This window comes from Pongo pygmaeus, chromosome 22 (assembly GCF_028885625.2).
Source record: "Pongo pygmaeus isolate AG05252 chromosome 22, NHGRI_mPonPyg2-v2.0_pri, whole genome shotgun sequence".
NCBI classification, from domain to species: Eukaryota; Metazoa; Chordata; class Mammalia; order Primates; family Hominidae; genus Pongo; species Pongo pygmaeus.
Genome location: NC_072395.2, coordinates 10,555,375 through 10,699,553, shown reverse-complemented (window position 1 = coordinate 10,699,553; position 144,179 = coordinate 10,555,375).

The window sequence follows — 144,179 nt, the reverse complement described above, 5'->3', positions numbered from 1 at the left end:
ACAAATTTGAACCTTTCATTTGATAGAACAGCATGAAACACTCTTCTTCTGGAATCTGAAGTTGGATATCTGGAACTCTTTGAGGACTGGGATGGAAAAGACATATATCTACATTTAAAAACTAGACAGAAGAATTCTCAGAATCTTCTTTATGATGTGCGCATTCAACTCACAGAGTTGCACCTTCCTTTTGATAGAGCAGTTTTGAAACACTCTTTTAGTACAATCTGCAAGTGGATATTTGGAGCCCTTTGAGGATGATGCTGGAAAAGGAAATATCTTCACATTAAAACTAGACAGAAGCATTCTGAGACACTTCTTTGTGATGAGTGCATTCAACTCACAGAGTTGAACCCTCCTTCTGATAAACCACTTTGGAAATACTCTTTTTGTAGAATCTGCAAGTGGATATTTGGAGCACTTTGAGGCCTATGCTGGAAAAGGAAATAACTTCACATAAAAACTAGATTGATGCATTCTCAGAAGCTGCTTTGTCACGTATGCATTCAACTCTCTGAATTGAACCTTGCTTTTGATAGAGCACCTTTGAAACTGTCTTTTTGTGGAATCTGCAATTGGATATTTGGAGCGCTTTGAGGCCTATGCTGGAAAAGGAAATATCTTCACATACAAACTTGACAGAAGCATTCTCAGAAACATATTTGTGATGAGTGTATTCAACTGAGAGACTTGAACCTTTCTTTTAACAGAACAGTTTGGAAACACTCTATTTGTAGAATTTACAGGTGGATATTTGGAGCGCTTTGAGGACTATGAAGGAAAAGGAAATATCTTCACTTAAAAACTAGACAGAAGCATTCTCAGAAACTTCTTTGTGATGTGGAAATTCAACTCACAAGGTTGAACCTTCCGTTTGATAGAGCAGTTTTGAAACAATCTTTTTGTAGACTCTGAAAGTGGATATTTGGAGCGTTTTGAGGCCTATGCTGGAAAAGAAAATAACTTCACAAAAAAAACAGACAGAAGTAGCCTCAGAAACTTCTTTGTAATAAGTGCATTCAACTAACAGAGTTGAACCTTCTTTTTGATAGCACAATTTTGAAACACTCTTTTTGTAGAATCTGCATGTGGATGTTTGGAGCGCATTGAGGTCTATGTTGGAAAATGAAATAACTTCACATTAAAACTAGATTGATGCTTTCTTAGAAACTTCTTTGCATGTGTGCATTCAATACACAGAATTGAACCTTCCTTTTGATAGAGCAGTTTTGACACACTCTTTCTGTAGAATCTGCAACTAGATATTTGGAGCGCCTTTGAGTCCTATGCTGGAAAAGGTAATATCCACACATAAAAAGTAGACAGAAGCATTCTCAGAAACTTCTTTGTGATGAGTAAATTCAACTCACAGACTTGAACCATCCTTTTGATAGAATAGTTTTTAAACACTCTTTTTGCAGAATCTGCAAGTGGATATTTGGAGCGCTTTGAGGCGTATGATGGAAAAGGAAATATCTTCTCATAAAAACTAGACAGAAGCATTCTCAGAAACTTCTGTGTGATGAGTGCATTTAACTCACGGCTTTGAACTTTCCTATTGATAGAACAGTCTTGGAACACTTTTTGTAGAATCTGCAAATGGATATTTGGAGCGCTTTGAGGTCTAAGCTGGAAAAGGAATTATCCTCACATAAAAACTAGACAGTAGCTTTCTCAGAAACTTCTTTGTGATGTGCGAATTCAACCCTCACAGTTGAAACTTCCTTTTGATAGAGCAGTTTTGAAACACTCTTTTTGAAGAATACTTCAAGTGGATATTTGGAGCACTTTGAGGCCTATGCTGGAAAAGGAATTATATTCACATAAAAACTAGACAGAAGCATTCTCACAAACTTTTTTGTGATGAGAGCATTCAACTCACAGAGGTGAACCATCCTTTTGACAGAGCAGTTTGAAACACTCTTTTTGTAGAATCTGCAAGTGGATATTTGGAGTGCTTTGAGGTCTATGATGGAAAAGGAAATATCTTCACATAAATACTAGACAGAAGCATTCTCAGAAATAGTTTGTGATGAGAGCATTCAACTCACAGAGTTGAACCTTTCTTTTGACAGAACAGTTTTGAAACATACTTTTTGTAGAATCTGCACCTGAATATTTGGAGCGATTTGAGGCCTATGCTGGAAAAGGAAATATCCTCACATAAAAACTAGAGAGAAGCATTCTCAGAAACTTCTTTGTGATGTGTGCATGCAACTCATAGAGTTGAACCTTCCCTTCGATAGAGCAGTTTTGCAACACCCTTTTTGTAGAATCTGCAAGTGGATATTTGCAGCTCTTTTAGGAATATGCTGGAAAAGCAAATATCTTCACGTAAAAAGCAGACAGAAGAATTATCTGAAACTTACCTATGCTTTATGCATTCAGCACACAGGCTTGAACCTTCCTTTTGATAGAGCAGTTTTGAAACACTCTTTTTCAAGAATCTGTAAGTGGATAACTTGTGCACATTTAGGCCCATGCTCGAAAAGGAAACATCTTCACATAAAAACTAGACAATAGCATTCTCAAAAACATTTTTGTGATGAGTGCATTCAACTGACAGAGTTGAAATTCCTTTTGGTAGAACGGTTTGGAAACACTCTTTTTTTAGAACCTGTAAGAGGATAATTTGAGCGCTTTGAGGACTTTGATCGAAAAGAAAATATCTTCACAATAAAACTGGACAGAAGCATTCTCAGAAACTTCTTTGTGATGTGTGCATTCAACTCACAGAGCTGAACCCACGTTTTGATAGAATACTTTTGAAACAATCTTTTTATAAAATCTGTAAGTGTATATTTGGGCACTTTGAGGCCTAGGATGGAAAAGTAAATATCTTCACATAAAAACTAAACAGAAGCATTCTCAGAAACTTCTCTGTGATGAGAGCATTCAACTCAGAGAGTCAAATCTTCCTTTTGATAGAACAGTTTTGAAACATTCTTTTTGTAGAATCTGCAAATGGATATTTGGAGTGCTTTGAAGCCTATGCTGGAAAAGGAATTATCTTCACATAAAAATTAGACAGAAGCATTCTCAGAAACTTCTTTGTGATGCGTGCATTGAACTCACAGACTTGAACCTTCCTTTTGATGGAGGAGTTTTGAGACACTCTTTCTGCAGAATCTGGAAGTGGATATTTGGAGCGCTTTGAGGCCTATGCTGGAAAAGGAAATATCATCACATAATAAATAGACAGAAGCATTATCAGAAACTTCTTTGTGATGAGTGCATTCAACTCACAGAGTTGAACATTCCTTTTGATAGTGCATTTATGAAACATAGTTTTTGTCAAATCTGCCAAAGGATATTTGGAGCGCTTTGAGCCCTATGCTGGAAAGGGAAATATATTCACATAAAAGACAGACTGATGCATTCTCAGAATCTTATTTGTGATGTGTGCATTCAAGTCACAGACTTGAAATGTCCTTTTGATAGAGCAGTTATGAAACACAATTTTTGTGGAATCTGCAAGTGGATATTTGGAGTGCTTTCAAGCCTATGCTGGAAAAAAAATATCATCACAGAAAAACTAGACAGAAGCATTCTCAGAAACTTCTTTTTGATCAGTGCATTCAACTCACAGAGTCGAACCTTCCTTTTGATAGTGCAGTTTAGAAACACTCTTTTTGTAGAATCTGCAAGTAGATATTTGGAGCTCTTTTAGGCCTATGCCAGAAAAGGAAATATCCTCACATAAAAACTAGACAGAAGCATTCTCAGAAACTGCTTTGTGATGTGTGAATTCAAATCACGGAGATGAAACTTCCTATTGATAGAGGAGTTTTGCAATACCCTTTTTATGGTACCTGCAATTGGATATTTGGAGCGCTTTGAGACCTATGCTGGAAAATGAAATATCTTCACATGAAAACTAGACAGAAGCATTCTCAGAAACATACCTGTGCTTTGTGCATTCAACTCACAGGCCTTAACCTTCCTTTTGATAGAGCAGTTTTGAGACACTCTTTTTGTAGAAACTCCAAGTGGATATTTGAAGCGTTTTGAGGCCTATGCTGGAAAAGGAAATATGTTCATGTTAAAACTAGATAGAAGCATTCTCAGAAACGTCGTTTCCATGAGTGCATTCATCTCACAGACTTGAACGTTCCTTTTGATACAGCATTTTTGAAACACTCTTTTTGTAGAATCTGCAAATGGATATTTGGAGCACTTTGAGGCCTATGCTGGAAAAGAAAATATCTTCACATAAAAACTAGACAGAAGCATTTTCAAAAACTTCTCTGTGATGAGTGCATTCAACTGACAGATTTGAACCTTCCTTTCAATAGAGCAGTTTTGAAATACACTATTTGTAGAATCTGCAAGTGGATATTTTTATTGCTTTCAGGCCTACACTGGAAAAGGAAATATCATCACATAAAAACTAGACAGGAGCATTCTCAGAAACTTCTTTGTGATGAGTCCATTCCACTCACAAAGTTGAACATCGCTTTTGATAGCACATTTTTGAAACACTCTTTTTATTGAATGTGCAAGAGGATATTTGGAGTGCTTTCAGGCCTATGATGGAAAAGGAAACAGCTTCACATATAAACCACGTTGATGCATTCTCGGAAACTTCTTTGTGATGTGTGCATTCAACTCACAGACATGAACCTTCCTTTTGATAGAGCAGTTTTGAAACACTCTTTTTGTAGTATCTGAAAGTGGATACTTGGAGGCCTTTGAGGCCTCTGAAGGAAAAGGTAATATCTTCACATAAAAACTAGAGAAAAGCATTCTGAGAAACTACTTTGTGATGTGCGAATTCAACTCACAGACTCGAACATTCCTTTTGATAGAACAGTTTTGAAAAATTCTTTTTGTATGATCTGCAAGTGAATATTTGGATCGCTTTGAGGCCAATGCTGGAAAAGGACATATTTTCACATAAAAACTAGACAGAAGCATTTTCAAAAACACCTTTGTGTTGTGCACATTCAACACACAGAGTTGAACCTTACTTTTGATAGAGCAGTTTTAAAACACTCTTTTTCTGGAATGTTCAAGTGCATATTTGGAGTGCTTTGAGGCCCATGATGGAAAAGGAAACATCTTCACAATGAAACTAGACGGAAGCATTCTCAGAAACTTCTTTGTGATGAGTGCATTCAACTCACAGACTTGAATCTTCCTTTTGATAGAGCAGTTTTGAAACACTGTTTTTGTAGAATCTGTAAGTGGATATTTGGAGCAATTTAAGGTCTATGATGGAAAAGAAAATACCTTCACATATAAACTGGACAGTAGCATTCTCAGAATCTTCTTTGTGATGTGTGCATTTAACTCACAGAGTTGAAACTTCATTTTCATAAAGCAGTTTTGAAACTCTCTTTTTGTAGAATCTGCAAGTGGATATTTGGAGCACTTTGAGGCCTATGCAGGAAAAGGAAATATCTTTACATAAAAACTATGCAGAATCATTCTCAGAAAATTCTCCATGATGAGTGCATTCACTCCCAGATTTGAACCTTCCTTTTGATAGAACAGTTTTGAATCACTCTCTTTGTAGAATCTACAAGTGGATATTTGGAGCGATTTGAGAGCTATGCTGGAAAAGGAAATAGCTTCACATAAAAACTAGACGGAAGCATTTTCAGAAACTTCTTTGTGAAGTGTGCATTCAACTCATAGAGTTGAACTGCCCTTTTGATAGAGCACTTTTGAAACACTCCTTTTGTAGAATCTACATGTGGATATTTGGAGCGCTTGGAGGCCTATGCTGGAAAAGGAAATATCTTCACATAAAAACTAGACGGAAGCGTTTTCAGAAACTTCTTTGTGATGAGTGCATTCAACACAGGGAGTTGAACCTCCCTTATGTTATAGCAGTTTGGGAACACTCGTTTTGTAGAATCTGCGAGTAGATATTTGGAGTGCTTTGAAGGCTATGCAGGAAAAGGAAATATCTTCACATAAAAACGAGACAGAAGCATTCTGAGAAATTTCCTTGGTATGTGCGCATTCAACTCACAGAGTTGAACCTTCCTTTGACAGAGCAGTTTTGAAACACTCTTTTTGTAGAATCTGCAAATCTATATTTTGAGGGCTTTCAAACCTATGCTGGAAAAGGAAATATCTTTACATAAAATCTAGACAGAAGCAGTCTCAGAAACTTCTCTGGGATGAGCGCATTCAACTCAAAGAGTTGAACCTTCCTTTTGATTGAACAGTTTAGAAACACTCTGTTTTTAGAATCTGCAAGTGGATATTTGGAGCGATTTCAGGCCTATGCTGGAAAAGGAATTATCTTCACATAAAAACTAGACAGAAGCATTCTCAGAAACCTCTTTGTGAGAAGTGAATTCAACTTACAGAGTTGAAACTTCCTTTAGATAGTGCAGTTTGGAACACTCTTTTTGTAGAATCTGCAAGTTATATTTGGAGTGATTTGAGGCCTATGCTGGAAAAGGAAATATCTTCACATAAAACCTAAACAGAAGAAGTCTCAGAAACTACTCTGGGGCGAGTGCTTTCAATCCACAGACTTGAACCTTGCTTTTGATAGAGCATTTTTGAAACACTCTTTTTGTAGCATCTGCAATTGGATATTGGGGAGCGCTTTGAGGCTTATACTGGAAAAGGAAACATCATCACATAAAAAGTAGACAGAAGAATTCTCAGAAACTTCTAGTGGTGAGTGCATTCAACTCAGAGAGTTAAACCTTCTTTTTGATAGAACAGTTTTGAAACACTCTTTTTGTAGAATATGTAAGTGGATATTTGAAGCACTTTGAGGCCTATGCTGGAAAAGGACATATCTTAACATAAAAAATAGACAGAAGCAATCTCAGAATCTTCTTTGTGATGTGTGCTTTCAATAAGCAGTGTTGAACATTCCTTTTGATAGAGTAGTTTTGAAACATCCTTTTAGTAGAATCTGCAATTGGATATTTGGAGAGCTTTGAGTCCTGTGCTAGAAAAGGAAATATCTTCACATAAAAACTAGACTGAAGCATTCTCAGGAAGTTCCCTGTGCTTTATGTATTCATTTCACAGACTTGAACCTTCTTTTGATAGAGCAGTTTTGAAACACTCTTTTTTTTAGAATCTGCAATTGGATATTTGACGCGCTTTGAGGCCTATGCTGGAAAAGGAAATAACCTCACATAAAAACAAGATTGAAACATTCCCAGAGACTTCGTTGTGATGTGTGCATTCAACTCAGGGAGTTGAAGCTTCCTGTTTTTAGAGCAGTTCTGAAACACTCTTTCTGTAAACTCTGCAAATGGAAATTTGCAGCACATTGAGGCCTATGCAGGAGAAGGAAATATCATCACATAAAAACTAGACAGAAGCATTCTCAGAAACTTCTTTGTGATGAGTGCGTTCAACTCACACAGTTGAACTTTCCTTTTGATAGAACAGTTTTGAAACACTCTTTTGTAGAATCCGCAAGTGGATATTTGGAGCACTTTGAGGCCTGTGCTGTAAAAGGAAATATCTTTACATGGAAACTAGGCTCAAGCTTTCTCAGAAACTTCTCTTTGATGACTGTATTCAACTCAGAAAGTTGAACCTTCCTTTTGATAGAACAGTTTTGAAACACTGTTTTGGTAGAATATGCAAGTGGATACTTGGAGCAATTTGAGACCTATGATGCAAAAGGAAATGTTTTTACATAAAAATAAGACAGAATCATTCTCAGAAACTTCCCATTGCTTTATGCATTCATCTCTCAGAGTTGAACCTTCCTTTTCATAGAACAGTTTTGAAACACTCCTTTGTAGAATTTGCAATTGGACATTTGGAGCCCTTTGAGGCCTAAGATGGAACAGGAAATATCTTCACACATGAACTAGACAGAAGCAATCCCAGAAACATCTCTGTGTTGAGTGCATTCAACTCATAGACTTTAACTTTCCTTTTGATAGAACAGTTATGAAACTCTCTATTTGTAGAATCTGCAAGTGGATTTTTGGAGCGCTATAGGCCTAAGCTAGAAAAGGAGATATCTTCACGTAAAAACTAGAGAGAAGCATTCTCAGAAACTGCTTTGTGATGTGTGCATTCAACTCAAAGGCTTGAATTTTCCTTTTGATAGAACAGTTTGAAAAACAGTTTTTGTAGAATCTGAAAGAAAATATTTGGAGCACTTTGAGGCCTACGCTGGAAAAGGAAATATCTTCACATAAAAACTACATAGACTCATTCTCAGAATCTACTTTGTGATGTGTGCATTCAACTCACAGAGTTGAAACTTGCTTTTGATGGAGCAGTTTTGAAACAGTCTTTTAGTATAATGGGCAAGTGGATCTATTGAGTGCTTTCAGGCCTACACTGGAAAAGGAAATAATTTCACATGAAAACTAGACAGAAGTATTCTCAGAAACTTCCCAGTGCTTTATGCATTCAACTCACAGAGTTGAACCTTCCTTTTGATAGCGCAGTTTTGAAACACCCCTTTTGTGGAATCTCCAATTAGATATTTGGAGCGCTTTGATGCCTATGCTGGAAAGGGAAATATTTTCACCTAAAAAGTAGACAGAAGAATTCTCAGCAACTTCTTTGTGATGTGCGCATTCAACTCACAGAACTGAACATTCCTTTTGATAGAACAGGTTTGAAACACTCTTTTTGTAGACTCTGCAAGTGGATATTTGGAGCGCTTGGAGGCCTAAGCTGGAGAAGGTAATATCTTCAGGTAAAAACTAGAGAGAAGCATTCTCAGAAACTACTTTGTGATGTGTGCGTTCAACTCAAAGACTTGAATTTTCCTTTTGATAGAACAGTTTGAAAAACACTTTTTGTAGAGTCTGCAGGTGGAAATTTGGATCATGTTGAGGCCTATGCTAGAAAAAGAAATATCTTCACATAAATCCTAGACAGAAGCATTCTCAGAAGCTTCTCTGTGATGAGTGCATTCAACCCACAGAGATGAAACTTCCTTTTGATAGAACAGTTTTGAAACACTCTTTTTCTAGAATCTGCAAGTGGATATTTGGATCGAGTTGAGGCCTATGCTGGAAAAAGAAATAACTTCACATGAAACCTAGACAGAAGCATTCTCAGAAACTTCACTTGGATGAGTGCATTCAACTCACAGAGTTGAACATTCCTTTTGATAGCACAGTTTTGAAAATCTCACTTGTTGAATCTGCAAGAGGATACATGGAGCGCCTTGAAGACTATGTTGGAAAAAGAAATATCTTCACTTAAAAACTAGACAGAAGCATTCTCAGAAGCGTCTAGGGATGAGTACAATCAATTCACAGACTTGAACCTTCCTTTTGATAGAACAGTTTGGAAACACTCTTTTTGTAGAATCTGCAATTGGACATTTGGAGTGCTTTGAGGCCTATGGAGGAAAAGGAAATATCTTCATATAAAAAGAGGACAGAAACATTCTCAGAAACTTCTTAGTGATTAGTGCCTTCAAATCACAGAGTTGATCCTTTCTTTTGATAGAAGAGTTTTGAAACCCTCTTTTTGTAGAATCTGCAAGTGGATACTTGGAGCGTTTTAGGTCTATGCTGGAAAAGGAAATATTTTCACCTAAAAACTAGACAGAAGCATTCTCAGAAACTTCTTTGTGATGTGCACATTCAACTCACAGGCTTGAACCTTCCTTTTCATAGAACAGTTTTGAAACACTCTTTTTGTAGAATCTGGAGCACTGTGAGGACTATGCTGGAAAAGGAAATATCTTCACATAAAAACTAGAAAGAAGCATTCTCATAAACTGCTCTGTGCCTAATGAATTCAAGTGGGAGAGTTGAACCTTCCTTTTGATAGAGCAGTTTTGAAACACTTTTGGTAGAATCTGCAAGTGGATATTCGGAGCACTTTGAGGCATATGCTGGAAAAGGAAATATCTTCACATAAAAACTAGACAGAAGCATTCTCAGAAACTTCTCTGTGATGGGTGCATTCGACTCCCAAAGTTCAAACTTCTTTTGATAGAACAGTTTTGAAACACTCTTTTGGTAGAATCTGCAAGTGGATATTTGGAGCGCTTTATACCTGTGCTGGAAAAGGAAATACATTCACATAAAAACTAGACAGAAGCATTCTCAGAAACTTCTTTGTGATAAGTGAAATCAACTTACAGAGTTAAAACTTCCTTTAGATAGTGCAGTTTTGAAACACTCTTTTTGTAGGATCTGCAAGTGTATATTTCGAGTGAGTTGAGGCCTACACTGGAAAAGGAAACATCTTTACATAAAAACTAGACAGAAGCATTATGAGAAACTTCCCAGTGCTTTACGCATTCAACTCACAGAGATGAACCTTCCTTTTGATAGCGCAGTTTTGAAACACTACTTCTGTAGAGTCTACTAGTTGATATTTTTAGTGCTTAGAGGCCTATGCTTTAAAAGGAAATATCTTCGCATAAAAACTAGAAAGAAGAATTCTCAGAAACTTCTTTGTGATGTTTGCATTCAACTCACAAAGTTTAACATTCCTTTTGATAGAGCAGACTGGAAACACTTTTTTTGTACAATCTGCAAGTGTATATTTGGAGCGATTTGAGGCCTATGCTGGAAAATGAAATATCTTCACATAAAACTTAAACAGAAGAAGTCTCAGAAACTACTTTTTGATGGGTGCTTTCAATCCACAGACTTGAACCTTGCTTTTGATAGAGAATTTTTGAAACACTCTTTTTGTAGAATCTGCAATTGGATATTGGGGAACTCTTTGAGGCTTATGCTGGAAAAGGAAACATCATCACATAAAAACTAGACAGAAGAATTCTCACAAAATTCTTTGTGATGAGGGCGTTCAACTCACAGAGTTAAAACTTCATTTTGATAGAACAGTTTTGAAACACTCTTTTTGTAGAATCTGGAAGTGGATATTTGGAGCGCTTTGAGGCGTATGCTGGAAAAGAAAATACTTTCACATAAAAACTAGAGAGAAGCATTCTCAGAAACTTCTTTGTGATGAGTGAATTCAACTTACAGAGTTGAAACTTCCTTTAGATAGTGCAGTTTTGAAACACTCTTTTTGTAGAATCTGCAAGTGTATATTTTGAGTGAGTTGACGCCTACACTGGAAAAGGAAACATCTATACATAAAAACTAGACAGAGGCATTCCCAGAATCTTCTTTGTGATGAGTGAATTGAACGCACAGTGTTGAGCATTACTTTTGATAGAACAGTTTTGAAACACTCTTTTTGTAGAATCTGCAAGTGTATATTTTGAGCACTTTTAGGCCTATGATGCAAAAGAAATATCTTCACATAAAAACTAGAAAGAAGCATTCTCAGAAACTTCCCTGTGCTTTATGCATTCATCCCACGGAGTTGAACCTTCCTTTTGATAGAACAGTTTTGAAACACTCTTTTTGTACAATCTGCAAGTGTATATTTCGAGCGCTTTGAGGCCTATGCTAGTAAAGGAAATATCTTCACATAAATCTAGACAGAAGTATTCTCATAAGCTACTTTGTGATGTGTGCATTCAACTCACAGACTTGAACCTCCCTTTTAATAGAACAGTTTTGAAACACTCTTTTTGTAGAATCTGCAAGTGGATAATTGGAGTACATTGGGGCCTATGCTGGCAAAGAAAATATCTTCACATAAAAACTAGACGGAAGCATTGGCAGAAACTTCTCTGGGATGAGTGTATTGAACTCACAGAGTTGAACATTCCTTTTAACAGAACAGTTTGGAAACAGTCTTTTTGTGGAATCTGCAACTGGATATTTGGAGGGCTTTACAGCATATGCTGGAAAAGGAAGTATCTTCACATAAAAACTAGACAGAAGCATTCTCAGAAAATATTTGAGATGTGTGTGTCCAAATCACAGAGATGAATCTTCCTTTTCATGGAGCAATTTTGAAACACTCTTTTTGTAGAATCTGCAATCGAATATTTGGAGTGCTTTCAGGCCTCCACTGGGAAAGGAAATATCTTCCTTTAAAAAATTGAGAGAAGCATTCTCAGAAACTTGTTTGTGATGACTGCATTGAACTCAGAGAGTTGAACCTTGCTTTTGATAGAACAGTTTTGAAACACTCTCTTTGTAGGATCTGCAAGTGGATATTTAGAGCGTCTTGAGGCCTATGCTAGAAAAGAAAATATCTTCACATAAAAACTACAGAGAAGCATTCTCAGAAACTTCTTTGTGATGTGCACATTCAACTCACTAGCTTGAACCTTCCTTTTGATAGAACTGTTTTGAAACACTCCTTTTGTAGAGTCTGCAAGTCAATATTTGGAGCCCTATGAGGCCTATGCTGGAAAAGGAAATATCTTCACATAAAAACTAGATAGAAGAATTCTCAGACACTACCCTGTGCTTTATGTATTCCACTCACTGAGTTGAACCTTCCTTTTGGTAGAGCAGTTTTGAAACACTCTTTTTGTAGAATCTGCAAGTGGATATTTGGAGCACTTTGAGGCCTATGCTGGAATAGGAAATATCTTCACATAAAAACTAGACAGAAGCATTCACAGAAACTCCTTCCTGATGAGTGCATTCAACTCACAGATTTGAAACTTCCTTTTGATAGAACAGTTTTGAAACACTGTTTTTGAAGAATCTGCAAGTGGATATTTGAAACGATTTGAGGCCTATGATGGAAAAGGAAATAACTTCACATTAAAACTTGATAGAAGCATTCTCAGAAACTTCTCTGTAATGAGTTCATTCAATCACAGAGTTGAACATTCCTTCTGATAGAACAGTTTTGTAACACTGTTTTTGTAGAATCTGGAAGTGGATATTTGGAGCACTTTGAGGCATATGCAGGCAAAGGAAATTTTTTCACATAAAAACTTGACAGAAGCATTCTCAGAAACTTATTTGTGATGTGTGCATTCAACCCAGAGTTGAACCTTCCTTTTGAGGGAGTAGTTTTGAAACACTCTTTTTGTAGTATCTGCAAGTGGATATTTGGAGTGCTTTGAGGCATATGCTGGAAAAGGAAATATCTTCACATAAAAACTAGACAGAAGCATTGTCAGAAACTACTTTCTGTTGAGTGCATTCAGCTCACAGAGTTGAAACTTCCTTTTGATAGAGCAGTTTTGAAACACTGTTTTAGCAGAATTTGCAAGTGAATATTTGGAGCGCTTTGAGGCCTACACTGGGAAAAGGGGATATCTTCATATTAAAACTATACAGAAGCATTCTCAGAAACTTCTCAATGATGAGTGCATTCAACTCACAGAGATGAACCTTCCTTTTGGTAGAGCAGTTTTGAAACACTCTTTTTGGAGAATCTGCAAGTGGATATTTGGTGGGATTTGAGACTTACACTGGAAAAGGAAATATCATCACATAAAAACTAGACAGAAGCATTCTCACAAACTTCTCTGTGATGAGTGCATTCAACTCACAGACTTGAACCTTCCTTTTTATAGAGCAGTTTTGAAACACTCTTTTTGTAGAATCTGGAAGTGTATGTTTGGAGCACTTTGAGGCCTATGCTGGTAAAGGGAATAACTTCACATAAAAAGCAGACAGAGGGATTCTCAGAAACTTCTTTGTGATGTGTGCATTCAACTCACAGAGATGAACCTTCCTTTTGATAGAGCAGTTTGGAAACACCCATTTTGTAGAATCTGCAAGTGGTTATTTGGTGTTCTTTGAGGCCAAGGCTGGAAAAGGATATATCTTCACTTAAAAACTAGACAGAAGCATTCTCAGAAACTTCCCTGTGCTTTATGCATTCAATTCACAGACTTGAACCTTCCCCTTGATAGAGCAGTTTTGAAACACTCTTTTTGTAGAATCTGCATTTGGATATTTCGAGCACTTTGAGGCCTACGCTGGAAAAGGAAATATCCTCACATAAAACTAGACAGAAGCAGTCTCAGAAACTTCTTTGTGATGAGTGCATTCAACTTACAGAATTGAACCTTCATTTTGTTAGAACAGTTTTGAAACACACTTTTTGTAGAATCTGCAAGTGGATATTTAGAGCGCTTTGAGGCTTACGATCGAAAAGGAAATATCTTCATATAAACACTGGACAGAAGCATTCTGAAAAACTTCTTTGTGATGTGCACATTCAATTCACAGAGTTCAACCTTCCTTTTGATAGAACAGTTTTGAAACACTCTTTTAGAAGACTCTCCAAGAGGATATTCGGAGTGCTTTGAGTCCTATGTTATAAAATTAACTATCTTGAAATAAAAACTAGAAAGAAGCATTCTCAGAAACTTTCCGTTGCTTTATGCATTCAACTCACAGAGTTGAACCTTCCTTTTGATAGTGCAGTATTGAAACACACCTTTTGTAGAATATGCAATTGGATACTTGGAGCGCTTTGACGCCTATGTTGGAAAGGGAAATATGTTCAAATAAAAAGTAGAGAGAATCATTCTCAGATACTTCTTTGTGATGAGTGCATTCAACTCACAGAGTTGAAACTTTCTTTTGATAGAACAGTTTTGAAACACTCTTTTTATAGAATCTTCAAGTGGATAATTGTAGCGATTTGAGACCTATGCTGGAACAGGAAATATCTTCACATAAAGACTAGACAGAAGCATTCTCAGAAACTTATTTCTGATGTGTGCTTTAAACTCACAGAGTTGAACATGCCTTCTGATAGGACAGTTTTGAAACACACTTTTTGTAGAATCTGCAAGTTGATATTTGGAGGGCTTTGAGGCCCACCGTGGAAAAGGAAATATCTTCACATAAAAGCTAGACAGAAGCATTCTCAGAAACTTCTTTGTGATGTGCGCATTCAACTCACAGAGTTGAACATTCCTTTTGATAGAACAGTTTTGAAACACTCTTTTTGTAGAATCTGCAGGTGGATATTTGGAGCGCTTTGGGACCTACACTGGAAAAAGAAATATCTTCTTATAAAAACTAGACAGAAGCATTCTCAGAAACTTCTTTGTGATGTGCGCATTCAGCTGACAGAAGTGAACATTCCTTTTGATAGAACAGGTTTGAAGCACTCCTTTTGTATAATCTGCAAGTGGATATTTGGAGAGCTTTGAGGCCTACACTGGAAAAGGAAATATCTTCTCATAAAAACTACACAGAAGAATTCTCAGAAATTTCCCAGTGCTTTATGAATTCACCTCACAGAGTTGAACCTTCCTGTTGATAGAACGGTTTTGAAACACTAGTTTTGTAGAATCTGCAAGTTGATATTTGGAGCGTTTTGAGGCCAATGCTTTAAAAGGAAATATCTTCACATAAAAACTATGCAGAAACATTCTCAGAAACTTCTTTGTGATGTTCGCATTCAACTCACAAGTTTAACATTCCTTTTGATAGAGCAGATGTGAAACACTCTTTTTGAAGAATCTACAAGTGTATATTTGGAGTGCTTTGAGGTCTGTGCTGGAAAAGGAAATATCTTCACATAAAAACTGGACAGAAGAATTCCCAGAAACTTCTATGTGATGAGTGCATTCAACTCACAGAATTGAACCTTGCTTTTGATAGAGCAGTTTTGAAACACCCTTTTTGTAGACTCCACAAGAGGATATTTTGGAGCGCTTTGAGATCTGTGCTGTAAAAGGGAATTTCGTCATATAAAAACTAGGCAGAAGCATTCTCAGAAACTTATTTGTGAAGAATGCATTCAACTCACAGAGCTGAACCTTCCTTTTGATAGAAGAGTTTTGAAACACTCTTTTTGTAGGATCCGCAAGTGTATATTTGGAGCTCTTTGAGGCTTCTATTGGAAAACGAAATATCTTCACATAAAAATAGAACAGAAGCATTCTCAGAAACTTCTTTGTGAAGTGCACATTCAACACATGGAGTTGAACTTTCCTTTTGATAGAGCAGTTTTGAAACACTCTTTTCGTAGAATCTGCAAGTGGATATTTGGAGCGCTTTGAGGCCGACACTGGTAAAGGAAATATCTTAACATAAAAACTAGATGGAAGCATTTTCAGAAACTTCTTTGCAATGTGCACATTCAATTCACACATTTGAACCTTCCGTTTGATAGAACAGTTTTGAAACACTATTTTTGTAGAATTTGCAAACGTATATTTGGAGTGCTTTTATGATGCGTGCTTTCAAAAGAAGTTTTATGAAACTTCTTTTATGATGCGTGCTTTCAACTCACAGACTTGAACCTTACTTTTGATACAACAGTTTTGAAGCACTCTTTTGTAGAAACTGAAAGTGAATATTTGGAGTGCTTTGAGGTCTGTGCTGGAAAAGGAAATATCTTCTCATAAATACTAGACAGAAGCATTCTCAGAAACGTCCCTGTGCTTTATGCATTCAACTTATGGATCTGAACCTTCCTTTTGATAGAGCAGTTTTGAAACACACTTTTTGTAGAATCTGCAACTGGATAATTTTCAGCACTTTGAGGCCTATGATGGAAAAGGAAATATCTTCACATAAAAACTAGACAACAGCATTCTCAGAAACTTCTTTGTGATGAGTGCATTCAACTCACAGACTTGCACATTCCTTTTGATGGTACAGTTTTGAAATACTCTTTTTGTAGAATCTGCAAGTGGATATTTGAAGCGCTTTTAGGCCTATGCTGGAAAAGGAAATAACTTCACATAAAAACTAGATTGAAGAATTCTCAGAAACTTCTTTGTGATGTGTGCATTCAACTCACAGGCTTGAACCTTCCGTTTGATAGAGCAGTTTTGAAACACTCTTTTTGTTGAATCTGCAAGTGGATATTTGGTGGTGTTTGGGGCCTATGCTGGAAAAGGAAATATCTTCACTTGAAAACTAGACAGAATCATTCTCACAAACGTCTTTGTGATGTGCGCATTCACCTCACACAATTTAGCCTTCATTTTGATAGAGCAGTTTTGCAACAACCTTTTTTTAGTATCTGCATTTGGATATTTGGGGTGCTTTGAGGCCTATGCTGGAAAAGGAAATATCTTCACATAAAAACTAGACAGAAGCATTCCCTGAAACCTCTTCATGATGAGTTCATTCAAAGCACGGGTTTGAACTCTCCTTTTGATAAAGCAGCTTTGAAACAATCTTTTTGTAGAATCTGCAAGTGGATATTTTGAGCGCTTTTAGGCTCACAGTGGAAAAGGAAATATCTTTTCATTTGTTTTTTGACTGCATAAATGTCTTCTTTTGAGAAGTGTCTGTTCATGTCCTTCACCCACTTTTGGATGGGGTTGTTTGTTTTTTTCTTGTAAATTTGTTGGAGTTCACTGTAGATTCTGGATATTAGCACTTTGTCAGATGAGTAGGTTGCGAAAATTTTCTCCCATTTTGTAGGTTGCCTGTTCACTCGGATGGTAGTTTCTTTTGCTGTGCAGAAGCTCTTTAGTTTAATTAGTTCCCATTTGTCAATTTTGGCTTTTGTTGCCATTGCTTTTGGTGTTTTAGACATGAAGTCCTTGCCCATGCCTATGTACTGAATGGTAATGCCTAGGTTTTCTTCTAGGGTTTTTATGGTTTTAGGTCTAACATTTAAGTCTTTAATCCATCTTGAATTGATTTTTGTATAAGGTGTAATGAAGGGATCCAGTTTCAGCTTTCTACATATGGCTAGCCAGTTTTCCCGGAACAATTTATTAAATAGGGATTCCTTTCCCCATTTTTTTTTTCAGGTTTGTCAAAGTTCAGATAGTTGTAGATATGTGGCATTATTTCTCAGGGCTCTGTTGTGTTCCATTTATCTATATCTGTGTTTTGGTGCCAGTACCATGCTGTTTTGGTTACTGTAGCCTTGTAGTATAGTTTGAAGTCAGGTATTGTGATGCCTCCAGCTTTGTTCTTTTGGCTTAGGATTGACTTGGCCATGCAGGCTCTTTTTTGGTTCCCTATGAACTTTAATGTAGTTTTTTCCAATTCTGTGATGAAAGTCTTTGGTAGCTTGATGGGGATGGCAGCATCACTGGCCATCAGAGAAATGCAAATCAAAACCACAATGAGATACCATCTGACACCAGTTAGAATGGCAATCATTAAAAAGTCAGGAAACAACAGGTGCTGGAGAGGATGTGGAGAAATAGGAACACTTTTACAGAGTTGGTGGGACTGTAATCTAGTTCAACCATTGTGGAAGTCAGTGTGGTGATTCCTCAGGGATCTAGAACTAGAAATTCCATTTGACCCAGCCATCCCATTACTGGGTATTTACCCAAAGGACTATAAATCATGCTGCTGTAAAGACACATGCACATGTATGTTTATTGCGGCATTATTCACAATAGCAAAGCCTTGGAACCAAGCCAAATGTCCAACAATGATAGACTGGATTAAGAAAATGTGGCACATATACACTATGGAATACTATGCAGCCATAAAAAATGATGAGTTCATGTCCTTCGTAGGGACATGGATGAAATTGGAAATCATCATTCTCAGTAAACTATCAGAAGAACAAAAAACCAAACACCACATATTCTCACTCATAGGTGGGAATTGAAAAATGAGAACACATGGACACAGGAAGGGAAACATCACACTTCGGGGACTGTTGTGGGGTGGGGGGAGGGGGGAGGGATAGCACTGGGAGATATACCTAATGCTAGATGACGAGTTAGTGGGTGCAGTGCACCAGCATGGCACATGTATACATATGCAACTAAGCTGCACGTTGCGCACATGTACCATAAAACCTAAAGTAGAGTAATAATAATAATAATAAAAAGAATGTTGAATAAGATTAGGTCAGGTTAGTAGACAAAGGAAAGGGAGAAGATTTTATGAGGTCTTCAATTATCCATGTAATGCATTAAATCTATAAAACTATGTAAAGTCTTTATTGTGATTTGTAACTAATTTGAGATTAAAATAAAACGTATCATTCATATTTGAGAAAAAAATATCTCAGATTATAGAAAAATATGTAGTCTTATAAGAATGTTAACTAATAAGATGTATGATGCCATGAATCTGCCATCATTTTGTTAAATGTGACTCTCTCATAGAATTTGCATAATGCCAATATTTTTAAACAATAAAAATAAATTTGCATCTATTTTGCCATATTTCAACATGGAAAAAAAAGAAAAGGAAATATCTTTACATAAAAACTAGACAGAAGCAATCTCAGAAACTTCCATGGGCTTTATGCATTCAACTCACATAGTTGAACCATTCTTTTGATGCAACAGTTTTGAAACACTCTTTTTGTAGAATCTGCAAGGTGATATTTGGAGTGCCTTGATGCCTATGCTGGAAAAGAAAATATCCACACATAAAAACTAGACAAAAGAATTCTCAGAAACTTCTTTGTGATAAGTGAATTCATCTCACAGAGTTGAAACTTCCTTTTGATAGAGAAGTTTTGGAACACACTTTTTGAGGAATCTGCAAGTGGATATTTGGAGGGCTTTGAGGCCACTGCTGGAAAAGGAAATATCTTCACATGAAAACTAGACAGAAGCATTCTCAGAAACTTCCCTCTGCTTTTTGCATTCAGCTCACATAGCTGAATCTTCCTTTTGTTAGAACAATTTTGAAACACTGTTTGTAGAATCTGCAAGTGGATATTTAGAGAGCTTTGAGGCCTATGCTGGAAAAGGAAATATCTTCAAATAAAAAAAGACAGAAGCATTCTCAGAAACTTCATTGTGAGGAGTGCATTCAAATCACAGAGTTGAACCTTCCTTTTGATAGAGCAGTTTTGAAAGACTCTTGTTGTAGTATCTGCAAGTGATTCTATAGGGCAATTTGAAGCCTATGCTGGAAAAGGAAATATCTTCACATAAAAACTTGACAGAAGCATTCTCAGACACTTCATTGTGATGAGTGCATTCAACTCACAGAGTTGAACCATCCTTTTCATAAAACAGTTTTGAAACACTCTTTTTGTAGAATCTGCAAGTGGATATTTGAAGCGCTATGAGGCCAATGATGGAAAAGGAAATGTCTTATGATAAAAACTAGACTGAAGCCTGCAGAGAAACTTCTCTGTGATGAGTGCATTCAACTCACATATTTGAACCTTTCATTTGATAGAACAGCTACAAAACACTCTTTCTGTAGAATGTGAAGTTGGATATTTGGAACACGTTGAGGACTGGGCTGGAAAAGGAATATATCTACACTTAAAAACTAGACAGAAGCATTCTCAGAAACTTCTTTGTGATGTGCACACTCAACTCAGAGGGTTCAACCTTCCTATTGATAGAGCAGTTTTGAAACTCTCTTTTTGTATAATCAGCAAGTGGATATTTGGAGCCCTTTGAGGACGATGCTGGAAAAGGAAATCTCTTCACATTACAACTAGACAGAAGCGATCCAGTTTCAGCTTTCTACATATGGCTAGGCAGTTTTCCCAGCACCATTTATTAAATAGGGAATCCTTTCCCCATTTCTTGTTTTTGTCAGGTTTGTCAAAGATCAGATACTTGTAGATATGTGGCATTATTTCTGACGGCTCTGTTCTGTTCCATTGATCTATATCTCTGTTTTGGTACCAGTACCATGCTCTTTTGGTTACTGTAGCCTTGTAGTATAGTTTGAAGTCAGGTAGTGTGATGCCTCCAGCTTTGTTCTTTTGGCTTAGGATTGACTTGGCGATGCGGGCTCTTTTTTGGTTCCATATGAACTTTAAAGTAGTTTTTTCCAATTCTGTGAAGAAAGTCATTGGTAGCTTGATGGGGATGGCATTGAATCTGTAAATTACCTTGGGAAGGATGGCCATTTTCATGATATTGATTCTTCCTACTCATGAGCATGGAATGTTCTTCCATTTGTTTGTATCCTCTTTTATTTCCTTGAGCAGTGGTTTGTAGTTCTCCTTGAAGAGGTCTTTCACATCCCTTGTAAGTTGGATTCCATGGTATTTTATTCTCTTTGAAGCAATTGTGAATGGGAGTTCACTCATGATTTGGCTCTCTTTTTGTCTGTTATTGATGTATAAGAATGCTTGTGATTTTTGCACATTGATTTTGTATCCTGAGACTTTGCTGAAGTTGCTTATCAGCTTAAGGAGATTTTGGGCTGAGACAATGGGGTTTTCTAGATATACTATCATGTCATCTGCAAACAGGGACAATTTGACTTCCTCTTTTCCTAATTGAATAGCCTTTATTTCCTTCTCCTGCCTAATTGCCCTGGCCAGAGCTTCCAACACTATGTTGAATATGAGTGGTGAGAGAGGGCATCCCTGTCTTGTGCCAGTTTTCAAAGGGAATGCTTCCAGTTTTTGCCCATTCAGTATGATATTGGCTGTGGGTTTGTCATAAATAGCTCTTATTATTTTGAGATACGACCCATCAATTCCTAATTTATTGAGAGTTTTTAGCATGAAGGGTTGTTGAATTTTGTCAAAGGCCTTTTCTGCATCTATTGAGATAATCATGTGGTTTTTGTCTTTGGTTCTGTTTATATGCTGGATTACATTTATTGATTTGTGTATATTGAACCAGCCTTGCATCCCAGGGATGAAGCCCACTTGATCATGGTGGATAAGCTTTTTGATGTGCTGCTGGATTCTGTTTGCCAGTATTTTATTGAGGATTTTTGCATCAATGTTCATCAAGGATATTGGTCTAAAATTCTCTTTTTTTGTTGTGTCTCTGCCAGGCTTTGGTATCAGGATGATGCTGGCCTCATAAAATGAGTTAGGGAGGATTCCCTCTTTTTCTATTGATTGGAATAGTTTCAGAAGGAATGGTACCAGCTCCTCCTTGTACCTCTGGTAGAATTCGGCTGTGAACCCATCTGGTCCTGGACTTTTTTTGGTTGGTAAGCTCTTGATTATTGCCACAATTTCAGCTCCTGTTATTGGTCTATTCAGAGATTCAACTTCTTCCTGGTTTAGTCTTGGGAGGGTGTATGTGTTGAGGAATTTATCCATTTCTTCTAGATTTTCTAGTTTATTTGCGTAGAGGTGTTTGTAATATTCTCTGATGGTAGTTTGTATTTCTGTGGGATCGGTGGTGATATCCCCTTTAAACGTTAGACCTAAAACCATAAAAACCCTAGAAGAAAACCTAGGCATTACCATTCAGGACATAGGCATGGGCAAGGACTTCATGTCTAAAACACCAAAAGCAATGGCAACAAAAGCCAAAATTGACAAATGGGATCTAATTAAACTAAAGAGCTTCTGCACAGCAAAAGAAACTACCATCAGAGTGAACAGGCAACCTACAAAATGGGAGAAAATTTTTGCAACCTACTCATCTGACAAAGGGCTAATATCCAGAATCTACAATGAACTCCAACAAATTTACAAGAAAAAAACAAACAACCCCATCAAAAAGTGGGTGAAGGACATGAACAGACACTTCTCAAATGAAGACATTTATGCAGCCAAAAAACACATGAAAAAATGCTCACCATCACTGGCCATCACAGAAATGCAAATCAAAACCACAATGAGATACCATCTCACACCAGTTAGAATGGCGATCATTAAAAAGTCAGGAAACAACAGGTGCTGGAGAGGATGTGGAGAAATAGGAGCACTTTTACACTGTTGGTGGGACTGTAAACTAGTTCAACCCTTGTGGAAGTCAGTGTGGCGATTCCTCAGGGATCTAGAACTAGAAATTCCATTTGACCCAGCCATCCCATTACTGGGTATATACCCAAAGGACTATAAATCATGCTGCTATAAAGACACATGCACACGTATGTTTATTGCCGCATTATTCACAATAGCAAAGACTTGGAACCAACCCAAATGTCCAACAATGATAGACTGGATTAAGAAAATGTGGCACATATACACCATGGAATACTATGCAGCCATAAAAAATGATGAGTTCATGTCCTTTGTAGGGACATGGATGAAATTGGAAATCATCATTCTCAGTAAACTATCACAAGAACAAAAAACCAAACACCGCATATTCTCACTCATAGGTGGGAATTGAACAATGAGAACACATGGACACAGGAAGGGGAACATCACACTTCGGGGAATGTTGTGGGGTGGGGGGATGGGGGAGGGATAGCATTGGGAAATATACCTAATGCTAGATGACGAGTTGGTGGGTGCAGCGCACCAGCATGGCACATGTATACATATGTAACTTACCTGCACATTGCGCACATGTACCACAAAACCTAAAGTATAATAATAATAATAATAATAATAATAATAATAAAAGAAAAAAAATAAAAAAATAAAATAAAATAAAATTAAGCCAATTTAAAAAAAAAAAAAGAAGAAGCATTTTAACACAAAGCAATGTCATGGAAAGCCAACAAAATTACACAGCTTACAGCTATATTTAAAATTATAAGCTTTCTAGAAACTGTAAAGTTTATGTATTTCATTGGTTTACAGGGATGAAGTGAAAATTGATATTTTCTGACAGTTTGAAGAAAAATAAGGTTAGATAAACATCCTAATGTACTATTTCCTGTGGTCAACAAATAGTCTCTATTGGTCTTCTATGTTCTTTCTCTGTGTATTTAAGCTAAAATCTCTCAATCTAGAAACAAAAATTTTATTTTGAAATCTTCTATTGACTATTGAATCTCATCAGGCTAACATCTATTTCTCTCCTCTCTTTCATCTTCTAAGCCCACTGTCTCCACTTCCCTCCTACCCATTCACTTCTCTCCTTGCAACTCTTCTCGCAAAACTCAGTGATGACTTCCTAATTGCCAAATCTGAACATTTTAAATCCAGCCCTGATATAATCAAGTTTTACTGACTATTCAATCTTTCTGGAAATGTTCTTCATCCTTGTTTGCCAAGGCACTCTCTCATAACACTCCTTGAAGAATTGACTCCTCTGCTTCTTCCCACCTCCAAGTGCAATTTTTCTCTGAAGCCCTACCTTAGTCCTCTTATCTCCTCCATTAATCTTGGTATAATATAGTGAGAAGAACTGGCTTCTGTATAACACTGAATTTTCCTCTCTATAAGGATGATATATTTCTTTATTTGTTTAGGCTTTCTCTTTTATTTCTTGATAATGTTTTATAATTTTCCTATTAGAGATCTTGCATAAATGCTTTTTTCCAGATATCTGGAAAAAAAAAAAAACTAGACAGAAGCATTCTCAGAAAATTCTTTGTGATGAGTGCATTGAGCTCACAGAGTTGAACCCTCTTTTTGATAGACCAGTTTGGAAATACTCTTTTTGTAGAATCTGCAGGTGGATATTTGGAGAACTTTGAGGCCTACGCTGGAGAAGGAAATAACTTCACATAAAAACTAGATTGATACATTCTCAGAAATTTCTTTTTCATGTGTGCATTCAACTCTCAGAATTCAACCTTGCTTTTGATAGAGAACCTTTGAAACTCTCTTTTTGTAGAATCTGAAAGTGGATATTTGGAGCGCTTTGAGGCCTATGCTGGAAAAGGAAATATCTTCACATAGAAACTTGACAGAAGCATTCTCAGAAACTTCTTCGTGATGAGTGTATTCAACTGACAGACTTGAACATTTCTTTTGATAGAACAGTTTTGAAACACTCTTTTTGTAGAATCTGCAAATGGATATTTGGAGTGCTTTAAGGACTATGATGGAAAACGAAATATCTTCACATAAAAACTAGACAGAAGCATTCTCACAAACTTCTTTGTGATCTGCAAATTCAACTCACAAGGTTGAACATTCCCTTTGATAGAGCAGTTTTGAAACAATCTTTTTGTAGTCTCTGCAAGTGGATATTTGGAGTGCTTTGAGGCCTATGCTGGAAAAGAAAATATCTTCACAAAAAAACTAAACACAAGAATTCTCAGAAACTTCTTTGTAATAAGCGCATTCAACTCACAGAGTTGAACTTTCTTTTTGATAGCAGTTTTGAAACACTCTTTTTGTACAATCTGCATGTGGATATTTGGAACGCTTTCAAGCCTATGCTGGAAAAGGAAGTAACTTCACATTAAAAGTAGATTGATGTATTCTTAGAAAGTCCTTTGTCATGTGTGCATTCAACTCACAGAATTGAACCTTCCTTTTGATAGAGCTGTTTTGACGCACTCTTTTTGTAGAATCTGCAAGTGGATATTTGGAGAGCTTTGAGGCCAATGATGGAAAGAGAAATATCTTCACATAAAAACTAGACAGAAGAATTCTCAGAAACTTCTCTGTGATTAGTTCATTCAACTCACAGAGTTGAACCTTCCTTTTGATAGAACAGTTTTGAAACACTCCTTTTATAGAATCTGCAAGTGGATATTTGGAGCACTTAGTGGCCTATGCTGTAGAAGGAAATATCTTTACATAAAAACTAGACAGAAGCATTCTCAGAAAATTCTTTGTGATGAGAGCATTCAACTCACAGAGTTGAACCTTTCTTTTCACAGAACGGTTTTGGAAGACACTTTTTGTGAATCTGCAAGTGGATATTTGGAGCGATTTGTGGCCTATGTTGGAAAAGGAAATATCTTCACATAAAAATTAGACAGAAGCATTCTCAGAAACTTTTCTGTGATGAGTGCATTCAACACACAGGATTGAACCTTCCTGTTGATAGAACAGTTTTGAAACGCTCTTTTTGTAGTATCTGCAAGTGGATATTTTGAGCGCTTTGAGGCCTATGCCGGAAAAGGAAATACCCTCACATAAAAACTAGACAGAAGCATTCTCAGAAACTTCTTTGAGATGTGTGATTCATCTCAGAGGGGTGAACCTTCCTTTTGATAGTGCAGTTTTGAAACACACTTTTTTGTAGAATCTGCAAGTGGATATTTAGAGCATTTTGAGGCGTATGGTGAAAAGGAAATATCTTCACTTAAAAACTAGACAGAAGCATTCTCAGAAACTTCTTTGTGATGAGTGCATTCAACTCATAAACTTGAGCCTTCTTTTTGATAGACCAGTTTTGAAACACTCTTTTTGTAGAATCTGCAATTGGATATTTGGAGCACTTTGAGGCCTATGCTGGAAAAGGAAATATCATCACATAAAAACTGGACAGAAGCATTCTCACAAACTTCTTTTTGGTGAGTTCATTCAACTCACAGAGTTGAACCTTCCTTTTGACAGCGCAGTTTTGAAACACTCTTTTTTTACAATCTGCAAGAGGATATTCGGAGGGCTATGAGGCCTATGCTGGAAAAGGAAATATCTTCACATAAAAACTATAGAGAAGCATTCTCAGAAACTTCTTTGTGATGTGTGCTTTCAATTCACAGAGTTGAACTTTCCTTTGGATAGAACAGTTTTGCTACACCCTTTTTGTAGAATCTGCATGTGGATATTTGCAGGGCTTTTAGGAATGTGCTGGAAAAGGAAATATCTTCACATAATAAGCAGACAGAAGCATTCTCTGAAACTTCCCTGTGCTTTATGCATTCAACTCACAGACTTGAACCTTCCTTTTGATAGAGCAGTTTTGAAACATTCTTTTTGAAGAATCTGCAAGTGGATAATTTGAGCGCTTTTAGGCCTATGCTCGAGAAGGAAATATCTTCACATAAAAAGTAGACAACAGCATTGTCAAAAACTTTTTTGTGATGAGTTCATTCAACTCACAGAGTTGAAATTCCTTTTGATAGGGCAGTTTGGAAACACTCTTTTTTAAGAATCTGTAAGAGGATATTTTGAGTGCTTTGAGACCTTTGATGGAAAATGAAATATCTTCACATAAAAACTAGACCGAAGCATTCTCAGAAACTACTTTGTGATGTGCACATTCAACTCAAAGAGATGAACCCTCCTTTTGATAGAGTAGTTCTGAAACAATCTTTTTATGAAATCTGTAAGTGGATATTTGGAGCACTTTGAGGCCTATGATGGAAAATTAATTATCTATATGTAAAAATTAGACAGAAGCATTCTCAGAAACTTCTCTGTGATGACAGCATTCAACTCAGACTGTTAAATCCTCCTTTTGATAGAATAGTTTTGAAACACTCTTTTTGTAGAATCTGCAATTGGATATTTAGAGCACTTTGAAGACTATCCTGGAAAAGGAAATGTCTTCACATAAATTAGACAGAAGCATTGTCAGAAACTACTTTGTGATGTGTGCATTGAACTTGGAGACTTGAAGCTTCCTTTTGATGGAGCAGTTTTGAGACACTCTTTTTGTAGAATCTGGAAGTGGATATTTGGAGCAATTTGAGGCATATGCTGGAAAAGGAAATATCATCATATAAAAACTAGACAGAAGCCTTCTCAGAAATTTCTTTGCAATGAGTGCATTCAACTCACAGAGTGGAACTTTCCTTTTGATAGCGCATATATGAAACAATCTTTCTGTCAAATCTGCAAGAGGTTATTTGGAGCACTTTGAGCCCTATGCTTGAAAAGGAGATACTTCAAATAAAAACCAGATAGATGCATTCTCAGAATCTTATTTGTAATGTGTTCATTCAAGTCACAGACTTGAAATTTCCTTTTGATAGAACAGTTATGAAACACTGTTTGTGCAGAATCTGCAAGTGGATATCTGGAGCGCTTTCAGGCCAATGCTGGAAAAGAACATATCATCACATAAAAACTAGACAGAAGCATTCTCAGAAACTTCTTTGTGATGAGATCCTTCAACTCACCGAACTGAACCCTCCTTTTGCTAGCACAGTTTTGAAACACACTTTTTGTGGAATCTGCAAGTGGATATTTGGAGCTCTTTTAGGCCTATGCTGGAAAAGGAAATAGCCTCACAAAAAAACTAGACAGAAGCATTCTCAGAAAAAACTTTGTTATGTGTGAATTCAACTCACGGAGGTTAAACTTCCTTTTGATAGAGCAGTTTTGCAACACCCGTTTTGTAGTATCTGCAAATGGATATTTGGAGCGCTTTGAGACCTATGCTGGAAAATGAAATATCTTCACATGAAAAGTAGACAGAAGCATTCTCAGAAAGTTCCCTCTGCTTTATGCATTCAACTCACAGACTTGAAACTTCCTTTTATAGAGCAGTTTTGAGACACTCTTTTTGTAGAATCTGCAAGTGGATATTAGAAGCGTTTTGAGGCCTATGCTGGAAAAGGAAACATCTTCACTTTAAAACCAGACAGAAGAATTCTCAGAAACGTCAGTGTCATGAGTGCACTCATCTCGCAGACTTGAACCTTCCTTTTGATAAAGCTCTTTTAAAACGCTCTTTTTGTAGAATCTGTAAGTGGATATTGGGAGCAATTTGAGGCCTATGCTGGAAAAGAAAATATCTTCAGATAAAAACTAGACAGAAGCATTTTCAAAAACTTCTCTGTGATGAGTGCATTCAACTCAAAGACTTGAACCTTCTTTCCTGTAGAGCAGTATTGAAACACACTATTTGTAATATTTGCAAGTGGATTTTTTTAGCGCTTTCAGGCCTATGCTGGAAAAGGAAATATCATCACATAAAAACTAGACAGAAGCATTCTCAGATACTTCTTTGTGATGAGTCCATTCAACTCACAGAGTTGAACATTACTTTTCATAGCACATTTTTGAAACACTCTTTTTTTTCGAATGTGCAAGAGGATATTTAGAGCACTTTGAGGCCTATGATGGAAAAGGAAGCAACTTCTCACAAAAACAAGAATAATGTATTCTCAGAAACTTCTTTGTGATGTGTGCATTCAACTCACAGACTGGAAATTTCCTTTTGATAGAGCAGTTTTGAAACACTCTTTTTCTAGTATCTGAAAGTGGATATTTCGAGCGCATTAAAGCCTATGAAGGTAAAGGTAATATTTTCAGTTAAAAACTAGACAGAAACATTCTCAGAAACGACTTTGCAATGTGCGAATTCAACTCACAGACTTGAACTTTCCTTTTGATAGAAAAGTTTTGAAAAATTCTATTTGTGGAATCTTCAAGTGAATATTTGGAGCACTTTGAGGCCAATGCTGGAAAAGGAAATATTTTCACATAAAAACTAGACAGAAGCATTTTCAGAAACACCGTTGTGATGTGTGCATTCAACACACAGAGTTGAACCTTCCTTTTGTTAGAGCAGTTTTGAAACACTCTTTTTGTATAATGTGCAAGTGGATATTTGGAGCGCTTTGAGGCCTAAGCTGGAAAAGAAAATATCTTCATATAAAAATGAGACAGAAGCATTCTCAGAACCTTCTTTGTGATGAGTGCATTCAACTCAAATACTTGAACTGTCCTTTTGATATAACAGTTTTGAAACACTCTTTTTGTAGAATCTGCAAGTGGATAGTTGGAGCGATTTGAGGCCTATGATGGAAAAGGAAATATAGTCACATAAAAACTGGACAGTAGCATTCTCAGAATCTTCTTTGTGATGTGTGCATTCAACTCACAGAGTTGAACCCTCCTTTTGATAGAGCAGTTTTGAAACACTCTTTTTGTAGAATCTGCAAGTGAATATTTGGAACGCTTTCAGGCCTATGCTGGAAAAGGAAATATCTTTACATAAGAACTATACAGAAGCATTCTCAGAAAATTCTCTTTGATGAGTGCATTTACTCCCAGAGTTGAACCTTCCTTTTGATAAAATAAATTTGAATTACACTCTTTGTAGAATCTACAAGTGGATATTTGGAGAGATTTGAGACCTATGCTGGAAAAGAAATTATCTTCACATAAAAACTAGATGGAAGCATTCTCAGAATCTTCTTTGTGATGTGTGCATTCAACTCACAGAGTTGAAACTCCCTTTTGATAGAGCAGTTTTGAAACACCCTTTTTGTAGAATCTGTAAGTGGGTATTTGGAGTGCTTTGAGGCCTATGCTAGAAAAGTAAATATCTTCACATAAAAACTAGACGGAAGTATTCTGAGAAATTTTTTGCGATGAGTGAATTCAACTTACAGGGTTGACACTTCCTTTAGATAGTTCGGTTTTGAAACATTCTTTTTCTCGAATGTGCAAGTGGATATTTGGAGCGCTTTGAGGCCTATGCTGGAAAAGGAAATATCTTCACATAAAAACTAGATGGAAGTATTCTGAGAAATTTTTTGTGATGAGTGAATTCAACTTACAGAGTTGATGCTTCCTTTAGATAGTTCAGTTTTGAAACACTCTTTTTCTCGAATCTGCAAGTGGATATTTGTAGCGCTTTGAGGCCTAGGCTGGAAAAGGAAACATCTTCATATAAAAACTAGACAGAAGCATTATCAGAAACTTCCCTTTGCTTTACGCATTCACCTCACAGAGTTGAACCATCCTTTTGATAGAGCAGTTTTGAAACACTATTTGTGAAGAATCTGCTAGTTGATATTTGGAGTGCTTAGGGGCCTGTGCTTTAAAAGGAAATATTTTCAAATAAAAACTAGACAGAAGCATTCTCAGAAACTTCTTTGTCATGTTTGCATTCAACTCACAGAGTTTAACCTTCCTTTTAACAGTGCAGATTGGAAACACTCTTTTTGTAAAATCCGCAAGTGTATAGAAGGAGCACTTTGAGTCCTATGCTGGAAAAGGAAATATCATCACATAAGAAATAGATAGAAGCATTCTCAGAAACTTCTTTATGATGAGTGCGTTCAACTCACAGGGTTGAACCTTCCTTTTGAAAGAACAGTTTTGAAACACTCTTTTTGTAGAATCTGCAAGTGGATATTTGGAGTGCTTTGAGGCCGAAGTTGTAAAAGGAAATATCTTTACATAAAAACTAGACAGAAGTTTCTCAGAAACTTCTTTTTGGTGAGTGTATTCAACTCACAAATTTGAATCTTCCTTCTGATAGACAGTTTTGAAGCACTCTTTTTGTAGAATATGCAAGTAGATACTTGGAGTGATTTGAGTCCTATGATGGAAAAGGAAATTTTCCACATAAAAACTAGACAGAAGCATTGTCAAAACTTCTCTGTGCCCCACTATCAACATTAGACAGATCAACGAGACAGAAAGTCAACAAGGATACCCAGGAATTGAACTCAGCTCTGCACCAAGCAGACCTAATAGACATCTACAGAACTCTCCACCCCAAATCAACAGAATATACATTTTTTTCAGCACCACACCACACCTATTCCAAAATTGACCATATACTTGGAAGTAAAGCTCTCCTCAATAAATGTAAAAGAACAGAAATTGTAACAAACTGTCTCTCAGATCACAGTGCAATCAAGCTAGAACTCAGGATTAAGAATCTCACTCAAAACCGCTCAACTACGTGGAAACTGAACAACCTGCTCCTGAATGACTACTGGGTACATAACGAAATGAAGGCAGAAATAAAGATGTTCTTTGAAACCAACGAGAACCAAGACACAACATACCAGAATCTCTGGGATGCATTCAAAGCAGTGTGTAGAGGGAAATTTATAGCACTAAATGCCCACAAGAGAAAGCAGGAAAGATCCAAAATTGACACCCTAACATCACAATTAAAAGAACTAGAAAAGCAAGAGCAAACACATTCAAAAGCTAGCAGAAGGCAAGAAATAACTAAAATCAGAGCAGAACTGAAGGAAATAGAGACACAAAAAACCCTTCAAAAAATAAATGAATCCAGGAGCTGGTTTTTTGAAAGGATCAACAAAATTGATAGACCGCTAGCAAGATTAATAAAGAAAAAAAGAGAGAAGAATCAAATAGATGCAATAAAAAATGATAAAGGGGATATCACCACCGATCCCACAGAAATACAAACTACCATCAGAGAATATTACAAACACCTCTATGCAAATAAACTAGAAAATCTAGAAGAAATGGATAAATTCCTCAACACATACACCCTCCCAAGACTAAACCAGGAAGAAGTTGAATCTCTGAATAGACCAATAACAGGAGCTGAAATTGGGGCAATAATCAATAGCTTACCAACCAAAAAAAGTCCAGGTCCAGATGGATTCACAGCCGAATTCTACCAGAGGTACAAGGAGGAGCTGGTACCATTCCTTCTGAAACTATTCCAATCAATAGAAAAAGAGGGAATCCTCCCTAACTCATTTTATGAGGCCAGCATCATCCTGATACCAAAGCCTGGCAGAGACACAACAAAAAAAGAGAATTTTAGACCAATATCCTTGATGAACATTGATGCAAAAATCCTCAATAAAATACTGGCAAATCGAATCCAGCAGCACATCAAAAAGCTTATCCACCATGATCAAGTGGGCTTCATCCCTGGGATGCAAGGCTGGTTCAATATACGCAAATCAATAAATGTAATCCAGCATATAAACAGAACGAAAGACAAAAACCACATGATTATCTCAATAGATGCAGAAAAGGCCTTTGACAAAATTCAACAACCCTTCATGCTAAAAACTCTCAAGAAATTAGGAATTGATGGGACGTATCTCAAAATAATAAGAGCTATTTATGACAAACCCACAGCCAATATCATACTGAATGGGCAAAAACTGGAAGCATTCCCTTTGAAAACTGGCCAAGACAGGGATGCCCTCTCTCACCACTTCTATTCAACATAGTGTTGGAAGTTCTGGCCAGGGCAATTAGGCAGGAGAAGGAAATCAAGGGTATTCAATTAGGAAAAGAGGAAGTCAAATTGTCCCTGTTTGCAGATGACATGATAGTATATCTAGAAAACCCCATTGTCTCAGCCCAAAATCTCCTTAAGCTGATAAGCAACTTCAGCAAAGTCTCAGGATACAAAATTAATGTGCAAAAATCACAAGCGTTCTTATACATCAATAACAGACAAACAGAGAGCCAAATCATGAGTGAACTCCCATTCACAATTGCTTCAAAGAGAATAAAATACCTAGGAATCCAACTTACAAGGGATGTGAAAGACCTCTTCAAGGAGAACTACAAACCACTGCTCAAGGAAATAAAAGAGGATACAAACAAATGGAAGAACATTCCATGCTCATGGGTAGGAAGAATCAATATCATGAAAATGGCCATCCTTCCCAAGGTAATTTACAGATTCAATGCCATCCCCATCAAACTACCAATGACTTTCTTCACAGAATTGGAAAAAACTACTTTAAAGTTCATATGGAACCAAAAAAGAGCCCGCATCGCCAAGTCAATCCTAAGCCAAAAGAACAAAGCTGGAGGCATCACACTACCTGACTTCAAACTATACTACAAGGCTACAGTAACCAAAACAGCATGGTACTGGTACCAAAACAGAGATATAGATCAATGGAACAGAACAGAGCCGTCAGAAATAATGCCACATATCTACAAGTATCTGATCTTTGACAAACCTGACAAAAACAAGAAATGGGGAAAGGATTCCCTATTTAATAAATGGTGCTGGGAAAACTGGCTAGCCATATGTAGAAAGCTGAAACTGGATCCCTTCCTTACACCTTATACAAAAATCAATTCAAGATGGATTAAAGACTTAAATGTTAGACCTAAAACCATAAAAACCCTAGAAGAAAACCTAGGCATTACCATTCAGGACATAGGCATGGGCAAGGACTTCATGTCTAAAACACCAAAAGCAATGGCAACAAAAGCCAAAATTGACAAATGGGATCTAATTAAACTCAAGAGCTTCTGCACAGCAAAAGAAACTACCATCAGAGTGAACAGGCAACCTACAAAATGGGAGAAAATTTTCGCAACCTACTCATCTGACAAAGGGCTAATATCCAGAATCTACAATGAACTCCAACAAATTTACAAGAAAAAAACAAACAACTCCATCAAAAAGTGGGCAAAGGACATGAACAGACACTTCTCAAAAGAAGACATTGATGCAGCCAAAAAACACATGAAAAAATGCTCACCATCACTGGCTATCAGAGAAATGCAAATCAAAACCACAATGAGATACCATCTCACACCAGTTAGAATGGCAATCATTAAAAAGTCAGGAAACAACAGGTGCTGGAGAGGATGTGGAGAAATAGGAACACTTTTACACTGTTGGTGGGACTGTAAACTAGTTCAACCCTTGTGGAAGTCAGTGTGGCGATTCCTCAGGGATCTAGAACTAGAAATTCCATTCGACCCAGCCATCCCATTACTGGGTATATACCCAAAGGACTATAAATCATGCTGCTATAAAGACACATGCACACGTATGTTTATTGCTGCATTATTCACAATAGCAAAGACTTGGAACCAACCCAAATGTCCAACAATGATAGACTGGATTAAGAAAATGTGGCACATATACACCATGGAATACTATGCAGCCATAAAAAATGATGAGTTCACGTCCTTTGTAGGGACATGGATGAAATTGGAAATCATCATTCTCAGTAAACTATCGCAAGAACAAAAAACCAAACACCGCATATTCTCACTCATAGGTGGGAATTGAACAATGAGAACACATGGACACAGGAAGGGGAACATCACACTCTGGGGACTGTTGTGGGGTGGGGGGAGGGGGGAGGGATAGCATTGGGAGATATACCTAATGCTAGATGACGAGTTAGTGGGTGCAGCGCACCAGCATGGCACATGTATACATATGTAACTTACCTGCACATTGGGCACATGTACCATAAAACCTAAAGTATAATAATAATAATAAAAAAAGAAAAAAAAAAAAAAAAGAAAATAAGATGCCAGACATACCTCTTAACCCGAAACATCTTCCTCTTCAACCAGGTGCCTAAAATAGAGAGTCATACATTTGCATGTTTAAGTTTGTCTACCTCCAGAGCTACTAATTAAAAGCACTTGAGGAATTACTAGCTGACACCTTAAAAAAAAAAAAAAAAAAAAAAACTTCTCTGTGATGAGTGCATTCAACTCACAGATTTGCACTTTCCTTTTGATAGAACAGTTTTGAAACACTCTTTTTGTAGGATCTGCAATTTGATATTTGGAGCGCTTTGAGGCCTATGCTGGAAAAGGAAATAAATTCACATAAAAACTATACAGAAGCATTCTCAGTAAGTTATGTGTTATCAGTGCATTCAACTCACAGAATTGAACATTCTTTTTGATAGAAGAGCTTGAAAAACCCTTTTTGTAGAATCTGCAAGTGAATATTTGGAGAGCATTGAGGCCTATGCTGGAAAAGGAAACATCTTCATATAAAAACAAGACAGAAGCATTCTCAGAAACGTATTTGTGATGTGTGCATTTAACCCATGGTGTTGAAACTTCCTTTTTATGGAGCAGTTTTGAAACACCCTTTTTTAGAATCTGCAAGTGGATATTTGGAGCACTTGGAGGCCTATGCTGGAAAAGGAAATATCTTCACATAAAAAGAAGACAGAAGCATTCTTAGAAACTTCTTTGTGAAGTGTGCCTTCAACTCAGAGTGTTGAAACTTCCTTTTGGTAGAGCAGTTTTGAAACACCCTTTTTGTAGTATCTTCAAGAGGATATTTGGAGCTCTTTGATGCCTATACAGGAAAAGGAAATATCTTCATATAAAAATAGACAGAAAAATTCTCAGGAACTTCCTTGTGATGAGTGCATTCAACTCACAGACTTGAAACTTCCTTTTGATAGAGCAGTTTTGAAACACTCTTTTTGTAGGATCTGCAATTGTATATTTGGAGTGCTTGGAGGCCTACACTGGAAAAGGAAATAAATTCACATAGAAACTATACAGAAGCATTCTCAGTAAGTTATTTGTTATGAGTGCACTCAACTAACAGGTTTGAACATTCCGTTTGATAGAACAGTTTTGAAACACTCTTTTTTTACAATCTGTAAGTGAATATTTGGAGGGCTTTGAGACCTATGATGGAAAAGGAAATATCTTCACATAAAAACTCGACAGAATCATTCTCAGAAAGTTCTCTGTGATGACTGTATTCAACTCACAGAGTAGAACAATCCTTTTGATAGAACAGATATGAAACACTCTTTTTGTAGAATCTGCAAGGGCATATTTAGAGGGCTTTGTGGCCTATACTGGAAAAGAAAATATCTTCACATAAAAACTGGACAGAAGCATTCTCAGAAACTTCTTTGTAATGACTGCATTCAACTAGAAGAGTTGAACCTTCCTTTTGATAGAACAGTTTTGAAACACTCTTTTTGTGGAATCTTCAAGAGGATATTTGAGAGATTTGAGGCCTATGCTGGAAAAGGAAATATCTTCAAATAAAAACAAGATTGCAGCATTCTTGTAAACCCCTTTGAGATGTGCACATTCAACTCACAGAGTTGAACCTTCCTTTTGATAGAGCAGTTTTGAATCACTCTATTTGTAGAATCTGCAAGTGGATATTTGGAGCGAATTGAGGCCTAAGCTGGAAAAGGAAATATCTTCACATAAATAGTAGACAGAAGCATTCTCAGAAACATCTTTGTGATGTGTGCATTCTACACACAGAGTTGAATATTCCTTCTGATAGAGCAGTTTTGAAACACACAATTTGTGGAATGTTGAAGTGTATATTTGGAATGCTTTGAGGCCTAAGCTGGAAAATGAAATATTTTCACATAAAAAATACACAGAAGCATTCTCAGAATCTTCTCTGTGATGAGTGCATTCACTCGCAGAGGTGAACCTTCCTTTTCATAGAACAGTTTGTAAACACTCTTTTTGTAGGATCTGCAAGTGGATATTTGGAGTGCTTTGGGACCTATGCTGGGAAAGGAAATATCTTCACATAAAAACTAGACAGAAGCATTCTCAGAAACCTCTTTGTGACGTGCTCATTCAACTCACAGAGTTGAACCTATATTTTGATAGAGTCGCTCTCAAACACTCTTTTTGTAGAATCTGCAAGTGGCTATTTGGAGTGCTTTGGGGCCTCCATGGAAAAGGAAATATCTTCGCATAAATCTAAACAGAAGCATTCTCAGAAAGTTTCCTGTGCTTTATGCATGCAACTCACAGAGTTGAACCTTCCGTTTGATAGAGTAGTTTTGACACACTCTTTTTGTAGAATCTGCAAGTGGGTATTTGGAGCGCTTTGAGGCCTATGCTGGAAAAGGAAATAACTTTACATAAAAACTTGGTTGAATCATTCTCAGAATCTTCTTTGTGATGTTTTCATTCACCTCACAGACTTGAACCTTCCTTTTGATAGAGCAGTTTTGAAAAACACTTTTTGAAGTTTCTGCAAGTGGATATTTGGAGCGCTTTGAGGCCTATGCTTCAGAAGGAAATATGTTCATATTAAAACTAGACAGAAGCATTATCATAAACTTCCTTGTAATGAGTGCCTTCAACTCACAGGGTTGAACCTTACATTTGATAGAACACTTTTGAAACACTCTTTTTGTAAAATCTGCAAGCGGATATTCAGATCGCTCTTAGGCCTATGATGGAAAAGGAATTATCTTTATATAAAAATTAGACAGAAGCATTTTCAGAAACTTCTCTGTGATGAGTACATTCAACTCACAGAGTTGAAACTTCCTTTAGATAGAGCAGTTTTGAAACACTGTTTTTGTGGTATCTGCAAGTGGATAATTTGAGCGCTTTGAGGCCTTTGCTGGAAAAGGAAATATCTTCACTTAAAAAGTAGAAATAAGCTTTCTCAGAAACTTCTTTGTGATGAGTGCATTCAGCTCACAGACTTGAACCTTCCTTTAGATAGAGCAGTTTTGAAACACTCTTTTTGTGGAATCTGCAAGTGGATATTTGGGGCGCTTTGGGGCCTATGCTGGAAAAGGAAATATTATCACATAAAAACTAGACAGAAGCATTCTCTTAAACTTCTTTGGGATGAGAGCATTCAACTCAAATTGTTGAACCTTCCCTTTGATAGAGCAGTTTTGAAACACTCTTTTTGTAGAATCTGCAAGTCTGTATTTGGAGTGCTTTCAGGCCTATGATAGAAAAGGAAATATCTTTATATAAAATCTAGAAAGAAGCATTGTCAGAAACTTCTTTGGAATGAGTGAATTCAACTCACAGAGCTGAACCTTCCTTTTGATAGAACAGGTTTGAAACACTCTGTTTGTGGAATCTGCAAGTGGATATTTGGAGCGATTTGTGGCCTATGCTGGAAAAGGAAATATCTTCACATAAAAACTGGATAGAAGCATTCTCAGAAACTTCTTTGGATGAATGAATTCAACTTACAGAGTTGAAACTTCCTTTAGATAGTGCAGTTTTGAAACACTCTTTTTTCTTAGAATCTGCAAGTGGATATTTGGAGTGATTTTAGGCTTACGCTGGAAAAGGAAATATCTTCCCATAAAAACTAGACAGAAGCATTATCAGAAACTTCCCTGTGCTTTACGAATTCACCTCACAGAGTTGAACCTTTCTTTTGATAGCGCAGTTTTGAAACACTATTTGTGTAGAATCTGCTAGTTGATATTTGGAGTGCTTAGAGTCCTGTGCTTTAAAAGGAAACATCTTCACATAAAAACTAGACAGAAGCACTCTCAGAAACTTCTTTGTGATGTTCGCATTCAACTCACATAGGTTAACCTTCCTGTTGATAGAACAGATTGGAAACAGTCTTTTTGTAGAATCTGCAAGTGTATAGTTGGAGCACTTTGAGTCCTATGCTGGAAAAGGAAATATCATCACATAAGAACTATACAGAAGCATTCTCAGAAACTTCTTTTTGATGAGTGCGTTCAACTCACAGAGTTGAACCTTCGTTTTGATAGAACAATTTTGAAACACTCTTTTCGTAGAATCTGCAAGTGGATATTTGGAGCACTTGGAAGCCTAAGCTGTAAAAGGAAATATCTTTACCTAAAAACTAGACACAATCTTTCTCAGAAACTTCTTTTTGATGAGTGTATTCAACTCACAAAGTTGAAACTTCCTTTTCATGGACAGTTTTGAAACACTCTTTTTGTAGAATATGCAAGTAGATACTTGGAGGGACTTGACGCCTATGATGGAAAAGGAAATTTTTTCACATAAAAACTAGACAGAACCATACTCAAAAACTCCTCAGAGAGGAGTGCATTCAACGCACAGGGTTGCACTTTCCTTTTGATAGAACAGATTTGAAACTCTCCTTTGTAGAATTTGCAATTGGATTTTTGGAGGGCTTTGAAGCCTATGATGGAAAAGGAAATATCCTCACATGCGACCTAGACAGAAGCAATCTCAGAAACATCTCTGTGATGAGTGCATTCAACTCACAGAATTGAACATTCGTTTTGATAGAATAGTTTTGAAAAATTTTATTTGTAGAATCTGCAAGTGAATACTTGGAGTGCTTTGAGGTCAATGCTGGAAAAGGAAATATTTTCACATAAAAACCAGACAGAAGAATTCTCAGAAACACCTTTGTGACGAGCACATTCAACACACAGATTTCAACCTACCTTTTGATAGAGCAGTTTTGACACATTCTTTTTGTAGAATGTGCAAGTGGATATTTGGAGCACTTTGATTCATATGATGGAAAAGGAAACATCTTCACAATGAAACTAGACAGAAGCATTCTAAGAAACTTCTTTGTGATGAGTGCATTCAACTCACAGACTTGAACCTTCCTTTTGATAGAGCAGTTTTGAAACACTCTTTTTGTAGTATCTGCAAGTGGATATTTGGAGCGCTTTGAGGCCTAAGCTGGAAAAGAAAATATCTTCAGATAAAAACGAGACAGAAGCATTCTCAGAACCTCCTTTGTGATGAGTGCATTCAACTGACAGACTTGAAGCTTTCTTTTGATAGAACAGTTTTGAAACACTCTTTTTGTAGAATCTGCAAGTGCATATTTTGAGCGGTTTGAGGCCTATGATGGAAAATGAAATATCTTCATATAAAAACTGGACAGTATCATTCTCAGAATCTTCTTTCTGATATCTGCATTCAACTCACAGGGTTGAACTTTCGTTTTGGTAGAGCAGTTTTCCAACACTCTTTTTGTAGTATCTGCAAGTGGATATTTGGAGCACTTTGAGGCCTATGCTGCAAATGGAAATATCTTTACAAAAAAACTATACAGAAGCATTCTCAGAAAATTCTCTGTGATGACTGCATTCACGCCCAGAGTTGAACCTTCCTTTTGGTAGAACAGTTTTGAATCACTCTCTTTGTAGAATCTACAAGTGGATATTTGGAGCGATTCGAGACCTATGCTGGAAAAGGAAATATCTTCACATAAAGGTAGATGGAGGCATTCTCAGAAACTTCTTTGTGATGAGTGCATTCAACTCACAGACTTGAAGCTTCCTTTTGATAGAATAGTTTGAAACACTCTTTTTGAAGGATCTGCAAGTGTATATTTGGAGCGTCATGAGGCGTATGCTGGAAAAGGATATATCCTCACATAAAAACTAAAGGGAAGCATTCTCAGAAACTTCTTTGTGATGTGTGCATTCAACTAACCAGCTTGAACCATCCTTTTGATAGAACAGTTTTGAAACACTCCTTTTGTAGAATCCGCAAGTGAATATTTGCATCCCTATAAGGCCTACGCTGGAAAAGGAAATATCTTCACATAAAAACTAGATAGAAGCATTCTCAGACACTTCCCTGTGCTTTATGCATTCAAGTCACAGAGTTGAACCTTCCTTTTGATAGAGCAGTTTTGAAATACTCTTTTTGTAAAATCTGCAAGTGGGTATTTGGAGTGCTTTGAGGCCTATGCCGGAAAAGGAAATATCTTCACATAAAAACTAGACAGAAGCATTCACAAAAACTTGTTCCTGATGAGTGCATTAAACTCACAGAGTTGAAACTTCCTTTTGATAGAAGAGTTTTGAAACAGTTTTTAAAGAATCTGCAAGTGGATATTTGAAACGCTTTGAGGCCTATGATGGAAAAGGAAATATCTTCACATTAAAACTTGACAGAAGCATTCTCAGAAACTTTTCTGTGATGAGTGCATTCAACTCACAGAGTTGAATATTCCTTCTGATACAACAGTTTTGAAACACTCTTTTTGTGGAATCTGGAAGTGGATATTCGGATCACTTTGAGGCCTAGGCACGAAAAGGAAATATTTTCACATAAAAACTTGACGGAAGCATTCTCAGAAACTTATTCATGATGTGTGCATTCAACTCAAAGAGTTGAACTTTTCTTTTGATAGAGCAGTTTTGAAACAGTATTTTGTAAAATCTGTAAGTGGATATTTGTAATGCTTTGAGGCCTATGATGCAAAAGGAAATATCTTCACATAAATACTAGACAGAAGCATTCTCAGAAACTTCTTCATGATGAGTGCATTCAACTGACAGACTTGAACCTTCCTTTTGATAGAATAGTTTTGAAACACTCTTTTTGTAGAATCTGCAAGTTGATACTTGGAGCGATTTGAGACCTATGTTGGAAAAGGAAATATGTTCACATAAAGACTAGACAGAAGCATTCTCAGAAACTCGTTCGTGATGTGAGCATTCAACTTACAGATTTCAACGTTCTTTTTGATAGAGCAGTTTTGAAACAACATTTTAGTAGAATCTGCAACTGAATATTTAGAGGGATTTGAGGCCTACACTGGGGAAAGGAAATATCTTCACATAAAAACAAACAGAAGCATTCTCAGAAACGTCCCTGGGCTTTGTGCATTCAACTCACAGACATCAACCTTCCTTTTGACAGAGCAGTGTTGACACATTCTTTTTGTAGTATCTGCAATTGGATTATTGCAGCGCTTTGAGGCCTATGACGGAAAAGGATATATCTTCACATGAAAACTAGGGAGAAGCATTCTCAGAAAGTTCTTTGTGATGTGTGCATTCAACTCACAGAGTTCAAACTTCCTTTTGATAGAGCAGTTTTGAAACACTCTTTTTGTAGAATCCCCAAGTAGATATTTGGAGCGCGTTGAGGCCTATGCTAGAAATGGAAATATCTTCACATAAAAACTAGACAGAAGCATTCTCAGAAACTAGTTTGTGATGTGCACATTCAACTCACAGAGTTGAAACTTCCTTTTGATGGAGCAGTTTTGAAACACTCTTTTAATAGGATACAATTGAATAATTTCAGTGCTTTCAGGCCTAAACTGGAAAAGGAAATATCTTCACATAAAAACTAGACAGAAGCATTCTCAGAAACCTCCCAGTCCTTTATGCATTCAACTCACAGGGTTGAAACTTCCTTTTGATAGAGCAGTTTTAAAACACCCCTTTTGTGGTACATGCTATTAAATATTTTGAGCGCTTTGAGGCCTATGCTGGAAAGAGAAATATCTTCACATAAAATGTAGACGGAAGCATTCTCAGAAACTTCTGTGTGATGAGTGCATTCAACTCACAGACTTGAACCTTCCTTTTGATAGAACAGTTTGAAACCCTCTTTTTGTAGCATCTGCAGGTGGATATTTGGAACATGTTCATGCTTATGCTAGAAAAAGAAATATCTCCACATAAAACCTAGACAGAAGCATTCTCAGAAACTTCTCTGTGATGAGTGCATTCAACGCACTGAGTTGAACCTTCCTTTTGATAGAGAAGTTTTGAAACACTCTTTTTGTAGAAGCTGTAAGTGGATATTTGGAGCGTTAATAAGCCTATGATGGAAAAGGAATTATCTTTACATAAAAACTTGACAGAAGCATTTTCAGAAACTTCTCTGTGATGAGTGCATTCAACCACAGGGTTGAAACTTCCTTTTGATAGAGCAGTTTTGAAACACTCTTTTTGTAGAATCTGCAAGTGGATAATTTCAGCGTTTTGAAGGCTATACTGGAAAAGGAAATATTTTCACATTAAAACTAGACATAAGCATTCTCAGAAACTTCTTTGTGATGAGTGCCTTCAACTCACTGTCTTTAACCTTCATTTTGATAGAGCAGTTTTGAAACGCTCTTTTTGTAGAATCTGCAAATGAATATTTCGAAGGCTTTGAGACCTGTGCTGGAAAACGAAATATCACCACATAAAAACTAGACAGAAGCATTCTCAGAAACTTATTTGTCATGAGTGTATTCAACACACAGAGTTGAATCTCTCTTTTGATAGGGCAGTTTCGAAACACTCGTTTTGTAGAATCTGTAAGTAGATATTTGGAGTGATTTGAGGGCTATGCAGGAAAAGGAAATATATTCACATAAAAACTAGACAGAAGAATTCTCAGAAACTTCTTTGTGATGTGCACATTCAACTTACAGGATTGAACCTTCCTTTTGATAGAGCAGTGTTTAAACTCTCTTTTTGTAGAATCTGCAAGTCTATATTTGGAGGGCTTTCATGCCTATGCTGGAAAAGGAAATATCTTTACATAAAATCCAGACAGAAGCATTCTCAGAAACTTCTCTGGGATGTGTGCATTCAACTCAAAGAGTGGAACCTTCCTTTTGATAGAACAGTTTTGAAACACTCTGTTTGTAGAATCTGCAAGTGGATATTTGGAGTGACTTGGGGCCTATGCTGTAAAAGGAAATATCTTCACATAAAAACTAGACAGAAGTGTTCTCAGAAACTTCTTTGTGATGAATGAATTCAACTTACAGAGTTGAAACTTCCTTTAGATAGTGCAGTTTTGAAACATTCTTTTTCTAGAATCTGCAAGTGGATATTTTCAGTGATTTGAAGTCTACACTGGAAAAGGAAACATCCTCACATAAAAACTAGACAGAAGCATGATGAGAAACTTCCCAGTGCTTAACGCATTCACCTCACAGAGGTGAACTTTCGTTTTGATAGCGCAGTTTTGAAACACTATTTGTGTAGAATCTGCAAGTTGATATTTGGAGCGCATAGGGGCCTATGCTTTAAAATGAAATATCTTCACATAAAAACTAGTCAGAAGCATTCTCAGAAACTAATTTGTGATGTTCACATTCAACCCACAGAGTTTAACTTTCCTTTTGATAGAGGAGATTGGACATAATTTTTTGTAGAATCTCCAAGTGTATATTTGGAGCACTTTGAGGCCTTTGCTGGAAAAGGAAATTTCTTCATATAAAAACTAAACAGAATTCTCAGAAACTACTTTGTGATGAGTGCTTTCATCCCACGGACTTGAACCTTGCTTTTGATAGAGCATTTTTGAAACACACTTTTTTCAGAATCTGAGGTGGATATTTGGGAACACTTTGAGGCTTATGCTGGAAAAGGAAATATCATCACATAAAAACTAGAAAGAAGTATTCTCACAAACTTCTTTTGGATGAGTGCATTCAACTCACAGAGTTGAACCTTCGTTTTGATAGAACAGTTTTGAAACACTCTTTTTGTAGAATCTGCAATTGGATATTTGGAGCTCTTTGAGGCCTATGCTGGAAAAGGAAATATCTTAACATAAAAAATAGACAGAAGCATTCTCAAAAACTTCTTTGTGATGTACGCTTTCAACTAACACTGTTTAACATTCCTTTTGATAAAGCAGTTCTGAAACACTCTTTTAGTAGAATTTGCAATTGGATATTTGGAGAGCTTTGAGTCTTACGCTAGAAAAGTTACTATCTTCACATAAAAACCAGACAGAAGCATTCTCATAAACTTCCTTGTGCTTTATGCATTCAACTCACAGACTTGAACCTTCCTTTTGATAGAGCAGTATTGAAACTCGCTTTTTTTAGAATCTGCAATTGGATATTTGGAGCACTTTGAGGCCTACGCGGGAAAAGGAAATAACCTCACATAAAAACAAGATTGAGGCATTCCCAGAGACTTCTTTGTGATATGTGCATTCAACTAATGGAGTTGAAGCTTCTTTTTTTGGAGCAGTTTTGAAACACTTCTTTTTGTAGAATCAGCAAGTGGAAATTTGGAGCACATTGAGTCCTATGCAGGAAAAGGAAATATCATCACATAAAAACTAGACAGAAGCATTTCCAGAAACTTCTTTGTGATGAGTGCGTTCAACTCACAGAGATGAACCTTCGTTTTGATAGAACAGTTTTGAAACACTCTTTTTGTAGGATCTGCAAGTGGATATTTGGAGCACTTTGAGGCCTATGTTGTAAAAGGATATGTCTTTACATGAAAAGTAGACACAAGCTTTCTCAGAAACTTATTTTTGATGAGTGTATTCAACTCACAACGTTGAACCTTCCTTTTGATAGAACAATTTTGAAACACTCTTTTTGTAGAATATGCAAGTGGATTCTTGGAGCGTTTTGAAGCCTATTCTGGAAAAGGAAATTTTTTCACATAAATAATAGACAGAAGCATTCTCAAAACTTCTCTGACACGAGTGCATTCAACTCACAGTGTTGAACCTTACTTTTGATAGAACAGTTTTCAAACACTCTTTTGTAGTATTTGCAATTGGATATTTAGAGTCCTTTGAGGCCTGTGATGGAAAAGGAAGTATCTTCACACATGAACTAAACAGAAGCAATCTCAGAAACATCTCTGTGTTGAGTACATTCACCTCACAAACTAACTTTCCTTTTGATAGAAAAATTTTGAAACACTCTATTCGCCGAATCTTCAAGTGGATGTTTGGAGCGCTTTGAGGCCTAAGCTGGAAAAGGAAATATCTTCACATGAAAACTAGACAGAAGCATTCTCAGAAACTTCCCATTGCTTTATGCATTCAAATCCCAGGGTTGAAACTTCCTTTTGATAGCACAGTTTTGAAACACACCTTTTGTAGAATCTGCAATTGGATATTTGGGGGGCTTTGAGGCCTATGCTGGAAAGGGAAATCTCTTCCAATAAAAAGTAGGCAGAATCATTCTCAGAAACTTCTTTGTGATGAGTGCATTCAACACACAGAGTTGAAACTGTCTTTGATAGAACAGTTTTGAAACACTGTTTTTGTAAGGTGGATATCTGTGGTGATTTGAGACCTATGCTGGAGAAGGAAATATCTTCACATAAAAACTAGACAGAAGCATTCTCAGAAACTTCTTTCTGATGTGTGCATTCAACTCACAGAATTGAACTTTCTTTCTTATAGAACAGTTTTGAAACACACTTTTTGTAGGATATGCAAGTGGCTATTTGGTGCGATTTGTGGCCTATGCTATAAAAGGAAATATCTTCACATAAAGTCTAGACAGAAGCATTCTCAGAAACTTCTTTGTGACGTACGCATTCAACTCACAGAGTTGAAACTTTCTTTTGATAGGGCAGTTTTGAAACACGCTTTTAGTAGAGTCTGCAAGTGGATATTTGGAACGCTTTGAGGCCTAAGTTGGAAAAGGAAATATCTTCATATAAAAGCTAGACAGAAGCATTCTCAGAAATGACTTTTTCATGTGTGCACTCAAATCACAGGGTTGAAGCTTTCTTCTGATAGAACAGTTTTGAAGCAATCTTTTTGTAGAATCTGGAAGTGGATATTTGGAGAGCTTTGAGGCCTATGATGGAAAAGGAAATATGTTCAAATAAAAACTAGACAGAAGCATTTTCAGAAAGTTCTCTGGGAAGAGTGCATTCAACTCACAGTGTTGAAACGTCCCTTTGATAGAACAGATTGTAAACAATCTTTTTGTAGAATCTGCAAGTGGATATTTGGAGCGCTTTGGGGCCTATGCTGGAAAATGAAATATCTTCACATAAAAACTAGACAGAAGCATTCTCAGAAACATTTTGTATTTTGCGCATTTAACTCACAGACTTGAAATTTCCTGTTCATATAGCAGTTTTGAAACACTAGTTTTGTAGAATATGTAATTGGATATTTGGAGCGATTTGAGGCCTATGCTGGAAAAGGAAATATCTTCAACTAAAAACTAGACAAAAGCATTCTCAGAAATTGCTTTGTGATGAGTGCATGCGACTCAGATAATTAAACTTTCTTTTTTATAGAACTGGTTTGAAACACTCTTTTTGCAGAATCTGCAAGTGGAAATTTTTAGCGCTTTGAGGCCTACACTGGAAAAGGAAATATCTTCACATAAAAACCAGACAGAAGCATTCTCAGAAACGTCCCTGGGCTTTGTGCATTCAACTCACAGACGTGAACTTTGCTTTTGACAGAGCAGTGTTGAAACATTCTTTTTGTAGAATCTGCAATTGGATTATTGGAGCACTTTGAGGCCTATGACGGAAAAGGATATATCTTCACATGAAAACTAGAGAGAAGCATTCTCAGAAAGTTCTCTGTGATGTGCGCATTCAACTCACAGAGTTCAAACTTCCTTTTGATAGAGCAGTTTTGAAACACTCTTTTTGTAGAATCTGCAAGTAGATATTTGGAGTGCATTGAGGCCTACGCTGGCAAAGGAAATATCTTCACATAACAACTAGACAGAAGCATTCTCAGAAACTTCTTTGTGATGTGCGCATACAACACACAAAGTTGAACATTCCTTTATATAGAACAGTTTTGAAACACTCTTTTTGTAGAATCTGCAAGTGGATATTTGGAGCACTTTGAGGCCTATGCTGGAAACGGAAATATCTTCACATAAAAACTTGACAAAAGCATTCTCAGAAACTTCTTTGTGGTACAGGCTTCACCTCACAGACTTAAACTTTCCTTTTGATAAAGCAGTTTAGAAACACTCTTTTTGTAGGATCTGCAAGTGGATATTTTCAGCGCCTTGAAGCTTATGCTGGAAAAAGAAATATCTTCACATAAAAGCTAGACAGAAACATCCTCAGAAACTTCTCTGTGAAGAGTGCATTCAACTTGCAGAATAGGATATTACTTTTGATAGCACAGTTTTGAAAAAATCTTTTTGTAAAATCTGCAAGAGGATATATGGAGCGCTTTGAGGAATATAATGGAAAAGGAAATATCTTCACATAAAAACTAGACAGAAGCATTCTCAGAAATTTCTTTGTGATGTGCACATTTAACTCACAGACTTGAACCTTCCTTTTCATAGAACAGTTATGAAACACTCTTTTTGTAGAATCTGCAAGTGGATATGTTTAGCGCTTTGAGGACAATGCTGGAAAAGGAAATATCTTCACATAAAAACTAGAGAGAAGCGTTCTCAGAAACATCCCTGTGCTTTATGAATTCAGCTCAGAAAGTTGAACTTTCCTTTTCATAGAGCAGTTTTGAAACACTCTTTTTCTGGAATCTGCAAGTGGATATTTGGGAAGCTTTGAGGACAGTGCTGGAAAAGGAAATATCTTCACATAAAAACTAGACAGAGGGACTCTCAGAAACTTCCGCCTGCTTTATGCATTCAACTCACAGACTTGAACCGTCCTTTAGGTAGAACAGTTTTGAAACACTCTTTTTGTAGAATCTGCAAGTGGATATTTGTAGCGCTTTGAGGCCTATGATGGAAAAGGAAATATCTTCACATAAAAACTACACGGAAGCATTCTCAGAAACTTCTCTGTGATGAGTGCATGCAACTCCCAGAGTTCAAACTTTCTTTTGATAGAACAGTTTGAAACACTCTTTTTGTAGAATCTGGAAGTGGATATTTGGAGCGCTTTGAGGTCTATGATGGAAAAGGCAATCTCTTCACATAAAAACTAGACAGAAGCAGTCTCAGAAACTAGTTTCTGTTGACTGCATTCAACTGACAGAGTTGAACGTTCCTTTTGATACAACAGATTTCAAACACTCTTTTTATAGAATCTGTAATTGGATATATGGAGCGCATTGAGGCTTTTGCTGGAAATGGAAATATCTTGACATAAAAACTAGACAGAAGCTTTCCCAGAATCTTCTTTGTGATGAGTGCATTGAACTCACTGTGTTGAACCTTCCTTTTGATAGAACAGTTTTGAAACACTCTTTTTGTAGAATCTGCAAGTGGATATTTGGAGCGAGTTGATGCCTACTCTGGAAAAGGAAATATCTCCACATAAAAACTAGACAAAAGAATTATCCGAAACTTCTTTGTGATGCCGGCATTCACTTCACAGACTTGAACCTTCCTTTTGATAAAACAGGTTAGAAACACTCTTTTTGTAGGATCTGCAGTTGTATATTGGGAGCGCGTTGTAGCCTATGCTGGAAAAAGGAATATCTTCAGATAAAACCTAGACAGAAGAATTCTCAGAAACTTCTCTGTGAAGAGTGCATTCAACTTACATAGTTGGGTATTCCTTTTGATAGCACAGTTTTGAGAAATTCTTTTTGTAAGATCTGCAAGAGGATATATGGAGCACTTTGAGGCCTATGATGGAAAAGGAAATATCTTCACGTAAAAACTAGACAGAAGCATTCTCAGAAACTTCTTTGTGATGTGCACATTTAATTCACAAACTTGAACCTTCCTTTTGGTAGAACAGTTTTGAAACACACTTTTTGTAGGATCTGCAAGTGGATATTGGGAGCGCTTTCAGGACAATGCTGGAAAAGGAAATATCTTCACATAAAAACTGGAGAGAAGCATTTTCAGAAACTTCCCTGTGCTTTATGAATTCAACTCAGAGAGCCGAACCTTCCTTTTGATAGAGCAGTTTTGAAACACTCTTTTTGTGGAATCTGCAAAGTGGATATTTGGAGTGCTTTGAGGCATGTGCTGGAAAAGGAAATATCTTCACAAAAAAACTAGACAGAAGCACTCTCAGAAACTTCCCCCAGCTTTATGCATTCAACTCACAGAGTTGAACCTTCCCTTAGATAGAACAGTTTTGAAACACACTTTTTGTAGAATCTGAAAGTGGACATTTATAGTGCTTTGAGGCCTATGATGGAAAAGGAAATATCTTCACATAAAAACTAGAAGGAAGAATTCTCAGAAACTTCACTGTGATAACCACATGCAACTCACAGAGTTCAAACTTCCTTTTGATAGAACAGTTTTGAAACACTATTTTTGTAGAATCTGCAAGTGGGTATTTGGAGTGATTTGAGGCCTATGCTGGAAAAGAAAATGTCTTCACATAGAAATTAGACAGAAGTAGTCTCAGAAACTTCTTTACGTTGAGGACATTCAACTAACGGAGTTTAACTTCCTTTTGATACAACAGTTTTGAAACACTCCTTTTGTAGAATCTGCAATTGGATATTTGGGGCGCATCGTGGCTTTTGCTGGAAAAGGAAATATCTTCACATAAAAACTACACAGAAGCATTCCCAGAATCTTCTGTGTGATGAGTGCATTGAAATCACAGTGTTGAACCTTCCTTTTGATGGAGCAGTTTGGAAACATTCTTTTTGTAGAATCTCCAAGTGAATATTTGGAGCGCTTTGAGGCCTACACTGGAAAAGGGAATATATTCACATAAAAAGTAGACAGAATAATTCTCAGAAACGTCTTTGTGATGAGTTCCTTCAAATCACAGGGTTGATTGGTTCTTTTGAAAGAACAGTTTTGAAACACTCTTTTGTGCATCTATAAGAGGATATTTGGAGGGGTTTGAGGCCTATGCTGGAAAAGGAAATATCTTCACATAAAAACTAGACAGAAGCATTCTCAGAAAACTCTTTCTGATGAGTGCATTCAACTCATGGAGTGGAACTTTCCTTTAGATAGAACAGTTTTCAAACACTCTTTTTTTAGTATCTGTAAGTCGATATTTGCATCACTTTGAGGCCTATGCTGGAAAAGTAAATATCTTCACATAAAAACTAGACAGAAGCATTGTCAGAAGCTTCTTTGTCATGTGTGCATTCAGCTCACAGACTTGAACCTTCCTTTTGATAGAACAGTTTTGAAACACTCTTTTTGTAGAAACTGCAAGTGAATATTTGGAGCACTTTGTGGCCTATGCTGGAAAAGGAAATATCTTCCCAAAAAAACCAGACAGAAGAATTCTCAGAAACCTCCCTGTGCTTTATACCTTCAACCCACAGACTTGAACATTCCTTTTGATAGATAGTTTTGAAACACTCTTTTTGTAAAATCTGCAAGTGGATATTTGGAGGGCTTTGAGGCCTATGCTGGAAAAGGAAATATCTTCACATAAAAACTAGACAGAAGCATTCTCAGAAACTTCTCCGCATGAGTGCATTCAACTCAGAGAGTTGGACTTTCCTTTTGATAGAACAGTTTTCAAAGACTTTTTTTGCAGATTCTGCATGTTGATATTTGGAACACTTTGAAACCTATGATGGAAAAGGGAATATCTTCACATAAAACTAGAGAGAAGCATTCTCAGATACTTCTCTGTGATGAGAGCATTCAACTCACAGAGTTGAACATTACTTTTGATAGAATAGTTTTCAAACACTCTTTTTGTAGAATCTGCAAGTGGATATTTGTAGCGCTTTAAGTCCTATGCTGGAAAAGGAAATATCTTCACATAAAAATAGACAGAAACTTTTTCAGAAACTTTTTTGTGATGTGCACATACAACTCACAGTGTTAAACCATCCTTTTCTTATAGCAGTTTTGAAGCATTCTTTTTGTAGAATCTGCAAGTGCAAATTTGGAGCGCTTTGAGCCCTGTGCTAGAAAAGGAAATATCATCACATAAATCTAGACAGAAGCATTCTCAGAATCTTCTTTGTGATGTGCGCATTCAACTCACAGAGTTAAAACTTCCTTTTGATACAGCAGTTTTGAAACACTCTTTTTGTAGAATCTGCAAGTGGATATTTGGAGAGCTTTACTGCCTATGCTGGAAAAGGAATTATCTTCACATAGAAACTAGAAAGAAGCATTCTCAGAAAGTTCTTTGACATGAGTGCATTCAACGCATAGACATGAACCTTCCTTTTGAAAGAGCAGTTTTGAAACACTCCTTTAGTAGAATCTGCAATTGGATGTTTGGAGTGCTTTGAGGCCTACGCTGGAACAGGAAATATCTTCACATAAAAGTAGACAGAAGCATTCTCAGAAACTTCTCTGTGATGAGTGCATTCAACTCACAGGGTTGAACCCTCCTTTGGATATAACAGTTTGGAAACAGTCTTTTTGTAGAATCTGCAAGTAGATATTTGCAGCGCTTTGTGGCCTATGCTGGAAAAGAATATATCTTCACACAAAAACTAGACAGAAGCATTCTCAGAAACTTCTTTGTGATTTGTGCATTCACCTCACAAAGTTGAACCTTCCTTTTGATAGAGGAGTTTTGAGAAATTCTTTTTGTAGAATCTGCAAGTGTATATTTGGAGCGCTTTTTGGCATACACTGGAAAAAGTAATATCTTCATATAAAGAGGCAGAAGCATTCTCAGAAACTTCTTTGTGATGAGTGCCTTCCAAAACACAGAGTTGATCCTTTCTTTTGAAAGAATAGTTTTGAAACATTCTTTTTGTAGATTCTTCAAGTGGATATCTGGAGCGCTTTTTGGTCCATGCTGGAAAAGGAAATATCTTCACCTAAAAACTAGACAGAAACATTGTCAGAAACTTCTTTCTGATGTGCACACTCAACTCACAGACTTGAACCTTCCTTTTGGTAGAAGAGTTTTGAAACACCCTTTTAATAGTATGTGCAAGTGGATATTGGGAACGCTTTGAGGCTTGTCCTGGAAAAGGAATAATCTTTACATAAAAACTACAGAGAAGCATTCTCAGAAACTTCCCTGAGCTTTATGCATTCAACTCAAAGAGTTGAATATTCCTTTGGATGGAGCAGTTTTGAAACACGCTTTTTGTAGGATCTTCAAGTGTATATTTGTAGTGCTTTGAGGACCAGGCTGGGAAAGGAAATATCTTTACATAGAAACTAGACACAAGCATTCTCTGAAACTTCTCTGTGCTTTATGCATTCAACTCACAGATTGGAAATTTCCCTTAGATAGAACAGTTTTGAAACACTCTTTTTGTAGTATCTGCAAGTTGATATTTGTAGCGCTTTGAGGCCTATGATGGAAAAGGAAATATCTTCACATAAAAACTAGACAAAAGCATTCTCAGAAACTTGTCTGTGATGAGTGCTTTCAACTCTCAGAGTTCAAGGTTCCTTTTGAGAGAACAGTTTTGAAACACTCATTTTGTAGAATCTGCAAGTGGATACTTGGAGAGCTTTGAGGCCTACGCTGGAAAAGGAGATATCTTCAAATAAAAACCAGACAGAAGCATTCTCAGAAACTTCTTTGTGATGAGTGCACTCAACTCACAGAGTTGAACCTTCCTTTTGATACAACGGTTTTGAAACACTCTTGTTGCAGAATCTGAAAGTGGATATTTTCAGCGCATTGAGGCCTATGCTGGAAAGGGTAATATCTTCACATAAAAACTAGACAGAAGTATTCCCAGAATCTTCTTTGTGATGAGGGCATTGAACTCACAGTGTTGAACCTTCCATTTGATAAAACAGTTTTGAAACACTCTTTTTGTAGAATCTGCAAGTGGATATTTGGAGCGATTTGAGGTCTATGCTGGAAAAGGAAATATCTTCACATAGAGACTAGACAGAAGCAGTCTCAGAGCTGCTTTGTGATGTGGGCATTCAACTCACAGATTTGAACCTTCTTTTTCATAGAGCAGATTTGAAACACTCTTTTAGTAGAATCTGCAAGTGGATATTTGGAGCACTTTGATTCCTATGCTGGAAAAGGATATATCTTCACATAAAAACTAGACAGAAGCATTCTCAGAAACTTCTCTGTGATGAGTGCATTCAATTCACAGAGGTGAACCTTCCTTTTGATAGAATAGTTTTGAAACACTCTTTTTGTAGAATTTACAAGTGTATATTTGGAATGCTTTCAGGCCTATGATGGAAAAGGAAATATATTCACATAAAAACTAGACAGAAGCATTCTCAGAAACTACTTTGTGATGTGTGCATTCAACTCACACAGTACAACCTTCCTTTTGATAGAACAGTTATGAAACACTCTTTGAGTAGAATCTGCAAGGGGATATTTGGAGCGCTTTTTGGCATATGCTGGAAAAGGAAATATCTTCACATTAAAACTAGAAAGAAGCACTCTCAGAAACTTCTTTGTGATGAGTGCTTTCACCTCAGACACTTGAAACTTTCCTTTGTTAGAGCAGTTTTCAAACACTCTTTTTGTAGACTCTGCAAGTTGATATTTGGAGGGTTTTGAAGCCTATGCTGGAAAAGGAAATATCTTCACATAAAAACTAGACAGAAGCATTCTCAGTAACTACTTTGTGATGTGTGCATTCAACTCACACAGTACAACCTTCCTTTTGATAGAACAGTTATGAAACACTCTTTGAGTAGAATCTGCAAGGGGATATTTGGAGCGCTTTTTGGCGTATGCTGGAAAAGGAAATATCTTCACCTTAAAACTAGAAAGAAGCACTCTCAGAAACTTCTTTGTGATGAGTGCTTTCACCTCAGACACTTGAAACTTTCCTTTGTTAGAGCAGTTTTCAAACACTCTTTTTGTAGAATCTGCAAGTTGATATTTGGAGGGTTTTGAAGCCTATGCTGGAAAAGGAAATATCTTCACATAGAAACTAGACAGAAGCATTATCAGAAACTTCTCTGTGATGAGTGCATTGAAATCCAGAGTTGAACATTCCTTTTGATAGAACAGTTTGGAAACACGCTTTTTGTGGAATTTGCAAGTGGATATTTGGAGCGCTCTGTGTCCTATGCTGGAAAAGGTAATATCTTCACATAAAAACTACACAGAAATATTCTCAGACACTTTCTGTGATGAGTGCATTCAATTCATAGAGTTGAATCACCGTTAGAAAGAGCAGTTTTGAAACACCCTTTTGGAAGAATCTGCAAGTGGATATTTGGAGAGCTTTGAAGCCTATGATGGAAAAGGAAATATCTCCACATGAAAACTAGAGAGAAGCATTCTCAGAAACTTCTTTGTGATGAGTGCATTCAAATCACAGACTTGAAACTTCGTTTTGATAGAACGGTTTTGAAACACTCTTTTTGTAGAATCTGCAATTGGATATTTGGAGCGCTTAGACACCTATGATGAAAAGGAAATATCTTCATTTAAAAACTAGACAGAAGCATTCTCAGAAACTTCTTTGCTATGAGTGCATTCAACTGACAGGGTTGAACCTTCCTTTTGATATTGCAGTTTTTAAACACACTTTTTGTAAAATCTACAATTGGATATTTGGAGCGTTTTGAGACCTATGATGGAAAACGAAATAATTTCACATACAAACTAGATTGATGCATTTTCGGAAACTTCTATGTGATGTGTGCATTCAACTCAAAGACTTGAAACTTCCTTTTGATAGAGCAGTTTTGAAACACTGTTTTTTTAGTATCTGCAAGAGGATATTTGGAGCACTTTGACGCCTATGCTGGAAAAGGAAATATCTTCACATAAAAATTGGACAGAAGCATTCTCAGAAACTTCTTTGAGATGTGCACATTGAACTCACAGAGTTGAACCTCGCTTTTGAGAGAGTAGCTTTGAAACAACCTTTTATGAGAATCTACAAGTGGATATTTGGAGTGCTTTGAGGCCTACACTGGAAAACGGTATATCTTCTCATAAAAACTAGACAGAAACATTCTCAGAAACTACAGTGTGCTTTGTGCATTCAAATCACGGAGTTGATTGTTACTTTTGATAGCGCAGTTTTGAAACCCTCTTTTTGTAGAATCTGCAATTGGATATTTGGGGCGCTTTGAAGCCTATGCTGGAAAAGGAAATAACTTCTCCTAAAAAGTATATTGAAGCAATCTCAGAAACTTCTTTGCAATGTGGGCATTCAACTCACATACTTGAACCGTCCTTTCATAGAGCTGTTATGAAACACTCTTTTTGTAGAATCTGCAAGTGGATATTTGGAGCGATTTGAGGCCAATGCTGGAAAAGGAAACATCTTCCCTTAAAAACTAGACAGAAGCATTCTCAGAAACTTCTTTGTGATGAGTGCATTCAATTAAAAGAGTTGAACCTTCCTTTTGATAGCATAGTTTTGAAACACCATTTTTGTAGAATATGAAAGTGGACATCTGGAGCTCTTTGAGACCTATGCTGGAAAAGGAAATATCTTCACATAAAAACTAGATAGAACCATTCTCAGAATCCTCTCTTTGATGAGTGCATTCAACTAACACACTTGAGCCTTCCTTTTGATAGAGGAGTTTTGAAACACTCTTTTTTTGTAGAATCTGCAAGTGGATATTCGGAGTGTTTTGAGGCTTATACCTGAAAGTAAATCTGTTCACATAAAAACTAGACAGAAGCATTCTCGGAAAATTGTTTGTAATGTGCACATTCAACTCACAGAGCTGAATCTTTCTTTGATAGAAAAGTTTTGAAACAATCTTTTTGTAGAATCTGCAAGTGGAGTTTTGGAGCAATTTGAGGCATATGCTGGAAAAGGAAATATCTTCAGATTAAAACCAGACAGAAGCATTCTCAGTAACTTCTTTGCAATGAATGCATTCAACACACAGAGTTTAACCTTCCTTTTGAAAGAAGAGCTTTGAAACACTCCTTTTGTACAATCTGAAATTGGATATTTGGAGTGCTTTGGAGCCTATGATGGAAAAGGGAATATCTTCACAAAAAAAACTAGACAGAAGCATTCTCAGAAACTTCTCTGTGATGAGTGCATTCACCTCACAGAGTTAAACCTTCCTTTTGATAGGGCAGTTTTGAAACACCATTTTTTGTAGAATATGCAAGTGGATATTCGGAGCACTTTGAGGCCTATGCTGGAAAAGGAAATATCTTCACATGAAAACTAGACAGAAGCATTCGCAGAAACTTCTTTTTGATGAGTGCATTAAACTCACAGACTTGAAACTTCCTTTTGATAGAACAGTTTTGAAACACTCTTTTTGTAGAATCTGCAATTGGATATTTGGAGCGCTTTGAGGCCTGTGCTATTAAAGGAAATATCTTCATATAAAAACTAGACAGAAGCATTCTCAGTAACTTCTCTGTGATGAGTGCATTCACCTCACAGAGATGAACCTTCCTTTTGATAGAAGAGTTTTGAAACACTGTTTTTGAAGAATCTGCAAGTGGATATTCGGAGCACTTTGAAGCCTATGCTGGAAAACGAAATATCTTCACTTAAAAGCTAGACAGGAGCATTCTCAGAAACTACTTTGTGATATGTGCATTCAACACACAGAGTTGAACCTTTCTTTTGATAGAGCAGTTTTGAATCTCTATTTTAGAAGAATCTTCAAGTGGATATTTGGAGTGATTTGGGGAATGCACTGGAAAAGGAAATATCTTCACATAAAAACTAGTTAGAAGCATTCTCGGAAACTTTTTTGTGATGTGCACATTCAGCTAACAGAACTGAATCTTCCTTAAGATAGAACAGTTTTGAAACACTCTTTTTGTAGAATCTGCAGGTAGATATTTGGAGCACTTTGAGGCCTATGTGGAAAAAGGAAATATCTTCACATAAAAACTAGACAGAAGCATTCTCAGTAACTTCTTTGTGATGTGTGCATTCAATTCCCAGACTTGGAACAATTTTCATAGAACAGTTTTGAAACACTCTTTTTGTAGAATCAACAAGCACATATTTGGAGCCTTTAAAGGTCTATGCTGGAAAAGGAAATATCTTCACTCAAAAATTAGACAGAGGCATTCTTAGAAACTTCTTTGTGATGAATGTATTCAACTCACATCCTTGAATCTACCTTTTGATAGAGCAGTTTTGAAACACTCTTTTTGTAGAATCTGCAAGTGGATATTTGGAGCGCTTTGAGGCCTATGATGGAAAGGTAGTATCTTCACATAAATACTAAACAGAAGCATTGTCAGAAACTTCTTTGTGATGATTGCACTGAACTCACAGAGTTGAACACTCCTTTTTATAGAACAGTTTTGAAACACATTTTGTAGATTCTGCAAGTGGATATTTGTAGCGCTTTAAGGCCTCTGTTAGAAAAGGAAATATCTTCACTTAAAAATTATATTGAAGCATTCTCAGATACCTCTTTGTGATCTGTGCATTCAACTCACAGACTTCAACCTTCCTTTTGATAGAGCAGGTTTGAAACACTCTTTTTGTGGAATTTGCAAGTGGATATTTTGAGCGCTTCGAGGCCTATGCTGGAAAAGGAAATATCTTCACATGAAAAGTAGATTGAAGCAATCTCACAAACTTTTTTCTGATGTGTGCATTCAATTCATGGATTTGAACCTTCCTTTGGAAAGAGCAGTTTTGAAACACTCTTTTTGTAGAATCTGCAAGTGGATATTTGGAGCCCTTTGAGGCCTATGCTAGTAAAGAAAATAACGTCACATAAAAACTAGACAGAAGTATTCTCAGAAACTTCTTTGTGATGAGCACATTCAACTCACAGTGTTGAACATTCCCTTTGATAGAGCAGTTTTGAAACCCTCCTTTATTACAATCTGGAAGTGGATAGTTGGAGTGCTTTGAGGCCTATATTGTAAAAGGAAATATCTTCACATAAAAACTAGGCAGAAGCATTCTCAGAATCTTCCCTGTGCTTTATGCATTCAACCAACAGAGTTAAACTTTCCTTTTGATAGCGCAGTTTTGAAAAACTCTTTTTGTTGAATCTGCAAGTGGATGTTTGGAGTGGTTTGAGGCCTACATTGGAAAAGCAAATATCTTCACATAAAAACTAGACAGAAGCATTCTCAGAAACTTCTCTATGATAAGTGCATTCAACTCACAGAGTTGAAACTTCTTTTTGATAAAACAGTTTTGAAACACTCTTTTTGTAGAATCTGCAAGTTGATATTTGGAGCACTTTGGGGCCTAGGATGAAAAAGGAAATATCTTCACATAAAAATTAGACAGAAGCATTCTAAGAAACTTCTTTGTGATGTGTGCATTCAACACACAGACTTGAACCTTTCTTTTGGTAGAGCAGTTTTGAAACACACTTTTTGTTGAATCTGCAAGTGGATATTTAGAGGGCTTTGAGGTTTATGCTGGAAACGAAAATATCTTCACATAAGAACTAGAGAGAATCATTCTCAGAAACTTCTTTCTGATGTGTGCATTCAACTCACGGAGATGAACCTTCCTTTTGATAGAGTAGTTTTGAAATACCCTTTTTGTAGGAACTGCAAGTGGATATTTGGTGCGCTTTGAGGCCTATGCTGGAAAAGGAAATATCTTCAAAAAAACTAGACAGAAGCATTATCAGAAACTTCTTTATGATGAGTGCATTCAACTCACTGACTTGAAACTTCCTTTAGATAGAGCAGTTTTGACACAAACGTTTTGTAAAATCTGTAAGTGGATACTTGGAGCGCTTTGAGGCCTATGCTGGAAAAAGAAATATCTTCACATGAAAACTAACAGAAGCATTCTCAGAAACTTCTTTGAGATGTGCGCATTCAACTCACAGAGTTTAACCTTCCTTTTGATAGAGCAGTTTTGAAACTCTCTTTTGTAGAATCTGCAAGTGAATATTTGGAGCGCTTTGAGGCCTAAGCTAGAAAAGGAAACTCTTCACATAAAAACTAGACAGAGGAAATCTCAGAAACTTCTTTGTGATGAGTGCATTCAAATCACAGACTTGGAACTTCTTTTTGACTGAGCAGTTTTCAAACACTCTTTTTATAGAATTTGCAAGTGGATATTAGGGAACGCTTTGAGGCCTATGCAGGAAATGGAAATATCATCATATAAAAAGTAGACAGAAACATTCTCAGAAACTTCTTTGTGATAAGTGCATTCAACTCAGAGAGTTGAACCTTCTTTTTGGTAGGACCGTTTTGAAGCACTCTTTTTGTAGAATCTACAAGTGGATATTTGGAGTGATTTGACGCCTATGCTGGGAAATGAAATATCTTCACATAAAAACTAGACAGAAGCTTTCTCAGAATCTTCTTTGGGATGAGCACATTCAACTCACAGAGTTGAACCTTCCTTTTAATAGAAAAGATTTGAAAAACTATTTTAGTAGAATCTGCAAGTGGATATTTGGAGTGATTTGAGGCCTACACTGGAAAAGGATATCTGTTCATATAAAAACTGGAGAGAACCATTGTCAGTAACTTCCCTGTGCTTTATGCATTCAAATCACAGAGTTGAACATGCCTTTTGATAGCACAGTTTTGAAACACTCTTTTTGCAGAATCTGCAAGTGGATATTTGGAGCGCTATGAGACCTATGCTGGAAAAGGAAATATCTTCACATAAAAACTAGACAGAAGCATTCTCAGAAACTTCTTCATGATGTGTGCATTCAACTCAAAGATTTGAACCATCCTGTTGATAGGGCAGTTTAGAAACACTCTTTTTGTAGTATATGCATGTGGATATTTGGAACAATTTGAGGCCAATGCTGGAAAAGGAAATATCTTTACATAAAAACTAGACAGAAGCATTCTCAGAAACTTCTCTGTGATGAGAGCATTTAACTTACAAATTTCAAACTTACTTTTCATACAACGGTTTTGAAAAACTCTGTTTGTAGAATCTGCAAGTGGATATTTGGAGTGCTATGAGGCCTATGCTGGGAAAGGAAATATCTCCACATAAAAACTAGACAGAAGCATTCTCAGAAACTTCTTTGTGATGTGTGCATTCACCTCACGGAGTTTAACCTTCCTTTTGATAGAGCATTTTTGAATCACTCTTTTTGTAGAAGCTGCAAGTGGATATTTGGAGCACTTTGAGGCGTATGCTGGAAAAGGAAATATCTTCACGTAAAACCTAGACAGAAGCATTCTCAGAAACTTCTTTATGATGAGTGAATTCAACTCAAAGATTGAACTTTCCTTTTGATACAGCAGCTTTGAAACACACTTTTTGATGAATCTGCAAGTGGATATTTGGAGTGCTTTGAGGCCTATGCTGGATAATGAAATATCCTCACATAAAAACTAGACAGAAGCATTCTCAGAAACTTCTCTGTGATGTGTACATTCAACTAACATAGTTGAACCTTCCATTTGATGGAAGGTTCAACTTGTATTTGCTATGGATGTTTGGAGTGCTTTCAGTCCTATGCTGGAAAAGGGAATATCTTTTCATAAAAACTAGGCAGAAGCATTCTCAATAACTACTTTGTGATGAGTATATTCAACTCACAGAACTGAACCTTCCTTTTGTTAGAACAGTTTTGAAACACTCTTTTTGTAGTATCTGCAAGTGAATATTTGCAGTTCTTCGAGGCCTATGCTTGAAAAGGAAATATCTTCGCATGAAAACTAGATTGAAGCATTCTCAGAAACTTCTTTCTGATATGTGCATTCAACTCACGGATTTGAACCTTCCTTTGGATAGAGCAGTTTTGAAACACTCTTTTTGTAGTATCTGCAAGAGGATATTTGGAGCGCTTTGAGGCCTACACTGGAAAAGGAAATGTCTCCAAATAAAAACTAGACAGAATAATTCTGAGAAACTTCTTTGTGATATGCGCATTCAACTGACGGTGCTGAACATTCCTTTTTATAGAGCAGTTGTGAAACACCCTTTTAGAAGAAGCTGCAAGTGTATATTTGGAGTGCTTTGAGGCCTACCCTGGAAAAGGAAATATCTTCACATAAAAACTAGACAGAAGCATTCTCAGAAACTTCCCTGTGCTTTATGCGTTCAAATCACAGTGGTGAACATTGGCTTTGATACCACAATTTTGAAATACTCTTTTTGTACAATTTGCAAGTGGATGTTTGGAGCACTGGAAAAGGAAATAACTTCACATAAAAACTAGATTGAAGCATTCTTAGAAACTTCTTTGTGATGTGTGCATTCAACTCACTGGAAAAGGAACTAACGTCACATCAAAACTAGATTGAAGCATTCTCAGAAATTTCTTTGTGATGTGTGCATTCAACTCACAGACTTGAACGCTCCTTTTGGAAGAGCAGCTTTGAAACACTCTTTTTGTAGAATCTGCAAGTGGATATTTGGAGTGCTTTGAGGTCTATGCTGGTAAAGGACATATCTTCACATAAAAACTAGACAGAAGTATTGTCAGAAACTTCTTTGTGATGTGCACATTCAACTCACAGTTTTGAACATTCCATTTGATAGAGCAGTTTTGAAACACTCTTTTATTACCATCTGCAAGTGGATATTTGTAGTGCTTTGAGGCCTACATTGTAAAAGGAAGTATCTTCACATAAAAGCTAGGCAGAAGCATTCTCAGAATCTTCCCTGTGCTTTATGCATTCAACCCACAGAGTTGAACATTCCTTTTGATAGCGCAGTTTTGAAAAATTCTTTTTGTAGAATCTGCAAGTGGATATTTGGAGTGCTTTGAGGCCTACATTGGAAAAGCAAATATCTTCATATAAAAACTAGACAGAAGCATTCTCAGAAACTTCTCTATGATAAGTACATTCAACTCACAGAGTTTAAAGTTCCTTTTGATAAAACAGTTTTGAAACACGCTTTTTGTAGGATCTGCAAGTGGATATTTGGAGCGCTTTGAGGCCTGTGCTGAAAAAGTAAATATCTTCACATAAAAACTAGACCGAAGCATTCTGAGAAACTCCTTTGTGACGTGTGCATTCAACTCACAGACCTAAAATATCCTTTCGATAAAGCAGTTTTGAAACACTGTTTTTGTTTAATCTGCAAGTGGATATTTGGAGGGCTTTGAGGTTCATGCTGGAAAAGAAAATATCTTCACATAAGAACTAGACAGAATCATTCTCAGAAACTTCTTTGTGATGTGTGCATTGAACTCACAGAGTTGAACCTTCCTTTGGATAGAGCAGTTTTGAAATACCCTTTTTGTAGAAACTGCAAGTGGATATTTGGAGTGCTTTGAGGCCTATGCTGGAAAGGGAAATATCTTCAAAAAACCTAGACAGAAGCATTATAAGAAACTTCTTTATGATGAGTGCATTCAACTCACTGACTCGAAACTTCCTTTAGAAAGAGAAGTTTTGACACACACTTTTTGAAGGGTCTGTAAGTGGATATTTGGAGTGCTTTGTGGCCTATGCTGGAAAAGGAAATATCTTCACGTGAAAACTAACAGAAGTATTCTCAGAAACTTATTTGAGATGTGTGCATTCAACTCACAGAGTTGAACCTTCCTTTTGATAGAGCAGTTTTGAAACACTCTTTTTGTAGAATCTGCATGTGGATATTTGGAGTGCTTTGAGGCCTAAGCTAGGAAAGGAAATATCTTCACATAAAAATTAGACAGTGGAAATCTCAGAAACTTCTTTGTGATGAGTGCATTCAAATCACAGACTTGGATCTTCTTTTTGGCAGAGCAATTTTGAAACACTCTTTTTATAGAATTTGCAAGTGGATATTAGGGAGTGCTTTGAGGCCTGTGCAGGAAATGGAAATATCATCACATAAAAACTATACAGAAGCATTCTCACAAACTACTTTGTGATAAGTGCATTCAACTCAGAGAGTTGAAACTTCTTTTTGGTAGGACAGTTTTGAAGCACTCTTTTTGTAGAATCTGCAAGTGGATATTTGGAGTGATTTGACGCCTGTGCTGGAAAAGGGAATATCTTCACATAAAAACTAGACAGAAGCATTCTCAGAAACTTTTTTGTGATGTGTGCATTAAAATCATAGTGTTGAACATTCCTTTTGATAGAACAGTTTTGAAATGCTCTTTTAGTAGAATCTGCAAGAGTATATTTGGAGTGCTTTGAGGCCTACCCTGGAAAAGGAAATATCTTCATATCAAAACAGCACAGAAACATTTTCAGAAACTTCCCTGTGCTTTATGCATTTAAATGACACAGTTGAAGATGCTTTTTGATAGTGCAGTTTTGAAACACTCTTTTTGCAGAATCTGCAAGTGGATTTTTGGAGCCCTTTGAGACCTGTGCTGGAAAAGGAAATATCTTCACATAAAAACTAGACAGAAGCATTCTCAGAAACTTCTTCATGATGTGTGCATTCAACTCACGGATTTGAACCTTCTTTTTGATAGAGCAGTTTTGAAACACTCTTTCTGTAGTGTATGCAATTGGATATTTGGAGCAATTTGAGGCCTATGCTAGAAAAGGAAATATCTTTAGACAAAAACTAGACAGAAGCATTCTCAGAAACTTCTCTGTGATGAGAGCATTGAACTCACAGACCTGAACCATCGATTTGATAGAACAGTTTTGAAAAACTCTGTTTATAGAATCTGCAAGCGGATATGTCGAGCACTATGAGGCCTATGTTGGGAAAGGAAGTATCTCCACATAAAAACTAGACAGAAGCATTCTCAGAAACTTCTTTGTGACGTGTGCATTCAACTCGCAGAGTTTAACCTTCCCTTTGATAGAGCATTTTTGACTCACTCTTTTTGTAGAAGCTGCAAGTGGATATTTTGAGCACTTTGAGGCGTATCCTGGGAAAGGGAATATCTTCACATAAAAACTAGACAAAAGCATTCTCAGAAACTTCTTTGTGATGAGTGAATTCAACTCAAAGATTGAACTTTCCTTTTGATAGAGCAGTTTTGAAACACTCTTTTTGATGAATCTGCAAGTGGATATTTGGAGCACTTTGAGGCCTATGCTGGAAAATGAAATATCCTCACATAAAAACTAAAGGGAAGCATTCTCAGAAACTTCTCTGTGATGAGTGCATTCAACTCACAGAATTGAACCTTCCTTTTGATAGAAGGTTCAACTTGTATTTGCTATGGATGTTTGGAATGCTTTGAGTCCTATGCTGGAAAAGGGTATATCTTCTCATAAAAACTAGGCAGAAGCATTCTCAAAAACTTCTTTGTGATGAGTATATTCAACTCATAGAATTGAACCTTCCATTGATAGAACAGTTTTGAAACACTCTTTTTGTGGTATGTGCAAGTGGATACTTGGAGCGCTTTGAGGCCTATGCTGGAAAAGGAAATGTCTCCACATAAAAACTAGAAAGAAGAATTCTGAGAAACTTCTTTGTGATGTGTGCATTTAACTCACAGTGCTGAACATTCCTTTTGATAGAGGAGTTGTGAAACACCCTTTTAGCAGAATCTTCAAGAGTATATTTGGAGTGCTTTGAGGCCTACACTGGAAAAGGAAATATCTTCACATAAAAACTAGACAGAAGCATGCTCAGAAACTATTTGTTATGAGTACATTCAACTTACAGACTTGAACCTTCCTTTTGATAGAGTAGTTTTGAAAGACTCTTTTTGCAGAATCTGCAAGTGGATGTTTGGAGCACTTTGAGGCCTATGATGGAAAAGGAAATATCATCACATAAAAACTAGACAGAAACCTTCTCAGAAACTTCTTTGTGATGAGTGCATCCACCTCGCAGAGTTGATCCTTTCTTTTGATAGAACAGTTTTGAAACTCTCTTTTTGTAGTTTCTGCAAGTGGATATTTAGTGCGCTTTGAGACCTATGGTGGAAAAGGAAATATCTTCACATATAAACTAGACAGAAGCATTCTCAATAACTTCTTTGTGAGATGAGCATTCAACACACAGAGTTGAGCATTCCTTCTGATAGAAAAGATTTGAAACACTCTTTTAGTATAATCTGCAAGAGGGTATTTGGAATGCTTTTAGCCGTACCTTGGAAAAGCAAATATCTTTACATAAAAACCAGAATGAAGCATTCTCAGAAACTTCCCTGTGCTTTATGCATTCAACTCACAGATTTGATCCTTCGTTTTGAGAGAGCAGTTTTGAAACACTCTTTTTGTAGAGTCTGCAAGGGCATATTTGGAGTGCTTTGAGGCCTATGCTGGAAAAGGATACATCTTCACATAAAAAAATAGACAGAAACATTCTTAGAAACTTCTTTGGGATGAGTGCATTCAACTCCCAGAGTTGAATTTTCCTTTTGATAGAACAGTTTTGTAAGTCTCTTTTTGCCGAATCTTCAAGTGGATATTTGTAGCGATTTGAGGCCTATGCTGGAAAACGAAATATCTTCACATAAAGAATAGACAGAAGCATTCTCAGAAACTTCTTTATGATGTGCACATTCAACTCACAGAGTTGAACCTTCGTTTGAAAGATCAGTTTTGAAACACTCTTTTTGTAGACTCTGCTAGTGGATATTTGGAGTGCTTTGAGGCCTACACAGGAAAATGTAATATTTTCACATAAAAACTAAACAGAAGCATTCTGAGAAACTTTCCTGTGCTTTATGCATTCAACTGATGGAGTTCAACCTTCCTTTTGATGGAACAGTTTTGAAATACTTTTTTTGTAGGATCTACAATTGGATATTTTGGACTCTTTGATTCATATGCTGGAAAAGAAGATAACATCATATAAAAGCTACATTCAAGCATTCTCAGAAACTTCTTTGTAATGTGTGCAACCATCTCAGAGACTTGAACCTTCCTTTTGATAGAGCAGTTTTGAAACACTCTTTTTGTAGAATCTGGAAGTGGTATTTGGAGCCCTTTGAGGCCTACGCTGGAAAAGGAAATATCTTCACATAAAAACTAGACAGAAGCATTCTCAGAAACTTCTTTGTGATGTGTGCATTCAACTCACAAAGTTGAACCTTCCTTTTGATAGAGCAGTTTTGAAACACCCATTTTGTAGAATCTGCAATTGGATATTTGGAGCGCTTTGAGGCCTATGCTAGAATAGGAAATATCTTCACATAAAAACTAGACAGAAGCATTCTCAGAAACTCCTTTGTTTTGTGTGCATTTAACTCACAGAATTGAATCTTCCTTTTGAGAGAATAGTTTTGAAACACTCTTTTTGTAGAATCTGCAAGTGGATATTTAGAGTGTATGAGTCCTATGCTTTAAAAGGAAATATCTTCACATAAAAACTAGACAGAAGCATTCTCAGAAGCTTCTTTGTGTTGAGCGCATTCAACTCACAGGGTTGAACCTTCCTTTTCATAGAGCAGTTTTGAAACAATCTTTTTGTAGAATCTGCAATTGTATATTTGGAGCACTTTGGTTCCTATGCTAGAAATGTAACTATCTTCATATAAATCTAAACAGAAGCATTCTCAGAAATTTCTTTGTGATGTGGGCATTCAAGTCACAGAGTTTAACCTTCCTTTTGATAGAGCAGTTTTGAAACAATCTTTCTGTCGAATCTTGAAGTGGATATTTGGAGTGGTTTGATGCCTACACTAGAAAAGGAAATACCTTCACATAAAAGCTAGACAGAAGCATTCTTAGAAACTTCCCTGTGACAAATGCATTCAACCCACAGAGTTCAACCTTCCTTTTGATAGCACAGTTTGGGAACACTCTTTTTGTAGATTCTGCATTTGAATATTTGGAGTGCTTTGAGTCGTATGCTTGAAAAGTAAAAAACTTCACATAAAAATTAGATTGTAGCATTCTCAGAAATTTCTTTGAGGTGAGCGCATTAAACTCACAGAGTTGATACTGCCTTTTGATAAAACAGCTTTGAATCACTCTTTTTGTAGAATTTGCAAGTGGATATTTGGGGTTCTTTGAGGCCTAAACTGGAAAAGGAAATATCTTAACCTAAAAACTAGACAGAAGCATTCTCAGAAACTCCCCTGTGCTTTACACATTCAACTCACACAGCTGAACCTTCCTTTTGAGAGAACAGTTTTGAAACACTCTTTTCATAGAATCTGCAAGTGGATATTTGGAGGGTTTTGAGGCCTATACTGGAAAAGGAAATAACTTCACATAAAAACTAGATTGAAGTATTCTGAGAAACTTCGTTGTGATGTGTGCATTCAACTCACAGACTGGAACCTGACTTTTAATAGAGCAGTTTTGAAACACTCTTTTTGTAGACTCTGCAAGAGGATATTTGGAGCACTTTGAGGCCTATGATTGAAAAGAAAATATCTTCACATTAAAACTAGACAGAAGCATTCTCAGATACTTCTTTCTGGTGAATGCATTCAACTCACAGTGTTGAACCTTCCTTTTGAGAGAGCAGTTTTGAAACACTCTTTTTGTATAATCTGTAAGTGGATATTTGGAGCGGTTTGACTCCTACACTGGAAAAGGAAATACCTACAAATAAAAACTAGACAGAAGCATTGTCAGAAACTTCCCTGTGACTGATGCATTCAACTCACAGAGTTCAGACTTCCTTTTGATAGCGCAGTTTGGAAACACTCTTTTGTAGAATCTGCAACTGGATATTTGGAGTGCTTCGATGCCTATCCTGGAAAAGGAAATAACTTCACATAAAAACAAGATTGAAGTATTCTCAGAAACTTCTCCTGATGAGTGCATTCAACTCACATTGCTGATACTGCCTTTTGATAGTACAGTTTTCAATCACTCTTTTTGAAGAATTTGCAAGTGGATATTTTGAGTGCTTTGGGGCCTAAACTGGAAAAGGAAATATCTTCACCTAAAAACTAGACAGAAGCATTCTCAGAAACTTCCCTGTGCTTTAAGCATTCAACCCACAGATTTGAACTTAATTTTGCTAGAGCAGTTATGAAACAATCTTCTTGTAGAATCTGAAAATGCATATTTGGAGCGCTTTGAGGCCTATACTGGAAAAGGAAATATATTCAAATAAAAACTAGACAGAAGCATTTTCAGAAAATTCTTTGCAATGAGTGCATTCAACTAATAGAGTTGAACCTTCGTTTTGATATAACAGTTTTGAAACGCTCTTTTTGTATAATGTGCAAGTGGATATTTGGAGCGTTTTGAGGTCTACACAGGAAACGCAAATATCTTCACATAAAAACTAGACAGAAGCATTAACAGAAAGTTCCTTGTGATGAGTGCTTTCAACTCAGAGAGTTGAAACTTCCTTTTGATAGAACAGCTTTGAAACACTCTTTTTGTAGAAACTGCAAGTGGATATTTGGAGCGTTTGGAGGTCTACACAGGAAACGCAAATATCTTCACATAAAAACTAGACAGAAGCATTCTCAGAAAGTTCCTTGTGATGAGTGCTTTCAACTCAAAGAGTTGAACCTTCCTTTTGATAGAACAGCTTTGAAACACTCTTTTTGTAGAATCTGCAATTGGATATTTGGAGCGCTATGAGGCCAATGCTGGAAAAGGAAATATCTTCACATAAAAATTAGAAAGAAGCATTCTCAGAAACTTCTTTGTGATGAATGCATTCAATTCAAAGAGGTGAACCTACCTTTTGGTAGAGAACTTTTGAAACACCGTTTTGTAGAATCAGCAAGTGGACATTTGGAGTGCTTTAAGGCCTACGCTGGAAAAGGAAATATCTTAATATAAAAACTAGACAGAAGCATTCTCAGAAACTTCTTTGTGATGAGTGCCTTCAACTAACAGACTGGAACCTTCCTTTTGATAGAGCAGTTTTGAAACACTCTTTTTGTAGTTAAGGCGTGTGATGGAAAACGAAATACCTTCACATAAAAACTAGACAGCAGCATTCTCAAAAACTTCTCTGTGATGAGTGCATTCTCGTCACAGAGTTGAACATTCCTTTTGACAGAATAGTTTTGAAACACTCTCTTTGTAGAATCTGCAAGTGGATATTTGGAGCGCTTTCAGACCAATGCTGGAAAAGGAAATATCTTCAGATAAAAACTAGACAGAAGCATTCTCAGAAACATCTTTTTGATGAGCGCATTCGACTCACAGAGTTGAACCTGCTTTTGATAGAGCAGTTTTGAAACAACCTTTTTGTAGAATCTGCAAGTGGATATTTGGAGCACATTGTTGCCTACGCTGGAAAAGGAAATATCTTCACATAAAAACTAGACAGAAGCATTCTCAGAAACTTCTTTGGATGATCGCATTCAACTCACAGACTTCAACCTTCCTTTTGACAGAGCAGTTTTGAAACACTCTTTTAATAGAATGTGCAGGTGGATATTTGCAGTGCTTTGAGGCCTACATTGGAAAAGGAAATATCTTCACATTAAAACTGGACAGCAGCATTCTCACAAGATACACTGTGCTTTACGCATTCAACTCACAGAATTAAACCTTCCTTTGGATTGCGAAGTTCAGAAAAACTCTTTTTGTAGAATGTGCAATTGGATATTTTGAGCACTTTGAGGCCTATGATGGAAAGGGAAATATCTTCACATAAAAAGTAAACAGAAGAACTCTCAGAAACTTCTCTTTGATAAGTGGATTCAATTCACAGAGTTGAACCTTCCTTTTGATAGAGTAGTTTTCAAACACACTTTTTGTAGAACCTGTAAGTGGATATTTGGAGCACTTTGAAGCCTATGCTGGAAATGGAAATATCTTCAAAAAAACTAGACAGAAGCATTATCAGAAACTTCTTTGTGATGACTGCATTGAACTCTCAGACTTGAACATTCCTTTTGATAGAGCAGTTTTGAAACACTCTTTTTGTAGTTGAGGCCTATGATGGAAAACGAAATACCCTCACATAAAAACTAGACGGAAGGATTCTCAGAAACTTCTCTGTGATGAGTGCATTCACCTCACAGAGTTGAACATTCCCTTTGACAGAATAGTTTTGAAAAACTCTTTTTGTAGAATCTGGAAATGGATGCTTGGAGCGCTTTGAGGCCTATGCTGGAAAAGGAAATATCTTCACATAAAAACTAGACAGAAGCATTCTCAGAAACATATTTTTGATGAGCGCATTCAACCCACGAAGTTGAACCTGCTTTTGATAGAGCAGTTTTGAAACAACCTTTTTGTAGAATGTGCAAGTGGATAATTGTAGCGCTTTGGGGCCTATGCTGGAAAAGGAAATATCTTCATATAAAAACTAGACAGAAGTATTCTCAGAAACTTCGCTGGTAAGAATCCATTCAACTCACAGATTTGAACCTTCCCTTTCATAGAACAGTTTTGAAACACCCTTTTTGTACAATCTGCAAGTGGATATTTGGAGCGCTTTGGGGCCTATGCTGGAAAAGGAAATATCTTCACATAAAAATTTGACAGAAGCATACTCAGAAACTCCTCTGTGATGAGTGCATTCAACTCACAGACTTGGACCTTCCTTTTGATAGAATAGTTTTGAAACACTATTTTTGTAGAATCTGTAAGTGGATATTTGGAGTGCTTTGAGGCCTATGCTGGAAAAGGAAATATCTCCACATAAAAACTAGACAGAAGCATTCTCAGAAACTTCTTTGTGATGTGCATGTTCAACTCAAAGAGTTGAACCTTCCTTTTGATAGTGCAGTTTTGAAACACTCTTTTTGACGAATGTGCAAGTGGATATTTGGAGTGCTTTGTGACCAATGCTGGAAAAGGAAATATCTTCAGATAAAAAGTAGACGGAAGCATTCTCAGAAACATCTTTTTGATGAGCGCATTCAACTCACATAGTTGAACCTGCTTTTGATAGAGCAGTTTTGAAACAACCCTTTTGTAGAATTTGCAAGTGGATATTTGGAGCGCTTTGGGGCCTATGCTGGAAAAGGAAATATCTTCACATAAAAACTAGACAGAAGCATGCTCAGAAACTTTGCTTGTAAGAATCCATTCAACTCATAGATTTGAACCTTCCTTATGATAGAACAGTTTTGAAACACCCTTTTTGTAGAAACTGCAAGTGGATATTTGGAGCGCATTGATGTCAACAGTGGAAAAGGAAATATCTTCACATAAAAACTAGACAGATGCGTTCTCAGAAACTTCTTTGGATGAGTGCATTCAACTCACAGACTTCAACCTTCCTTTTGACAGAGCAGTTTTGAAACACTCTTTTAATAGAATCTGCAGGTGGATATTTGTAGTGCTTTGAGGCCTACATTGGGAAAGGAAATATCTTCACATAAAAACTAGACAGAAGCATTCTCAGAAAATACACTGTGCTTTATGCATCCAACTCACAGAGTTAAACCTTCCTTTGGATTGCAAAGTTTAGAAAAACTCTTTTTGTAGAATGTGCGATTGGATATTTTGAGCGCTTTGAGGCCTATGACGGAAAAGGAAATATCTTCACATAAAAACTAGACAGAAGAATTCTCAGAAACTTCTCTTTGATAAGTGGATTCAATTCACCGAGTTGAACCTTCCCTTTGATACAGCAGTTTTCAAACACTCTTTTTGTAGAATCTGTAAGTGGATATTTGTAGCACTTTGAGGCCTATGCTGGAAATGGAAATATCTTTAAAAAAACTAGACAGAAGCATTATCAGAAACTTCTTTGTGATGAGTGCATTCAACTCACAGAGTTGAACCTTTCTTTTAATTGAGCAGTTTTGAAATACCCTTTTTGTAGAATCTGCAAGTGGATATTTTGAACACTTTGAGGCCTATGTTGGAAAAGTAAATATCTTCATATGAAAACAAGACAGAAGCATTCTCTGAAAGTTCCCTGTGCTTTATTCATTCAACTCACAAACTTGAACCTTCCTTTTTGTAGAGCAGTTTTGAAACACTCTATTTGTAGAATCTGTAAGTGGATATTTGGAATGCTTTGAGGCCTATGCTAGAAAAAGAAATATCTACACATAAAAGCTAGGCAGAAGCATTCTCAGAAACTTCTTTTTGATGAGTGCATTCAACTCACAGAGTTGAACCTTTATTTTGATAGAACTGTCTAGAAAAACTATTTTTATAGAATCTGCAGGTGGATATTTGGAGCGCTTGGTGGCTTATGCTGGAAAAAGAAATATCTTCACATAAAAACTAGACAGAAGAATTCACAGAAACTTTCCTGTGCTTTAAGCATTCAACTCACAGAGTTGAAGCTTCCTTTTGACAGCTCAGATTTGAAACACCATTTTTTAAGAATCTGCAAGTGGATATTTGGAGCGCTTTGAGGGCTATGCTGGAAAAGGAAATATCTTCACATAAAAACTGGACAGAAGCATTCTCAGAAACTTCCCTGTGTTTCATATATGCTACTCACAGACTTCAAACTTCCTTTTGATAGAGCAGTTTTGAAACACTCTTTTTGTAGAATCTGCAAGTAGATACTTGGAGTGCTTTGAGACCTGTGCTGGAAAAGGATATAAATTCACATAAAAACTAGACAAAGGCATTCTCAAAAACTCCTTTCTGATGTGTGCTTTCAACTCACAGACTTGAACCTTCCCTTTGATAGGCCTATGATGGAAAAGGACATATCTTCACATAAAAACTAGACAGAAGCATTCTCAGAAACTACTTTGTGATGAGTGCATTCCACTCACTGACTTGAATCATCCTAGTGTTAGAACCGTTTTGAAACACTCTTTTTGAAGTATCTGCAGGTGGCTATTTGGAGTGTGTTGAGGCCTATGCTGGAAAACGAAATATCTTCACATAAAAACTAGTGAGAAGCATTCTCAGAAACTTCTTTGTCATGTGCGCATTCAACTTGGAGAGTTGAACATTCCATTTGATAGCGCAGTTTGGAAATACTCCTTTTGTGGAATCTGCAAGTGGATATTTGGGAGCTTTCAGGACTACGCTGGAAAAGGGAATATCTTTACATAAAAACTAGACAGAAGCATTCTCAAAAACTTCTTTCAGATGTGTGCATTCAACTCACAGAGTTGAGCCTTCCTTTAGATAGAGCAGTTTTGAAACACCCTTTTATCTGCAAGTTGATATTCGGAGCACTTTTAGTCCTGTGCTGGAAAAGGAAATGTCTTCACATAAAAACTAGACAGAAGCTTTCTCAGAAACTTCCGTGTAATTTATGTATTCACTTCTCAGATTTTAACCTTCCTTTTGATAGAGCAGTTTTGAAACACTCTTTTTGTAGAATTTGCAAATTGATATTTGGAGTGCTTTGAGGCCTATGCTAGAAAAGGAAAAAACTTCACAAAAAAATTAGACTGAAGCATTCTCAGAAACTTCTTTGTGATGCATGCATTCAACTCACTGACCTGAACCTTCTTTTGATAGAGCAGTATTGAAACACTCTTTTTGTAGAATCTGCAAGTGGATGTTTGGAGCGCTTGTAGGACTATGCTGGAAAAGGATATATGTTCACATAAAAACTAGACAAAAGCATTCTCAGAAACTTCTTTGTGATGTGTGCATTCATCTTGCAGAGTTGAACCTTCCCTTTGATAGAGAAGTTTGGAAACACACATTTTGTAGAGTGTGCAAGTGGATATTTGGAGTGCTTTATGGCCTATGACGGTAAAGGAAATATCTCCACATAAAAATTAGAAGCATTTTCAGAACCTACTTTATGATTAGTGCCTTCAACTCACAGATATGAACCAACCTTTTGATAGGGCTCTTTTGAAACACTCTTTTTGTAGAATCTGCAAGTGGATATTTGGAGTGCTTTGAGGCCTATGCTGAAAAAGGAAACATCATCACATAAAAACTAGACTGAATTATTCTCAGAAACTTCTTTGTGATAAGGGCCTTCAACTCACAGAGTAGAAGCTTCCTTTTGATAGAACAGTTTAGAAACATTCTTTTTGTACAATTTGCAAGTGGACATTTGGAGTGCATTGAGGCCTCTGCTGGAAAAAGACATATCTTCACTTAAAAACTAGACAGAAGCATTCTCAAAAACTTCTTTGTGATGAGTGCATTCAACTCTGTGAGTTCAACCTTCCTTTTGAGAATAGTTTTGAAACACTCCTTTTGTAGAATCTGTAAGTGGATTTTTGGAAGGCTTTGAGGCCTATGCTGGAAAAGGTTATATCTTCACATAAAAAGTAGACAGAAGCATTCTCAGAAATTTCTTTGTGATATCTGTATTCAACTAACAGGGTTGAATATTTCTTTTGATAGAGCAGTTTTGAAACAGTCTTTTTGCAGAATCTGCAAGTGGATATTTGGAGCGCTTTGAGGCCTATGCTTTAAAAGGATATATCTTCACATGAAAACTAGACAGCAGCATTCTCAGAATCCTCTTTGAGATGAGTGCATTCAACTCACAGACTTGAACGTTCCTTTTGATAGAACAGTTTTGAAACACTCCTTTTGTAGAATCTGCAAGTGTTTATTCGGAGTGCTTTGAGGCCTATGTTGGAAAAGGGTATATCTTCACATAAAAATTAGACAGAAGCATTCTCAGAAACTTCTTTGTGAAGAGGGCATTCAACTCACAGAGTTGAACCTACCAATCGATAGAGAAGTTTTCAAACACTCTTCTTGTGGAATCTGCAAGTGAATATTTGGAGCGATTTGAGGCCTATGCTTTAAATGGAAACATCTTCACATGAAAATTAGACAGAAGCATTCTCAGAAACGTCTTTGTGATGAGTGCATTCATCTCACAGACTTGAAGCTTCCCTTTGAAAGAGCAGTTTTGAAACACTCTTTTTGTAGCATCTGCAAGTGGACATATGGAGGGCTTTGAGGCCTATGCTGGAAAAGGAAATATCTTCACATAAAAACTAGACAGAAGCATTCTCAGAAGCTTCTTTTTGATGTCTGCATTCAAATCACAGAGTTGAGCATACCTTTTCTTAGAGCAGTTGTGAAACACTCTTTTTGAGTAATCTGTAACTGGATATTTTGACCGATTTGAGGTCTTCATTGGAAGCGAGAATACCTTCACATAAAAACTAGATGAAAGCATTCTCAGAAACTTCATTGTGATGAGTGCATTCAACTCACAGAGTTGAACATAACTTTTCATAGGGGAGTTTTGAAACACTCTTTTTGTAGTATCTTCAAGTGGATACTTGGACTGCTTTGAGGACTTCGTAAGAAATGGGAATCTATTCAAATAAAAACTAGACAGAAGCATTCTCAGAAAATTCTTTGTGGTGTGTGCATTCAACTCACAGAGTTCAACCTTTCTTTTCATAGAGGAGTTTTGAAACACACTGTGTAGAATCTGCAAGTGGACAGCTGTAGTGCTTTGAGGGCTACAGTGGAAAAGGAAATATCTTCAAATAAAAATTAGACACAAGCATTCTCAGAAACTTCTTTGAGATGTGGGCATTCAACTCACAGAGTTGATCCTTCCTTTTGCAAGTGCAGTTTTGAGACACTCTTTTTGTAGAATATGCAAGTGAATATTTGGAGCACTTCGAAACCCTTGTTGGAAATGGCAATATCTTCCAATAAAAACTAGACAAAGCGTTCTCAGAAACATCTTTGTGATGTGTGCATTCAACTCACAGATTTGAACATTCCATTTAATAGAGCAGTTGTGAAACACTGTTTTTGAAGAACCTGTGAGTGGATATTTGGAAGTATTTGAGAACTTCATTGGAAATGAGACTATCTTCCGAAAAAAACTATATAGAAACAGTCTCAGAATCTTCATTGTGATGTGTGCATTCAGCTCACAGAGTTGAAACTTCCTTTTGATAGAGTAGTTTATAAACACTCTTTTTGTATAATGTGCAAGTGGATATTTGTAGAGCTTTGAAGCATTCGTTGGAATCAGGAATATCTTCACATAAAAACTACACAGAAGCATTCTCAGAAAGTTCTTTGTCATGTGTGCATTCAACTCACGATTTGAAACTTCATTGTCTCAGAGCTGTTTTGAAACACTCTTTTTGTAGGATCTGCAAGTGGATATTTTGAGCTCTTTGAAGCCTTCGTTGGAAAAGGGAATATCTTCAAATAAAAACTAGACAGAAGCATTCTCAGAAACTACTCTGCAATGTGTGAATTCAACTCACAGAGGTGAACAAACCTTTTCATAGAGCAGTTGTGAAATACTCTTTTTGAGGGACCTGCAAGTGTATATTTTGACTGGATTTGTGGTTTCGTTGGAAACGGGAATATCTTCATCTAAAAATTAGACAGAAGCATTCTCAGAAACTACTTTTGGATGTGTGCAATCAACTCACAAAGTTGAACCTTCCTTTTGATAGAGCAGTTTTGAAACACTCTTTTTGTAGAATCTGCAAGAGGATATTTAGAGTGCTTTGAGGCCTATGGTAGAAAAGGAAATATCTTCACATAAAAACTAGACAGAAGCATTCTCAGAAACTTCTTTGTGATGTGTGCATTCAACACAGAGGGTTGAGCCTTTCTTTTTATAGAGAAGTTTTGAATCACTCTGTTTGTAGAATCTGCAAGTGGACATTATTATCGCTTTGAGGGCTATGGTGGAAAAGAAATATCTTCAACTAAAAAATTCACAGAAGCATTTTCAGAAACTTCTTTTTGAGTTTGTATTCAAATCATAGTGTTGAGCATACCTTTTCATAGAGCAGTTGTGAAACACTCTTATAGAAGAATCTGCAACTGGATATTTGGACTGATTTGAGGCCTTCTTTGGAAACGAGAATAACCTCAAATAAAAACTAGACAGATGCATTCTCAGAAACTTCATTGTGATGTGTGCATTCAACTCACAGAGATGAACATAACTTTTCATAGAGCAGTTTTGAAACACTCTTTTTGTAGAATCTGCAAGTGGATATTGGGACCACTTTGAGGCCTTCGTTGGAAACGGGAAAATATTCAAATAAAAACTAGACAGAAGCTTCTCAGAAACTTATTTGTGATGTGTTCATTCAACTCACAGAGTTGAACCTTTCTTTTGATAGAGCAGTTTTGAAACACTCTCTTTTTAGAACCTGCAAGTGGACAGTTGTAGTGCTTTGAGGGCTATGGTGGACAAGGAAATATCTTCAAATAAAAACTAGACACAAGCATTCTCAGAAACATCTTTGTGATGTGTGCATTCAACTCACAGATTTGAGCCTACGTTTTAATAGAGCAGTTGTGAAATACTCTTTTTGAATAATCTGAGAGTGGATATTTGGTATGATTTGAGAATGTCATTGGAAACGGGAATATCTTCACAAAAAAACTAGATAGAAGCATTCTCAGAAACTTCTTTGTGATGTCTGCATTCAGCTCACAGAGTTGAAACTTTCTTTTGATACAGCAGTTTAGAAACACTCTTTTTGTAGAATCTGCAAGTGGATATTTGGAGCACTTTGAAGCCTTCGTTGGAAAAGGGTATATCGTCACAGAAAAACTAGACAGAAGTATTCTCAGAAAGTTCTTTGTTTTGTGTGCATTCAACTCACAGAGTTGAATCTTCATTTTGTTAGAGCTGCTTTGAAATACTCTTTTGTAGGATCTCCAAGTGGATATTTTGAGCGTTTTGAAGCCTTCGTTGGAAACGGGAATATATTCAAATAAAACTAGACAGAAGCATTCTCAGAAACTACTTTGTGATGTGTGCATTCAACTCAGAGAGATGAACATACCTTTTCATAGAGCAGTTGTGAAATACTCTTTTTGAAGACCTGCAAGTGAGTATTTGGACCGGATTTGTGGTCTTCATTGGAAATGGGAATATCTTCAACTAAAAACGAGACAGAAGCATTCTCAGAAACTACTTTCGGATGTGTGCATTCAACTCACAAAGTTGAACCTTCCTTTTGATAGAGCAGTTTTGAAACACTCTTTTTGTAGAATCTGCAAGTGGATATTTGGAAGGCTTGGAGGCCTTCGTAGGAAATGGGAACACCTTCAAATAAAAATTATACAGAGGAATTCTCAGAAACTTCTTTGTGATGTGTGCATTCAACTCAAAGAGGTGAACCTTCGTTTTGTTAGAGCTGTTTTGAAACACTCTTTTTGTAGTATCCGCAAGTGGATATTTGAAGCAATTTGAAGCCTTCATTGGAAAAGGTAATATCTTCAAATAAAAACTAGACAGTAGCATTCTCAGAAACTACTTTTTGTTGTGTGCATTCAACTCACAGAGTTGAAGGTTCCCTTTGATAGACCAGTTATGAATCACTCTTTATGTACAATCTGCAAGTGGATATTCGGAGCACTTTCAGGCCTGTGGCAGAAAAGGAAATATCTTCACATTAAAACTAGACATAAGCATTCTCACAAACTACTTTGTGATGTGTGCATTCAAGTCGCAGAGCTGAACCTTCCTTTTGCTAGAGGAGTTTTGAAACATTCTTTTTGTAGAAACTGCAAGTGGATGTTTGGAGTGATTTGAGTCCTATTTTAGAAAAGGAAATATCTTCACATAAAAACTAGAAAGAAGCATTCTCAGAAACATCGTTGTGATGTGTGCATTCAACTCTCAGAGTTGAAACTTCCTTTTAGTAGAGCAGTTTTGAAACACTCTTTTTGAATAATCTGCAAGTGGATATTTAGAGCGCTTTGAGACCTATTGTAATAAAGGAAATATCTTCTCGTAAAAACTAGACAGAAACATTCTCAGAAACGTCTTTGTAATGTGTGCATTCAACCCACAGGAGTTAACCTTTCTTTTGATAGAGAAGTTTTTAATCACTCTTTTTGTAGAATCTGCAAGTGGACATTATAATCGCTTTGAGGGCTATGGTTGAAATGGTAATATCTTCAACTAAAAACAAGACAGGGACATTCTCAGAAAATTCTTTTTGATATTTGCATTCAAATCACAGGGTTGAGCATACCTTTTCGTAGAGAAGTTGTGAAACACTCTTTTTGAAGAATGGATATTTGGTCCAATATGAGGCCTTCAGTGGAAGCGAGAATACCTTCACATAAAAACTAGACAGAAGCATTCTCAGAAACTTCATTGTGATGTGTGCATTCAACTGAGATTGTTGAACATTGAACATAGCTGTTCATAGAGCAGTTTTGAAAAACTCTTTTTGTAGAATCTGCAAGTGGATATTTGGACCGTATTGAGGCCTTCATTGGAAACGGGAATATATTCAAACAAAAACTAGACAGAAGCATTCTCAGAAACTTCATTGTGATGTGTGCATTCAACTCACAGATTTGAGCTTTTCTTTTGATAGAGCAGTTTTGAAACACTCTCTTTGTAGGATCTGCAAGTGGACAGTTTTAGAGCTCTGAGGGCTACAGTGAAAAGGAAATATCTTCAAATAAAAATTAGACACAAGCACTTTCAGAAACTTCTTTGAGATGTGTGAATTCAACTAACAGAGATGAACCTTCCTTTTGATAGCGCAGTTTTGAAACACTCTTTTTGTAGAGTATGCAAGTGGATATTTGGAGCGCTTCAAAGCCTTCATTGGAAACTGGAACATCTTCAAATAAAAACCAGACAAGGCATTCTCAGAAACATGTTTGTGATGTGTGCATTCAACACGCAGATTTGAACATAATTTTTAATAGAGCAGTTGTGAAACACTCCTTTTGAAGAACCTGTGAGTGGATATTGGGCGTGATATGAGAACTTCATTTTAATCGGAAATATCTTCACAATAAAACTAGATAGAACCATTCTCAGAAACTTCTTTGTGATGTGCGCATTCCGTTCGCAGAGCTGAAATTTCCTTTTGATAGAGAAGTTTAGAAACACTCCTTTTGCAGAATCTGCATGTGGATATTTGGAGCGCTTAGAATCCTTCGTTGGAAACGGGAATATCTTCACATTAAAAACTAGACAGAAGCATTCTCAGAAACTTCTTTGTGATGTGTGCATTCAACTCACAGGGTTGAACCTTCATTTTGTTTGAGGTGTTTTGAAACACTCTTTTTGTAGGATCCGCAAGTGGATATTTGAAGCGGTTTGAAGACTTTGATGGAAACGGGAACATCTTCAAATAAAAACCAGACAGTAGCATTCTCAGAAACTACTTTTTAATGTGTGCATTCAACCCACAGAGTTGAACCTTCTTTTTGATAGACCAGTTTTGAATCACTCTTTTTGTAGATTCTGCAAGTGGATATTATGAGCGGTTTCAGGCCTGTTGTGGAAAAGGAAACATCTTCATATTAAAACTAGACATAAGCATTCTCAGAAACTACTTTGTGATGTGTGCATTCAACTTGCAGAGCTGAACCTTCTTTTTGATAGAGGAGTTTTGAAACAGTCTTTTTGAAGAACCTGCAAGTGCATATTTGGAGAGATTTGAGGCCCATGGTAGAAAAGTAAATATCTTCACTTAAAAACTAGACAGAAGCATTCTCAGAAACATCGCTGTGATGTGTGCACTCAACTATCAGAGTTGAAACCTCTTTTGGATAGAGCAGTTTTGAAACACTGTTTTTGTACAATCTGCAAGTGGATATTTAGAGTGCTTTGAGGCCTATGATAGAATAGGAAATATCTTCACATAAAAACTAGAGAGAAGCTTTCTCAAAACTTCTCTGTGATGACTGCATTCAACTCACAGAGTTGAACCATGCTTTTGATAGAACAGTTTTCCCACACTCTTTTTGTAGACTCTGCAAGTGGATATTTGGAGCGCTTTTAGGCCTGTGATGGAAAAGGAAATATCTTCACATAAAAACTAGACAGAAGCATTCTCAGAAACTTCTTTGTGATGTGTTCATTCAGCACACTGGATTGAACCCTTTTTGGAGGGACAAAATTTGAATCACTCTTTTTGTAGAATCTGCATGTGGAAATTATTATCGCTTTGAGGGCTATGGTGGAAAAGGAAATATCTTCAACTAAAAACTAGACAGAAGCATTCTCAGAAACTTCTTTTTGATGTTTGCATTCAAATCACAGAGTTGAGCATACCTTTTCATAGAGCAGTTGCAAAACACTCTTCTTGAAGCATCTGCAACTGGATATTTGGACCGTTTTGTGGCCTTCATTGTAAAAGAGAATACCTTCATATAAAAACTAGATAGAAGCATTCTGAGAAACTTCATTGTGATGTGTGCATTCAGCTCACAGGTTTGAACATAACTTTTCACAGAGAAGTTTTGAAACAGTCTTTTTGTAGAATCTGCAAGTGAATATTTGCACCGCTTTGCAGCCTTCATTGGAAACGGGAATCTATTTAAATAAAAACTAGACAGAAGCATTCTCAGAAACTTCTTTGTGATGTGTGCATTCAACTCACAGAGTTGAACCTTTCTTTGATAGAGCAGTTTTGAAACACTCTCTTTCTAGAATCTGCAAGTGGACAGTTGTAGCACTTTGAGGGCTATGGTGGAAACTAATTATTTCAAATAAAAATTAGACACAATCATTCTCAGAAAGTTCTTTGACATGTGTGCATTCAACTCACAGAATTGATCCTTCCTTTTGATAGCGAAGTTTTGAAATACTCTTTTGTAGAATATGCAAGTGGATATTTGGAGCACTTCGAAGCCTTTATTGGAAACGGGAATATCTTCCAAAAAAAAAAAAACTAGACAAAGCATTCTCAGAAACATCTTTGTGATGTGTGAATTCAACACATGGATTTGAACTTGCCTTTTGATAGAGCGGTTGTAAACACTCTTTTTGAAGAACCTGTGAGTGGATATTTGGAACAATTCAGGAACTTCACTGGAAACGGGAATATCTTCACACAAATACTAGAAGCATTCTCAGAAACATCTTTCTGATGTGTGATTTCAGCTCACCAAGTTGAAACTACCTTTTGATATAGGAGTTTGTAAACACTCTTTTTGTAGAATCTGCAGGTGGATATTTGGAACGCTTTGAAGCCTTCTTTGGAAACGGGAATATCGTGACATAAAAACTACACAGAACCATTCTCAGAAAGTTCTTTGTCATGTGTGCATTCAACTCACAGAGTTGAACCTTTCTTTGATAGAGCAGTTTTGAAACACTCTCTGTCTAGAATCTGCAAGTGGACAGTTGTAGCACTTTGAGGGCTATGGTGGAAACTAATTATTTCAAATAAAAATTAGACACAATCATTCTCAGAAAGTTCTTTGACATGTGTGCATTCAACTCACAGAATTGATCCTTCCTTTTGATAGCGAAGTTTTGAAATACTCTTTTGTAGAATATGCAAGTGGATATTTGGAGCACTTCGAAGCCTTTATTGGAAACGGGAATATCTTCCAAAAAAAAAAAAAACTAGACAAAGCATTCTCAGAAACATCTTTGTGATGTGTGAATTCAACACATGGATTTGAACTTGCCTTTTGATAGAGCGGTTGTAAACACTCTTTTTGAAGAACCTGTGAGTGGATATTTGGAACAATTCAGGAACTTCACTGGAAACGGGAATATCTTCACACAAATACTAGAAGCATTCTCAGAAACATCTTTCTGATGTGTGATTTCAGCTCACCAAGTTGAAACTACCTTTTGATATAGGAGTTTGGAAACACTCTTTTTGTAGAATCTGCTTGTGGATATTTGGAGCACTTTGAAGCCTTCGTTGGAAATGGGAATATCTTCACATAAAAACTAGACAGAAGCATTCTCAGAAAGTTCTTTGTCATATGTGCATTCAACTCACAGATTTGAACATACCTTTTCATAGAGCAGTTGTGAAATACTCTTTTTGAAGAACCTGCAATTGGATATTTGGAACGGACTTGTGGTCTTCCTTGGAAACGGGAATATCTTCAGCTAAAAACTAGACAGAATCAGTCTCAGAAACTTCTCTGGGATGTGTGCATTCAACTCACAAAGTTCAACGTTCCTTTTGATAGAACAGTTTTGAAACACACTTTTTGTAGAATCTGCAGGTGGCTATTTGGAACGCTTGGAAACCTTCGTTGGAAATGGGAACACCTTCGAATAAAAATTACACAGAAGCATTCTCAGAAACATCTTCGTGATGTGTGCCTTCAACTCAAAGAGGTGAACCTTCGTTTTGTTAGAGCTGTTTTGAAACACTCTTTTTGTAAGGTCTGCAAGTGGGTATTTGAAGTGCTTTGAAGCCTTTGTTGGAAACAAGAATATCTTCAAATAAAAATTACACAGTATCATTCTCAGAAACTACTTTTTGATGTGTGCGTTCAACAGACAGAGTTGAACCTTCCTTTTGATAGACCAGTTTTGAATCACTGTTTTTGTAGAAACTGCAAGTGGATATTTGGAGCGATTTGAGGCCCATGGTAGAAAAGGAAATATCTTCAAATAAAAACTAGACAGAAGCATTCTCAGAAACTCCGTTGTGATGTGTGCATTCAACACTCACAGTTGAAAGTTCCTTTTGATAGTGCAGTTTTGAAACACTCTTTTTGTAGAATCTGCAAGTGGATATTTAGAGCGCTTTGAGGCCTATGGTAGAAAAGGAAATATCTTCACATAAAAACTAGACAGAAGCATTCTCAGAAACTTCTTTGTGAAGTGTGCATTCAACACACGGGGTTGAACCTTTCTTTTGATAGAGAAGTTTTGAATCACTCGTTTTGTAGAATCTGCAAGTGGACATTATTATCGCTTTGAGGGCTGTGGTGGAAAAGGAAATATCTTTTATATATTTTTTAAATTTATTTATTGTTATTATACTTTAGGTTTTAGGGTACATGTGCACAATGAGCAGGTTAGTTACATTTCTATACATGTGCCATGCTGGTGCACTGCACCCACTATCTCGTCATCTAGCATTAGGTATATCTCCCAATGCTATCCCTCCCCCTTCCCCCACCCCACAAGAGTCACCAGCGTGTGCTGTTGCCCTTCCTGTGTCCATGTGTTCTCATTGTTCAATTCCCACCTATGAGTGAGAATATGCGATGTTTGGTTTTCTGTTCTTGTGATAGTTTACTGAGAATGATGATTTAAAATTTCATCCATGTCTCTACAAAGGATATGAACTCATCATTTTTTATGGCTGCATTGTATTCCATGGTGTATTTGTGCCATATTTTCTTAATCCAGTCTACCATTGTTGGACATTTAGGTTGGTTCCAAATCTTTGCTATTGTGTATAATGCCGCAATAAACATAGGTGTGTATGTGTCTTTATAGCAGCATGATTTATAGTCCTTTGGGTACATACCCAGTAATGGGATGGCTGGGTCAAATGGAATTTCTAGTTCTAGATCCCTGAGGAATCGCCACACTGACTTCCACAAGGGTTGAACTAGTTTACAGTCCCACCAACACTGTAAAAGTGTTCCTATTTCTCCACATCCTCTCCAGCACCTGTTGTTTCCTGACTTTTTAATGATTGCCATTCTAACTGGTGTGAGATGGTATCTCATTGTAGTTTTGATTTGCATTTCTCTGATGGCTAGTGATGGTGAGCATTTTTTGATGTGTTTTTTAGCTGCATAAATGTCTTCTTTTGAGAAGTGGCTGTTCATGTCCTTCACCCAATTTTTGATGGGGTTGTTTGTTTTTTTCTTGTAAATTTGTTTCAGTTCATTGTAGATTCTGGATATTAGCCCTTTGTCAGATGAGTAGGTTGCGAATATTTTCTCCAATTTTGTAGGTTGCCTGTTCACTCTGATGGTAGTTTCTTTTGCTGTGCAGAAGCTCTTCAGTTTAATTAGATCCCATTTGTCAATTTTGGCTTTTGTTGCCATTGGTTTTGGTGTTTCAGACAGGAAGTCCCTGCCCATGCCTGTGTCCTGAATGGTAATGCCTAGGTTTTCTTCTAGGGTTTTTATGGTTTTAGGTCTAAAGTTTAAGTCTTTAATCCATCTTGAATTGATTTTTGTATAAGGTGTAAGGAAGGGATCCAGTTTCAGCTTTCTACTTATGTCTAGACAGTTTTCTGTGCACCATTGATTAAATATGGAATCCTTTCCCCATTGCTTGTTTTTCTCAGGTTTGTCAAAGATCAGATAGTTGTAGATAGACAGCATTATTTCTGAGGGCTCTGTTCTGTTCCATTAATCTATATCTCTATTTTGGTACCAGTACCACGCTGTTTTGGTTACTGTAGCCTTGTAGTATTGTTTGAAGTCAGGTAGTGTGATGTCTCCAGCTTTGTTCTTTTGGCTTAGGATTGACTTGGCAATGCAGGCTCTTTTTTTGTTCCTTATGAACTTTAAGGTATTTTTTTCCAATTCTGTGAAGAAAGTCATTGGTAGCTTGATGGGGATGGCATTGAATCTCTAAATTTCCTTGGGCAGTATGGCCATTTTCACAATACTGATTCTTCCTACCCATGAGCATGGAATGTTCTTCCATATTTTTGTATCCTCTTTTATTTCCTTGAGCAGTGGTTTGCAGTTCTCCTTGAAGAGGCCCTTCACATCCCTTGTAAGTTGGATTCCTAGGTATTTGATTCTCTTTGGAGCAATGGTGAATGGGAGTTCACTCATGATTTGGCTCTCTGTTTGTCTGTTATTGGTGTATAAAAATGCTTTTGATTTTTGCACATTGATTTTGCATCCTGAGACTTTGCTGAAGTTGCTTATCAGCTTAAGGAGATTTTGGGCAGAGACGATGGGGTTTTCTAGGTATACAATCATGTCGTCTGTAAACAGGGACAAATTGACTTCCTCTTTTCCTAACTGAATAACCTTCATTTCCTTCTCCTGCCTAATTGTCCTGGCCAGAGACATCTGCAAATCTCTCCACCCCAAATCAACAGAATATACATATTTCTCAGCACCACACCACACCTATTCCAAAATTGACCACATACTTGGAAGTAAAGCTCTCCTCAGTAAATGTAAAAGAACAGAAATTATAACAAAGTGTCTCTCAGACCACAGTGCATTCAAGCTAGAACACAGGATTAAGAATCTCACTCAAAACCGCTCAACTACATGGAAACTGAACAACCTGCTCCTGAATGACTACTGAGTACATAATGAAATGAAGGCAGAAATAAAGATGTTCTTTGAAAGCAATGAGAACAAAGACACAACATACCAGAATCTCTGGGATGCATTCAAAGCAGTATGTAGAGGGAAATTTATAGCACTAAATGCCCACAAGAGAAAGCAGGAAAGATCCAAAATTGACACCCTAACATCACAATTAAATGAACTAGAAAAACAAGAGCAAACACATTCAAAAGCTACCAGAAGGCAAGAAATAATTAAAGTCAGAGGAAAACTGAGGAAATAGAGACACAAAAAACCCTTTAAAATATTTATGAATCCAGGAGATGGTCTTTTGAAAGGATCAACAAAATTGATAGACCACTAACAAGATTAATAAAGAAAAAAAGGGAGAAGAATCAAATAGATGCAATAAAAAATGATAAATGGGATATCACCACTGATCCCACAGAAATACAAACTACCATCAGAGAATACTGCAAACACCTCTATGCAAATAAACTAGAAAATCTAGAAGAAGTGGATAAATTCCTCGACACATACACTCTCCCAAGACTAAACCAGGAAGAAATTGAATCTCTGAATAGACCAATAACAGGAGATGAAATTGCGGCAATAATCAATAGCTTACCAACCAAAAAAATTCCAGGACCAGATGGATTCACAGCCGAATTCTACCAGAGGTACAAGGAGGAACTGATACCATTCCTTCTGAAACTATTCCAATCAATAGAAAAAGAGGGAATCCTCCCTAACTCATTTTATGAGGCCAGTATCATCCTGATACAAAAGCCGGGTAGAGACACAACCAAAAAAAGAGAATTTTAGGCCAATATCCTTGATGAACATTGATGCAAAAATCCTTGATAAAATACTGGCAAACCAAATCCAGCAGCACATCAAAAAGCTTATCCACCATGATCAAGTAGGCTTCATCCCTGGAATGCAAGGCTGGTTCAATATACGCAAATCAGTAAATGTAATCCAGCATATGAACAGAACCAAAGACAAAAACCACATGATTATCTCAATAGATGAAGAGAAGGCCTTTGTCAAAATTCACAAACTCCTCATGCTAAAAACTCTCAATCAATTAGGTATTGATGGGATGTATCTCAAAATAATAAGAGTTATCTATGACAAACCCACAGCCAATATCATAATGAATGGACAAAAACTGGAAACATTCCCTTTGAAAACTGGCACAAGAAAGAGATGCCCTCTCTCACCACTCCTATTCAACATAGTGTTGGAAGGAAATATCTTCAAATAAAAACTAGACAGAAGCATTCCCAGAAACTTCTTTTTGATGTTTGCATTCAAATCACAGAGTTCAGCATACCTTTCCATACAGCAGTTGAGAAACACTCTTTTTGAATAATCTGCAACTGGATATTTGGAAGGATTTGAGGCCTTCATTGGAAACGAGAATACCTTCACATAAAAACTAGACAGAAGCACTCTCAGAAACTTCATTGTGATGTGTGCATTCAACTGACACAGTTGAAACTTCCTTTTCATAGCTCAGTTTTAAAACACTCTTTTTATAGAATCTGCAAGAGGATATTTGGACCACTTTGAGGCCCTCATTGGAAACGGGAATTTATTCAAATAAAAACTAGACAGAAGCATTCTCAGAAATTTCTTTGTGATGTGTGCATTCAACTCACAGAGTTGAACCTTTCTTTAGATAGAGCAGTTTTGAAAAACTCTCTTTGTAAAATCTGCAATTGGACAGTTGCAGCAATTTGAGGGCTATGGTGGAAAAGGATATATCTTCAAATAAAAAATAGACACAAGCATTCTCAGAAACTTTTTTGTAATGTGTGCATTCAACTCACAGAGGTGAACCTTCCTTTTGATAGTGCAGTTTTGAAACACTCTTTTTGTAGAATATGCAAGTGAATATTTCGAGCGCTTCGAAGCCTTCGTTGGAAACGGGAATATCTTCAAAGAAAAACTAGACAAAGCATTCTCAGAAACATCATTGTGATGTGTGTAGTAAACTCACAGATTTGAACATACGCTTTAGTAAAGCAGTTGTGAAACACTCTTTTTGAAGAACCTGTGAGTGGACATTTGCAACGATCTGAGAACTTCATTGGAAACGGGAATATCTTCACAAAAAACTAGAAAGAAGCATTCTCAGAAACTTCTTTGTGATGTGTGCCTTCAGCTCACAGAATTGAAACTTCCTTTTGATAGAGCAGATTAGAAACACTCTTTTTGTAGAATCTGCAAGTGGATATTGGGAACACTTTGAAGCCTTCATTTGAAACGGGAATATCTTCACATACAAACTACAGAGAAGCATTCTCAGAAAATTCTTGGCCAAGTTTGCATTCAACGCACAGAGATGAACCTTCATTTTTTTAGAGCTGTTTTGAAACACTCTTTTTGTAGGATCTGCAAGTGGATATTTAGAGCACTTTGAAGCCTTCGTTGTAAATGGGAATATCTTCCAATAAAAACTAGGCAGAAGCATTCTCAGAAACTACTTTATCATGTGTGCATTCAACTCACAGAGTTGAACATACCTTTTCATAGAGCGGTTGTGAAATACTATTTTTGAAGAACCTGCACCTGGATATTTGGACCGGATTTGTGGTCTTTGTTGGAAAAGGGAATAGCTTCATCTAAAAACTAGACAGAAGCATTCTCAGAAACTCCTTCAGGATGCATGCATTCAACTCACAAAGTTGAACCTTCCTTTTGATAGAGCAGTTTTGAAACACTATTTTTGTAGAATCTGCAAGTGGATATTTGGAGTCCTTTGAGGCATATGCTGGAAAAGGAAATATCTTCACATAAAAACTAGACAGAAGCATTCTCAGAAACATCATTGTGATGAGTGCATTCAACTCACAGACTTGAACCTTCCTTTTGATAGAGCAGTTTTGAAACACCCTTTTGGTAGTATCTGCAAGTGGATATTTAGATCACTTTGAGGCCTATGGTAGAAAATGAAATAACTTCAGACAGAAACTAGACAGAAGCATTCTCAGAAACTTATTTGTGATGTGTACATTCAACACACAGGGTTGAAACTTTCTTTTGATAGAGAAGTTTTGAGTCACTCTTTTTGTAGAATCTGCAGGTGGACATTATTATCGCTTTGAGGGCTATGGTGGAAAAGGAAATATCTTCAACTAAAAACTAGACAGAAGCATTCTCAGAAACTTCTTTTTGATGTTTGCATTGAAATCACAGGCATCAGCTTACCTTTTCATACAGCAATTGCAAAACACTCTTTTTGAGGAATCTGCAACTGGATATGTGGGCTGATTTGAGGCCTTCATTGGAAAAGAGAATACCTTCACATAAAAACTAGACTGAAGCTTTCTCAGAAACTTCATTGTGATGTGTGCATTCAACTCACAGAGTTGAACATAAATTTTCATAGAGCAGTTTTGAAACACTTTTTTGGTAGAATCTGCAAGTGGATATTTGGACCGCTTTGAGACCTTCATTGGAAATGGGAATATATTCAAATAAAAACTAAACACAAGCATTCCCAGAAACTTCTTTGTGATGTGTGCATTCAACTCACAGAGTGGAACCTTTCTTTTGATAGAGCAGTTTTGAAACACTCTCTTGTAGAATCTGCAAGTGGACTGTTATAGCACTTTGAGGGCTACGGTGGAAAAGGAAATAGCTTCAAATAAAGAATAGACACAAGCATTCTCAGAATCTTTTTTGAGATGTGTTCATTCAACTCACAGAATTGAACCAACCTTTTGATAGCACAGTTTTGAAACACTCTTTTTGTAGAATATGCAAGTGGATATTTGGAGTGCTTCGAAGCCTTCGTTGGAAATGGGAATATCATCAAATAAAAACTAGACAAAGCATTCTCAGAAACATCTTTGTGATGTGTGCATTCAACTCACAGATTTGAACATATCTTTTAATAGAACATTTGTGAACCACTCTTTTTGAAGAACTTGTGAGTGGATATTTGGAACGATTTGAGAATTTCATTGGAAACGGGAATATTTTCACAAAAAACCTAGATAGAAGCATTCTCAGAAACTTCTCTCTCATGGGCGCATTCAGCTCACAGATTTGAAACTTCATTTTGATAGAGCAGTTAAGAAACACTCTTTTTGCAGAATCTGCAGGTGGATATTTTGAGTGCTTTGGAGCCTTCGTTGGAAACGGGAATGTCTTCACATAAAAATAAGACAGAAGCATTCTCAGAAAGTTATTTGTCATGTGTGCATTCAACTCACAGAGTTGAACCTTCATTTTGTTAGAGCCGTTTTGAAACACTCTTTTTGAAGGATCTGCAAGTGGATATTTGGAGTACTTTCAAGCCTTCATTGGAAACGGAAATATCTTCAAATAAAGACTAGATAGAAGCATTCTCAGAAACTACTTTGTGATGTGTACATTCAACTCACAGAGTTGAACATACCTTTTCATAGAGGGGTTGTGAAATACTCTTTTTGAAGAACCTGCAAGTGGATAATTGGACCGGATTTGAGGTCTTCATTGGAAACGGGAATATCTTCGTCTAAAAACTAGACAGAAGCATTCTCAGAAACTTCTTTGAGATGCATGCATTCAACTCACAAAGTTGAACCTTCTTTTTGATACAGCAGTTTTGAGACACTCTTTTCGTAGAATCTGCAATTGGCTATTTGGACAGCTTTGAGGCCTTCGTTGGTAATGGGATTGCCTTCACATAAAAACTAGACAGAAGCATTCTCAGAACGTTCTTTGTGATGTGTGCATTGAACTCACAGAGTTGAACATAACATTTCATAGGGCAGTTTTGTAACACTCTTTTTGGAGAATTTGCAAGTGGATATTTGGACCACTATGAGGCCTTCATTGGAAATGGGAATATCTTCACATAAAAACTAGACAGAAGAATTCTCAGAAACTTCTTTGTGATGTGTGCATTCAACTTTTAGATTTCAGCCTTCCTTTTGATAGGCAGTTTTGAAACACTCTTTTTGTAGAATCTGCAGATGGATATTTGGACTGCTTCTAGCCCTATGGTAGAAAAGGAAATATCTTCACATAAAAACTAGACAGAAGCATTCTCAGAAACTTCTTTGTGAAGTGTGCCTTAAACTCACAGAGTTATACCTTCCTTTTGATAGATAAGTTTTGAAAGACTCCTTTTGAAGAATCTGTAAGTGGATATTTGGAATGCCTTCGCTGGTAACGGGAATATCTTCAAATAAAAACTAGACAAAAGTATTCTCAGAAACTTCTTTGTGATGTGTGCATTCAACTGATGGAGCTTCACCTTTCTTTTGATAGAGCAGTTTTGAAAGAGTCATTTGTCGAATCTGCAAGTGGACATTCGTGGCTCTTTGAGGGACATGGTTGAAGAGGAAATATCTTCAAATAAAAACTAGACAGAAGCATTCTCAGAAAATTCTTTGTGATGTGTTCTTTCAGCTCACAGAGTTGAACCTTCTTTTTCATGAAGCAGTTTTGAAACACTGTTTTTGTAGAATCTGCATTGGGATATTTGGAGCACTTTTAGGCCTATGCTGGAAAAGGAAATATTTTCACATAAAAACTAGAGAGAAGCGTTCTCAGAAACTACTTTGTGATGTGTGCATTCGATTCACAGAGTTGAACCTTCCTTTAGATGGCGCAGTTTTGAGACACTGTTTTTGTAGGATATGCATTTAGATATTTGGAGCAATTTTAGGCCTCTGATGGAAAAGGAAAAAAATGAAAACTACACAGAAGTGTTCTCAGAAACTTCTCTGTGATGTGTGCATTCAACTCACAGAGTTGAACATTACTTTTGATAAAGCAGTTTTGAAAACCTCATTTTTAAATCTACGAGTGGATATATGGAGCGATTGTGGCCTCAGGTGGAAAAGGAAATATCTTCAGATAAAAACTAGACAGAATCATTCTTAGAAACTTCTTTGTGAAGTGTGCTTTAAACTCATAGATTTGAACCTTCCTTCTGATACAACAGTTCTGAAACACTGTTTTTGTAGAATCGGCAAATGGATATTTGGTGCACTTTGAGGCCTATACTGGAAAAGGAAATATCTTCACATAAAAACTAGACAGAAGCATTTGCAGAAACTTATACCTGATGTGTGCATTCACCTCACAGAGTTAAGCATTCCTTTTGATAGAGCAGTTTTGAAACTCTCTTTTTGTGGATTCTACAAGTTGGTCTTTGGATTACTTTTAGGCGTCTGCTGGAAAAGGAAATATCTTCACATACAAACTAGACAGAAGCATTCCCAGAAAATCCTTTTTGATGTGTGCATTCAACTCACAGAGTTGAGCCTTCCATTTGTTAGAGCAGTTTTGAAAAACTATTTTTGTAGAATCTGCAATTGGATATTTGGAGCACTTTGAGGCCAATGTTAGAAAAGGAAATATCTTCATATAAAAATTAGAGAGAAGCATTCTGAGAAACTTTTTGTGATATGTGCATCCACCTCAAAGAGTTGAATCTTCCTTTTAAGACAGCAGTTTTCCTTCACTCTTTTTGTAGAATCTGCAAATGGATATTTGGACCGTTTTGAGGCCAATGCTGGAAAAGGAAATGTCTTCAAATAAAAACTAGACAGAAGCGTTCTCAGAATCTTCTTTGTGATGTGTGCATTGAACTCACAGAGTTGAACCTTCCTTTTGAGAGAGCAGTTTTGAAACATCCGTTTTGTAGAATCTGCAAGCTGATATTTGGAGCGCTAAAGCTTATGCTGGAAAAGGAAATATCTTCACATAAAAAGTAGACAGAAGCATTCTCAGAAACTACTTTGTGTTCTGTGCATTCAACTCATAGAATTAAATGCCCTTTTGTTAGAATAGTATTGAAACACTCTTTTTGTGGAATCTGCAATTTGGTATTTGGAGCTCTGTGAGGCCTATGCTGGAAAAAGGAATATCTTCACATAAAAACTAGATGGAATCATTCTCAGAAACTTCTTTGTGATGTGTGAATTCAACGCATAGAGTTGGACCTTTCTTTTCACAGAGCAGTTGTGATAGAGTCATTTGTAGAATCTACAAGTGGACATTTGTAGGGCTTTGGGGGACATGCTTGAAAAGGAAATATCTTCAAATAAAAACTATACAAAAGCAATCTCAGAAAATTCTTTGTGATGTGTGCATTCAACTCACAGAGTTGAACCTTCCTTTTGATGGAGCAGTTTTGAAACACTGTTTTTGTAGGATCTGCATTTGGTTATTTAGAGCACTTTTAGGCATATGCTGGAAATGGAAATATCTTCACATAGAAACTAGACAGAAGCGTTCTCAGGAACTTCTATGTGATGTGTGCATTCACCTCACAGAGTTGAACATTCCTTTTGATAGAACAGTTTTGAAACTCTCCTTTTGTGGAATCTGCATGTTGGTCTTTGGATCACTTTTAGGCCTCTGATGGAAAAGGAAATATCTTCACATAAAAACTAGACAGAAGCATTCCCAGAAAACTCTTTTTGATGCATGCATTCAACTCACAGAGTTGAGCCTTCCTTTTGCTAGAGCAGTTTTGAAACATTATTTTTGTAGAATCTGCAAGTGGGTATTTTGAGTGCTTTGAGGCCAATGCTGGAAATGGAAATATCTTCACATAAAAACTAGACAGAAGCATTCTGGGAAACTTCTTTGTGATATGTGCATTCACCTCAAAGAGTTGAACCTTCCTTTTAAGACAGCAGTTTTCAATCACTCTTTCTGTAGAATCTGCAAATGGATATTTGGACTGTTTTGAGGCCAATGCTGGAAAAGGAAATATCTTCACATAAAAACTAGACAAAAGCATTCTCAGAAACTACTTTGTGATGTGTGCATTCAACTCACAGAGTTGAACCATCGTTTTGTTAGAGCAGATTTGAAATATTCTTTTTGTAGAATCTGCAATTTGGTATTTGAAGCTCTTTGAGGCCTATGCTGGAAAAGGGAATATCTTCACATAAAAACTAGACGGAATCATTCTCAGAAACTACTTTGTGATAGGTGCATCCAACTCAGAGAATTGAACATTTCTCTTGATAGAGTAGTTTAGAAAAGCTCTTTTTGCAGAATTTGCAAGTGTACATTTGGAGCACTTTCAGGCATATGCTGGAAAAGGAAATATCTTCACATAAAAACTAGACCGAATTATTCAGAGAAACATTTTGTGATTTGTGCATTCAACTCATAAATTTGCACCTTCCTTTTGATAGATCAGTTTTCCAACACTGTTTTTGAAGAATATGCAAGTGGATATTTTGTGCACTTTGAGGCCTATGCTGGAAAAGGAAATAACTTCACATAAAAACTAGACAGAAGCATTCTCAGAAACTTCTATGTGATGTGTGCGTTCACCTCATAGAGTTGAACATTCCTTTTGATACAGCAGTTTTGAACCTCTGCTTTTGTGGAATATGCAAGTTGGTCTTTGGATCACTTTTAGTCCTCTGCTGGAAAAGGAAATATCTTCACATACAAACGACACAGAAGCATTACCAGAAAATTCTTTTTGATGTGTGCATTCCACTCACAGTGTTGAGCATTCCATTTGTTAGAGGAGTGTTGAAACACTATTTTTGTGGAATCTGCAAGTGGATGTCTTTAGCACTTTGAGGCCAATGCTGGAAAAGGAAATATCTTCACATACAAACTAGACAGAAGCATTCTCAGAAACCTCTTTGTGATATGTGCATCCACCTCAAAGAGTTGAACCTTCCTTTTAAGAGAGCAGTTTTCAATCACTCATTTTGTAGAATCTGCAAGTTGATATTTTGACCGTTTTGAGGCCAATGCTGGAAAAGGAAATATCTTCACATAAAAACCAGACAGAAGCATTCTCAGCATCTTCTTTGTGATGTGTGCATTCTACTCACAGAGTTGAACCTTCTTTTGATATAGAAGTTTTGAAACCCTCTTTTAAAGAACCTGCAGTGGGATATTTGCACAGATTTGAGGCCTTTGTTTGAAACCGGAATATCATCACATAAAAACTAGACAGAAGCATTCCTAAAAACTTCTTTGTGATGTGGACATTCAACTCACAGATTTGAACATAACTTTTCACAGAGCAATTTTGAAACCCTCTTTTACAGAATGTGCATGTGGATATTTTGACCGTTTTGATGCCTTCGTTAGAAACGGGAATATCTTCACATAAAAACTAGGCAGAAGCATTCTCAGAAACTTCTTTGTGATGAGTGCATTCAACTCACAGACTTGAACCGTCCTTTTGATAAAGCAGTTTTGAAACACTCTTTTTGAAGAATCTGCAAGTGGATATTTAGAGTGCTTTGAGGCCTATGGTAGAAAAGGAAATATCTTCAGATGGAAACTAGACTGAAGCATTCTCCAAAACTACTTTGTGATGTGTGAATTCAACCCCCAGGGTTGAAACTTTCTTTTGATAGAGAAGTTTTGAATCACACTTTTTGTAGAATCTGCAATGGGCATTATTATTGCTTTGAAGGCTATAGTGGAAAACAAAACATCTTCACCTAAAAACTAGATAGAAGTATTCTCAGAAACTTCTTTGTGAAGTGTGCATTCAAGTCACAGAGTTGAACCTTCCTTTTGATAGATCAGTTTTGAAACACTCTTTTTGTAGAATGTGCAAGGGTATATTTGGACCATTTTGAGGCCTTCGTTGGAAACAAGAATACATTCGCATAAAAACTAGACAGAAGGAGTCTCAGAAATTTATTTGTACTTTGTGCATTCAACTCACAGATTTGATCCTTCCTTTTGATAGAGCAGTTTTGAAATACTTTTGTTGTAGAATTTGGAAGCTGACATTTGGAGTGCTTTGAAGCCTTTGGTGGAAAAGGAAATATTTTTTCATAAAAACTAGACAGAAGCATTCTCAGAAACTACGTTTTGAGGAGTGCATTCAAGTCATAAAATTGAACGTGCTTTTTGACACAGCAGTTTTGCAGCCCTTTTTTTGTAGAATCTGACAAAGGACATTTTGAGCGCTTTGAGTCTTTTTGTAGAAAAGGAAATATCTTCACATAAAAATTAGTCATAAGCATTCTCAGAAACTTCTATGTGATGTGTGCATTCAACTCAGAGATTTGACCATGCCTTTTCATAGAGCAGTTGTGAAACACTCTTTTAGAAGTACCTGCAAGTGGATATTTGGACTCTTTTTAGGCCTTCTTTAGAAACGAAAGTGTCTTCACAGAAAAAGTGGAGTGAAGCATTCTCAGAAACTTCTTTGTGATGTGTGCATTCAACTCTCAGATTTGAATTTTTGTTTTGATAGAGCAGTTTTGAAATACTCTTTTTGAAGAATCTGCAAGTGGACACTTGTAGCATTTTGAGGGCTAAGTTGGAAAGGGAAATATCTTCCAATAAAAACTAGACAGAAGCATTCTCAGAAAATTCTTTGTGATGTTCGCATTCAACCCACGGAGTTGAACATACATTTTCATAGAGCAGTTGTGAAACATTCTTTTTCGAGAAACTGCAATTGGATATTTGGACCGATTTGAGCCCTACGTTGGAAAAGGGAATATCTTCACACAAAAACTAGATAGAAACATTCTCAGAAACTTCTTTGTAATGTGTGCATTCAACTCACAGATTTCAACGTAACTTCTCATAGAGCAGTTTGGAAACACACCTTTTGTAGAATCTGCAAGTGGATATCTGCTCTCCTTTGAGGCCTTCTTTGAAAACGGGAATATCATCCCATAAAAAGTAGACAGAAGCATTCTCAGAAACTTCTTTGTGAAGTGTTCATTCAACTCACAGATTTGAACATGACTTCTCATAGAGTCGTTTTGAAACAGTCTTCTTGTAGAAACTGCGTATGGAAAATTGTACTTATATGAGGCCTTCGTTGGAATCAGGAATATCTTCACATAAAAACAAGACAAAAGCATTCTCAGAAACTTCTTTGTGATGTTTACATTCAATTCACAGAGTTGTACATACCTTTTGATAGAGCTGTTGTGAAACACTTTTTTTGTAGGATCTGCAAGTTGATATTTGGACTGCTTTGAGGCGTTCGTTTCCAATGGGATTATCTTCACATAAAAAAAGACAGAAGCATTCTGAGAAATTTTTTGTCATGTGTGCATTCAACTCGCAGAGTTGAGACTTTCCTTTTGATAGAGCAGTTTTGAAACACTCTTTTCATAGAATCTGCAGGAGGATATTTGGACGTCTATGAGGCCTTCTTAGGAAGTGGGAATATCTTCACATAAAAACTAGACAGAAGTATTCCAAGAAACTTCTTTGAGATGTGTGCATTCAACTCACAGAGTTGATACTTCCTTTTGATATGGCAGATTTGACACAATCTTTTTGTAGAATCTGTAAGGTGACATTTGGATAGCTTTGAGGCCTTCATTGGAAACGGGAATATCTTCACATAAAAACTGGACAGAACCATTCTCAGAAATATCTTTGTGATCTGTGCATTCAACTCACAGAGTTGCACCTTCCTTTTAATACAGCAGTTTTGAAACACTTTTTTTGTAGGATCTGCAAGAGGACATTTGGACCCTTTGAGATCTTCATTGGAAATGGGAATATCTTCATATAAAAATTAGGCAGAAGCATTCTCAGAAACTTCTTTGCGATGTGTGCATTCAACACACATAGTTGAATGTTCCTTTAGATTGAGCAGTTTTGAAACACTCTTTTTGTGGAATCTGCAAGTGGATATTTGGAGTGTTTTGAAGCCTTCATTGGAAACTGGGATATCTTCAAATAAAAACTAGACAGAATCATTCTCAGAAACTACATTGTGATGTGTGCATTCAGCTAATGGAGTTGAGCCATTCTTTTGATGAAGCAGTTTTGAAACACCCTTTTTGTAGAATCTGCAAGTGCACATGTTTAGCGATTTGAGGGCTATAGGTCAAAAAGAAATATCTTCAAATAAAAACTAGACGGAATCATTCTCAGAAACTTCTTTGTGATATTTGCATTGAACTCACAGAGTTGATCATACCTTTTCTTAGATCCGTTGTGAAACAGTCTTTTAGAAGAACCTGCAAGTGGATATTTGGACCACTTTTAATCCTTCGTTGGAAACGGGAATATCTTCAAATGAAACCTTCCTTTTGAACCTTCCTTTTGATAGAGCAGTTTTGAAACACCCTTTTGTTAGAATCTGCATGTGGATATTTGGACCGCTTTCAAGCCTTTGTTGGAAAAGGGAATATTTTCACATAAAAACTAGACAGAAGCATTCTCAGAAACTTCTTTCTGAAGTGTGCATTCAACTCACAGGGTTGAACCTCCTCTTTGATAGAGCAGTTGTGAATCACTTTTTTTTGTAGAATCTGCAAAAGACATTTGGAGTGCTTTAGGATTCGGTAGAAAAGGAAATATCTTCACGTAAAAACAAGAACGAAGCATTCTCAGAAACTGCTTTGTCATGTGTGAAATCAACTCACATAGTTGAAACTCCGTTTTGATAGAGCAGTTTTGAAACACTCTTTTTGTAGGATCTGCATGTGGATATTTAGAGCGCTTAGAAGCCTTCATTGGAATTGGCAATATTTTCAAATAAAAACTAGACAGAAGCATTCTCAGAAACTACTTTGTGATGTCTGCATTCAAATCACAGAGTTGAACCTTTCTTTTGACAGAGCAGTTTTGAGACACTCTTTTTGTATAATCTTTAAGTGGAGATTTCTTTTGGTTTGAGGGCTGTGGTGGAAAAGGAAATATTTATAAATAAATACTAGACAGAAGAATCTTCAGAAACTTCTTTGTGATGTTTGAACTCATCTCACAGAGTTGAAAGTACCTTTTCATAGAGCAGACGTGAAACACTCTTTTGGTATAATCTGCAAGGGGATATTTGGACTGTTTTGAGGCCTTCATTGCAAACGGGATTATCTTCACATAAAAATTAGACAGAAGCATTCTGATATACTTCTTTGTGATGTTTGCACTCAACTCACAGAATTGAACCTTTCTTTTGATAGAGCAGTTTTGAAACACTCTTTTTTGTATAATCTGCAAGGGGATATTTGGACCGTTTGGAATACTTCATTGCAAACGGGAATATCTTCACATAAAAACTAGACAAAAGCATTCTCGGAAACGTCGTTATGAGGTGTGATTCCACTCACAGAGTTGAACCTTTCTTTTGATAGAGCAGTTTTGTAAGACTCTTTTTGTAGAATCTGCTAGTGGACATTTGTAGCACTTTTAGGTCTATGTTGGAAAAGGAAATATCTTCAATTTAAAACTAGACAGAAGCACTATCAGAAACAACTTTGTGATGTTTGCATTCAACTCACAGAGTTGAACTTTCCTTTTCATACAGCTGTTGTGAAACACTCTTTTTGTAGGACCTTCAAGTGTATATTTTGACGGCTGTGAAGCCTTCTTTGGAAACTGGAATATCTTCACACAAAAAATAGACAGAGGCATTCTCAGAAACTTCTATGTGATGTGTGCATTCAACTCACCGAGTTGAATCTTCCTTTTGATAGAGCAGTTTTGAAACACTCCTTTTGCAGAATGTGAAAGAGGACAGTTGCAGGGCTTTGAGGCCTATGGTAGAAAAAGAAATGTCTTCAAATAAAAAGTAGAAGCATTATCAGAAACTTTTTTGTGATGTGGCATTCAACTCTCAGAGTTGAAGAAACTTTTTCATAGAGCAGCTGTGTAACAGCCTTTTTGGAGTTCCAGCAAGTGGATATTTGGGCCGATTTGGGGCCTTCATTGGTAACGAGAATATCTTCACATAAAAACTAGACAGAAGCATAATCAGAAACTTCTTTGTGATGTGTGCATTCAACTCGCAGAGTTGAACCTTCCCTTTGATAGAAAAGTTTTGTAACACTCTTTTTGTAGAATCTACAAGTGGATATTTGGAGTGCTTTGAGGCCTATGCTGGAAAACGAATATCCTCAAACAAAAACAGGACAGAAGCATTCTCAGAAATTACTTTGTGAGGTGTGCATTCAACTCACAGAGTTGAACTTTCCTTTTGATATAGCAGTTTTGAAACACTCCTTTTGTAGAATCTGCAAGTGGATATTTGGAGTGCTTTGAACCCTGCATTGGAAACGGGAATATCTTCAAATAAAAACTATAAAGAAGCATTCTCAGAAACTACTTTTTGATGGGTGCATTCATCTCACGGAGTTCAGACTTCCTTTTCATAGAGCAGTTTTGAAACACTCTTTTTGTAGAATCTGCAAGAGGATATTTGGAGCGCTTTGAGGCCAACATAGAAAAGGAAATATCTTCACATAAAAACTAGACAAAGCATACTCAGAAGCTTCTTTGTGATGTGTGCATTAACTCATAGAATTCAACATGTCTTTTCATAGAGCCTTTGTGAAAAATTCTTTTTGAAGAACCTGCAAGTGGATATTTAGACCGATTTGAGACCTTCTTTGGAAACGGTTTTGTCTTCACATAAATACTAGAGAGAAGCATTCTCAGAAACGTCTTTGTGTGCATTCAACTCACAGAGTTGAAAATAACTTTTCATAGAGCAGTCTTGAAACAGTCTTTTTCTTGAATTTGCAAGTGAATATTTGGACCGTTTGAGGCCTTCGTTGGAAACGGCAATATCTTCACATAAAAACTTGACAGAAGCATTCACAGAATCTCCTTTGTGATGTGTGCATTCAACTCACAGAGTTGAAAATAACTTTTCATAGAGCAGTTTTGAAACACTCCTTTTGTAGAAACTGACAGTGAATATTTCCAGTGCTTTGAAGCGTTTGTTGGAAACAGTAATATCTTCACATAAAAACTAGACAGAAGCATTCTCAGAAACTACTTTGTGAGGTGCCTATTCAACTGATAGAGTTTAACTATCTTTTTAAAGTGCAGTTTTGAAACACTCTTTTTGTAGAATCCGCAAATGGACATTTTTAGTGCTTTTAGGGCTATATTGGAAAAGGAAATATATTCAAATAAAAACTAGACAGAAGCATTCTCAGAAACTTCTTTATGATGTGTGCATTCAACTCACAGAGTTGAACATAACTTCAGAGAGCAGTTTCTAAACAGTCTTTTTGTGGAATCTGCAAGTGGATATTGGAACACCTTGAAGACTTTGTTGGCAATGGAAATATCTTCACATAAAAACTAGACAGAAGCATTCTCAGAAACTTCTTTGTGATGTGTGCATTCAACTCACAGAGTTGAACCTTCCTTTTGATAGAGCAGTTCTGAAACACTGTTTTTGTAGTTTCTGCAAGGGTTTATTTAGACCGATTTGAGGCCTTCATTGGAAATTGGAATATCTCCACATAAAAACTAGACAGAAGCATTCTTAGAAACTTCTTTGTGATGCGGGCATTCAAATCACAGGGTTGAACATAACTTTTGATAGAGCAGTTTTGAAACACTCTTTTTGTAGAGTCTGCAAGTGGAAATCCGGACCGCTTTGAGGACTTCCATCTAAACGGGAATATATACACATAAAAATTAGACAGAAGCATTCTCCGAAACATCTTTGTGATGTGTGCATTCATCTCAGAGAGGTGAACCTTCTTTTTAATAGAGCAGTTTTGAAACACTCTTTTTGTAGAATCTGCAAGGGATATTTGGACCGTTTTGAGGCCTTTGTTGGAAACGGGAATATCTTCACATAAAAATTAGACAGAAGCATTCTCAGAAACTATTTTGTGATGTGTGCATTCAACTCACAGAGTTCAACCTTCCTTTTGATAGAACTGTTTCAAAAAACTTTTTTTGCAGAATCTGCAAGAGGACATTTGGAGTGCTTTGAGGCCTTTAGTGGAAAAGGAAATATCTTCACATAAAAACTAGACAGAAGCATTCACAGAAACTACTGTTTGATTTATGCATTCAACTCACGGAGTTTAGCCTTCTTTTTAATAGAGCAGTTTTGAAACAGTGTTTTTGTGGAATCTGCAAGTGAATATTTGGAGTGATTTGAGGCCTACGGTAGAAAAGGAAATAACTTCACATAAAAACTACACAAAGCATTCTCAGAAACTTCTCCATCATTTGTGCATTCAACTCACAGAATTGAAACTTTCTTTTGATAGAGCAGTTTTCAAACACAGTTTTTGTACTATCTGCAATTGGATATTTGGAGTGCTTTGAAGCCTTCATTGGAAACGGGAATATCTTCAAATTAAAACTAGACAGAAGTATTCTCAGAAACATGTTTATGATGTTTACATTCAACTTACCGAATTAGACATATTTTTTCATATTGCAGTTTTGAAACGACATTTTGAGGAACCTGCATGTGGATATTTGTACCAATTTGAGGGCTTCGTTGACAACGGGAATATCTTCACGTAAAAAATAGACAGAAGCATTCTCAGAAACTTCTTTGTGATGTGTGCATTCAATCATAGGGTTGAACACAACTTTTCATAGAGCAGTTTTTAAACACTCATTTTGTAGAATTTGCAAGTGGACATTTGGAGGGCTTTGATGCCTTCTATGGAAAAGGAAATATCTTCACATAAAAACTAGACAGATACATTCTCAGAAACTACTTTTTGATGTGTGCATTCAACTTACCGAGTTGAATCTTCCTTTTGATAGAGCAGTTTTGAAACAAACTTTTTGTAGTATCTGCCAGTTGATATGTGGATCTCTTTGAAGCCTTCATTGGAAATGGGAGTATTTTCAATTAAAACTAGACAGAAGCATTCTCAGAAACTACTTTGTGATATGTGCATTCAACTCACAGTGTTGAACATTTCCTGCCATAGAGAAGTTTTGAAAATCTCTTTTGGTAGAATCTGCCAATGGACGTTTGTAGCACATTGAGGGCTATGGTGGAAAAGGAAATGTATTCAAATAAACACTAGACAGAAGCATTCGTGGAAACTTTTTTGTGATGTCTGCATTCAACTCACAGAGTTGAACATAACTTTTCATAGAGCAATTTTGAAACACTGTTTTTGTAGAATCTGCAAGTGGATATTTGGATCACTGTGAGTTCTTCATTGGAAACTTCAATATCTTCAGATTAAAACTAGTCAGAAGCATTATCAGAAACTTCTTTGTGATGTGTGCATTCAGCTCACAGAGTTGAACTTTCCTTTTGATAGAGCAGTTTTGAAACACTCTTTTTGTAGTATCTGCAATGGGATATTTGGAGCGCTATGAGGCCTGTGGTAGAAAGGGAAATATCTTCACATAAAAACTAGACAGAAATATTCTCAGAAACTTCATTGTGATGTGTACATTCAACTCACAGAGTTGAATATTGGTTTTGATATCCCGTTTTGAAACACTCTTTTTGTAGAATCTACAAGTGTTTACTTGGAGCGCTTTGAAGCCTTCGTTGGCAAAAGGAATGCCTTCAAATAAAAACTAGACAAAAGCACTCTCAGAAACAACTTTGTGATGTGTCCATTCAACTCACAGAGTTAAACCTTTGTTTTGATAGAGCAGTTTTCAAACCCTCTTTTTTGTAGAATCTGAAAGAAAACATTTGTATTGCTTTGAGGGCTATTGTGGAAATGGAAATAACTTCAAATAAAAACTAGACAGAAGCATTCTCAGAAACGTCTTTGGAATCTTTGCATTCAAATAACAGAGATGAACATACCTTTTCATAGAGCAGTTGTTGAACACTCTTTTTGAAGAACTTTCAAGTGGATATTTGAAACGATTGGAGACCTTTGTTAAAAACGGGAATATTTTCACATGAAAACTAGACGGAAGCATTCTCAGAAACTATTTTGTGACGTGTGAATTCAACTCACAGTGTTGAACATAACTTTTCATAGAGCAGTTTTGAAACACTCTCTTTGTAGAATCTGAAAGTGGATATTTGGACAGATTTCAGGCCTTCGTTGCAAAGGCAAATATCTTCACATAAAAACTAGACAGAAGCATTCTCAGAAACTTCTTTGTGATGTGTGCATTCAACTCACAGAGTTGAACCTTCCTTTTGATAGAGCAGTGTGAAACCTTTATTTATGGAATGTGCAAGTGGACATTTGGATCACTCTGAGGCCTTCAGTGGAAAGGGCAATATCTTCCCATAAAAACTAGTGTAAGCGTCCTCCTAAACTTCTTTGTGATGTGTGCTTTCAACTAACAGAGTTGAACCTTCCTTCAGATAGAGGAGTTTTGAAACACTTTTTTTGTAGAATCTGCAAGAGGATATTTGGAGCACTTTGAAGCCTTCATTGGAAAAGGGAATATCTTAAAATAAAAAGTAGTTAGAAGTATTCTCAGAAACTACTTTGTGATATGTGCATAAAGCTCACAGAGTTCAGCCTTCCTTTTGATGGAGCTATTTTGAAACACTTATTTTGTAGAATCTGTAAGTGGATATTTGGAGCGCTATGAGGCCTATTGTAGAAAGGGAAATATCTTCACATAAAAACTAGTCAGAAACATTCTCACAAACGACTTTGTGATGTGTGCATTCAACTCACAGAGTTGAACCTTCCTTTGGATAGAGCAGTTTTGAAACACTCTTTTTGTAGAATGTGCAAGTGTATATTTGGAGTGCTTTGAAGCCTTCGTTGGAAACGGGAATATCTTCAAATAAAAACTATACAGAAGCACTCTCATAAACAACATTGCTATGAGTCCATTCAACTCACAGAGTTGAACCTTAGTTTTGAAAGAGCAGTTTTGAAATTCTGTTTTTGAAGAATTTGAAAGAGGACACTTGTAGCGCTTTGAGGGCTATGGTGGAAAAGGAAATATCTTCAAATAAAAACTAGTCAGGAGTATTCTTAGAAACTACTTTGCGATGTGTGCATTCAACTCATAGATTTGACGATAACTTCTCATAGAGCAGTTTTGAAACACTCTTTTTATAGTATCTGCAAATGGAAATTTGGACCACATTGAGGCCTTCGTTGGAAACGGTAATATCTTCACATTAAAACTAGACAGAAGCATTCTCAGAAACATCTTTTTGATGTGTGCATTCAACTCACACAGTTGAACCTTCCTTTTAATAGGACAGTTTTGAAAGTCTTTTTTTGTAGTATCTGTAAGAGGACATTTGGAGCGCTTTGAGGCCTTCGGTGGAAAAGGAAATATCTTCACATAAAAACTGGACAGAAGCATTCTCAGAAACTTCTTTGTGATGTGTGCATTATACTCACAGAGTTGAGCCTTGCTTTTGATAGAACAGTTTTGAAACACTCTTTTTGTAGAATCTGTAGGTGGATACTTGGAGCACTTTGAAGCCTTCGTTGGAAATGGGAATATCTTCAAATAAAAATTAGACAGAAGGATTCTCAGAAACTACATTGTGATGTGTGAATTCAACTCAAAGTGTTGAGCCTTCCATTTGTTAGAGCAATTTTGAAACACTCTTTTTGTAGAATCTGCAAGGGGATTTTTGGAGTGCTTTGAAACCTTCTTTGGAAAATGGAATATCTTCACATAAAAACTACACAGAAGCATTCTCAGAAACTACTTTGTGATGTGTGCGTTCAACTCACTGAGTTGAACCTTCCTTTTCAAAAAGCAGTTTTGAAACACACTTTTTGCAGAATCTGCAGATGGACATTTGAAGCGCTTTGAGGGCTATGGTAGCAAAGGAAATATCTTCAAATAAAAACTAGGCAGAAGCATTCTCAGAAACATGTTTGTGACTTTTACATTCAACTCACAGAGTTGAAAATACCTACTTATAGAGCAGTTGTGAAACATTCTTTTTGTATTACCTGCAAGTGGATATTTGGACCGTTTTGAGGCCTTCGTTGGAAACGGGAATATATTCACATAAAAGCAGAAGCATTCTCAGAAACTTCTTTGTGATGTGTGCATTCAACACACAGAGAAGAACCTTCCTTTTCATAAAACAGTTTTAAAACACTCTTTTTGAAGAATCCGCAAGTGGGTATTTCAACCGATTTGGGGCCTTCCTTGGAAATGCTTATATCTTCACATAAAACTAGACAGAAGCATTCTCAGAAACTTCTTGTGTTGTGTGCCTTCAACTGACAGAGTTTAGCCTTCCTTTTGATAGAGCAGTTTTGAAACGCTCTTTTTTTAAAATCTGCAAGGGGATATGACGACCGTTTTGAAGCCTTCATTGGAAAAGGGAATATCTTTATATAAAAACTAGACAGAAACACTCTCAGAGATCTGTTTGTGATGTTTGCATTCAGTTCACAGAGTTGAAAGTACCTTTTCATAGAGTAGTTACAAAACAATCCTTTTGAAGGACCTGCAAGTGGATATTTGGACCAATTTCACAACTTCATTGGAATAGGGTATCCCTTCACATAAAAACTAGACAGAAGCATTCTCAGAAACTTCTTAGTGATGTGTGCATTGAACTCACAGAGTGGAACCTTCCTTTTGATAGAACAGTTTTGGTACATTCTTTTTGTAGAATCTGCAAGGAATATTAGGAGCACTTTGAAGTTTTCATTGGAAACGTCAATATCTTCAAATAAAAACTAGGCAGAAGCATTCTCAGAAACTTCTTGTGATGTGCGCATTCAACTCACAGAGTTAAACTTTCCTTTTCATAGAGCAGTTTTGAAACACTCTTTTTGTAGAATCTGCAAGTGGATATTTGGATGGCTTTGAGACTTATGCTGGAAAAGGAAATATCTTCACATAAATACTAGGCAGAAGCGTTCTCAGAAACTACCTTTTGATGTGTACATTCAACTCACAGTGTTGAGCCTTCCTTTTCATAGAGCATTTTTGAAACACTCTTTTTGTAGAATCTGAAAGTGGATATTCAGAGCGCTTTGAGGTCTATGGTACAACAGGAAATGTCTTCAAATAAAAACTGGACTGAAGCATTCTCAGAAACTTCTTTCAGATGTGTGCATTCAACTCACAGATTTCAACAAGACTTTTCAAAGAGCAGTTTTGAAACACTCCTTTTTTAGAATCTGCAAGTGGATATTTGGATCATTTGAGGTCTTCATTGGAAACGGGAATATCTTGAGATAAAAACTAGACAGAAGCATTCTCAGAAACTGCTTTGTGATGTGTGCATTCAAATAACAGAGTTGAACATAACTTCTCATAGAGGAGTTTTGAAAACTTCTTGTTGTAGAATATGCAAGGGGATATTTGCAGGGCCTTGGAGCCTTCGTTGGAAATGGAAATATCTTCAAATAAAAACTATACAGAAGCATTCTCAGAAACTTCTTTCTGATGTGTACATTCAACTCACAGAGTTCAACATAACTTTTCATAGAGGAGTTTTGAAACACTCTTTTTGTAGAATCTGCAAGTGGACATTTGGATTGCTTTAACTCGTTTCGTGGAAATAGAAATATCTTTACAAAAAAAGTAGAAACAAGCATGCTGAGAAACTTCTTTGTGATGTGTGCTTTCAGCTCACAGAGTTGAACCTTCCTTTTTATAGAGCAGTTTTGAAACACTTCTTTTGTTGAATCTGCAAGTGGACATTGGAGAGCTTTGAGGCCTTTGGTGGAAAAGGAAATATCCTCACATAAAAACAAGAATGAAGTATTCTCAGAAACTTCTTTGTGATGTGTGCATTGAGCTCACAAAATTGAAGCTTTCTTTTGATAGAGCAGTTCTGAAACACTCTTTTTGTAGAATCTGCAAGTGGATATTTGGAGTTTTTTGATGTCTTCAGTGGAAACGGGAATATCTTGAAATAAAAACTAGACAGAAGTATTCTCAGAAAGTACTTTGTGATGCGTGTTTTCATATCACAGAGTTGAACTTTTCTTTTGATAGAGCAGTTTTCAAACACTGTTTTTGTCCATTCTGCAAGTGGACATTTGTAGCACTTTGAGGGCTCTGGTGCAAAAGGAAAATCTGCAAATAAAAACTAGACAGAAACATTCTCAGAAACTTCTTTGTGATGTTTGAATTCAACTCACAGACTTGAACAAATCTTTTCATAGAGCAGTTGTGAATCACTCTTTTTGTAGAATCTGCAAGTAGATATTTGGACCAATTTGAGTCCATCATTCGAAACGGGAATATCTTCACATAAATGCTAGAAAGAAGCATTCTCAGAAACTTCTTTGTGCTGTGTGCATTCAACTCGCAGAGTTGAACATTCCTGTTGATAGATCAGGTTTGAAACACTCTTTTTATAGAATCTGTAATTGGATATTTGAAGCGCTTTGAATCCTTCATTGGAAATGGGAATATCTTCAAAGAAAAACTAGACAGAAGCGTTCTCAGAAACTTCTTTGTGATGTGTACATTCAACTCACAGAGTTGAACATTCCTGTTGATAGAGCAGTTTTGAAACACTCTTTTTATAGTATCTGTAAGTGGATATTTGAAGCGCTTTGAATCCTTCATTGGAAGCGGGAATATCTTCAAATAAAAACTAGACAGAAGTATTCTCAGAAACTACTTTGTGATGTGTGAATTCAACTCACAGAGTTGAACCTTTCCTTTGATAGAGTAGTTTTGTAACACTCTTTTTGTAGGATAATCAAGTGGATATTTTTAGCGCTTTGTGGGCTATGGTGGAAAAGGAAATATCTTCACATAAAAACTAGACGGAAACATTCTCAGAAACTCCTTTGGGCTGTTTGAATTCAACTCACAGAGTTGAACATACCTTTTCATAGAGCATTTGGGAAACACTCTTTTTAAGGAATCTGCAAGTGGATATTCTGACTGATTTGAGGGCTTCTTTGGAAACGTTAATAACTTCATATAAAAACAAAGACAGAAGCATTCTGAGAAACTTCTTTGAGATGTCTGCATTCAATTCACAGAGTTGAACATAACTTTTCACAGAGCAGTTTTGAAACACTCTTTTTGTAGTATCGGCAAGTGGATATTTGGACTGCTTTGAGGCCTGTGGTGGAATAGGAAATATCTTCACATAAAAACTAGATGGAAACATTCTCAGAAACTTCTTTGTGATGTGGGAATTCAACTCACAGAGTTGAACCTCCCTTTGGATAGAATAGTTTTGAAACACATTTGTTGTAGTATCTGTAAGTTGACATTTAGAGTGCTTTGAGGACTTCAGTGGAAAAGGAAATATCTTCACATAAAAACTAGACATAAGCATTCTCAGAAACTCCTTTGTGACGGGGGCATTCAACTCACAGAGGTGAACCTTCCTTTTGATAAAGCAGTTTTGAAATACTCCTTTTGTAGAAATTGCAATTGGATTTTAGGAGCACTTTGAAGAGTTCATTGGGAGCGGGTATATCTTCAAATAAAAACTAGACAGAAGCATTCTCAGCAACTACTTTGTGATGTGTGCATGCAACTCACAGAGTTAAACCTTTCTTTTGACAGAGCAGTTTTGAAACACTCTTTTTGTAGGATCTGCAAGTGGATATATGTAGCACTTTGAGGGCTACATTGGAAAAGGAAATATTTTCAAATAAAAACTAGATGGAAGCATTCTCAGAAACTCCTTGATGATGTTTGCATTCAACTCACAGATGTGAACATACCTTTTCATAGAGTAGTTGTGAAACACTCTTTTCGAGGAACCTGCAAGTGGATATTTTGACCAGTATTAGGCATTCTTTGGAAACGTTAGTAACTTCACATAAAAACTAGACAGAAGCATTCTCAGAAACTTCTTTGAGATGTGTGCATTCAATTCTCAGAGTTGAACATAAGTTTTCATAGAGCAGTTTTGAAACACTCTTTTTGTAGAATCTGTAAGCGGATATTTGGACTGCTTTGAGGTCTTCATTGAAAACGGGAATATCTTCACATGAGAATTAGAGAGAAGCATTCTCAGAAACTTCTTTGTGATGTGTGCATTCAACTCAAGGAGTTGAACACATCTTTTCATAGAGCAGTTTTGAAACACTCTTTTTGTAGTTTCTGCATGTGGATATTTGGACTGCTTTGAAGCCTGCGGTGGAGTAGGAAATATCTTCACATAAAAAGTATTCAAAAGCATTCTCAGAAACTTATTTGTGATGTGGGCATTCAACTCACAGATTTGAACCTCCCTTTTGAAAGAGTACTTTTGAAACACTTTTTTTTGTAGAATCTGCAAGCGAACATTTGGAGTCTTTTGAGGCCTTCAGTGGAAAAGGAAATATCTTCACATAAAAACTAGACATAAGCATTCTCAGAAACTTCTTTGTGATATGTGCATTCAACTCCCAGAGTTGAACCTCCCTTTTGATAGAGCAGTTTTGAAACACTTTTTTTGTAGAATCTGCAAGTGGTTATTCAGAGCGCTTTGAGTCCTTTGGTAGAAAAGGAAATATCTTCACCTCAAAACTAGACATAAGATTTCTCAGAAACTTCTTTGAAATGTGCACATTCAATTCATATAGTTGAACATAACTTTTCATAGAGCAGTTTAGAAACACTCTTTTCATAGTATCTGTAAGTGGATATTTGGAAAGATTTGAGGGCTTCATTGGAAATTGGGATATCTTCACATAAAAACTATACAGAAGCATTTTCAGAAACTTCTTTGTGATGTGTGCATTCAATTCACAGAGTTGAACACATCTTTTCATAGAACAATTTTGAAACACTCTTTTAGTAGAATCTACATGTGGATATATGGACAGCTTTGAGGCCTTCGATCGAAAAGGAAATATCTTCACATAAAAACTAGACAGAGGCATTTTCAGACACTACTTTCTGATTTGTGCATTCGACTCACAGAGTTGAACCTTCCTTTTGATAGAGCAGTTTTGAATCACTCTTATTGTAGAATCTGCAAGTGGATATTTGGAGTGTTTGAAGCCTTCGTTGGAATCGGGAATATCTTCAAATAAAAACTAGACAGAATAATTCTCAGAAACTACTTTGTGATGTGTGCATTCACCTCAAAGAGTTGAGCTTTCCTTTTGATAGAACAGCTTTGAAACAGTCTTTTTGTAGAATCTGCAAGTGGATATTTTTAGCGCTTTGAGACCCATGGTAAAAAAGGGAATATCTTCGCATAAAAACCAGACAGAAGCATTCACAGAAACTTCTTTGTGATGTGTGCATTTAACTCACAGATTTGAAACTTCTTTTGATAGAGCAGTTTTGAAACACTCTTTTTGTAGTGTCTTCAAGTGGATATTTGGAGTGTTTTGAGGCCTGTGGTAGAAAAGGGAATATCTTCACATAAAAACTAGACAGAAGCATTCTCAGAATCTTCTCCTGATGTGTGCATTCAATTCACAGAGTTGAATGTTCCTTTTCATAGAGCATTTTTGAAACACTCTTTATGAAGGATCTGCAAGGGAATATTTGGACTTTTTTTGATCTTCATTAGAAACAGGAATATCTTCACATAAAAACTAGACAGAAGTATTCTGAGAAACTTCTATGTGACATGTGCCTTCAACTCACAGAGTTGAATCCTCCTTTTGATAGAGCAGTTTTGAAACAATTTTTCTGTAGAATCTGCAAGGAGATATTTGGACCGTTTTGAGGCCTTCATTGGAAAAGGGAATGACTTCACATAAAAATTAGACAGAAGCATTCTCAGAAAATTCTTTGTGATGTGTGCATTCAAATCACAGAGTTGAACCTTTCTTTCATAGAGCAGTTTTGAAACGCTTTTTTTGAAGAATCTGCAAGTGGACCTTTGGAGGGCTTTGAGGAATTTGGTGGAAAAGGAAATATCTTCACATAGAAACTACATATAAGAATTCTCAGAAACTTCTTTGGGATGTGTGCATTCAACTCACAGAATTGAACTTTCCATTTGATAGAGCAGTTTTGAAACACTCTTTTTGTAGAATCTGTAAGTGGATATTTGGAGCACGTTGAAGCATTCATTGTAAAGGGGAATAACTTCAAATAAAACTAGACAGATCCATTCTCAGACAGTACTTTGTGATGTGTGCATTCAACTCACTGTGTTGACCCTTCCTTTTGATAGAGAAGTTTTGAAACACTCTGTTTCCAGAATCTACAGGTGGATATTTGGAGTACTATGAAACCTTTATTGGAAACGAAAATATCTTCAAATAACAACCAGACAGAAGCATTTTCAGAAACAACTTTCTGATGTGTGCATTCAACTCACAGAATTCAGCCTTGGTTTGGTAGAGCAGTTTTGAAACAGTCTTTTTTTAGAATCTGCAAGTAGATATTTGGAGAGCTTTGAGGTCTATGGTAGAAAAAAAAATATCTTCACATAAAAAGTTGACAGAAGCATTCTCAAAAACTTCTTTGTGATGTGTACATTCAAGTCACAGAGTTGAAACTACTTTTTATAGAGCAGTTTTGAAGCACTGTTTTTGTAGGATCTGAAAGTGGATATTTGGAGCACTTTGAAGCTTTCGTTCCAAAAGAGTTTATCTTCAAATAAAACCTACACAGAATCATTCTCAGAAACTACTTAGTGTTGTGTGCATTCAACTCACTGAGTTGAGTCTTCCTTTTGATAGATCAGTTTTGAAACACTCTTCTTCTAGAATCTGCAAGTGGATATTTGCAGCGCTTTGAGGCCACTGTAGAAAAGGAAATATTTTTCATATAAAAATTAGACAAAGAATTCTCTGAAACTGCTTTCTGGTGTGTGCATTCAACTCACTTAGTTGAACATAACTTTTCAGAGAGTAGTTTTGAAACACTGTTTTTGTAGAATCTGCATGTGGATATTAGGACTGCTTTGAGGCCTTCATTGGAAACGGGAATATTTTCACATAAAATCTAGGCAGAAGCATTTTCAGAATCATCTTTGTGATGTGTGCATTCAACACGCAGAGTTGAACGATCCTTTTGATAGACCTGATGGAAACCCTCTTTTTGTAAAATCTGCAAGTGGATAATTGGAGAGCTTTGAGACCCATGGCAGAAAAGGAAATATCTTCACATAAAAACTAGACAGAAGGGTTCTCAGAAACTATTTTGTGATGTGTCCATTCAACTCACAGAGTTGAACAATCCTTTTGATAGAACAGCTTTGAAACACTGTTTTTGAAGGATCTGCAAGTGGATATATGAGCACTTTGAGGCCTATGCTGGAAAAGGAAATATCTTCACAGAAAAGCTAGACAGAAGCGTTCTCAGAAACTTCTTTGTGATGTGTGCATTCAACTTACAGAGTTGAGCCTTCTTTTTAATAGAGCAGTATTGACACTCTTTTTTTGTAGGATCAGCAAGTGAATATTTGGAGTGCTTTGAGGCCTATGCTGCAAAAGGAAATATCTTCGCATAAAAAGTAGACAGAAGCATAATCTGAAACTTCTTTGTGATCTGTGCATTCAACTCATAGAGTTGAAACTTCCTTTACATAGAGCGGTTTTGAAACACGGTTTTTGTAAAATCTGCAAGTGGATATTTGGAGGTCTTTGAGGGATATGCTGGAAAAAGAAATGTCTTCACATAAAAACTATACAGAAGCTTTATCAGAAACTTCTTTGTGATGTATGCGTTCAATTCCCAGAGTTAAACCTTCCTTCCTTTTGATAGAGCAGTATTGAAACTATCTTTTGGTTGAATTTGCCAGTGGATATTTGGGGCGACTTGAGGCCTACGCTGGAGAAGGAAATATCTTCATATAAAAATTAGACAGAAGTATTCAGAGAAACTTCTTTGTGATGTGTGCATTCAACTCACAGAGTTGTACCTTCTTCTTAATAGGTCAGTTTTGAAATAATGTTTTTGTAGAATCTGCAAGTGAATATTTGGAGCAAATTGAGGCCTATCCTGGAAAAGGAAATGTCTTCACACAAAAACTAGACAGAAGCATTCTCAGAAGCTTCTTTTTAATGTGTGCTTTCAACTCACAGAGTCGAAACTTCCTTTTGAGAGAGCAGTTTTGAAACACATTTCGTAGAATCTGCAAGTGCATATTTGGAGCAATTCGAGGCCTATCCCACAAAAGGAAACATCTTCACATAAAAACTAGATAGAAGCATTCTCAGAAACAACTTTGTGATGTGTGCATTCAACTAACAGAGTTGAACCTTCCATTTGATAGAGCAGACTGGAAACAATCTTTTTGGAGATTCTGCAAGAGGATATTTGGAGAGATTTGAGGCCTATTCTTGAAAAGGAAATGTCTTCACGTAAAAACTAGACAGAAGAGTTCTCAGAAACTTCTTTTTGATGTGTGCATTCAACTCACAGTATTGAACCTTCCTTTTGATAGAGGAGTTTTGAAACACTCTTTTTGTACAATCTGCAACAGGATATTTGAAGCGGTTTGAAACCTATGCTGGAAAAGGAAATATCTTCACCTACAAACTAGACAGAAGCATTATCAGAAACTTCTTTGTGATGTGTGCATTCAACTCAGAGAGTTGAACTTCTCTTTTGATAAAGTAGTTATGAAACACGGTTTTTGTAGAATCTGCAGGTGGATAATACGAACACTTAGAGGCCTATGCAGGAAAAGGAATTATCTTAAAAAAAAAAAAAACTAGACAGAAGCATTATCAGAAACTTCTTTGTCATGTGTGCACTCAACTCACAGAGTTTAACCTTCCTTTTTATACAGCAGTTTTGAAACACTCTTTTTGTAGAATCTGCAAGTGGATATTTGGAGCAATTTCTGTCCTATACTGGAAAAGGAAATATTTTCATGCAAAAATTTGACAGAGGCGTTCTCAGAAACTTCTTTGTGATGTGTACATTACACTCACAGAGTTGAACACTACTTTTGATAGAGCAGTTTTGAAACACTCTTTTTGTAGAATCTGCAAGATGGTATTTGTAGTTGATGGAAGCCTTCTTTGGAAATGGGAACACCTTCAAATAAAAATTACACAGAAGCGTTCTCAGAAACTACTTTGTGATGTGTGCATTCAACTCACAGAGTTGAACCTTCGTTTTGTTAGAACAGTTTTGTAGCCCTCCTTTTGTCGTATCTGCAAGTGAATATTTGGAGCGGTTGAAGCCTCTGTTGGAAAAGGAAATATCTTCACATAAAAACCAGATAGAAGCATTCTTAGAAACTTCTTTGTGTTGTGTCTATGCAACTCATGGAGGTGAGCCTTCATTTTCATAGAGCAGTTTTGAAACACTCTTTTTGTTGTATCTGCTAGTGGGTATTTGGAGAGCTTTGTCGTCTATGCTGCAAAAGGAAATATCTTCACATAAAAACTAGACAGAAGCATTCTCAGAAACTTCTTTATAATGTGTGCATCCAACTGACGGAATTGAAATTTCCTCTTGATAGAGCAGTTTTGAAACACTATTTTTGTTGAATCTGCTAGTGGATATTTGGAGTGCTTTGAGGCGTATGCTGGAAAAGCAAATATCTCCACCTAAAAAGTAGACAGAAGTATTCTCAGAAACTTCTTTGTGAAGTGTGCATTCAATTCACAGAGTAGAAACTTCGTTTTGATAGAGCAGTTTTGAAACACAGTATTTATAGGATCTGCAAGCGGATATTTGGGGCACTTTGAGGCCTATGCTGGAAAAGGAAATATGCCCACATAAAAACTAGACAGAAGCGTTCTCAGAAACTTGTTTGAGATGTGTGCATTCATCTCACAGAGTTGAACCTTCCTTTTGAGAGAACAGTTTTGAATCATAGTTTTTGTAGAATGTGCAAGCTGATATTTAGATCTATTTGAGGCCTGTGCTGGAAAAGGAAATGTCTTCAGATAAAAACTGTACGGACGCATTCTCTGGAACTTCTTTCTGATGTGTGCATTCAGCTCACAGAGTTGAACCTTCTGATTAATAGAGCAGTTTTGAAACAGGCTTTTTGTGTAATCTGAAAGTGGATGTTTGGAGAGATTTGAGACCTTGGCTGGAAAAGGAAATATCTTCACTTAAAAACTAGACAGAAGCGTTCTCAGAAACTTCTTTATGAGGTGTACATTCATCTAACAGAATTGAACGTTCCCTTTGATAGAGCAGTTCTAAAACCCTCTTTTTGTAGAATCTGCAAGTGGCTATTAGGAGCTATTGGGGCCTCTGGTGGAAAAGGAAATATCTTCACATCAAAACTAGAAAGAAGCATTCTCAGAAACTTCTTTGTGATGTGTGCATTTAAGTCACATATTTGAACCTTCTTTTTGTTAGAGCCGTTTTGAAACTCTCTTTTTGTAGAATCTGCAAGCGGATATTTGGAGAGATTGATGCCTATGGTGTACAAGAAAATATCTTCATATAAAAACTAAACAGAAGCAATCAGAGAAACTTCTTTTTTATGAATGCATTCAACCCACAGAGTTGAACCTACCTTTTGATATAACAGTTTTGAAACACAGTTTTTGTAGAATCTGCAAGTGGACATTTGAAGCACTTTGAGGCCTATCCTGGAAAAGCACATCTTCACAGAAAAACTAGACAGAAGCGTTCTCAGAAACTTCTTCGCGATGTGTGCATTCAACTAACAGAGTTGAGACTTCTTTTTAATAGAGCAGTATTGACACCCTCTTTTGTAGAATCTGCAAGTGGGGATTTGGAGTGCTTTGAGGCCTATGCTAGGAAAAGGAAATATGTTCACATAAAAAGTTGACAGAATCATTCTCAGAAACTTCATTTTTATGTATGTATTCAACTGACAGAGTTGAAACTTACTTTCAATAGAGCAGTTTTCAACTGCTGTTTTTGTAGAATATGCAAGTGGATATTTGGAGCACTTTGAGGCGTATGCTTTAAAAGGAAATATCTTCACAAAAAACTAAACATAAGTATACTCAGATACTTCTTTGTAATGTGTGCCTACAGCATACAGTGTTGAACTTTCTTATTGATAGAGCAGTTTTGAAACACTGTTTTTGTGTAATCTGCAAGTGAATATTTGGAGAACTTTGAGGCGTATGCTGGAAAAGGAGATATCCTCACATAAAAACAAGACAGAAGCATTCTTAGAACCTGCTTTGTCATGTGTGCATTCAACTCATAATGTTGAGCCTTCCTTTTGATAGAGCCGTATTGAAACACTGCTTTTGTAGAATCTGCAAGTTCATATTTGGAGCGCTTTGGGGCATGTGGTTGAAAAACAAATATTTTCACATAAAAACGAAACAGAAGCATTCAGAGGAACTTCTTTGTTATGTATGCATTCAACTCACAGGGTTGAACCTACCCTTTGATAGATCAGTTTTGAAACCCTCTTTTTTGTAGAATTTGCAAGTGGATATTTGGAGCGATTGCGTCCTCTGGTGGAAAAGGATATAAATTTACATAAAAACTATACAGAAGCATTCTCAGAAACTTCTACATGACGTGTGCATTCAATTCTGAGCGTTGAGCCTTCCTTTTTATAGAGCAGTTTTGAAAAACTCTTTTTGTAGAAACTGAAAGTGGACATTTGGAGCGGTTTGAGGCCTATGCTGGAAAAGGAAATATCTTCACATAAAAACTAGACAGAAGCATTCTCAGAAACTTCTTCTGATGTGTGCATTCAACTCACAGAGTTGAAACTTCTTTTTAATAGAGCCGTTTTGAAACACTATTTTTGTAGAATGGCAAGTGGATAATTGGAGCTCTTTGTCGCGTATGCTGGAAAAGGAAATATCTTCACATAAAAACTAGACAGAAGTATTCTCAGAAACTTCTTTGTGATGCGTGAATTCAAATCACAGTGTTGAACTATCCTTTTGATTGAATAGTTTTGAAACACTATTTTTGTTGTATCTGCAAGTGGATATTTAGAGCACTTTGATGCCTATGCCAGAAAGGAAATATCCCCTCATAAAAACTGGACAAAAGCATTCTCAGAAACTTCTCTGTGATGTGTGTATTTAACTCAGATATTTGAACTTTCCTTTTGAGAGAGCAGTTTTGAATCACTTTTTTTGTAGAATTTGCAAGTGGATATTTGTAGTGATTTGAGGCCTATGCAGTAAAACGAAATATCTTCACATAAAAACTAGACAGAAGTGTTCTCAGAAACTTCTTTGTGATATCTGCATTCAACTCACAGAGTTAAACCTTACTTTTGAAATACTTTTTTTGTAATCTGCAAGTGGATATTAGGAGCACTTTGAGGCCTATGCTGGAAAATTAAATATCTTCACAGAAAAACAGACAAAATCGTTCTCAGAAATTACTCTGCAATGTGTACATTCACCTCACAGAGTCGTGCCTTCTTTTTAATGCAGCAGCTTTGAAACACTCTTTTTGTACAATATGCAAGAAGATGATTGGAGCACTTTGAGTTCTATGAAGGGAAAAGGAATATCTTCACATAAAAACTAGAGAGAATTATTCTCAGAAACTTCATTGTTATGTACACATTCCACTCACAGAGTTGAACCTTACTTTTGATAGAGTAGTTTTGAAACCTCATTTTTGAAGAATCGGCGAGTGGATAATTGGAGGTCTTAAAGGCCTATTCTAGAAAAGAAAATATCTTCACATAAAAACTAGACAGAAGCATTCTCAGAAACTTCTTTGTGATGTGTGCATTCAACTCATACAGTTGAATCTTTCTTTTGTTAGAGTAGTTTTGAAACACTCTTTTTGTAGAATCTGCAAGTGGATATTTGGAGAGTTTTGAGGCCTATGCTGGAGAAGGAAATATCTTCACATAAAAACTAGATGCAAGTATTCAGAGCAACTTTTTGTGATGTGTGCATTCAATTCACAGAGTTGGACCCTCTTTTTCATAGAACAGTTTTGAAACACTTGTTTTTGTAGAATTTGCAAAGAAATTGCAAATTTCCTTGTGAAGGAAATACCTTCACAGACAAACTTGACAGAAGTGTTCTCAGAAACAACTTTGTGATGTGTACATTCAACTCACTGAGATGAACATTCCTTTTAATAGAGCAGTTTTGAAACACTGTTTTTGTAGAATCTGCAAGTGGATATTTGGAGCACTTTGAGACATGTGGTAGAAAAAGAAATATCTTTACATAAAAACGAGACAAGCATTCTCGGAAACTTCTTTGCTATGTATGCATTCATCTCTAATAGTTGAACTTAACTTTTGATAGAGCAGTTTAGAAACCTTGTTTTCTTAGTATCTGCAAGTGGATATTTGGAGCGATTGTGGCCTCTGGTGGAACAGAAAATATCTTCACTTACAGACAAGGCAGACGCATTCCCATAAGCTTCTTTGTGATGTGTGCATTCAACTCACAGAGTTGAGCCTTCCTTTGGTATACGAGTTTTGAAACACTGTTTTTGTAGAATCTGCAAGTGGATATTTAGAGCACTTAGAGGCCTATGCTGGAAAAGGAAATATCTTAATTTAAAAACTAGACAGAAGCATTCTCAGAAACTTCTTTGTGATATGTGCATCTAACTCACAGAGTTGAAACTACCTATTGATAGAGCAGTTTTGCGGCAACCTTTTTGTAGAATCTGCAAGTGGATATTTGGAGAGATTTGAGTCCTACGCTGGAAAAGGAAATATCTTCACATAAAAACTAGACAGAACTATTCTCAGAAACTTCTTAGTGATTTGTGTATTCAACTCACAGAGTTGAACCTTCTTTTTAATAAAACACTTTTGAAACACTCTTTTTGTAGAATCTGCAACGGATATTCGGAGCATTTTCAGGCATATGTTGGAAAAATAAATATCTTTGAATAAAAACTAGACAAAAGCATTCTCAGAAATTTCTTTGTTACGTACGCATTCCACTCACAGAGTTGAACCTTAATTTTGATAGAGCAGTTTTGAAACACTCTTTTTTTAGAATCTGCAAGTGGATATTTGAAGATCTTTGAGACCTATGCTGGAGAAGGAAATATCTTCACATAAAAACTATACAGAAGCATTCAGAGGAACTTCTTTCAGAATTGTGCATTCAACTCACAGTGTGGAACGTTCCTTTTGATAGAACAGTTTTGAAACGCTGTTTTTGTAGAATCTGCAGGTGGATATTTGGAGCAATTTGAGGGTTATGCTGGAAAAGCAAATATCTTCACATAAATACATGACAGAAGCATTCTCAAAAACTTCTTTGAGATGTGTGCATTCAAGTCATAGATTTGAACGTTCCTTTTCATAGAGCAGTTTTGAAACTCTCTTTTTGTAGAACCTGCAAGGGGATATTTTGACTTATTTAAGGCCTTTGTTGGAGTCAGGAATATCTTCACATAAAAACTAGACAGAAGCATTCTCAGAAACTTCTTTGTGATGTTTGCATTCAACTCACAGAGTTGAACCTTCTTTTTGATACAGCCGTTTTGAAAGACTTTTTTAATAGAATCTGCAAGTGGACAATTTGTGTGCTTTGAGGCCTTTTGTAGAAAAGGAAATATCTACACATAAAAACTAGACAGAAGAATTCTCAGAGACATCTTCATGATGAATGCATTCAACTCACAGAGTTAAAACCTCCTGTTGATAGAGCAGTTTTGAAACTCTCTGTTTGTAGAATCTGCAAGTGAATATGTGGAGCGCTTTGAAGCCTTCGTTGGAAACGGGAATATCTTCAAATAAAAACTGAACAGAAGCATTCTCAGAAACTATTTTGTGATGTGTGCATTCAACTCAGGGAGTTGAACCTTTCTTTTGATAGAGCAGTTTTCAAGCACTCTTTTTGTATAAGCTGCAAGGGGACATTTATAGCACATTGAGGGCTATGGTGGAAAAGGAATTATCTTCAAATAAAAAACACACAAAAGCATTCTCAGAAACTTCCTTGGGAGGATTGCATTCAAATCACAGAGTTGGAGATATCTTTTCATAAAGCAGTTGTGAAACAGTCTTTTTGAAGTACCTACAAGTGGATATTTGGACCGATTTGAGGCCTTCATTGGAAAAGGGAAAATCTTCACATAAAAACTAGATAGAATAATTTTGAGAAACTTCTTTGTCATGTGTGCATTAAACTCACAGATTTGAACACAACTTTTCATAATGAAGTTTTGAAACATTCTTTTTGTACAATCTGCAAGTGGATATTTGGACCGCTTTGAGGCCTTCATTGAAAATGGGAATATCTTCACATAGAAAGTAGACAGAAGAATTCTCAGAAACTTACTTGTGACGTGTGCATTCAACTCACAGAGCTGAACATACCTTTTCATAGAGCAGTTGTGAAACACTCTTTTTGAAGAACCTGCATGTAGATATTTGGACCGATTTCAGTCCTTCTTTGGAAACCGGAATATATTCACATAAAACCTACACAGAAGCATTCTCAGAAACTATTTTGAGATGTGTGCATTCAACTCACAGAGTTGAACAAAACTTTTCATACAGCAGTTTTGAAACACTCTTTTTGTAGAATCTGCAGGTGGATATTCGGAGCGCTTTGAGGCAAATGGTAGAAAAGCAAATATTGTCACATAGACACTAGAAAGAAACATTCTCAGAAACTTCTTTGTGATATGTGCATTCAACCCACGTAGTTGAACCTTCCTTTTGATAGAGCAGTTTTGAAACACATTTTTTTGTAGAATCAGAAGGAGGAGATTTGGAGTTCTTTGAAGCCTTCTTTGGAAAAGGGAATATCTTCAAAAAAATATAGACAGTAGCATTCTCAGAAACTGCTTTGTGATGCGTGCTTTCATGTCACAGAGTTGAACATTCCTTTTGATAGAGCAGTTTTGAAAGACTCTTTTTTTAGAATCTGGAAGTGGATATTTGGAGGACTTTGAAGCCTTCATTGGAAACGGGAATATCTTTACATAATAACTAGACAGAAGCATTCTCAGAAACTACTTTTTGATGTGTGCATTCAACTCACAGATTTGACCCTTCCTTTTGATAGAGCAGTTTTGAAACACTCTTTTTGTAGAATTTCCAAGGGATATTTGGACTTCTTTGAGGCATATGGTAGAAAAGGGAATATCTTCACATAAAAACTAGACAGAAGAATTCTCAGAAACTTCTTTGTGATGTGTGCATTCAACTCACAGAGTTGAACCTTCCTTTTGGTAGACCAGTTGTGAAACACGCTTTTTGTAGAACCTCCAAGTGGATATTTGGACTAATTTGAAGCTTTCATTGGAAACGGGTATATCTTCACATAAAAACTGGACAGAAACATTCTCAGAAAATTCTCTGTGATGTGTGCATTCAACTCACAGAGTTGAACCTTCCTTTTGACAATCGTTCTGATACACTCCTTTTGTGGTATATGCTAGTGGATATTTGGACCACTTCGAAGCCTTCATTGGAAAGAGGAATGTCTTCACATAAAAACTAGACAGAAGTATTCTCAGAAACTTCTTTCTGATGTGTGCATTCAACTCACAGAGGGGTTGAAACTTCCTTTTGATAGAGCAGTTTTGAATTACTGTTTATGTACAATCTGCAAGTGGATATTTTGAGCAATTTGAAATCCTCGTAGGAAACAGGAATATCTTCAAATTAAAAGTAGACAGAAGCACTCTCAGAAACTTCTTTGTGATGTTTGCATTCACCTCACGGAGTTGAACATATCTTCTCATATATCACTTGTGAAACACCCTTTTTGAAGAACCTGCAAGTGGATATTTGCATCGATTTGAGGCCTTCATTGGAAACGGGAATTTCTTCACATAAATCTAGATGGAAGAATTCTCAGAAACTTCTTTGTGATGTGTGCATTCAACTCACAGAGTTGAACATAACTTTTCATAGAGGAGTTTTGAAACCCTCTTTCTGTAATATCTGCAAGGGGATATTTGGACCGTTTTGAGGCCTTCTTTGGAAACGGGAATATCTTCACATAAAAACTAGACAGAAGCATTCTCAGAAACTTCTTTATGATGAGTCCATTAAACCCACAGCGTTGAACCTTCCTTTTGATACAGCAGTTTTAAAACACACTTTTTGTAGAATCTGCAGCAGTATATATGGACTGTTTTGAGGCCTTTGTTGGAAACAGGAGTACCTTTACATAAAAAACAGACAGAAGCATTCTAAGAAACTTCTTAGTGATGTGTGCATTCAGCTCACAGAGTTGGACCTTCCATTTGACAGGGCTGTTTTGAAAAGCTCTTTTTGTAGAATCTAAAAGCAGAGATTTGGCGCGCTTTGAGTCCTTCCATGGGAAAGGAAATATCTTCAAATAAAAACTAGACAAAAGCATTCTCAGTAACTTCTCTGTGATGTTTGCACTCAACTCACAGAGTTGAACCTTCCTTTTGATAGAGCAGTTTTGAAATAATCTTTTGGTAGAATCTGAAGGTGTATATTTGGACTGCTTTCAGTCCTATTGTAGAAAAAGGAATATCTTCACATACAAACTAGACAAGAATTCTCAGCCACTTGTTTGTGATTTGTGCGTTGAACTAAAAGAGATGAACCTTCCTTTTGATGGAGCAGTTTTGATACACTCTTTTTGTAGAAACTGCAAGTGAATATTTTGAAAGCTTTGAAGACTTCTTTGGAAAAGGGACTATCTTCAAATGAAAACTAGACAGAAGCATTCTCAAAAACTACTTTGGGATGTTTGCATTCACCTCACAGAGTTGAACATACCTTCTCATAGAGCAGTTGTGAAACACTCTTTTTGAAGAACCTGCAAGTGCATATTTGGAGTGCTTTGAAGTCTTCGTTGGAAACGGGAATATCTTCAAATAAAAACTAGACAGAGGCATTCTAATAAACTTATTTGTGATGTGTGCATTCAACTCACAGAGCTGAACATAACTTTTCATATAAGACTTTTGAAACCCTCTTTTTGTATAATATGCAAGGGGATATTTTGACCGTTTTGACCCACTGTTGGAAACCGGAATATCTTCTTATAAAAACTAGACAGAAGCATTCTCAGAAACTTCTATATGATATTTGCATTCAACTGACAGAGTTGAACATACCTTTTCATAGAGCAGTTTTGAAACACACTTTTTGAAGAACCTGCAAGTGGATATATGGACCGATTTGAGTTCTTGGTTGGAAACGGGAATATCTTCACCTAAAAACTAGACAGAAGCATTCTCTGGAACTTCTTTGTGATGTCTAGATTCAACTTACATAGTTCAACATAATTTTTGATAAAGCAGTTTTGAGACACTCTTTTTGTAGAATTTGCAAGTGGATATTTGGAGGGCTTTGAGGCCTATGGTAGAAAAGGAAATATCTTCAAAGAAAAACTAGACAGAAATATTCTAAGAAACTACTTTGTGATGTGTGCATTCAACTTACAGAGAAGAACATTTCTTTTGATAAATCAGTTTTGAAAAACTCTTTTTGTATAACCTGTGTGTGGATAATTTGAGCGTTTTGAGGCCTATGGTAGAAAAGGAATTATCTAAACATAAAAACTAGACAGATGCATTCTCATAAACTTCTTTATTATGTGTGCATTCAACTCACAGAGTTGAATCTTTGTTTTAACAGAGAACTTTTGAAAAACTCTTTTTGTAGTATATGCAAGTGGATATTTGGAACCCTTTGAAGCCTTCATTGGAAATGGGAATATCATAAAATAAAAACTAGAGAGAAGCATTCTCTGAAACTTATTTGTGATGGGGGCATTCAACTCACAGAGTTGAGCCTTCCTTTTGACAGAGCAGTTTTGAAACACTCTTTTCATAGTATCTGCAGGTGGATATTTGGAGCGCTTTGAATCCTATGGTGGAAAAGGAAATATCTTCACATAAAAACTAGACAGAAGCATTCTCAGAAACTTCTTTGTGATGTGGGCATTCAACTCACAGAGTTGAAGCTTCCTTTTTATACAGCAGTTTTGAAACACTCTTTTGTACAATCTGCAAGGAGATATTTGGACCGTTTTGGGGTGTTCATTGGGAATGGGAATATCTTCAAATAAAAACTAGACAGAAGCATTCTCAGAAAGTACTTTGTGATGAGTGCATTCAACTCACAGCAGTGAGCCTTCCTTTTGATAGAGCAGTTTTGAAACACTCTTTTTGTGGAATCTGCAGGTGGATATTTGGAACGTTTTGAGACCTATGGAAGAAAAGGAAATATCTTCAGATAAAAACTAGACAGAAGCATTTTCAGAAACTTCTTTGTGATGTTTGCATTCAACTCACAGAGTTGAAATTTCCTTTTGATAGAGCAGTTATGAAACAATTTTTTTGTAAAATCTGCAAGTGGACATTTGGTGTGCATTGAGGCCTTCGGTGGACAAGGATATATCTTCACCTATAAACTAGACAGAAGCATTCTCAGAAACTTCTTTGTGATGTGTGCATTCAACTCACAGTGTTTAACACACGTTTTCATAGAGCAGTTCTGAAGCACTCTTTTTGAAAGATCTGCAATTAGATATTTGGTCCGATTTGAAGCCTTCTTTGTAAACGGGACTATATTCACATAAAAAGTAGACAGAATCATTCTCAGAAACTTCTTTGTGATGTGTTCATTCAACACACGGAGTTAAACCTTCCTTTCGATACAGTAGTTTTGAAACACTCTTTTTGTAGAATCTCCAAGGGGATATTTGGAACGTTTTAAGGCCTTTGTCGGAAACGGGAATATCTTCCCATAAAAACTAGACAGAAGCAGTCTCAGAAACTTCTTTGTGATGAGCGAATTCAACTCACAGAGTGGAACCTTCTGCTTCGTAGAGCAGTTTTAAACACACTTTTTGTAGAATCTGCACGTGGATATTTGAAGAACCTTGAAGTTATAGTTGGAAACGGGAAAATCTTCAAATAAAAACTAGATAGAAGAATTCTCAGAAAATACTATGCTATGTGTGCATTCAAATCACAGAGTTCAACCTTTCTTTTGATAGAGTAGTTTTGAAACACTCTTTCTGTGGATTCTGCAAGTGGACATTTGTAGCACTATGAGGGCTATCGTGGAAAAGGAAATATCTTCAAAAAAAAAAAAAAAGACAAAAGCATTCTCTTTGAAGAACCTGCAAGTGCATATTTAGACCAAAGTGAGGCCTTCTTTGGAAACCGGAATATCTTCATATAAAAACTAGACAGAAGCATTCTCAGAAACTTCTTTGTTATGTGTGCATTCAACTCACAGAGTTGAACCTTCCTTTTGATAGAGCAGTTTTGAAACACACTTTTTGTATAATCTGCAAGGCATATTTGGAGTACTTTCAGGCCTATGGTAGAAAAACACTCTTTTTGTAGAGTGTGCAACTGGATATACGGAATGCTTTGAGGAATTCGTTGGTAACGGGAATATCTTCACATTAAAACTAGACAGAAGCATTCTCAGGAACTTCTTCGTGATGTGTGCATTCAACTCCCAGAGTTGAACCTTCCTACTGATTGGGCAGTTTTGAAATACTCTTTTTGTAGAATCTGCAACTGGATGTTTGGAGCGCTTTGAAGCCTTCATTGGAAACAGGAATATCTTTAAATATAAACTAGACTGAAGAATTCTCAGAAACTACTTTGTGGTGTGTGCATTGAACTCACAGAGTTGACTCTTTGTTCTTAACAGAGCAGTTTGAAACACTCTTTTTGTAGAACCTGCAAGTGGATATTTGTAGCGCCTTGAGGGCTATGGTGGAAAAGGAAATATCTTCAATTAAAAACTATACGGAAGCTTTCTCAGAAACAACTTTCTGATGTTAGCATTCAACTTACAGAGTTGAATACACGTTTTCATAGATCAGTAGAGAAGCACCCTTTTTGAAAAACCTACCAGTGGGTATTTGCACCGTTTTCATGCCTTCATGGGAAACTGGAATAACTTTACATAAAGACTAGACAGAAGCATTCTCAGAAGCTTCTTTGTGATGTCTGCATTCAACTCACAGAGTAGAACGTTCCTTTTGATAGAGCAGTTTTGAAACACTTTTTTGGGGGAATCTGCAAGTGGACATTTGAAGTGCATTGAGGCCTTCGGTGGACAAGGAAATATCTTCACCTATAAACTATACAGAAGCATTCTCAGAAACTACTTTGTGATGTGTGCATTCAACTCACAGAGTTGAACCTTCCTTTTGATAGAGCAGTTTTGGAACACTCTTGTAGAATCTGCAAGTAGATATTTGAAGAGCTTTGAAGCTTTGGTTGGAAACGGGAATAGTTTCAAACAAAAACTAGACAGAAGAATTCTCAGAAACTACTATGTGATGTGTGCATTCAACTCACAGAGTTGGACCTTCCTTTTGATAGAGCAGTTTTGGAAAACTCTTTTTGTGGAATCTGCAAGTGGACATTTGTAGTGCTCTCAGGGCTATGGTAGAAAAGGAAAGATTTTCAAAAAAAACTAGACAGAAGCATTCTGAGAAACTTCTTTGAGATATTTGCATTCAACTCACAGAGTTGAACATACCTTTTCATAGAACAGTTGTGAAACACTCTTTTTGAAGAACCTGCAAGTGGATATTTAGAACGAATTGAGGCCTTCTTTAGATACGGGAATATCTTCACATAAAAACTAGACAGAAGCATTCTCAGAAACTTCTTTGTGATGTGTGCATTCAACTCACATAGGTGAACATAACTTTTCATAGAGCAGTTTTGAAACACTCTATTTGTAGTATCTGCAAGTGCATATTAGGACCGCATTTATGCCTTCTTTGGAAAAAGGAATATCTTCACAGAAAAACTAGACAGAAGCATTCTCAGAAACTTCTTTGTGATGTGTGCATTTAGCTCAAAGAGTTGAACCATCCTTTTGATAGAGCAGTATTGACACCCTCTTTTTGTAGAATCTGCAATTGGATATTTGACCTATTTGAGACCTTCATTGTAAACGGGAATGTCTTCACATAAAAACTAGACAGAAGCATTCTCAGAAACTTTTTTGTGATGTGTGCATTTAACTCACAGTGTTGAACGTTCCTTTTGATTGAGAAGTTTTGAAACGCTCTTTTTGTAGAATCTGCAACTGGATATATGGACTGCTTTGAGGCCTTCATTGGTAACGGGAATAATTTCCCACAAGAACTAGACGGAAGTATTCTCAGAAACTACTTTGTGATGTGTGCATTCTACTCGCAGAATTAAAGTTTTCTTTCAATAAAGCAGTTTTGAACCACTCTTTTCTAGAATCTGCAAGGGGATATTTGGAGCGTTTTGAGGCCTTCGTTGGAAATGGGAATATCTTCACATAAAAATTGGACAGAAGCATTCTCAGAAACTTCTTTCTGGTGTGTACATTGAACTCACAGATTTGAACCTTCCTTTTCATAGAGCAGTTTCGAAAAACCTTTTTTGTAGAATCCACAAGAGAACATTTGGAGGGCTTTGAGGCAAAGGCTTTGGTGGAAAAGGAAATATCTTCACATAAAAACTAGGCAGAAGCATTCTCAGAAACTTCTTTGTGATGTGTGCATTCAACTCACAGATTTGAACCTTCCTTTTGATATAGCAGTTTTGGAACACTCTTTTTGTGGAATCTGCAATTGGATATTTGAAGCACTTTGAAGCTTTGGTTGGAAAAGGGAATATCTTCAAATAAAAGCTAGACAGAAGAATTCTCAGAAACTACTATGTGATGTGTGTATTCAATTCACAGAAATGAACCTTTCTTTTGATAGAGTAGATTTGAAACACTCTTTTTGTGGAATCTGCAAGTGGACATTTGTAGCCCTTTGAGGGCTATGGTGAAAGGAAATATCTTCAAAATAAAACTAGACAGAAGCATTCTCATAAACTTCTTTGTGATGTTTGCATTCAACTCACAGAGTTGAACATACCTTTTCATAGAGCATTTCTGAAACCCTCTTTTTGAAGAACCTGCAAGTGGATATTTAGACTGAATTGAGACCGTCTTTGGAAACGGGAATATCTTCATATAAACCTAGAAGGAAGCATTCTCAGAAACTACTTTGTGATGTGTCCATTCAACTCACAGAGTTGAACATTCTTTTTGATAGAGCAGTTTTGAAACCCTCTTGTTGTATAATCTGCAAGGGGATATTTGGAGCACTTTCAGGCCTATGATAGAAAAGGAAAGAGCTTCACAAAAAAACTGGACAGAAGCATTCTCTGAAACCTCTTTGTGATGTGTGTATTCAACTCAGAGAGTTGAATCTTCCTTTTGACAGAGCAGTTTTCAAACACTCTTTTAGTAGAATCTGCAAGTGGATATTTGGACCGCTTTAAGGCCTTCATTGGAAACGGGAATATCTTCACATAAAAATTAGACAGAAGCATTCTCAGAAACGCCTTCATGATGTGTGCATACAACACACAGAGCTAAACTTTCCTTTTCATAGAGCATTTTCAAAACACTCTTTTTGTAGAATCAGCAAGGGGATATTTAGACCGATTTGAGTCCTTTGCTGGAAACGGGAATATCATCACATAAAAACTGTACAGAAGCATTCTCAGAAAATTATTTGAGATGTCTGCATTCAACTCTCAGAATTGAACCTTCCGTTTGATAGAGCAGATTTGAAACTCTCTTTTTGTACAATTCGCAATAGGATATTTGGACAGTTTTGTGGCCTTCTTTGGAAACGTGTATATCTTCAAATAGAAACTAGTCAGAAGATTCTCAGAAACAACTTTGTGATGAGTGCATTCAACTCACAGAGTTGAGACTTCCTTTGATAGAGCAGTTTTGAGACACTCTTTTTGAAGAAACAGCAGGTGGTTATTTGGAGCGCTTTGAGACCTACGGTACAAAAGGAAATACCTTCACATAGAAACAGGACAGAAACATTCCCATAAACTTCTTTTTGATGTGTCCATTCAACTCACGGAGGTGAGCCTTCATTTTGATAGACCAGCTTTGAAACACTCTTTTGTAGAATCGGCAAGTGGATATTTTGAGCTCTTCAAAGACTTCATTGGAAGTGATAATATCTTCAAATAAAAACAAGACAGAAGCATTCTCAGCAACTACTTTGTGATGTGTGCATGCAACTCAAAGAGTTGAGCATTTCTTTTGATAGAGCAAATTTGAAACACTCTTCTTTTATAATATGCAAGTGGACATTTGTAGAGCTTTGAGGGCTGTGGTAGAAAAGGAAATAACTTCAAATAAAAACTAGACAGAAGCATTCTGAGAAACTTCTTTGTGACTTGAACCTTCCTTTTGATAGAGCAGTTTTGAATCACTTTTTCTGTATGATCTACAAGTGAACATTTGGGGTGCTTTGAGGCCTTCAGTGGAAAAGGAAATATCTTCACACAAAAACTAGACAGAAGCATTCATAGAAACTTCTTTGAGATGTGTGCATTCAACACACAGAGTTGAACCTTCCTTTTGATAGAGCAGTGTTGAAACACACTTTTTGTAGAATCTGCAAGTGGATATTTGGAGCACTATGAAACATTCACAGGAAACCGGAATATCTTCAAATAAAAAGTAGACAGAAGCATACTCAGAAAGTACCTTGTGGTGTGAGCATTGAACTCACAGAGTTGACCCTTTGTTTTTAACAGAGCAGTTTGAAACACCCTTTTTGTAGAACCTGCAAGTGGACATTTGTAGTGCTTAGAATGCTATGATGGAAAAGGAAATATCTTCAAATAAACACTACACAGAAGGATTCTCAGAACTTCTTTGATATGTTTGCATTCAACCCACAGAGTTGAATACACGTTTTCATAGAGCAGTTGTGAAGCACCCTTTTTGAAGATCCTACCAGTGGATATTTCCACCGATGTGATGCCTTCATTGGAAACGGGAATAACTTTTCATAAAAACTAGACAGAAGCATTCTCAGAAACTTCTTTGTGATGTGTGCATTCAACTCACAGAGTTGAACCTTCCTTTTGATAGAGCAGATTTGAAGCTCTCTTTTTGTAGGATCTGCTAGTGGATATTTGCAGCACATTGAAGCCTATACTGGAAAAGGGTATATCTTCACATGAAAACTAGACAAAAGCATTCTCAGAAACTCCTTTGTGATGTGTGCATTCAATTCACAGAGTTAAACCTTCCTTTTGATAGAGCAGTTTTGAAACACTCTTTTTGTAGCTCTGCATGTGGATATTTGGTGCGCTTTGAGGCCAATGCTCTGAAAGTAAATATCTTCACTTAAAAACTAGACAGAAGCATTATCAGAAACTTCTTTTTGATGTGTGCATTCAACTCACGAGATTGAACCTTCCTTTTGAGAGAGCAGTTTTGAATCACTGTTTTTGTTGAATCTGCTGCTGGATATTTGGAGTCATTTGAGGCCTATGCTGGAAAAGGAAATATCTTCACATAAAAACTACAGAGTAGCATTCTCAGAAACTTCTTTGTGATGTAGGCATTCAACTCAAGGAGTTGAACCTTCCTTTTAACAGAGCAGTTTTGAAACACTTTTTTTGTAGCATCTGTAAGTGGATATTTGGAGTGCTTTGAGGCCAAAGCTGGAAAAGAAAATATCTTCTCATAAAAACCAGACAGAAGTATTCTCAGTAACGTCTTTTGGATGTTTGCTTTCAACTCACAAAGTTGATCTTTCCTTTTGATAAAGCAATTTTTAAACACAGTTTTTAGAGAATATGCAAGTGGATATTTGGAGCACTTTGAGGACTATGCTGGGAAAGGAAATATCTTCACATAAAAACTAGACAGAAGAATTCTCAGAAACTACTTTGGGATGTGTGCATTCAATTCACAGAGTTGAACCTTCCTTTTGATTGAGCAGTTTTGAAACACACTTTTTGTAGAACATTCAAGTGGATATTTGGGGCTATTTCATCCTCAGGTGGAAAGGGAAGTATCTTAACATAAAAAAAAGATGGAAGAGTTCTAAGAAACATGCCTCTGCTGTGGGAATTCAACTCACAGAGTTGAATCCTACTTTTGATAGAGCAGATTTGAAAAACACTTTTTATAGAATCTGCAAGTGGATATTTGGAGCACATTGAGGACTATGCTGCGAAAGAAAATATCTTCTCATAAAAACAAGAGAGTAGCACTCTCAGAAACTTCATTGTGATGTATGAATTCAACTCACGGAGTTGAACGTTCATTTTGATAGAGCAGTTTTGAAACACTCCATTTGTAGAATCTGCAAGTGAATATTTGGAGTGCTTTGAGGCCAAAGCTGGAAAAGAAAATATCTTCACATAAAAACTAGAGAGAAGCATTGTTGGAAACTACTTTTTGATGTGTGCATTCAACACACAAAGTTGAACCTTCCTTTTCATACAGCAGATATGAGACACAGTTTTACAGAATCTGCAAGTCGATGTTTGGAATATTTGTAACAGTTTGAGGCCTATGCTGGGAAAGGAAATATCTTCACATAAAAACTAGACAGAAGCATTCGCAGAAACATCTTTCGATGTTTTCATTCAACTCATGGAGTTCAACATTTCTTTTGATAAAGCAGTTTTGAAACACTCTTTTTGTAGAATCTGCAAGTGAATATATTTAGCGCTTGGAGGCCTAAGCTGGAAAACGAAGTATCTTCACATGTAAACAAGACAGAAGCAATCTCAGAAACTACTTTGTGATGTGTGCATTCAACTCACAGAGTTCAACCTTCCTTTTGAAACAGCAGTTTTGAAACTCTCTTTTTGTAGAATCTACAAGTGGATATTTGGAGTGCTTTGAGGCCTATGCTGGAAAAGGAAATATCTTCACATAAAAACTAGACAGAAGCATTCTGAGAAACTTCTCTGTGATGTATGCACTCAACTAACAGAATTGAACTTTGTTTGATGGGGCAGTTTTCAAACACTCTTTTTGTAGAATCTGTACGTGGATATTTGGAGCACCTTGAGGCCTATGCTGGAAAATCAAATATTTTCAAATAAAAACTAGAGAGAAGCATTCTCAGAAACTTCTTTAGATGTGTGCATTCGACTCGCACAGTTGAACCTTCCTTTTCATAGAGCAGTTTGGAAACACTGTTTTTATAGAATCTGCAAGTGGACATTTGGAGCACTTTGAGGCGAATCCTGGAAAAGGAAATATCTTCACATAAAAACTAGACAGAAGCATTCTCAGAAACTGATTTGTGATGTGTGCATTCAACTCACAGAGTTGAAACTTCCTTTTGATAGAGCAGTTTTGAAATACTCTTTTTGTGGAATATGCAAGTGGATATTTAGAATTATTTCATCCTCTGGTGGAAAACGAAATATCTACACATAAAAAGCAGACAGAAGGTTTCTCAGAAACTTGTCTGTGTTGCGTGCATTCAACTCACAAAGTTGAACATTCCTTTTGATAGAGCAGTTTTGAAACACTCTTTTTATATAATCTGCAACTGAATATTTGAAGCCCTTTAAGGCCTATGCTGGAAAATGAAATCTTTTCACATAAAAACTAGACAGAAACATTCTCAGAAACTTCTTTGAGATGTGTGCATTCAATTCACAGAGTAGAACATTTCTTTTGATACAGCAGTCTTGAAACACACCTTTTGCAGAATCTGCAAGTGGTTATTTGGAGCACTTTGAGGCCTCTGCTTCAAAAGGAAATATCTTCACATAAAAAGTAGAGAGAGACATTCACAGAAACTGCCTTGTAATGTGAGCATTCATGTCACAGACTTGAACCTTCCTTTTGATAGAGCAGTTTTGAATCACTCTATTTGTAGAATCAGCAAGTGGATATTTGGAGGGCTTTGAGGCCTAAGATGGAAAAGGAAATATCTTCACATAGAACAAGACAGAAGTATTCTCAGAAACTTCTTTGTGATGTGTGTATTCAACTCACAGAGTTGAACCACCCTTTTGATAGAGCTGTTTTGAAACACTCTTTTTGTAGAATCTTGAAGTGGATATTTGGAGCGAAAAGGCCTATGCTGGAAAAGGAAATATCTGCCCATAAAACGTAGAGAGAAGCTTTCGCAGAAACTTCTTTGTGATGTTTGCAATCAACTTTCAGTTTTGAAACCTCCTTTTGATAGAGCAGTTTTGAAACACTATTTTTTTAGAATCTGCAAGTGGATATTTGATGCCATTTAACGCCTATGTTGGAAAATGAAATATCTTCTCACAAAAACTAGACAGAAGCTTTCTCAGACGCTTTTTTGTGATGTGTGCATTCAACCCAGAGAGTTGAACATTTCTTTTGATAGAGCAGTTTTGAAACACTCTTTTTGTAGAATCTGCAAGTGGATTATTGGAGCGCTTTGAGGCCTATGTTGGAAAAGGAAATATCTTCACATAAAAACTAGTCAGAAGCATTCTCAGAAATTTCTTTTTTATTTGTGCTTTCAACTCACACAGTTGAACCTTCCTTTTGATAGAGCAGTTTTGAAACACTCTTTTTGCAGGATCTACAAGTCGATATTTGGAGAACATGGAGGCCTATGCTGGAAAAGGACATATCTTCACATAAAAACTATGCAGAACCATTCTCAGCAATTTCTTTGTGATAGCTGCATTCAACTCACAGAGTTGAACCTTCCTTTTGATAGAGAAGTTTTGAAACACGCTGTTTATAGAATCTGTAAGAGGATATTTGAAGCCCTTGAAGACCTATGCTGGAAAAAGAAATATCTTCACATAAAAACTAGACAGAAGCGTTCTCAGAAACTTCTTTATGATGTGTGCATTAAAGTCTCAGAGTTGAACCTTCCTTTTGATAGAGCAGTTTCGAAACACACTTTTAGTAGAATCTGCAAGAGGATATTTGTAGCTGTTTGAGGCCTATGCTGGAAAAGGAAATATCTTCCCATAAAAACTAGAGAGAAGCATTCTCAGAAACTTCATTTTGCTGCATGCATTCAACTCACAAAGTTGAACATTCCTTTTTATAGAGCAGTTTTGAAACTCTTTTTGTATAATCTGCAACTGAATATTTGAAGCCCTTTAAGGCCTATGTTGGAAAAGGAAATATCTCCACATAAAAACTAGACAGAAACATTTTCAGAAACTTCTTTGTGGTGTGTGCATTAAATTCACAGAGTTTAACCTTCTTTCTGATAGAGCAGTTTTGAAACACTCTTTCTGTAGAATCTTCAAGTGGATATGTGGAGCAAGTGTGGCCTCTGGTGGAAAAAGAAATATCTTCATACAAAAACTAGACAAATGCGTTCTCCGAAAGTAATTAGTGATGTCTGCTTTCAACTCACACACTTGTACCTTCTTTTTGATAGAGCAGTTTTGAAAGACTCTTTTTGTATAATCTGCAAGTGGATATTAGGAGCGATTGCGGCCTCTGGTGGAAAAGGAAATATCTTCATATAGAAACTAGAAGGAAGCCTTCTCAGAAACTAATTTGTGATGTCTGCTTTCAACTCACAGACTTGTACCTTCTGTTTTATAGAACACTTTGGAAACACCTTTTTCGTAGAAATTGCAAGTGGTTATTTGCAGCTCTTTGAGGCCTATGCTGTAAAAGGAAATAACATCACATAAAAAGTAGAGAGAAGCGTTTTCACAAACTTCTTTGTGATGTGTGCCTTCAACTCCCAGAGTTGAACTTTTCTTTTGATAGAGCAGTTTTGAAACACTATTTTTAGAGAATCTGCAAGTGTATATATGGAGCACTTTGAGCAGTATCCTGGAAAAGGAAATATCTTCACATAAAAACAAGACAGAAGCATTCTCAAAAATTTCTTTGTGACATGTGCATTCCACTTATAGAGTTATACCGTCCTTTTGATACAGCAGCTTTGAAACACTCTTTTTGTAGAATTTGCATGTAAATACTCAGAGAGCTTTGAGGCCTAAGCTGGAAAAGGAAATATCTTCACATAAAAACTAGAGAGCAGCATTTTCAGAAACTTCTTTGTTATGTACGCGTTCAACTCACAGAGCTGAACCACCCTTTTGATAGAGCAGTTTTGAAACACTCTTTTTCTAGAATCTGCAAGTGGATATTTGGAGCGCTTTGAGGCCTAACCTGGAAAAGGGAATATCCTCACATAAAAACAAGAGAGAAGCATTCTCAGAAACGTCTTTGTGATGTGTGCATTCAATTCACACTGTTGAACATTCCTCTTGATAGAGCAGTTTTGAAACACTCTTTTTCTAGAATCTGCAGGTGGATATTTTGAGCACTTTGAGGCCTCTGCTGGAAAAGGAAATATCTTCACTTAAAAACTAGACAGAAGCATTCTCAGAAACTTCTTCATGGTGTCTGCATTCAATTCACAGAGTTGAACTTCTTTTTGACAGAGCAGTTTTGAAACACTATTTTTGTAGAATCTGCCAGTGAATATTTGGAGCGCTTTGAGGCCAATGCTCTAAAAGTAAATATCTTCACCAAAAAAGTAGACAGAAGCATTCTAAGAACTTCTTTTTGATGTGTGCATTCAACTAAGAAAGTTGAACCTTCCTTTTGATAGAGCAGTTTTGAAACACTATTTTTATAGAATCTGCAAGTGAATATTTGGAGTACTTTGAGGCCAGTGCTCCAAAAGTAAATATCGTCAAATAAAAACTAGACAGAAGCATTGTCAAGAAACGTTTTTGTGATGTGTGCATTCAATTCACAGAGTTGAACATTCCTTATGATAGAGTAGTTTTGAAACACTCTTTTTGTAGAATCTGCTAGGGGATATTTGGACTGATTTGAGGCATTCATTGGAAACGGGAATATCTTCAATTAAAACTAGACAGAAACATTCTAAGAATCTTCTTCGTGATGTGTACAATCAACTCACAGAGTTGAACCTTCCTTTTGATAGAGTAGTTTTGAAACACTCTTTTTGTAGAATATGCAAGTGGACATTTGGAGAACTTTCAGGCCTTCTGTGAAAAGGAAATATCTTCACTTAAAAAGTAGACAGAAGCATTCTCAGAAACTGGTTTGTGATGGGTGCATTCAATTCACTGAGTTGAACTTTCCTGTTGATAGAGCAGTTATGAAACACTCTTTTTGTAGAATCTGCTTGTAGATATTTGGAGCGATTTGAATCCTTCATTGGAAAAGGGAATATCTTTACATAAAAATTAGACAGAAGCATACTCAGAAATTACTTTGTGATATGCACATTCAGCTCACATAGTTGAACCTGTCTTTTGATAGAACAGATATAAAACACTGTTTTTCTAGGGTCTGCAATGGACATTTTTAGTACTTTGAGGGCTATGGTGGAAAATTAAATATCTTCAAATAAAAACTAGACAGAAGTATTCCCATAAATTTCCTTGTGATGTTTGCATTCAGCTCACAGAGTTGAACATACCTTTTAATAGAGGAGTTGTGAAACACTGTTTTGAGAAACCTGCAAGTGGAAATTTTTTACGATTTCAGGCCTTTGTTGGAAACGGGAATATCTTCACATAAAAACTAGACAGAAGCATTCTCATAAACGTCTTTGTGATGTGCTCATTCAATTCACAGAGTTGAACTTTTCTTTTGATAGAGCAGTTTTGAAACAATTTTTTTGTAGGATCTGCAAGGGGATAATTGGACATATTTGAGGCCTTCTTTGGAAACTGGAATATCTTCACATAAAAGCTGGACAGAAGCATTCTTAGAAACTTCTTTGTGATGTGAGCACTCAACTCACAGAGTTGAACCTTCCTTTTGATAGATCAGTTTTTAAACCCTCTTTCTGTAGATTCTGCAAGAGGACATTTGGAGCGCTTTAAGGCATTCGGTGGAAAAGGAAATATCTTCACATACATACTAGAAAGAAACATTATCAGAAACATCACTGTGATGTGTGCATTCAACTCAATGATTTGAGTCTTCCTGTTGATAGAGCAGTTTGGAAACACTCTTTTTCCAGAATCTGCAAGTGGATATTTTAGCTCTTTGAATCCTTCATTGGAAAAAGGAATATCTTCAAATAAAAACAAGATAGAAGCATTCTCAGAAAATACTTTGTGATACGTATATTCAACTCACAGTGTTAAACCCTTCTTATGATACTGTAGTTTTGAAACGCTCTTTTTGTAGAATCTGCAAGTGGACTTTTGCAGCTCTTTGAGGGCTATGGAGTAAAAAGAATTATCTTTACATAAAAACTAGACAGAAGCATTCTCAGAAACTTCTTTGTGATGTTTTCACACAACGCACAGAGTTGAACATACCTTTTCATAGAGTGGTAGTGTTCTTCAAACACTCTATTTGAAGAACCTGCAAGTGGTTATTTGGACAGATTTGAGGCCTTCATTGGAAACGGGAATATCTTCACAGAAAAACTAGACAGAAGCATTCTCAGAAACTTCTTTGTGATGTTTGCATTCCCCTCACAGAGTTCAATGTAACTTTTCATACAGCAGTTTGGAAACACTCTTTCTTTGGAATCTGCAAGTGGATATTTGGACTGCTTTGAGGCCTTCATTGGAAACGGGAATATCTTCACATAAAAACTAGACAGAAGCATTCTCATAAACTTCTTTTTCATGTGTGCATTCAACTGACAGATTCGAAACTTCCTTTTGGGAGAGGAGTTTTGAAACATTTTGTGTAGAATCTGCAATTGGACAGTTTGAGTGCTTTGAGACCTTCCTGGAAAGGGAAATATCTTCACCTAAAAACTTGACTGAAGCATTCTTAGAAACTTTTTGGTGATGTATGCATTCAAATCGCAGAGTTGTATCTTTCTTTTCATAGACCAGTTTTGAAACACTCTTTTTGTAGAATCTGAAAGAGGACATTTGTAGGACTTTGAGGGCTATGGTGGAAAAGGAAACATCTTCCAATAAAAACCAGACAGAAGCATTCTCAGAAACTTCTTTGAGATATTTGCATTCAACTCATAGAGTTGAACATTCCTTTTAATAAAGCAGTTGTGAAACACTCTTTTAGAAGAACCTGCAAGTGGATATTTGAACCGATTTGGAGCCTTCGTTAGAAACGGGATTATCTTCACATAAAAACTGGACAGAAGAGTTATCAGAAATTACTTTGTGATGTGTGCTTTCAACTCACAGAGCAGATCTTAAGTTTTCATAGAGCAGTTTTGAAACACTCTTTTTGTATAATCTGCAAGGGGATATTTGGACTGTTTCAGGGCTTCATTAGAAACGGAATTATCTTCCCATAAAAACTACACAGAAGCACTCTCAGAAACTTCTTTGTGATGGGTGCATTCAACTCACAGATTTGAACATAACTTTTCATAGAGCAGTTTTGAAACACTTTTTTTGTAGAATCTGCAAGGGGATATTCGGACCAATTTGAGGCCTTCGTTGGAAACTTGAATATCTTCACATAAAAACTAGAAAAAAGCATTGTCAGAAACTTCTTTGTGATGTGTGCATTCAACTCAAAGAGTTAAACCTTCATTTTGATAGAGCAGTTTTGAAACCTTTTTTTGTGGAATGTGAAAGTGGACATTTAGAGCGCTTTGAGGCCTTCAGTGGAAAAGGAAATATCTTCACATTAAAACTAGACAGAAGCATTCTCAGAAAGTTCTTTCTGATGTATGCATTCAACTCACAGAGTTGAGCCTTCCTTTTGATAGAGCCGTTTAGATACAGTTTTTTTGTGGTATCTGAAAGTGGACATCTGGAGTGCTTTGAGGCCTCCGGTGAAAAAGGAAATATCTTCACATGAAAAGTAGACAAAAGCATTCTCAGAAACTTCTTTGTGAAGTGTGAATTCAGCTCACCGAGTTTAATCTTCCTTTTGATAGAGTAGTTTTGAAACAGTCTTTTTGTAGAATCCACAAGTGGATATTTAGAGGGCTTTGAAGCCTTCCTTTGAATCGGGAATATCTTCAAATAAAAACTAGACTGAAGCACTCTCAGAAATAACTTTGTGATATGGTCATTGAACTCACAGAGTTAAAACTTTCTTTTGATAGAGCAATTTAGAAACTCTCTTTTTTGTAGAATCTGAAAGAGGACATTTGTAGCATTTTGAGGGCTATCGTGGAAAAGGTAATATCTTTAACCAAAAACTACAAAGAAAATTTCTCAGAAACATCTTTGGAACGTTTGCATTCAACTCACAGAGTTTAACATACATTTTCTTAGTGCAGTTGTTGAACACTCTTTTTGGAGGACTTGCAAGTGTATATTTAGAACGATTTGAGGCCTTCATTGGAAACGGGAACATCTTCACATATAAATTAGACAGAAGGATTCTCATAAACTTCTTTGTGATGTGTGCATTCAACTCATGAAGTTGAACATAACTATTCATACAGCAGTTTGGAAACACTCTTTTTGTAGAATCTGCAAGTGGATATTTTGACAGTTTGAGGCCTTCATTGGAAACGGGAATATCTTCACCTAAAAAGTAGACAGAAGCATTCTCAGAAACTTCTTTGTGATGTGTGCATTCAACTCACAGAGTTGAACGTAACTTTTCATAGAGCAGTTTTGAAACACTCTTTTTGTAGAATCAGAAAGAGGATTTTTGGACCGATTTGAGACTTTCATTGCAAACGGGAATATCTTCAGATAAAAACAAAACCGAAGCACTGTCAGAAACTTCTTTGTGATGTGTGCATTCAGCTCACAGAGTTGAAACTTTCTTTTGATAGAGCAATTTAGAAACTCTCTTTTTTGTAGAATCTGAAAGAGGACATTTGTAGCATTTTGAGGGCTATCGTGGAAAAGGTAATATCTTTAACCAAAAACTACAAAGAAAATTTCTCAGAAACATCTTTGGAACGTTTGCATTCAACTCACAGAGTTTAACATACATTTTCTTAGTGCAGTTGTTGAACACTCTTTTTGGAGGACTTGCAAGTGTATATTTAGAACGATTTGAGGCCTTCATTGGAAACGGGAACATCTTCACATATAAATTAGACAGAAGGATTCTCATAAACTTCTTTGTGATGTGTGCATTCAACTCATGAAGTTGAACATAACTATTCATACAGCAGTTTGGAAACACTCTTTTTGTAGAATCTGCAGGTGGATATTTTGACAGTTTGAGGCCTTCATTGGAAACGGGAATATCTTCACCTAAAAAGTAGACAGAAGCATTCTCAGAAACTTCTTTGTGATGTGTGCATTCAACTCACAGAGTTGAACGTAACTTTTCATAGAGCAGTTTTGAAACACTCTTTTTGTAGAATCAGAAAGAGGATTTTTGGACCGATTTGAGACTTTCATTGCAAACGGGAATATCTTCAGATAAAAACAAAACCGAAGCACTGTCAGAAACTTCTTTGTGATGTGTGCATTCAGCTCACAGAGTTGAAACTTTCTTTTGATAGAGCAGTTTGAAACCTTTTTTTATGGAATTTGCAAGTGGACATTTGCAGTGCTTTGAGTCCTTCGGTGGAAAAGGCAACATCTTGACATAAAACTGGACAGAAGCAATCTCAGAAACTTCTCTGTGATCTGTGCATTCAACTCAGAGAGTTGAACCATCCTTTTCATACACCAGTTTTGAAACACATTTTTTGTAGTATCTGGAAGTGGACAATTGGAGTGCTTTGAGGACTTCTTCGGAAAAGGAAATCTCTTCACATAAAAACTAGACAGAAGCATTCTCAGAAAATTCTTCGGATGTGTGCATTCAACTCCCAGAGTTGAATCCTCCTTTCAATAGAGCAGTTTTGAAACACTCTTTTTGTAGAATCTGCAATTGGATACTTGGAGCGCTTTGAAGCCTTCGTTGCAAATGGAAATATCTTCAAATAAAAACTAAACAAAATAATTTTCAGAAACTACTTTGTGAAGTGTGCATTCAACTCACAGAGTTGAGCCTTCCTTTTGATAGAGCAGTTTTGAAACACTCTTTTTGAAGAATCTACACGTTGATATTTGGAGCGAACTGTGACCTATGGTACAAAAGGAAATATCTTCACATAATAACTAGACAGATGCATTTTCATAAACATCTTTGTGATGTTTGCATTCAACTCACAGAGTTGAACATAACTTTTCATAGAGCAGTTTTGAAACACTCTTTTTCTAGCTTCTGCAAGTGGAATTTTGGAACGATTTGAGGCCTTCGTTTGAAATGGGAATTTCCTCACATAACAACAAGACAGAAGCATTCTCAGAAACTTCTCTGTGATGTGTGCATTCAGTTCAAAGAGTTGAACTATCTTTTGATAGACCAGTTTTGAAACACTCTTTTTGTAGAATCCGCAAGTGGATATTTGCAGCACTTTGAGGCATATGGAAGAAAAGGAAATATCTTCACATAAAAACTAGACAAAGCATTCTCAGAAACTTCCTTGTGATGTGTTGATTGAACTCACAGGGTTGAACAAATCTTTTCATAGAGCAGTTGTGAAACATGCTTTTTAAGAACCGGCAAGTGGATATTTGGACCGAATTGAGGCCTTCTTTGGAAACGGGTATATCTTCACATAAAAACTAGACAGAAGCATTCTCAGAAATATTTTGTGATGTGTGCATTCAACTCACAGAATTGAACATAATATTTCATAGAGCAGTTTTGAAACACTCTTTTTCTAGAATCTGCAAGTGGATATTTGGAGGGCTTTGAGGCCAATGGAAGAAAAGGAAATATCTTCACATTAAAACTAGACAGAAGCATTCTCAGAAACTTCTTTGTGATGTTTGCATTCAACTCACAGAGTTGAACCTTCCTTTTGACAGAGCAGTTTTGAAACACTCTTTTTTTATAATCTGCAAGTGGATATTTGGAGCACTTTGAGGCCCATGGTAGAAAAGAAAATATCTTCACCTAAAAACTGGACAAAAGCATTCTCAGGAACTTCTTCTTGATGTGTACATTCAACTCACAGAGGTGAACCTTCCTTCTGATAGAGCAGTTTTAAAGCACTCTTTTTGTAGAATCTGCAAGTGGATATTTGGAGCTCTTTGAAGCATTCTTTGGAATCGGGAGTATTTTCAAATAAAAACTAGACAGATTCATTCTCAGAAACTACTTTGTGATGTGTGCATTCAACTCACAGAGTAGAGCCTTCCTTTTGATAGAACAATTTTGAAACTATCTTTTTGTAGAACTTACAAGTGGGTATTCAGAGCGCTTCGAAGATTATGGTGGAAAAGGAAATGTCTTCAAATAAAAACAAAACAGTAGCATTCTCAGAAACTTCTTTGTGATGTGGGCATTCAACTCAAAGTGTTGAACCTTCCTTTAGATACAGCAGTTTTGAAAAACTCTTTTTGTAGGTTCTGCAAGGGGATATTTAGACCTATTTGAGGTCTTCCTTGGAATTGAGTAGATCTTCACATAAAGATTAGACAGAAGCATTCTCAGAAACTGCTTTGTGATGAGTGCATTCAACTCACAGATTTGAACATAACTTTTCATAGAGCAGTTTTGAAACACTCGTTTTGTAAAATCTGCAAGTGGACATTTGGAGCGCTTTTAGGAATTCGGTGGAATATGAAATATCCTCATAAAAACTAGATAGAAGCTTTCTCAGAAACTTCTTTGTGATGTGTGCATTTAAATCACAGAGTTCAAATAGTATTTAGTAGAGTAGTTTTGAAACACTCCTTTTGTAGAATCTGCAAGTGGACATTTGGAGCGCTTTGAGGCCCTCAGTGGAACAGGAAATATCTTCACATAAACACTAGACAGAAGCATTCTCAGAAACTTCTTTGTGATGTGTGCATTCAATTTACCGAGTTGAAACTTCCTTTTGATTGAGCAGCCTTGAAAATCTCTTTTTGTAGAATCTGCAAGTGGATATTTGGAGCACTTCAAATCCTTCATTGGAAACGGGAATATCTTCAAATATAAACTAGACAGAAGCATTCTCAAAAACTTCATTGTGATGTGTGCATTCAACTCACAGAGTTGAACCTTCCTTTTTATAGAGCAGTCAGGAAACACTCTTTTTGTAGAAACTGGAAGATGATATTAGCACCATTTTGAGGCCTTCATTTGTAACATGTATACATTCACATAGAAACTAGACAGAAGCATTCTCAGAAATACATTGTGATGTGTGCATTCAACTCACAGATTTGAACATTCTTTTTGATAGAGCAGTTTCAAAACACTTCTTTTGTAGAATCTGCAAGTGGACATTTAGAGTGCTTTGAGGCCCTCTGTGGAAAAGAAATATCTTCACATAAAAACTAGACAGAAGCATTCTCAGAAACTTCTTTGTGATGTGTGCATTCTGCTCACAGAGTTGAACATACCTTTTCATAGAGCAGTTTTGAAACACTCTTTTTGTAGAGTCTGCAAGGGGATATGTGGACCGATTTGAGGCCTTTGTTGGTAACGGGAATTTCTTCACATAAAAATTTGAGAGAAGCATTCTCAGAAACTGCTTTCTGAAGTGTGCATTCTACTGGTAGAGTTGAACCTTCCTTTTGATAGAGCAGTTTTGAAACCACCTTTTTGTAGAGTCTGCAAATGGATATTTTGAATGCTATGGTGCCCTCGTTGGAAACCGGAATATCTTCAAATAAAAAATAGACAGAAGCATTCTCATAAACTACTTTGTGATGTGTGTATTCAACTCACAGAGTAGAACCTTTCCTTTAATAGAGCAGTTTCGAAAAACTGTTTCTACAGAATCTGCATGTGGACAATTGTAGCGCTTTGAGGGCTATGGTGGGACAGGTAATATCTTCAAATAAAAACTAAACAGAAACATTCTAAGAAACTTCTTTATGATTTTTGCATTGAACTCACAGAGTTGAACATTCCTCCTCATAGAGCAGTTGTGAAACACTGTTTTTGAAGAACCTGCAACTGTATATTTGGACGAATTTGAGGCCCTCATTGGAAACGGGAATATCTTCACATAAAAACTAGACAGAAGCAATGTCAGAAACGTCTTTGTGATGTGTGCATTCAACTCACAGCGTTGAACCTTCCTTATGACAGAGAAGTTTCGAGACACTGTTTTTGTAGAATCTGCAATGCGATATTTGGACCGATATTCCATTCCTTCGTTGGAAAGGGGAATATCTTCACAAAAATTTAAGCAGAAACATTCTCACAAACTCCTTTGTGATGTGTGCATTCAACTCACAGAGTTGGACCTTCCTTTTGATAGAGCAGGTTCGAGACACTGTTTTTGTAGAATCTGCAAAGCGATATTTGGACCGATTGTATTCCTTCGTTGGAAAGGGGAATATCTTCATAAAAATTTAAGCAGAAACATTCTCACAAACTACTTTGTGATGTGTTCATTCAACTCACAGAGTTGAAAATACCTTTTCATAGAGCAGCTGTGAAACACGCTTTTTGAAGAACCTGCAAGTGGATATTTGGGCCAATTTGAGGACTTTGTTGGAAACGGGTATATCTTCGCATAAAAACTAGACAGAAATATTCTCAGAAACTACTTTGTGATGTATGCATTAAACTCACAGAGTTGAACCTTCCTTTTGATAGAGCAGTTTTGAAACCCTCTTTTTGTAGTATCTGCAAGGGGATATTTGAACCGATTTGAGCCCTTCATTGAAAACGGGAACATCTTCACATAAAAAGTAGACAGAAATATTCTCAGAAAATTCTTTGTGATGACGACATTCAAATCACATATTTGAACCTTCCTTTTGATACAGCAGTTTTGAGACAATTTTTTGTAGAAACTGCCAGTGGACATTCTGAGTGCTTTGAGGACTTCAGTGAAAAAAGAAATATCTTCATATAAAAATTAGACAGAAGCATTCTCTGAAACTTCACTTTTATGTGTGCATTTAACTGACAGAGTTGAACATTCCTTTTGAAAGAGCAGTTTTGAAAAACTCTTTTTCTACAATCTGCAGGTGGATATTTGGAGCGGTTTGATGCCCTCTTTGGTATCAGAAATATCTTCAAATAAAAACTAGACAGAAGCATTCTCAGAAAGCACTTTGCAGATTGTACATTCAACTTACAGAGTTGAGCTTTCCTTTTGATAG